This window comes from Peromyscus eremicus, chromosome 15 (genome assembly GCF_949786415.1).
Source record: "Peromyscus eremicus chromosome 15, PerEre_H2_v1, whole genome shotgun sequence".
In the NCBI taxonomy this organism is placed as follows: Eukaryota; Metazoa; Chordata; class Mammalia; order Rodentia; family Cricetidae; genus Peromyscus; species Peromyscus eremicus.
In genome coordinates this window covers 13,134,070-13,277,772 of record NC_081431.1, presented here as the reverse complement: position 1 = coordinate 13,277,772, position 143,703 = coordinate 13,134,070, and the positions used below count along the sequence as shown (strand labels likewise).

Below are 143,703 nucleotides of genomic sequence, written 5' to 3'. Positions count from 1 at the left end.
TCTCAGAAAACACACGGTTCTGTTCTTGTGCTGTTGTGCAGAGGTGAGTATAGGCTAGACCATGCATGTCTCTACAAGAAAAGAAGCTTGGCTTTCTAGTAGACTCTGAGCACTCGGGCTCTGAGCACATTAGTTGTGTGGAATCTCACCAGGCATGTGATGTGGGTGCCTCTGGGAAGAGGACTGAGTGGTGATGTGACTACCAAACACACGTCTCCATTAGGTCTATGTGAGTATGAGATGTTTTAAGAGCTGTGGGTCAAACATGTCTATCAACTGCTGATAGATAATGACAATGTGGTACCTTCTTTGCAATGGAAATTTTTTTTTTTTTTTTTTTTTGGTTTTTCGAGACAGGGTTTCTCTGTGTAGCTTTGCGCCTTTCCTGGGACTCACTAGGTAGTCCAGGCTGGCCTCGAACTCACAGAGATCCGCCTGGCTCTGCCTCCCGAGTGCTGGGATTAAAGGCGTGTGCCACCACTGCCCGGCTGCAATGGAATTTTATTGAGCTGTAAAGAAAAATGAAATTTGCAGGTAAGTTGATAAGTCTGGAAAACATCATGCTGAGTGAGGTAACCTAGACCCAGGAAGACAAAAGCTTCGTGTTCTCACTTACATGGGGATCCTCGATCTGTGTGTTTAACTCAGAATGACTGTACAATCCTGGAAACTAGAAAGAGGTACTGGTGGGGAGGGGAAAAAAGAGCTTGGCGGGGGGAGAGTAGGCACAGGTAATATGGGGGGAGGGAATAATGGGGAGGGAGGGAGGTGTAAGTTGGGGAGGGATGGGAGAGTAGGGTGGAGGAAGGGGTAGGAAGAGGGATAAATAACACTAAGGATGTTTGGGAAAACCATATGGGGGCTGGAGTGGTTTAAAGCATTTGTTGCTCTTGTAAAGGAACTGGGTTCAATTCCCAGCACCCAGTTGATGGCTTATAACTATCTGTAACTCCAGATTCAAGGGATCTGATACCCTCTTATGACATCCATGAGTACCCAACATACCCATGGTGAACCTACATAGATGTAGGCAAAACATCCATCCACATAAAAGAAATAAAATGTTTAAAAATGTAGAGTTCAATTGATGGTGCCCTACACAGAGGATAGTGCTCCTCCCAGATAAAAAGCCCAATCTCAAGTATGGGATATTCCCCTGTAGTTGTGGGTCAGGAATATCCTGGATACATCCCTAAACAATACAGCTACTGCCATTGCTATTGGTTGTACACTAGAACATGATGGTTAGGCCCTATTGCTAAAGACATTGCACACTTTGGCCATAGGACATGGAGAAATCAAGTTGTTACTCACCAGGAAGCCTCCTTGCTGCTACCCAGCTCTCAGAGTACCAGAAGGCACTCTGCAGGCAGCTGGAACAAAAAAAAAAAAAATCCACCAACAGTCTCATCCAACTATGAACCCCGTGACTCACCAAATGAGCAGTTTGACAAGATATGCCCAGGGGTGCAATAATGGTATGAATGTTAGAGGGATAATCAATGGCTCTCTGATTGGATTTAAGTCCCGCTTCATGGGAGGAAATACATGCCTGGTACTGAAAATCTGGCCAAGAACCCATGGTTGGGAAGCTTACAGGCTCCAGGGATGAACCTATAATGATTATTCTGCTGAATGGATATAGTATCAAACTGCCTTCTAAATTATGATCTCAATATCCAAAGATTAATGCAGCTCTTGGACCTTATCAGAGAAGGTTTTTTTTTTTTTTTTTTTTAAAGATTTATTTATTTATTATGTATACAGTATTCTGCCTGGATGTGTCCTTGCAGGACAGAAGAGGGCACCAGATCTTATTATAGATGGTTGTGAGCCATCACGTGGTTGCTGGGAATTGAAATCAGGACCTCTGGAAGAGTAGTCAGTGCTCTTAACCTCTGAGCCATCTCTCCAGGCCCTGTTTGTTTTTGAGACAGGGTTTCTCTGTGTAGCTCTGTCTGTCCTGGAACTCACTCTGTAGACTATGTTGGCCTCATTATCAGAGATCCGCTTGCCTCTGTCTCTCTAATGCTGGGATTAAAAGTGTGAGCCACTACCGCCGGCCCAGAGGGGTTTCTTTTGTGCAATGAGCAATGGTTAATACAGAAACTTCTAACTTGTCAAAGAGGAGAGCATAGTGTCTGCAGAGCACTCAGCTCAGCACAAATGGGACATCTGTGTCTGTTCCCTACCTCCGAAGGGGGCCATCTCAGAAGATGGGACAGAAAGATTGTAAGAGCCAGAGGCTGGGGATGACTAGAGTGAGTGTCTGCTGGACAGGACGGTCCTGATGCACTCACAAACTCAGAGCAGCTGTGGTTGCCTGCACTCGATCTGCTCATCAAGCCAGTTCACATTGTGGCACGGGGGAAGGGCTCACAAACCCCTCCCTCTAGCCGAGGAACCAGTTGATGACTTCTAGGGGATCGAGAATAAGTTGACCACCTTCCAGTGACTGGCCCTACACTTATGAAAAAGTGGGCATCATAAATTGTAATCAGTGGGCTATAATAAAAAAAAGGTACAAATTGGGATGGTTTGAGATATAGAGCTGGGAAGAATTAGAGGGAGGGATGGGAGATATTGTCAAAATACATTTTATGCATGTATGAAATTCTAAAAAAATATTTAAACAAAATAGCTATTTTTTGTGCTCCTTGTTCTGTACAAATAGTCATGACAACTATAACTTAATAGTTTATGACACAGCCGGGCGGTGGTGGTGCACGCCTTTAATCCCAGCACTTGGGAGGCAGAGCCAGGCAGATCTCTGTGAGTTCGAGGAAAGGCACAAAGCTACACAGAGAAATCCTGTCTCGAAAAACCAAAAAAAAAAAAAAAAATAGTTTATGACAAAGGACAGGGGACAGTGGGCATCAAATGGGAATCAACGATTATTCTATTAGTTACTTATCTTCCTGACATAAGCAACCGAAGGAAGAAAGATTGATTTCGACTCCCGGTTTCCAGGTGTGGTCCACCATGTTGAGAAGGCAGTAGGAGGGAGAGGTGGCTGGTCACATCGCATCCCAAGCAGAAAGCAGAGAGATGGATGCTGGTGCTCGGCTCCCGATACCCTCCATACTCGGTCTCAGATCCAAGGCCATGGCATGGTGCTACCCATATTCACAGTGTATTTTTCCCTTCTCCGTTAAACCTTTCTGTAAACACTCTCATAGACACACCCAGAGAGAGGTCTGTTTACATGGTGATTCTAAACTCAGCCAAGTTACAATGAAGATTACCCATCACAAGTATGGCACGTGCTTCTGTGATTAGCATCGTAAATGTCGTGGGTATCACTGCACAGGCTGTGTTTGAAACCTTGGTGTCCTGTTAGGCTCTTCCTTCTGTATTATCTCCTGTGCGGTCTGTCTGTGCTGTGCTTCTGTCCACTCACTCATTCACACTAGCCTGGGGTGGATCCTCTTGCCTGCAATGATTAATACAGATTTCCCCCAAAGCAGAGGCAGATTCCAGGGTTTGAATAACAGGGAATAAATGTGAGGAAGAGGAGAAAGTGAGACAGAAGGCAGAAAAGCCATCATCAGGATGCATTACGGTGGCGACAAATTATTTGGGCTGTGGAGATGTGATCTCATGGGGATCATGAAGGAAGGATAGAGAATATCTTCCAGAACAGTCCTTCTGAGGGAGAGAGGACAGACATTCATTCAATACATATTCCTACTGGTTGAGGAGAACTCTGTCTACACTTGCTTTGTACCCTATGGGACAATGGGAGTCCTAGAGAAAACCTAGGCCATCAGCTAAAAGACTATAAGACCTCAAGTCACAGGTGGTCTGATGGGACACAACAGACCCTTCTTTCCAGCGTCTGATGACTGGGCAGCTGAGAAAATATTCTAATTAATCTTCCTGTCTCTGTGTGTCTGACTCCAAATCCTGAATCTAATGACAGCTGGCTCTTCTCACAAACAGCTCTTACCATGTATTCCTCTGCTTGAAAATCTCCTTTTTTTTTTTTTTTTTTTGAGACATGGTTTCTCTGTGTAACAGTCCTGGCTGTCCTGGAACTCACTTTGTAGAGCAGGCTGGCCTCGAACTCACAGAGATCCAACTGCCTTGGCCTCCTGAGTGCTGAGATTAAAGGCATGTATCAACATTGCCCAGCCTGCTTGAAAATCTTTAATATCAACTTTTCCTCATGATAGTCTGGGGAAAAGCCAGACTCCTTTTGGTGATATTCCAGGTCCTTGTGAACTTACTTCAAACCTGTAACTCTTAGAGAAACCTGGAAACGGTCGGCCAGCACTGTTTGAATATGCCTATGGACTCCAACTCATCATCTGGGCATCCTCTATCCTCTGCCTAGAGAGTGCCCTTTCTCCTTAGATGCTGAAATCCTATCCAACCCTCAAAGGACAGTTCAAATGTCACCTGTATCGCTTTCAATTGTTGCATAACAAATTACTGGGGACACAGTGGCTTCCGTGGTTTGAATGTACAGTCTCTCCCAAACTCATGCTGAGATTTAGTTACCAATGAAACAGGGGAGAGGCCTTAAGAGGTTCAGTCCCATCAGGAAGATCCCTGTGAGTTCAAAGCCAGTCTCATCTACACAGTGAGTTCCAGGACAGCCAAGGGCTACACAGAGAGACCCTGTTTCACTTCCCCAAAGTAATTAGGTCATAAGGGTTCTGTCTTCCCTGGGGAGTTTAATGCCTAAGCTAAAGGGCTTTGGGGAGCAGCTCTCTTGACTCTTCTGTCTTCTGCCTCCCGAGTTCCAGTCTTTCTTCCCTCAGAGGGTACAGTATGCTACGTCACCTTGGATGAAGAAAAGCTGCCATGTTTCTTTTTTCTTCTTCTTTTTTTTTCTTTTTATTTTCCCATTTCCAAAACTGAGTGAATACATTTGTTTGTTATACTTTGTTCAGTCTCAAGCGTTAGGTTAAAGCACGTGAACAGCCACTTACTGCCTCGACCTAAGGAGATCGGAGGCTCAGCTGGGCTCTCTGCTTAGCGTTTCACGGGTAGAAGTCGAGGTGTTAGCCGGAACGGGTGGTAACCTGGCATTCTTGAGAAGAATTGGATTCCAGTCTCCTCCAGGCTCTCGGCCAGATTGAGTTCCAAGTGGCTACAGAAACCGGGGCTATGTATCCTTATTGGCTATTGGCTGGGGAATGTTCTCAGGTGTAGCTGGAGTTTTCCTGCCCGGCCCACAGTCAGGGCAAATCTCTCTCACCTGCCAGTCCCACAGCCCCTCAGACCCAACCAAGTAAACACAGAGACTTATATTGCTTACAAACTGTATGGCTGTGGCAGGCTTCTTGCTAACTGTTCTTATAGCTTAAATTAATCCATTTCTATAAATCTATACCTTGCCACATGGCTCGTGGCTTACCGGCATCTTCACAAGCTGTTTCTCATCGTGGCGGCTGGCAGTGTCTCTCTGACTCAGCCTTCCACTTCCCAGCTTTATTCTCCTCCTTGCCCTGCCTATACTTCCTGCCTAGCCAACGGCCAATGAGTGTTTTATTGATTAATTAGCAACACATTTGCCATACATCCCACAGCACTCAGGGGCCCTCTCTGTCTCAGCAATGCAGAATTTGTGGCACTTTACAGTCCTCTTCACATGGAGTTTCTGTGACTTCCTCTACCACCAGCAGGAGTAAACTGCACTTTTAAAGAACTTCCGTGAAGAGACTGGTCCCACCAGGACATAAGGCGACATGACTGTGGGGGTGACGTCTCTCATATGCACCCAGTTCATTGCCACAGGGAAAGAAAGCATACAAGGGTGAGTGGGTGTCGGGGTTAAGATTAGAATTCTATCTCACCACCACTTCCAGAAGGCCTGTCCCGACTCCTGGTGATGAAAACAGTCTCCTCTGCACTTGGCAACACTTCATGCTAATGAACTCATTATGCATGCACCCGACTCACTATGATCTCATTTTCCTCTCCACGAGTGAAGGCCCTTGATTTTGCTTACTTTCCATTTGTCTTAGTGTGGGTTAATTAAAATGTGATTACTATTATGCTAGAAGATATTTCGGTATTGCCTGTACTTAAATGAAAAACCGTATAGAAGGCAAAATGTGAAAACCATTAAAAGAAATGTAAAGTGAAGTAAGTGAAGTCTCTAAGAAAGTATGTATTATATATTCAATATAAGAAAGAGAGACTCTTGCTATTGTGCCCAGGGTACTCCTGGGCTCAAGTAATCCTCCTGCCTCAGCCTCTCAACTGTTTGGCACAGTAAGTGAGCATCACCAAGCCCAGCTTGAACATAGTTTTTTCAGGCATTTTTCTCATGACCTTTTTTGTTCTGTGTTCTTGGTGTGTTGAAAATTTCCTTCTGGTTATTGGCCTGTACATTCTCTTCCCTTGAAGATGTACTCTCAGACTTACTTAAAGTTCTTAGTTAGGTATCTGGCATTATCTGAAGGAGCCACTTAACTTACCACTGTCCACCAAGACTGGCAAACACCTCTCGTCATCTTTAGGCTAAACCAGTTTTGGGTAACAGCCTAACTTCCCACCAGCCCATCTTCATCTCCCATTCTCACAGGCTGCTTGCAAATACTGTCTCATTCTAAACCAAACACATTCATCCCCAGAGGTGATTGTGTTAACCTGGCCGATGCTGCTACAAGGCCTCTGCTCATGTCAGCCTTGTGTCTGGGAGGACCCAGGCTGTCATTTGGGTCAACAGGTTCTGCTAGTTAACCTGAGTCCAGGAAGATGCACATGATATGTGTCCTTGTTGGGACATTTAGATCCACATAATGTACTTGGGCCCGTCTTAGGACATAGTAATTTATAACCCTTTTTATGATCACCTAAGACTTTTGACAGCCTTGAATATAGGAGAAGAAATCTGCCAGTTCATGAACTTTAGTGGACAATTGTGGCCATATAAAGAACCAGATAAACTGACCATAAGAAACCTCTCCCAGTCCTCATAATGTTCAAAAAACGATAAGACCCTTTTGAGGGATGGGCGTTGAATGCATCTTCATGACACACTTGGAAACTTGCAGTCTTGAGCAGGCTAACAAAGTCACATTCCTGGTTAGTCCTTGCGTCTGCTGCTACTGCTGCTGCCACTGCAGCTGGTGGGGGCTTCTTGGGGTTCCTCCCAGCATTAGAGGGCACTAGAGCTGAGGTTTGGGAGCAGAAGCCTGCACTTACCACAGGCCAAGATGGGGTAATTGGAACTGGAGTTGCCGTCTTGCTGTAAACAAGCAGAAAACTGGACAAACTGGATGAGGAACTTCTTCCTGGAATTTGGCAAAACACTGTATGGGATTGGAATGCTTCAGGAAGGAAGCTGATGGAGTGAGTATGTTCTTACCTGGGTGCAATTTCTAGACTATGGCATCACTAGGGACAGCCATGACAGAGCACAGGAGGGGGTCCCTTCTGAGCTAAGAAAGAGGAGTTTGGGGCTGGAGAGTAGAGATGAGGAGTGTTTTGCAAGGAATGGAAAGTGATTATTACAAGATATGAAAACCAATGGGACAGGATAGAAGGAGGCCACGTTAACTAAGTAAATAAAATTAAGAGTTTTGGAAAGACACAACAAGTTAGTATCCTTATCTGAAACCCCTAAGTGTTTTGAGTTGCAGATTTTTTGTTGTTTTTGTTTTTGTTTTTTGTTTTTCGAGACAGGGTTTCTCCGTGTAGTTTTGTGCCTTTCCTGGAACTCACTCTGTAGCCCAGGCTGGCCTCAAACTCACAGAGATCCTCCTGCCTCTGCCTCCCAAGTGCTGGGATTAAAGGTGTGTGCCACCACCGCCCGGTGAGTTGCAGATTTTTAAAAAAATCTGAGAATGTTTAAATGTGCACAATGAGATATCTTGGATATGGGATCCAAGTCTACATATGAAATTCATTATGTCTCATGTACATTTCATACTCAGAGCCTGAAGGTTATTTTTATATTTTTAGTTCACTTATGGTTTGACTGTGACTTGTTACAAGAGGTCAGGTGTGGAATTTTCTACTTCTGGTAAATCAGTACCAAAAAGTTTTGAATTCTGAAGTACTTCAGATTTCAGATTTTTAACTTGTATGAAGAAAATGAAAAGACAAAACACCTTAACAACAACAAAAAACATTCTCAGCCGGGTGGCGGCGGTGGTGGCTGCGGCGGCGGCGGCGGCGGCGGTGGCCGCCTTTAATCCCAGCACTGGGGAGGCAGAGGCAGCGGCAGCCGCATCTCCGTGAGTTCGAGGTCAGCCTGGTCTACAAAGCAAGTTCCAGGAAAGGCGCAAAGCTACACAAAGAAACCCTGTCTCGAAAAAATCAAAAAAAAAAAAAAAAATTCTCAATACGTATGTGCACCAAAGGACATTTTCAAACTATGTTTAGAAAATTTTACAACTCACAGGTGGGCTGAAGACTTCAAGAAAGGAAACATAAATGACCAGTAAGTACAGAGTACAAGGATGTTTATCACAAATCAATAGAAAATACCACCTGGACTCTGTGAGTTCAAAGCAAGCCTTCTGTACATGACAAGTTCTACACCAACTAGGACTATATAATGAGACCCTGAATCAATCAAACAAACAAACAAGTCCCCAAAAACAAATTATATGATGTTTGCTCAAAGAGTAGATCTGCTGTGCAATATTTAACTATGTAAAGATGTGTTACATTTGTTTATGCAGTGGAATATTGCTTTAACTGTGTAAAGATGAGTTACATTTGTTTATGCTGTGGAATATTACTTTAACCCTGTAAAGGTGTGTTACATTTGTTTATGCAGAGGAATATTGCTTTAACTGTGTAAAGATGAGTTACATTTGTTTATGCTGTGGAATATTACTTTAACCCTGTAAAGGTGTGTTACATTTGTTTATGCAGAGGAATATTGCTTTAACTGTGTAAAGATGTGTTACATTTGTTTATGCTGTGGAATATTACTTTAATTGTGTAAAGATGTGTTACATTTGTTTATGCTGTATTCAATTAATGATGTAAGGATGTTTTACATTTGTTTCACCTTGCCTGCCTAAGGCACCTGATTGGTCTAATAAAAAGCTGAACAGCCAATAGCTAGGCAGGAGAGGGATAGGAGGAGCTGTCAGGCAGAAAGAATAAGTTGGAGGAGGAGGGAAGAATGAGGGAGAAGAGAGGGACACAACTGGGGCCAGAAGCCAGGCAGCCACCAGCCAGACATGGAGACATCAGGAAACTAAGATATACAAAAAGGAAGAAAGAAAGATAAAAAGCCCCAAGTCAAAACATAGCTAAAGAGAAACAGATTAAAATAAGAGCTGAGCTAAGAACGAGCATTCAAAACCAATAATAAGTCTCCGTGTCATGATTTGGGAACTGGGTGGCAGCCCCCCAAAGAAAAAGCCTGGTACGTAGATCTTCAATGTCATTGCCAAACACACACAAACAATAGCTATGTTGTTGCTGCATTAAATAAGTGGTAGTAGTTTTATTATCTATATGTAGGCCAACACATCATGTTGTCCATCTTATATATAGCTTTGTTGGTTATACCACAATAAATGGAGAGGAAAATAAATAATATGGAGATGGAACTCATAAATTTTAAAACAGACAATGGAAGATGTAAACAGAACTTTGCTCTGCATAAGTAAGATTTCATTTTATTATCACTTTAAAAATTATGTCTAAAGCAGGGCGGTGGTGGCACACACCTTTAATCCCAGCACTTGGGAGGCAGAGGCAGGCAGATCTCTGTGAGTTCCAGGCCAGCCTGGGCTACCAACTGAGTTCCAGTTGAGTTCCAGGAAAGGCACAAAACTACACAGAGAAACCCTGCCTGGAAAAACCAAAAACCAAAAACAAAAAAAAAAAAAAAATTATGTCTAAAAATGATCCGGAATCTCTCTTCGAGGAGGGGATGCTCAATTTTGTACTCACTTAGGTTATGTAAAGGGTTTGTCAAATTATAATAATACCAAGAAGACAACAACTACATATGTTGAGCAGAAGCCACATGTAAAGGAGTGAACGTTGAATGGTACTACTTACATGATATTCTAGGACAGGCGAACACTGTCTAGTACCAGAGAGCAGATCCCTCATGTCCAGGGTAGGGATGACAGATGTGAAGGTACACAAGTATAACAGAAATGTCAAGTAGCTTTATTTTGTGGTATTTTCAAGGGTTTATATATTTGCTCAAACTAAAAAGTATACCCTAAAATATATGCATTATATGGTGTGTAAGTTAGACCTCAATAAAGATAATTAAAACAAAGAGCACATGTTTATGTGTCAGGATAATCAACCTGCCACAAGTTCTCAATTAATATATGATCTTGGACAAGGTCCTTATTTAAGTTCAAATTCATTACCTGTAAATTAGAAATACTATGAGGATTTAACAAGATTCTGAGCCATTTCAGGGTCTGGCATGAACCTAAAAATCAACATTCAGGAGTTTCCCCTGACCACGTTAAGAAATAATATGGTTTATAATTCCCTTGTTCTTTTGAGAAGCTGCCTCTGAAGTTATCAGGGGACATGTGTGCTCCGGCCACCCACATATTATGCAGGAGGAACACACCAACCCGAGCTAATCAACCTGAAGAGAGAAGGCTCATTTCATCTCAGCTTTGGAGATTTCTGTCCATGCAGGTTGGCCCCAGGCTGCTTTGGGCCTGTGGTGGACATTTTGATGAGAATGTGTGATAGAGAGAGTTGCTCACTTCACGGTATCCAGGAAGTAAAAAGAGAGACAAAAACAGGCATCCACAATGTTTTTGCAGGGCACGCTGCCAGTGGCCTATGTTAATTGGTTCCACTCTGAAACATTCCATCACCTCCAAATAGTATCACTCCAGAGTCCAAGCCCTTGATACGTAGGCATTTGGGAGACATTTCAAGTTCAGACTGTAGCATTATTCTCTAGAAAAGCATTTTCCAGTACGTAAACAAGCAGCAGGGGGAAACTGGATTAATTTCCTTTCCTAGCTGAGTATAATATCTTACTCCTAGATACAGGGAAAGTTCTGGTTCTTTAAGACAGAAATCACATCTCCTGGGAACAAGGTATCCAGTTATATTCAGGCTGATCTGCGTTAAAATGGACTCATTTGATCCAGTTAGGTGTCAGAACATCTTGTCTCTCTTGGACTCATCTGCGGTGTCACGTTTCCCTAAGGTTTCTGCCTTTCTTGTTTATGACATCTTGTCTGGCAACTTGAGCCTGCCCTGCCCATGGTTTGGTCATCTGCCACTTACCTTATGATTACTATCTCACCAGCAACTGCTGTCTGAATTTGCCACCTTCTCACACATATACCATTTAATCACAATCTGATTAGCAGATTCCCGGTGTCTCTGGTAAAACTTCTGGCCCAGGTGGCTCCTACCTGCTGACCATGCTTCCCTTGGAGCAATCAGAAGCATGGACTCTTCAGGCTGAATGGCTCTCTCCTCATACCCGGGAGAAGTACAAGCATTTTTGGCAGGAAGCTTATCTAAACTTCTAAGCTGAAGCATCGCTCCTACATTCCTGCATCCTTGCAAGAGATTCCAGTCTAAGATAAGAAATGCGAATGGAATGAGATTAACATCAAAGTTAGATGAAGATGCATTTTATGCTGTTGGTACAACACCATTCTTTACTCGGCTGCTTATGTTCTTAGAGGAAGCCTTTCTGCTCACCAGAGTTTCTTCCACTTTAATTTTTAATTCCAGTGATCTTTGCATGTTCTCATGTTAACTTAAACACACATTCCATGATAACAGCATGCAGAGCTTTCTTCCTGTTCCTTTGGGCAGTGGTGCATGATGTGGAGTCTGGGTTTTCATCTTGGGCAGATGTGGATTTGAGTATCAGCTCTGCTGTTTATTAGTGCTGTGGATCAGAGGAGAGCTCTCTGCCCCAGAAAATCTGGGTTTTCATTTGCTCATCAAATATGCCAATATCACCTCTCCTAGCATCTCTGCACTTGCTGTCCCCCTTGATGTTCTCCTTGTCTAGGTCTTCTGAAGGTAGTCTTTGTCATTCAGATATCAGTTTAAATGTCATCTCTTAGATGGGACTTTCCTGACCACTATTTCCAACCTACCCAGCCCCAGTCTCTATGATGTCATCTTATTTTGCATTTCTTTGAGTATTGCTCTTATTTACTTATTATCTGATCATCCCAATTAGAGTACATAGTTTTCATAAGCAGGGCAAATCCTTATCGTTTTTTTCCTCCACCATTTCTCTAGAGCTTTGAATTGTACCTAGTCCAAACAAGGTAAATTCTTTAGAAGTGTTTGTGGAATGAATCAATAAGTCAGCATCTCTAAGCTTTAGTAAAATACAGACCACAGTCTTTCCCTTTAGGGTTAATGAAGGTTAACATTTATGAATCAATGTTCATGGAGGGACTGAATGTATGTGTGACATGCACTAAGTATGCTATAAAGGATAGACCTAGTTATAGCTATTTCTGCTCACTAGTCTCTCCTTTCTGTTGTAGAACATTATTTTAAGGTGTGTTACTTTTGTTTATGTTGCATTTGTTTAACTCTGTGAAGCTGTGATACTTTGCCTGTCTAAAACACTGGGTGGCCTAATAAAGAACTCAATGGTCAATAGCAACGCAGGAGAAAGGATGGGGGGGGGCTGGCAGGCAGAGAGACTACATAGAAGGAGAAATCTGGGAGAGGAGAGATCTAGGAACAAGAGAAGGAGGAGGACTCCAGGGGCCAGCCACCCAGCTACACAGCAAGACATGGAGTAAGAGTAAGAGAAACAGAAGTAAGAGAATGGAAAAAGCCAGGAGGCCAAAGGTAAAGTAAAGCTGGCTAGAAATAAGCCAAGCTAAGGCCAAGCATTTATAATTAAGAATAAGCCTCCATGTGTGATTTATTTGGGAGCTGGGTGGTGGGTTAAAGAGAACAAACAAACAACAACATCTCTCTAGTACATAAATTCTCCTAGGAACTTTGTACATATCATATTTCTATGCAAATGGGGTAAACTCAGTGAAACCTGGTTTATCTGTTTAGAATTCACTTGAGATAGGGGTCTCACTTGTGGTCAGGCTGGTCTCAAAATTCCCAGACTTAAATGATACTACCAACTCAGCCTCCCAAGAGGCTGGGGCTACAGGTGCACACCACTGTGCCTGTTTATAAATTTAGTCAAAATAAAATTTCTTCTTTTTTTAGTGTAAACTTTATGGTAGTTGTTTTTTTTTTGTTTTTGTTTGTTTGTTTGTTTGTTTTAAGTCTCTACTTGTCAATTCTCTGCCCTGTGAGGGTTTTCCTGGGTGTTTCACAATGGCATGTTCAGGAAATTAGGTGACTATTTTCTGTGTGACTTTGACCAGAGAACTTACATATTTGATTTCATTCATACACTTGCAGGTAGAGCTTCCTCTCCTAGACTACACATGCTCTGAATCATCCTCATTGTGTTCCTACTGACAGGCCCTTGGCCTGGTGGCGCTCAGGAGAGAGGCACGGAAGGACTGGACTGTGTTGGGAGAAGAACAAAGGCATAGTGATGAAGGATGAAGATTCTGGATCCAAGGCATCCACGCTCAACCTCCAGCTTCTGAACGTGCCTACTCTAAAACAGCAGACAAAGTACTTTGTGTTTCTTTGGCTCCAGTCCCTTATTCATAAAATGAGAATATAAACATGAATTTCACTGTTATAATAGCATTATGGTAGTCTCTTCACATGGGTTTCTTTAAGGAGTATCTTCAACTCTATAAGCATACCTAATTTCATATAGATGTGACAGCACATAGATCGTAGTAGACATTCAATAGCAGTCACTGAAAGATGTGCAAATTAAAGCATTTTGGCAAACATAATTAAACGGGGAGGTAGAACTTGTCCTTTGTAACACATATAAATATATTTTAGTTAAAATATTTAATTTAATGAAGTATGTCTAATTTTAATTTTTCAATTTCATAATCATTCTAGTAGATGAAGTAAATGTGAAAATGTCTGAGAATGGATTTATATTCTACTACAAATCAATATATTAAACACTCTTAGAATATAAACTAAGAAAAAGATGCTTTGGTGGTTATAATTTGGGAACTCACTAGTTTGAACTGAAAATTCTTTTGAAACAAATACTTTGCCCCATATTTTGGTTCTTTTGTCTTCTGTTTCCTTTTTTGTGCACCTTCCTAATGTTCCCACGAGCTTTAACTACAGCAGCAATAAAGTCTGAGTTTATTCAAGATGTTTAGAAATGTTACATTTCCTTAACTAACAAGATGGGATGTTCTCACCTATCAATGAATAGCTAACTTGAATGTTACACCTAAGGGTTATTACAGGTCAGTTGTGGAGTCTCCATAAATGAAGTTTTGGTAACATACAGAAATCTGTCTGGGCTTGGTATAAAGCTCAGTGGTAGAATACTCACCTAGCATGTGCGATGCTCTATGTTCAATTCCCAAGAAGCCCTGTGTTTGCTTTCCAAAAACCACCTGATTAGTTTAGCCCTTTCTAAATGTTTTTCTTTATCTATTTGGAGAAAACTCACATAGTGCACACAACAAGTGATAAACTATTGTGTGTTGCACCCACAGGAATAGAAAGAACTTTGCCTACCTACCATAAAACCAGTGTATTTTTCATAGGCGTGATCTTCAGCCATGTGATACTATACCTGAGATAATCTATTGAAAAGGAGTAAAGTCAGGGCTGGAGGGATGGCTTGGTGGTTAAGAGCTCTTGGTACTCTTACAGTGGACTTGGGTTCCGTTCCCAGTACCCATATCAGGTGACTTGCAACTGCCTGTAACTCCAGTTCCACCGACTTTAAGGCCCTCTGGTCTCCTTTGGCTTCCTGGGGCACCTGCATGCACATGGTACACATAAACTCATACAGACACACAACAATCAACGAATACATCTTTAAAAGGGAGGGAAAGTTTAGGCTTGCAATTTTGCAGGTCTTACTCCACGGCTGATAGGCCCCCTTGCTTTGGGCCTATGTTAAGGTAGCACAGCATGGCTGAAGCCTGTTGCCAAAGAAGCTGTTCACCTCCTGCTAACCAGGGAGCAAAGCAGAGGAGAGGCTGGTCCTAATATCCTGTTCATGGCATGCCTCAATATCAGCACTTCTGCTATGACCCGTCTCCTAAAGATTCCACCACCTTCCAGCAGTGCTACGGGCTGGGAAGCCTTCAAACACACAACACAAGCCAAGCATTCTTGGCAGCATTCTTGAAAAAAAGAAAGCATGAATAACTCTTGCCATGACACACAAACTTTAAAGAAGGCTTCACAATGACTACCACAGAGTTCATTCTGATTTGACGGGTATTTCGACAGAGACGGGGAGAAAAAACCCTCACGTGCATTTCTCACAGTGGAATGAAATGTCGTCGCACCAGGAGAATAGAAACTGCAGTTGGAGGCCAGGGGGCCTTTGGGAGGCCGTGGCACCAGCAGTGTTTTAGACCAGACTGCTTTCACTTGTCAACAGTGAAGCCTTTACCTCTTTCTCAGACCTCATCATGTAGACTTCCTTCCTTTTCAAATGCTGCATAATAATTATAAATAAAGTTCTCTATGGATGATGACACCACTGACCATCATCAGAACAGGAAGCATTTTAGGATTGTGTTCCAGGAATGAGTTTAGGCCCCACAGATTTTATTCAATGAGACCTTCTTACAGGCTTAATGAATTAACTATTTGGGGTCATAATATATCTATGGCCATAGAACTGGGAAATGTACAAAACATTGATCTGAACCTCACAAGCTGAAGACAAATAACTGATTTGACATTGTTTTGCTCATTCATCCTTCATACTATTATATCATGAGCTCTGTTTTAGGTGCTGAAGAATTTATGCTACATAGGGATAAGCAAAAAAAAATTTTTTTTGAGCCTATGGCTTACAGTCTTAGGTGAGAGACAGCAGCTGACTGGAGACCACTTATGACACAAGACTGCGTTTCTGAATACTCCATGGCAATACAGAGTGCCAAGATGAGTCTTTAGACTTGGGTATAGCATGTGCTGGAGGAAGTATGGCAGGCAAAGAAGACTGAGAAAAGATGGTGTGGCTGAGTCTCAGAGAGGGAGAGGACTGTGGTATGCAATTAGGCTAGAGGGCAGGCACAGACGGACACACAAGGATTTGGAGGAAAAACTGAGGACGGACTTTCTTCAAGTCTATCTGCTGATCAGATCTATGGAAGGTGATAACAGTTTCAACAGTGTGGTGTGGTAGTGGATGAAGCGGATTTGAGCTGCTTAGGAGACAGACACGTTACTCAAGCATGATTCCTAGGGTTTGGTTTGAGGAAATGAATATGGTGCCATTTACTGAGACAGGAAATAGGAGAGGATAAGGCTGGGAGAGAAAGAGTGTGGGTTTGATGTTAGACACGCCAAGTTTGCAAGAGAAAGTGATCAAGCAGGCATCTGAATATGATAAAACACAGACAGCTAGCACTGTGATGACAGAAACATTCTCCACCAACTGTCTAGCTGTGTGTGTTTTAGCTATCACACACACATGGCCATTTAACTTTAATTTAATTAAAATAGAAGCATTTGAGGACTGGAGAGATGTTTTTCCAGAATGTGTGGGATCAATTCCCAACACCCATGTTAGATGGCTCATGACTGCCTGTAACTCCCACTCCAGAGGGATCTGACACCTCTGGCCTTTGTAGGCATCTGTACTCATTTACACACACACACACACACACACACACACACACACACACACACACAGAAAATCTTTTAAAAATTTAGTCTCTCTGTTCTACTAGTCACATTTCAAGTAGTCAATAGCTCTATGTAGGGGGTTAGATGTAGCTCAAAGGTAAGAATGGCCTTGACATGAAGGAGGATTTGGGCTCTATCCTCAGCACAGGAAAAAAGAAGTTCTTTATAGTGTAGCTAGCAACTTTCATATTTAAAAAATAGCCCGGTTCTAGAGCTCAGAGCAGTCCAGAGTTGGGAATACAAAAATCTGATGCTTGTGTAGATAAGGTTTAACAGTCTAGATAACAGTGTACGAAGAGAATGGTCAGTGAAATGAGGATTGAGAGTCAATTACCTTCAACATGCAAAGACCAATGAAGAACAGAAGGGCTTCAAAGGGCCCAGAGAAGAAGCAGTCAGAGATAGAAGGGAAAGAATAGCCTTAAAGTCAGAGGAAAAGTGTGTACAGAGGAGACGGAGGAGCAACAGCCACACGCTGCCTCCAGGAGGGTCAAGGGCAACGGGGCAGGACATGCTTGTTCCCTCCATGAATTAGAGATTTCTAGTCACTCCAGCAAGAGCTGGTTCAGTGGAGGGTTGGGATGAGAAGCAGATTGGATGAGGAGCATGAGGGCATGCAGAGAGAACTGGTGACAGAGGATAAACTTAAGAGCTCCATATTCCACAAATTGCCAATGCCATTACATTCACAGTTCAGTCCGGTAAAAAAGAATCAATATTACAGACAGGCCTTTAGAGCATCAGACCTGCCCCTCTAGGTTACCAATTTTGAGTACTTTGTCATGATAGTGAGGAGGCTCGTATACTGTACTTGTCTCTTATCCTGACAGCCTTGGAGTGGGGGAAGAGGGGGATCACACAAGGGCTCAGAGGCCATGTTAAGGAGTATCGTTTAGCCTTACAACCACAGAATGTGGCAGAAGGCATTTCTTTCCTTTCTGTTATCTAGAATTTAGAGAACACACAAGAAGACAGAAAAGTATAGGCCTCCACATCTACTAACTTGGTACCTTCATCCTTCAGCCCTGCCCCACCCTTACCCTAGCCACAGGATGGAAAGGTTTTAAGTCTGCGAGCAACATGATTACATGAGAGTTGAAAAGATCATTCCTGCTGCTGGGTACACACACACACACACACACACACACACACACATACACACACACACACATAAACACACACACACACATACACACACACATACACACACACATACACACACATACACACATACACACACACATACACACACACAAACACACACACACATAAACACACACACAAACACACACACACATACACACACACAAACACACACACACATAAACACACACATACATACACACACATAAACACACACACACATAAACACACACACACATAACACACACACACACACATAAACACACACACATACACACACACACATACACACACACATACACACACACATAAACACACACACACATACACACACACATACACACACATACACACACACATACACACACACATACACACACACACACACACACACACACACACACACAATTGTATATTTTTGTGGCCCAAAGCTTTGGGTTGAAGCCATCCTTTTGCCCCAGTCACCAGAAGGGCTGGGACTATAGGCCACTTCTCAATACTAGACAATAAATATTTGAAGCCTTGCAGGCCATACAGGTTTTGTCACAGGTGCTGGACTCTGTTGTTCTGCCCTGAAAGCAGTCCCGGACTGTATATTAATAAATGTGTGGCTGTGTTCTGATAAAATATTACTTACAGACTGAAATCTTCATACCCTTTTAATATGGTATAGATCTTTGGATTCCCTCCCTCATGATTTAAAAACATGAGGGGGTGTGGACTGGGTTGGTGGCACAAGTTTAAAATCCCAACAACTTGGGAAGTAGACACAGGAGGATGGTAAGTTCAAGACCACTCTGGGCAATTTAACAATATCTGTGTCAAAATAAAATGTAAAAAGGAAGAAGAACCCTGGAGATATAGTTCAGGGGTAGTTTCCTAGGTTCAGTCTCCAGTACTGCAAACAAACAAATCAGAAAACAAAAAAAATCATTTTTTGCTCCATAAGCAATATAAAAACAGGTGGAGAGCAGATATGGCCTGAAGTTTGCTACTCATAACACATTAGAGCAGTGTTTCTCAACACGTGGGTCATGACCCCTTTGGCAAACCTCTGTCTCCATTACAATTCATAACAGCAGCAAACTTACAGTTATGAAGTAGCAATGAAAATAATTCTATGGTTGAGGGTCAGCACATCATGAGGAACTGTATTAAAGGGGCGCAAGCATTAGGAAGGTTGAGAACCACTGGATTAGAGAATGATTGGAGGAGAAGATGCAAGAAGACCTGCCCAAGGCAAAAGCCAAAAGAGTCAATATACCTAGGAGGCAGACAGCGAGGGACAGGAAGGGAGGGAGAGAGATTTGTTAAGCACTACCACTTTTGCGTTTATGAGTACCCACTGTGCTGAAGGCGCAATGTTAGGGCTGAAGCTGCAGAAGTGTGTAAGTATTACTTGCCATTGAATCCAGTTAGACGTGAGCTTCTGTCTGTCATGTGTCATGTGTCATGTGCTATGACATGGCAGCATGGAATGTAGAGGTTAGTTCCTCTTGAGAAACATCAAATAGCACTTTCAAGAGTCACATTTAGGAACTTCAGAGATGCATAGAAGCCTTGTCATAAAGGCTAAGTGGCACACTTCAAACAGGGAATACAAACTTCAGCCCCATCTCCTGGTCTTTGAATACTGCTGATTGAGGAGAATGCAGGAAAAATACAAGGTGAATTTATAGGCCAAGGAACCTGTAAAGTAGCTATGGTTGACAACAATTAATCGTGTGTTTTCTTATAGGGAGATTTTGAATGTTTCTAGCACAAAGAAATGGTAAATGTCTGAGGGGAAGATGTGCCAGTTACTCTCATTTGATCATTAGACACTGTATAAGTATGATGAAATACATATTGTACCCATAAGTATGTACAATTGTTATGCACAAGGTAAAATGTATTAAAAAAGTAGTGTTGTAAAGATGGATTGTCTGGGAAGGACAATTGGATCATTAAATTGTCCTAGATGCTCCAGGCCCTTGCTTCATTACATCTTCTGGCTCTTACCTGTCTCCTTCATCTTCACACAGTTCCAAGCCTTTTCCACTTTTTTAAGATGCCAAACACAAGACAGGCCCTTTACCAAGAGTCTGACCTCTTCATCTCTTTATTCCTCAGAGGCCTCCTCTGGTCTCCCTGTCTAAAACAGAAACTCTGCAGTTAGGTTTACTTAATTGCTGTCCTCTCACTTCAGCATTTATGATTACATCACTCATTTGCTCATTATCTAGTTTCTCTACTCGGAATATACGCTTCAAGAAGGCAGGCTCTCTACTGCCTCTAAAATCTAGAACAGTGCCTGGCAAACAGAGGCACACAAGAGTGCAGTTCATTCTCCATATCTACAGGCCCTGCATGTGCAAAGTCAACCAACCTCAGGTTGAGTATTTTCAGGAAAAAATTGTGTTGGACCCGAACTTGTGTAGACTTTTTTCTTGTCCTTAGCTTGTTATAGGACAGTATCTGTAAGGAATTTACATCGTATCAAACAGTATGAATAATACATAGGTGATTCAAAGTATTCTGGAAGATATGTACAGGTTATACGCAATTTGATTGATTGATGGACTGATTGACTGGGTCTTGCCCAGGCTGGCCTTAAACTCTTGATCCTTCTGCCTCAGATTCCCAGTGCTGGGATTACAGGCGTATGCCTCCATACTCATTATGCACGGGATTGAGCATTTGAAGATTTTGGTATCTAGTGGAAATACTGAAACCAGTCATCCATGGACATGGAGGGATGATTGTAATAGTCAAATCAATAAGAGAAGTAGGAAGAGAGTAAGGAAGGCAGCTGAAGGAAAGAGGGGAGAATGAAACTGCAAAGGTGCAGGATCTGTAGTCTTTATCTTATTGCCTAAGTAACATGGGAATGCATCTCCCGAGAGAGAGGGAGTCAAGGTTTGGAACATCTGTGGGAAATGGGCAAGAGTAGCATGGGGAAGACACATGCCAAACAGATAGGGAATTGCACTGTGCCTGGGGGTGGGGTGAGGTAAAGAGAGAAGGCAGCTCCTCCCTAACCAGCTTGTGGTAATTTCATTTATCTCTTGGAGTCAAATACAGAATTATGGGGTGGGGAGGACCAAGTGGAGGCTCTTGGAGGAGTAAATTGGTGAAGGTGGGAATATAGAAAAAGTGAAACTTGGAAGGCAGCTGCCAACTCATCAGCTATGTGCGACTTACACAGAACTGAAGGGAGTGGAAGGAAGCACAGACAAGGTTTCTTCAGTTTCGTGCTACTATGATTTAAAAAAAAAAACAAACCCTCAACTGTAAACATACCTGATATTTGGCAGCTGGAAATTCTCAGTTGGCTGGAAGTGAGTTTCAGGACAAACTGCCAACAACTGTCCCTTTTCCTCTCCCTTCCCTTGGGCAGGACATTTGTGTCAACAACAGTGAAGACAAACAAGTGGAGTATATTATTCACATTCTTCTGTCCTTGCTTCCATTTTTACTGCAATTTTTTTTTAAAACTAATCCAGTGTTGCCAGTGTTCATAATAAACACAATGTACCATGTGTAGTCAGTTTTCTGGTAATAATGAGATAAGTTCCCCATTCCTTGACCTGTTGAGAACTGGAGCATTAGTGATCAATAAAAATTCTTTTTCTGGATGACTGTATGTAGATCATCTCTCAGGCTGCTGTTTGTTATAGGAAAGAAATGAAAACAAGTAGAATATGAGATTTTTAGTGTAAAATAGTCCCTGTATGGTAGTAGGACAGGCCCATAGGGTTGAGGAAATTGGCTCAAACCAATTGCCAAGGCATGCACATAATGTACTTCCTTATGAGCCAACCTGGAGTCTGCTCGAGGGCCTAGCAACAGGTGCTGTCAGAGTTCCTGATCATGCGGAGTCTGACTGAGGGCCTAGCATCAGGCACAGTCAGAGTTCCTGGTTGCTGTTAGAGTTCCTGATCGTGCCCAGACAATGAGGGACAACCACATAATGCCACCAGATTGGGACACAGCTTGGGTGCCAGGAGGAGGGTATATAAGGCTTTTCCTGTTATTGAATAAATGAGTTTGCTATTTGCCGTCAACTGACTCCCGATGTCTGTGTTGTTGACACTGTGCCTTCTCACCCTCTCCCCTGAGGGAGCCATTAGGATCCAGCAACACTGTATGAACTGCTAGTAGCTGAAAATGACTTACTCTCCACAATTGTGCAAAAACTCAGTGTTAGATTTCCTTTATTTTGTTAAGATTCTGGAAGTTAACATGCTCCTGATTGATTTCCTTTTTCATGAAACCTATTCTGTTCAGAACGTTATCCATCTCAGTTTGTGGCAACTTTCATCCTTCAGGACAAAGATCTTAAAGTTATTCTTGACTTCTCTCACATTCCATATTTAATCTGTGTGGAAATCCTGTGGGTTCACCTGTTAAAGAATAACCTGTTAAAGAATCTGACCACTTGTCACCACATCCACTGTGATCATCCATACCCAAGTTACTTTCAGCTCCTGTCTATGGTATTACGAGTGCCTCCTACAGATTCTCTCACTTTCGGTCTTTTTTTCTAGTAGCAGGAGTGATCCTATTAAAATATGATGACGTACATCTCTTTTTCTCATTGTTTCCCTACTGTCCTAGTTAGGGTTTCTATTGCTGTGAAGAGACACCATGACCACAGCAACTCTTACAAAAGAAAACACTTAATTGAGACCGGCTTACGGTTTCAGAGGTTTAGTCCATTATCATCATTGTGAGAAGCATGGTGTCATGCAGGCAGACATGGTATTGGAGATGGAGGTGAGAGTTCTACATCCAGATCGGCAGGCAGCAGGAAGAGAATCAGACACACTAGGCCTGGCTTGAGCATTCTGAGACCTCAAAGCCCACCTCCAGTGACACAATGCCACACCTACTCCAAAAAGACCACAAAACCACACTTCCTAATAGTGCCAGACCCTATGAGCCTATGGGGCTCTTTTCACTCAAACTACCACACCTATTTTACTTAGTAAACACTAATATCCTTATAATACTAGTCCACAGGCCTTGGTTTACTTGACTATTTTTATTTTATGTGTATGGATGTTGCCTGCATGGATGTCTGTGTACCATGTGCATGCAATGCCCGTGGTGGCCAGAAGAGAGCAACAGATCCCCACCCCAGAACTAGAGTTAAAGACAGTTTTTAGCTGCTTTGTACGTGGGTGCTGGGAATCAAACTCAGGTCCTCTGGAAAAGTAGCAAGTGCTCTTAGCCACTGAATTACCTCTCCAGCCCCTACAAAATCCTTCACATCACCCTGTCTTATATCCTACTACTCTCCTCAGTCTCAAAAGATATCTTGGCCTCTTTCGGTGGACCTGAATACACTAAGCAGGCTCCTTTCTCTGGGGCTAAGTATTGGCTGATCTGCTTGGAAATTTTCTTTACATATTCATGTGGTTTACTCCTCCATCTCCTTTAAGTTTGTGCTTTTCAGTGAGGCCTGTTTTTAATATTCTATTAAAAAAATACACCTCTAAGCCTCATCCTTTTACAGTCTATTTCCCCACCCTGATAATATATAAATATAATTGGTTTTTAAATATTTATTATCAAAATACTTAAATGCTGGTTTTATTGCATATTCAACTTTTATTTTGTTCATGAATTGATCCACACAGTACTTAGAATACCTAGTACATAGTTAGCATTTTGATTAATATTACTGAATAAATGGAGGTCTGGATTTCCTTTACTTAACTCAGGATAATCTTAAAATAAATACTCTAACTAAACTAGGTTTTGCTAGAACATTAAATTCTGGTTGCATCAGTTAAAATTTCATATTTAGATATAGTAGCTGGGATGGTGCCAATAGGGAGTTTGATGGCGATTTTGGTTAAGGATATGTTAAATTAAGAAATAATTACTCTTATATTTGTTGTTTATTTATGTATTTGGAGACAGGGCATGTAGCCCAGGCTGGCCTCAGACTTCTGATTCTTCCTGCTTCAGCCTTCCCAGTGCTGGGATGACAATCATGTAGCACTACTCCAAACAAGGATTGTTCATTCTTTCTGTTGTCCTTCTTATTAAAATGCTTATTCATGTTAAACAAGCACTCTATCACTGAGCTGTTCCCAGACTTTTTTTTTTCAGCTTATGTTTTGAGACCTATTCTGTGAAGCTGCCCAGGCAGGCCTTTTATTTGGGATCTTTCTGCCTCAGCCTTCTGAGCAGCTGGGAATATAAGTCTGTGCCACAGGTCAATTTTTAATTTAGTCTAAAAAAGGTGTTTTAGTTGGGTGGTGGTGGTGCACTCTTTTAATCCCTGCACTCAGGAAGCAGAGGCAGGCGGATCTCTGCGAGTTCGAGGCCAACCTGGTCTACAAAGTGAGTTCCAGGATAGCCAGGGCTGTTACAGAGAGAAACCCTGTCTCGAAAAACAAACAACAACAACAAAAATCCCAAACAACAACAACAAAATGGGTATGTGTGTTTGTTTGTTTTGTGTTTTTGGTAAGGGCTTACTCTTTCAGTGGCCTCCAACTCACTGCAATCCTCCTGCCTCAGCCTCACAAGCGCTGAGATTACAAGTGTGTGCCACTTGTATTCAGCTGGCTCCATTCTTGAAGCTACATAAATTCAGGTGCTTCATTCCATTTCGTTTTCGGGAATCTTGTGTAATGACACAGAATTCCGAGTGAGCTAGCATGGGCTACTTAACCAAGAGCTTCTGGGAGTTAGGGGTCCTGCAGCCTGTGTCTCTCTGGATGGTGGAAGAAGGCTCCCCAGCTAGCTCTGTTGCCCTCTCTCAAAGCGAAACACGGCAACTTTCCCAGCGTGAGCTTCCACAGCACGAAAAGACGATCCTTGTGTCAAGTTTGTGGCGTGTGACAAGCTGAAGAGCGCCTCAGAAAGCTGTTTGACACGTTTCCAAACCCTTGACTCTTCAAAGCATACACACCACCTCCCACGTCAGTAACATCCAAGTATGTTTTTCTCCTTACATCATAGCAAGTAACATTTTAGAGGAGGCCTTGGACATGGCCTGAGGACGGGAAGGACACATGCGAGAGCTCCTGCCGTGAAGAACGTGCTTGGGGCCAGGCGGGACCAGGCGGGACTCGCGAGGCTCCATTTTGTGGGGCGGTCGGATCCCCCAGGGCTCCCCGAGTCAGGTGTGTCCCGTGGCGCCGCCGGGCTGCTCTGCGGCCAGCGCCTGGAGGCAGGATCACTAAGGCAAAGGGCTGTCTTGAGCAACTCGGAACTGCCGTAGAGGCGAGGGACACAGCCCTGGGCTCCATCCCCGGGTTTTACGATTATTGTTCTCCTGAGGCGCCGCCTCCCCGCTCCCCGGCTCCGCCTGGAGGCGCGCACCGGAGCAGCTCCGCCGCGGCCCCGCGCCTACACTTTCCTCCCCAGGCGAAAAGGTTCCGCCCCCTCCGTGCCCCGCCCCCAGAGTCTGCACATGCGCTCTCGTCGCCCCGGCCTGGCGCTCCCCCTCCCCTCCCTCGAGCCTCCGGGCGCGCCGCGGGCGGGGCCTGGCGGGAGGGGGCGGGGCCAGAGCGCCTCCGAGGGGGCCCGGCCGGGATTAGTTGGTTTCGGAGAGGAGGAGGGAGTCGCGAACGCCGAGACAAAGCCGCGTCGCGTCCCGGGGACCGGCGCGGGGAGTGGGCCCGGGGCTCGGTGGCGTCCGGGCCGGCTGAAGGGATTCGCGCGCCGCTGCCTTGCAACAGGTCGGCCGCCGGGTGCGCGGCCTCGTCCTCGCTCGGCTTCCCCGGGCCCGCGACCCCCGGGCCACTTCTGCTCGGCCAGGCCGCGGCCAGACCCCCGCTTCCATGCGGTTCGGGTCCAAAATGATGCCGGTAAGCGTGTGGGCGTGCTGGGGCCGGGGCGTGGGGCCCGGAAGTGTGCGGGGCGCGGGGGCCGGGTCAGCCGAGCCAGTCGAGCTCGGGGGTTCGGGACTCCGAGGCTCCGTTCCGCCCGGTCCCCGCGAGGGTCGCGGTGCTGCCTCGCCGGTCAGGGCGACAGCTCTGGGCCGCCGCTCCAAACTTTGCCTCTCGGATTGAGACCTTTTAGGGGTTGTTTTGAAGGTCAAGAGCCAGAGAACCGGGAAGCTTGTTCTTTCTTGTAATTGTTTAAGCGTTTTACTTGGAGTGAAGCATAACGCTTGAAAAGGCTTGCCTTTCTTTTTCTTTATTTCTGCTGGTTCTCCCCCCCGCCCCCCTTTGAATTTCGATCTGATGTTGGCGAGAGCAGCCAAGTCACACTATCTCTTTGTGGAAACAGGTTTTAGTAAACGTAACCTTAAAAGTTTTAGTTCGCAGGAAAACTTCTGTGCCTCGCTCCCACAGCTTGCTCTGCAAGACCTCGGAGGAAGTGGAGTGAGTTCTTTAGGCATCTGACTTGGTCACCAGACAGACCACAGGTGATCTGCAGGTTAGATGGAGATGTTTCGGAAAAGCCACTTTTCTTTAGCGAGAGCAAGATTTGGCTGGTTCTGGTGGCTCCTGTAGTGGATTTCCTCGTGGGTGCTGTATTTGGTCCTTTCTCAGGCAGAATCATTCTTGCAACCAATTTGAGTTCTTTTTTTAAATAATAATAATTTTTATATATTCTTTGCAAAGTTTATGTATTTTAATACCCATTCCTAACCACCCCCCAACCCATGTTCGTATAGCTTTACTTGTTTAAGAAAACAAACAAAACAAAAAAACCTAAAACAACCCCTTTTTTTGCTTTTGTAAAATCCGTGGAATAGAGTGATGAAATCTGTGTGTGAGTGTGTGTGTGTGTGTGTGTGTGTGTGGTGTTTCTATTTTGCTTTGTTTTTGTAATTACACATGCAGAACATACAATATTGTCTTCTTGTCCCCTTGTGTTGTGGAAGATGTACATATTTCTGTCTTGTACATATCCATAATTTATTTTAGGGGTTTAGATGGCTTGGCATGGTTTTTTATTGGTAAGAGTCAAGGAATTTGGAATTGTTAGCGTTTTGTATCTTCTGGTTTAGTACTCATTTATGGAGTTAGGTTTGTGATGTGAATATCTCATAGTAAAATACATATCTTGATAATGATAGGTTTTGTTAACTCCGCCCCCCCTCCAGCAATCCCCCCCCCCCCCCAGGGTTTCTCTATGTAACAGCTCTGGCTGTCATGGAACTCACTTTGTATACCAGGTTGGCCTCAAACTCATAGATGCCTCTGCCTCGAGACTGCTGGGATCAAAGGCCTGAGTCAACATGCTGGCTCTTTGTTAACTTTTTTATTCCTTGTGTTTTTTTTTTGTTTTTTGTTTTGGGGGGAATTCCTTGTGTTTATTTCTTTGTTGTGAAAAAACTTTCGTAGGTTGTTTACCAGTTTTCTTTTTCTGAACAGTAAAAGGAAAAGAATAGGTGTTTTTATTGCAGTGTGACTTCTTCCTGAAAGATCAGTTTAATATCAAGGTATCCTTTGTTTTGTTTTGTTTTTCTTTTTGCTTTATGTAGGGATGTTTTTCTCCCAACTACATAGCAGATCATCAGAATTCTTATAAGAAGTTACGAATCTTGGGACTAAAGTCACTTAAGTAGTGTGGTTCTGACTGCTTTTCTGATGTCAGAATATAATCTTAATAGAACAGGTGTAGTGTGCATGATGCCCTCTGGAATTTTGCATAGCATTAGTAATCCCAGATGTTAAAAACAAAAACAAAGCTGTTTCTCTGCTTCAGCATCTGTAACTTAGGGATGATAGAATACCAGTTCTTGGGGTAGTTTGGAAGATTAGAGTTACTGTTTATGAAGGGAGGGATTAATACAGTGCCTGGCTTGGGATAGGTGCTGGCAAACTCCTGAATTGGCAACCGTGATTACACATAAGATTTTTATTCTGTGATACATAAAAATATGATAGATTTTCATTTAGCAGCCTTGTGTTCTTTTTACAAAAGATTTATTGTATGTATATGAGTGTTTTCCTTGCATGTATGTCTGTGTATCATGCGTGTGCCTGGTGCCTACAGAGGTCAGAAGAGGTCATCAGGTCCCCTGGAACTGGAGCTACAAATGGTTGTGAGCTGCTATGTAGATGGTGGGTATGGAACCCAGGACTTCTGTAAGAATAACAAGTTCTCTTAATTGCTAAGTATCTCTCCAGCATGCAAGCCTTAGGTTGTTTGTGCCTTTATACTTGTATTATCAGGGTATCTGAAAAGAAAACTTTTGTGTGTGTGGTAGGAAGGATGAAGCCCAGGGCCTTGTATACATGCTAGACAAGCACTCTGTCACTGAGCTATAAAGCCCCTGAAAGTATATTTTGGTTCTTTGAGATAGACCTTGCTGTGCAGTACCTGGCTGGTGCAGTGCCTACACCCAGGCTGCCCTTTAGCTCACGGCATTTCTCCTGCACCAGCATCTGGAATGCTGGGATAACAGGCATGGGCCACCATTCTCGTCCTAAAACTATTTTCTTAAATGTGGTTTTCATCTTTACCTTTTAATAGGCTTGGAGTTTTATTCTAATACAAGTCAGGTTTTGTTGTATTTTGTTACTACTTTGGAAAACTAAAAGTTTATCAGGAAAAGCATCATGCTAATGGAAAGATGGGCACTCAGAGCTAGACCAGTTGCCTTGATGTGCTTTTTTTTTTTTAATGTGGTAAAATATACATAATTTAAACTTTTACCTTTCTAACCATTTTCAAGTGCAGTTTTGTGCACTGAGTGTACTCCTTGGTTGGCTTTGGAAGGCATTCTGGAGTTCTGTTGCATTATATTAGATACACACAAAATGGTATTCATGAATTTTCTCACCCAATAGTACAGACTCAAGTAGTTTTCCTCTATGTGGGACATGAAGTGATAATTGGTTCCAAAGCCAGAAGTGAAGCTGCGTTTTAGCAGGCTAACTAAAAATAAGTCAGAATCACAGCGCTAATGAGAGGGTAGCTGTGCAAGTGGGAATGCTGATCACCCTCGCTTTCAGATACCTGCCGTGGTTAGCGTCTTTTGTTCTGAGCTGTCTGCACCACTCAGTGAGGAGAGACTGACTTCACAGTGGACACCTCACCGTCATCTGAGAAGGGCCATTTGTGCCCGGAAAGGGTGGCTCTTCAGTTTTCCATTCATTGTGACTGATTTTCAAACAGAGGCAATTATCCAAAACAAATTCTCACCCACTTGAAAATTATACTAAATTTCTTTCATTTATTACTTCCATTTTGTGAAGTGTTATATTCCAACAAAAACACGTTTTTATGAAAGAGCTTATTGAGCTCTGAAAGCGTTTACTGCTCTTTTCAGAAAACAGTTTCATAAACATTTCATATCTGCTATTGAAGTGGTAAATTAAAAAGCAAAATCTTCCCGTGAAAAACACCCTGTGATCGCCAGTGTCCCATAGAAGGCCGGAGGACTGGGGTTTGCCTGTGTGGAGCATTTGGACATACTTGTGTAGACAGTGGGGGTGCTGTCCTGTGTTATCTGGCGGTACCTCGTACACAGTGTGGCTATTGTGAGTGAAGAAGTGAACTTGAAAAATGATTTCATTTTAATTATGTTTAAATAGCTGTCTGTGCCTGGTGGTGACTGTTTTGCATTTGCAATCAAACCAAATGTCATCATACTACAGATAATCTTTCCAGACGCACTAGCTTATTTTAAAAAGCTCAGTTGATCTGACCACGGCTTAGTTTTAAATTTGTGGCAATTTTTCCTGTCAGTGCTGCAGGGGCGTAATTACTTGGAGTTAGTTGTTTTGTAGCGCTGGAGAACAAAACCTGATTCTTTGAGCTCTGGCATTAAGAGTGCTAATTGGTTATCACGGCGACTCCTTTAGCGGTTTGACACCTGGTCAGCACTTTCTCTAGTCTGTAGTTCTGCTCTGTGCGATTTGTGGAGTCCACAGCCCAAAAGCCGAACTTCTGCTGAAGTACTATATTTCTTTCTTTCTTTCTTTTTTCTGGAGCTGAGGACCGAACCCAGGGCCTTGCGCTTGCTAGGCAGCACTCTACCACTGAGCTAAATCCCCAACCCAAGTACTGTATTTTCAAAAGTCCAATTTTTTTTGCAATATTTTCCAAACTGAAAAAAATTTTTAAACTTAAAAAAAAATCTTTTAAGCTACAGATATGGGGCTGGAGAGATAGCTCAGTGGTTAAGAGCATTGGCTGCTCTTCCAGAGGACCTGAGTTTAATTCCCAGCACCCACGTGGCAGCTCACGATTGTCTGTAACTTCAGTTCTTGGGATCCGATGCCCTCACACGGACACACATGCAGACAAAACACCAGTGCACATAACATAAAAACAAACATTAAAAATGTTACAGATGTGGGCATTGAGCCCGGGTCAGTTCTGTGCTCTGAAAGACTCCCTCCAGCTGACCAGGACTGTAAGAAGGTAGTGCATGTTGGGTTTTATTCCAGAATGAAGTTTAGGCTCAGTTCTTAAAGATGACTTCCTGTGTCTAGAGTTGTAAATCTCAAAGGCTGTTGAATCATCTGTTTTTAAAAATGTACAAAAGATCCCGCATTTCACGTGTTTGAGTTTTGTGGCCTTATGACTTCAATTATAGTATGTGTGATTTCACATTTGAAATTTTTTTTTTCTTTTTTGCCTTTCCAGAGAAGTCAGATTTAAGACAGTATAAAGAAATGTCAGCAAGTATGCACTGCCCCATATTTTCAGAATTAAAGAGAATTAGCTTATCTGGAAGAGACCTTGGAGGATCATTCTTAGTCTTCTAGGAAGAGCTGGCGGTCCCCGCTTCCCAGCGGACCCTAGAACAGTGAGGACTTTGGTGTTAGAGCTCTTAAGGAATACTTTGCCCTTTATCTCTTGGTGATCTACCACAGGTGGCCCTCTTTTAAAAGGCACATGGAGCCCTTGTGAAGTCTGCAGCTTGACTAGGTTTTCTTCAGCTCAAACAGGAGAACTCTGTAGCAGTGCATGCTGGTCCATTATGTCGTCATGTGTTAGGAACCTCTCCCTAGGTTTCTCCACTAACAAACGTCTCAAAGAGCTAGAAGTATGGACTGTAAGAGATTAGGAATCCAGAGTGTTCTTTTCAGTTCATGCCACCTCATCAGGCCGAACACTAGTTAAATACTGGGCTTTGATAGTGTGCTAGGTACTAAACAGAACATTTTTCTCTTATCAGTTAGAATTGAGAAAATGTAGATAAAATGACTACATTTGAAATGTCTTCTTAGTTGGAGTGGTAAGTAAGACTTTTCGGATCCTCCATCTGTACTGGATGTAGAGGTGTTGGTCACAGGCACTCCGTAGAGAAGGAGGCAGGAAGCAGGAAGCAATATCACTAAACACCAAGGACTGTTCTGCCAGAGAGGTGCTGAGTTCAAGTTTTAGATTGTGAGTAAGAAACTTAGCAAGTATGCTTTTGCGTGGTTTTGGTTTTTTTCTATGTAAAATAATGTAAAAGCTAATTTACTTACAATATACTAGCACCAAATTGCCAATGAAAATGCCCAGTTGACTGGTCATACCTACCGAACTTCTGAAACGCATATTAATTGTTTTCTTAGAAAAATTTTAAAAAGATTTAATTTAAAAACATGTGTTTGTATGTTTCTGTGTGAGGGTATGTACATATGAGTGCAGGTGCCTGTAGATCCCCTGGAGCTGGAGGCACAGGTGGTTCATAACCTGGGCGCTGGGATTTGAGCAGTATATGTTCTTAACTCCTGAGCCATCTCTCCAGCCCCTTAGAAATTTAGGTCAGTTTCAAACACATCAACTAAAAGCCCCATAGAAAAGTACTATTATAGAAAACCACAATGAACAATTATAAAGTACCGATTTAAGCTACTAGTGATAATAAAAAAGATGGTTAGGGCACTTTACTGATCCTCCACTGTGGGACAATCTGCTTGAGAACCTGGAGTTGGAGGTGGGGTGAGGTGGGAGGTAGGGTGACAAGCTCCTATCTAGAGCCCAGTGTCTAACACAGCCCAGTGGCTAGAGAGGTCTTTCTAGCTAGTCTCCTTGTTACACAGTGATGTTGATCTTTCCATGTTCCTTCAACAGAATTTGAAGCTCAAAGTGGTTTCAGTAATTTGCTTCTGGCCGTTCCATTGAAGTGAGGTTTGAACTAGCTGTTTGCAAATACATGCTCTGTTCAAGCTTGCAAGCGCTTGGGCTAGTACTTACAGAGCAAACAGTTGCCATGTTATTTTGGCTAATGGCTAATGATAACTTCAAAAATGGCTCTTCAGAGGCTAGAGAGAGGGCCCAGTGGTTAAGGGCACTTGCTGCTCTTCCAGAGGACTGGATGGCTTCCCAACACCCAAGTCAGGTGGCTCATGACAGCTCCTGCCCCTGGGGATCCGATGCCCATTTCTGGTCTCCATATGTATGTACTCTTTCTCACATACACATATACACATAAATAAAAATACATTTTAAAAATTTTCTCTAGAATGTAACTAATTTTTGAAGTAGAAAAAGAAAACGGAGATTTTTCTATTTAAATGCACACTAAATGAGAAAATTGGTAGATCTCTTACCAAGTTCCCATTGAAAGGGAGGTGGTTACCAGCCCCTAAGTAGAGGAAGGATCTCAGTGGCCTTAAAAAAAAAATTCCCCTCTACTACTCTAGAAAGCTTAGACCTTCCTCATTCATAGGAAGAGAGAAGGGGTTACTAATTCTCTTCTTATGAGGGATGTTTAATCAGTCTCCTGCAGTGGTGGTTTTCAACAGAGTGTGAAGGAAAACAAAACAAAAGGGTCAGAGGCTGGGATGGAGGCCCTGGGAGATGTTGAAGGCAGGAGACTGAGATGGCTGGGCTCCTCCTCCAGCCATCTCCAGCTGGTGGGTTAGGGTTAGGGTTAGGGTTAGGGTTAGGGTTAGGGTTAGGGTTAGGGTTAGGGTTAGGGTTAGGTCAAAAGGACCTGAAGAAGTGTGGAGATGGAGGTAGGTCGGAGCACCCATTGTGTTCTCAGGCCTGTCTGTGTGGTGAGTTCCCTGAGGACCGATTTGGATGGAATCATGATTCGATCATGTCTCTTCATTTTTTTCTCATGATGGCTGTTTGGGGACAGCACATGTTCAATATATGTTGAGTGAATGTCCTCAGTATTTCAGGCTTCTTTCTGAGTGTCATGGACATAACAGGATAGGACATCTTTCAGGGAGACTACCTTTCATGGAGCTTGGGGAGGTTGAGACACATGTAAAAGGAAGCAGTGGCATTAGATGGGATTTAAGTTAGGTTAATGTGACCGGGTGGCTGCTTTATATGGGGTAGCCAGGGAAGTGACATTTCTACTGGACCTACATGGCAGGAAGGGATGAGCCAACAATGAAGATTTCCACATGGAGCATTTCAAGTGTGTGGGGGCAGATGTCCATCATCAAGTGTTGGAAACCAGCTAGGCCAGAGCTTTGAGCACAGAGGGAGAGTGGCAGGAAGTGAGGTAGAGAACTGGCGGGTGTGGATTTTCTGTGGAACGGTTGTGGTAGCCACTTGAGGAGTGCAGGATAGTGAGAGCTGGCATGATCTAACGACTAGGAAAGCTTGTTCCTTGGCTGTGTGGAGAAGGGCTTCTAGGGATGCCATGGGAAAGATGGGATGTCAAGGCTGCAAGAACACTGGGAAACATGAACAAAAGGCTCAGCTTGCCACGTGAAGGGCCCAGCCGATGGTAGGAACTCGTTGTAGATTGAGTGTATACAGTTTACCACGTGAAGGGCCCAGCCGATGGTAGGAACTCGTTGTAGATTGAGTGTATACAGTTTACCACGTGAAGGGCCCAGCCGATGGTAGGAACTCGTTGTAGATTGAGTGTATACAGTTTGCCACGTGAAGGGCCCAGCCGATGGTAGGAACTCGTTGTAGATTGAGTGTATACAGTTTGCCACGTGAAGGGCCCAGCCGATGGTAGGAACTCGTTGTAGATTGAGTGTATACAGTTTACCACGTGAAGGGCCCAGCCGATGGTAGGAACTCGTTGTAGATTGAGTGTATACAGTTTGCCACGTGAAGGGCCCAGCCGATGGTAGGAACTCGTTGTAGATTGAGTGTATACAGTTTGCCACGTGAAGGGCCCAGCCGATGGTAGGAACTCGTTGTAGATTGAGTGTATACAGTTTACCACGTGAAGGGCCCAGCCGATGGTAGGAACTCGTTGTAGATTGAGTGTATACAGTTTACCACGTGAAGGGCCCAGCCGATGGTAGGAACTCGTTGTAGATTGAGTGTATACAGTTTACCACGTGAAGGGCCCAGCCGATGGTAGGAACTCGTTGTAGATTGAGTGTATACAGTTTACCACGTGAAGGGCCCAGCCGATGGTAGGAACTCGTTGTAGATTGAGTGTATACAGTTTACCACGTGAAGGGCCCAGCCGATGGTAGGAACTCGTTGTAGATTGAGTGTATACAGTTTGCCACTTGCTCTTCTGGCTTGCCTCAGGTGACATCGAGGGTGTGTGGGGTGAGAGGAGAAATAGTAGACTTCCTAGGGTTGAGAATCAGAACAAGGTGGGAATGGAGCTATTTACCTGTCATTCACTTCTTCACTTTAAAACATAGAAACCCCATGGTTATTTATTTTAAAAATGTATTTTGTCTGAATGTATGTCTGTTTATCATATGCATGCCTAGTGCCTGTGGAGGCCAGAAGAGAGTGTCAGATCCCCTGGAACTGGAGTTACAGACAGTTGTGAGCCACCATGTGAGTGCTGGGAATTGAACCCAGGCCCTCTGAATAGCAGTCAGTGCTCTTAACCACTGAGCCATCTCGCCAGCCCCACAGCTTGCTTCTTACTTTTGAGGTAGGATCTCCATAAGTTGCCCAGTCTAATTTGAACTCTTTTTGTGGCCTTGGTAGGCCTTAAATTGACAGTCCTCTTTTCTCAGCTTCCTAAATACCCAGCGGGGTTGTTTATAGCATGTGCCACCGGGCCCAGCTAACTTTCTTAATTGACGAAATGTTCACGTTAACATGCGCTTACAGCCTTGTCAGTGCCTTAGGAAGTGTTTGACCACAGCCATGTTGCTCTGGCAGCTCTGGATCCTGCCTACCTGACTCCCTTTGGCTTTGAAATCAGTGCTGTTTCCATGTTCCTAATGGGTACAGAGTAGACAGAGACCTAAGGAAGCCAAGTCAGGTTGACTTTAAAAACTGTCTCCTCATGTTTTCTCATCACACAAGCTGTAGATGATGACAGCTAGTCTGTAAGATGCAGGTAATGTTTGATAAATGCATTCATTTTATGAAGCAGAGACACTAGTTTGAACAACAGGGTTGTTTTCGTTTCCTGTTTGGTGTGTGTGTGGGATCGTGCATGCCATGGTGCACTTGTTGATGTCAGGGGACAACTTTCAAGGGGAAGGTTCTCTCCCCGGGTGGGTTCTGGAGATCCAGCTTGGCTGTCAGGCGTACACAGCATGCACCATAGCTGCTGAGCTGTCTTGCTGGCCCCCAACACTATTATTAAAGGTAGCTCAGTACTTTGGTATTTTGGTTGTTGCTCTCTAGAGCCTGAAATTTATGCTCCTTCCTTCCTTTCATTTTCTTTGAACTATTTCGTCAGTGGCGGTTAGACCCTTTATCTTCCGTCTCCTTTTCCTTGGGCTTATGCAATGCTCACCGTGGCCATTATTTTTGCTCCAGTCTATACAAAACTGTGTGTTCCTTGTGGCCTTTCTGAGAAACACTGTTTTTCCCTTTCCAGGATCCTTCAGGACAGGCCTCTAATACAGCATAATCAATACCTGATTTCAAGTGTCTTTGTTATCTAGCCCAATGAAATTAAGCCCCTTTGTGTCAAGGGTCCATCCCATTTCAGAAGTTTTAGCTGCCTACAGGAACTGACCAAAAGATTCAAAATCCCCAAGTCAGCATTTAGAAGGGAGCATCTGGTCACCCTTACTGCTATTTCATGTTCCTAAGGAATCTCATTAGGGCGCCACAGGGCTGCAGGGGTGTTCAGTTTTTCTCTTGCTCACAGCACGTGAATCCTTTTTTTTGTTTTTGTTTTTGTTTTTGTTTTTTTGAGACAGGGTTTCTCTGTGTAGCTTTGGGCCTTTTCCTGGAACTCACTTGGTAGCCCAGGCTGGCCTCGAACTCACAGAGATCCGCCTGGCTCTGCCTCCCGAGTGCTGGGATTAAAGGCGTGCGCCACCACCACCCGGCCTACACGTGAATCCTTTTGCATCTTCCTGTTCATAGCCAGCTCTGCTCCAATGGACTCGGCCATCTTTGCGTGTGAAGGGTAAAATGAAACATGTAATAGCACCTTCATGTAAAACAAGTCACGCAGTAACACAGTAGCAATGCCCTCTGTAGGAGAGAGCATAGCAACATTGATCTTACAGAATAGTTGTAGGCAGGAAGAATTCATTAGATATATATTTTGCTCCTTTTAATTTATTTGTGATTATGACAGCTACTGGAAAGCAGAGTGACTTCAGGAGACATTGCTTTGGATGATGTATTTAAACTTGGGCTGAATTCAGTTTTCGATAGAGTTGAAAAGAAAGTTTTAAAATTTGTCTCCAAATAGGTGGTATTCTATCCTTCATTTGAAACATTATCTAGCTTTGGAAATGCTCCCTTTGAGGTAATGCTGTGTGTTTATGGATAACTGTTTTTTGAGGCACACACACTGACCATCGTGTTCCCGTCTCCTGTAAGTGCCCCATCCTCCATGGAGTGTTGATTCTCTGACTCTGTGTCGTTAGTTCACTCAGGCAGACACAGATTGCAGTTACTGTGTGTAAGGGCTGAGTGAACTCGGGGAGTGGGATGTAGTCGGGGAAGGCTGAGTGGTTGACTGGCAAAGAGAGCATTTCCCTCTGCTGCGCTGGGGTGTTTGTGTAGGAGCAGCTGGAGGAGGTTTTACGGTCTGAGTTAGTGTAAATTTGTAGGGCTGGCTTCAACATGAGGGGATGGGCAGGGGCTGCAGATGGGCTGTTCTAGGAGAGAAGTGAAGAAAGTGTGGATTTTAGATGTCTTACTTGAAGCTACTACGGTGGAGCTGATCATTTGATGTAAGTTTTAGGTATTTTTGTTCCTTCTTCATGCAGGGTGTTACTGTATAAGCCAGACTTGGCGTGATTCTTCTGCCTCTGGGCCTTGGTTGCTGAGATTATAGGTGTGAGCTACCACACTCAGTTGAGCTTTAAGCACATAGCACCCTGATCCCAAAACCTCCAAAATCTGAAATCTTTGAGTGTGGACAGAATGTCATGAGTAGTAAATTTCACCCCTGACCGCATGTGAAACATTGCAATTAAAAAGGCAACCTTTATGCTGTATGTATAGGTGTATATAAAACACATGAATTTTATGTTTATACCTGAGTCTCTTTAGTAAGACTTTCATGGGTATTTGCAAATACCCCAAAATACAGAAACAAAGCAAATTCTGAAACACTTGTAGTTCTAAGCCTTTTGGGTAAGGAGCAAACCTTTATTTTCTGTAATTGAATTGGAATTATCTGAAATTATCAAAATATGCAAACCTGATTTCCCCAGCAATAAAGCCTACATTCTTTATCCCTTTAAAAATAAACATTTTATTTATTATATTTATGTGTGTGGGTGTTTTGCCTAGATGTATGTCTGTGCACCGTGTACACGCAGTGCCCATAGAAGGCCGAAGAAGTGGGGACTGGAGTTACAGACAGTTCTGAGCTGCCATGTGGGTGATGGGAATGAAATCAGGGTGTTGTGGAAGAGCAGTCAGTGCTCTTAATCGCTGAACCATCTCTCTTGTCTAACACTTTATCCTTCACCTTCCACAGTTCATCGGTGTAGTATTAATCTTTTCATTCTGCCCCGAAGGAGGCAGTTTTTCATTCCTGTATTCCTCTTACTTGAACTGTGTGTGCACGATAAGCTCTCACTCCATGAAGTTAGCAAGGAGTTGGGGTTAAGAGGGAGACAGAACCAGGAGCTTATTTGGAGTGACTGACTTTGATAAGACACCATGCCGAAAGCTGACTGTAGAAGCAGCTGTTAAGTTGCCCATATATAGGAATGGTTGTGTTACCAGAAAGCAAAGACCAGAGGCTCCTTGCTTATAAAACACTATTTTTCATGTATAATGCTTTTTTGCTTTAATTAAAATAATCACAATTTATTGTGTAACTCCCCATGTTGATTATTTTAGAAAATGATCATCTACTCTACATGGTATTGCATGAATGACATGTTTTATGTATGATTAACTTTCTCACAGAGTATTGTTCAAATTGATGCTTCATGTGTTAATAGCCAGATTCTAACTTCTTGTAAGTGGTCCAAGAAATAGTTGATGATGTAAAAAATATCCATTGGCTATGATTTTTTGATTTTGCTTTAAATAACTCAGATTTGCTGATAGACACTGATAGATTTAGGTTAAAAGTATGCCAGCATAAAAAGCAGTATGTTCAGTGAGCACAGAAGAGTTTTAATATGATCGAGTCTTAATAGAAGATTGGTAGGTAGGACTCATGGCAATTGATGAGGACTTTCAACATAGCCTGACAGCCCAGGACAGACTCCAGAGGGGAAGAAAGAGCTCAGCAAGCATGCTAGACTGTTGTGAGCAGCAGGAAGGCTGGGAAGGCACTCAGAGATGAAGTATGCCTGGGGCTCCTGAAAGAGATTCCATATCCACTGAGACCCCATATGCTGCCCGCTCAGAGATTGGAGCAATCCCACAGTGACTTCATGCAGGGGCTGGGACAGAGCATGCCTGCCTGAGAAAGCCAGCTGCGTGCTCTGACACACTCCCTGCCAGCAGAGCAACCACAGGAGCAAGAGACTGACTGGAGTGATCGGATCTGCATTAGAAACTCCTCAGGTGTTGTATAGCTAGCTGTGTTCAGGCTGAAAGTCCCCATCAGAGTTTGAGAGCTGGAAGGAAACTGGTTGATGGTGCTGTGTGTGTGTGTGTGTGTGTGTGTAGCCCAGGCCCTGGCACATGGTAGACCTTTGCTCTGCTCTTGTGCAACACCATAGTCCTTAATGTTATTTTTTAATTAAAAAATCTAATACTGTTGTTTGTGTGTCTCATACACACACACACACACACACACACACACACACACACACACACACCCTTTTTGAGTCAGTGTTTGGAAAGGTATTTTTGCAGGGCTGGCTTAAAGGAGTTTTGCAGCATTCTTCTCCAGAAAGCAGTCTGGGGCTTTCTTTGGGTGAACATAACAAAATAGCAAACTGGAGGGATATTTTACATTTTTCTTCACAGAGGAATAAGAAACCCTTCAGCTTTCCTCTAAATCTCAGCACTAGCTTTAATTACCTACCAGTTTTTGGGAAATTTCTTATGCGTTGGGAAATTGGAAAAGGATTTCTGTTCTTTTTATAGATTGCTCATTTTTCTTTGAAGGGCAGGCCTTTCTCTATAGGTAAGTCTAGGGTAAGTGTGAGTTTTCACAAATGGCAACTCTGAAGGTACACTGGTCAGGCTTTACTTCCTGGTACAACAAACATCTTAGACCAAGGTTCCAGTTTCCTTCCCCTGTGACATCACATGGCTTTAAAACGAAATGAATGGGCTGCTAAGGTGGCCCAGGGAGTAAGGGTCCTTGTTGCCACCCTGACAGCCCACATTTGATCCCAAGGAGCCGAATGGTGGGAAGAGAAAACCAATATCTGCGGGTTGTCTTTTGACCTCTACACATACAGTGACACGTGTGTACCACCTCCAATAAATAAATAACCTCTAAGTCAAGGGAATAAACTTAAACCTCGGACTCAAAGTCAGTTCCTTACAGTGCCCTAGCCAGTGTTCCACTGTGTGTCCTCTTGGAGAGGTTGCTCCTACTTCCGTCTGAAATAACTCTCTTTGAAAACGAAGCGTTCTTATGCCAGTGACATGACATTAATTACAGTGAATGCATGTTCCATCACAGTGAAGCTGTAGACTAAGTCTGTGGCCTGTTCTTTTAAACTGAGTGTTATCCGCACCCTTGTGTTTCTGGAAGTTCTGTGTAGATATGGTTTTGGCACAAACTAGTGTGCAGTGTCCTGGGGTTGCATTTTATCCTTGGCTGCATGTTCCCCTCTATGGTCACTGGAAAAGGCAGAAACAAGCAATAATCGTATTAGGCATGATTTCAAGCTGGAAATTATTTTTAAATTTTCAACAATAATATAATTGGAAGTTAAAATTCTCCTGCCTCAGCTTCCCAAGTGTGAATGCTACCACGTCTAACTTTGAAATTTGTTTCATTTTTTTTTTTTAGTCATGGTGATTTAAAAGTCACTCGATCTGAACTAAACAGTAACTGCTTCATTTGTTTCTGCTTTATTTCTGGGAATTAAATTGTAGTTTGGGAATATGTGGATCATCTAGGAGAGCACGTTTGTAAAGCAGAGCTGACAGGAGGTAGCAGTGTGCAGCATGGACATGCCTTCAGCCTTCCTTACCCCACACAGCTAGTTCAGCCCGCTGTCGCCCCCTCCCTTCTCTTCTTCAAGCAGAGGAGGAGGAGAGGAGGTGATAGTCCTGGAAACAAGTGCATTTCATTCTCTTTAGTGTTTGAAATAGAATCATAGGTTGTCACGTTAAAATCCATCATTGTGGCTAGGTTTTAAGTTGAGAGATTTGAAGTAATATTTAACCTTTATAACTTGGGTGAATACTTAGGCTAAGGAAATGTTTGACATAATTTTAAAAGAGTGTTTCAAAAGTGTAGTAACTTCATTTTGTTCTCATGTCTTCTAAGAGGAGAAAGAGGCAATTCTCTATCTTCTTCCTGAGGCCCTTGGCAACCACGGATTTATTGTTGCTATTATTATTATTATTATTATTATTATTATTATTTTAATTATTTGCCTCCAGGGGTCTCACAATCAATCCAAGTTCCTTGTTTTGGCCTTTCATAATGGTTCTTGGTAGGTTTCAGACCAGTAGTGCACCATCCAGGACTTGTTAGACATGAGGGAGTCTTGATTCCCTTCCCATATCTGCTGAATCAGAACCTGTCGGGGCTGGGCTAGCAATCTGTGTTGACCTACCCTCTGTCCTTGCCAGCATTTTAGAACCTCTGCCCATAAAGACTTGCATGCTGGTTTCCTGTGATCTTTTCTTCTTCTTCTCTCTACAGAGATTTCATTTTCCACAGATGTGACCAGCTGTTTCCTCCTGAGGCCTTTGTTCTCTGTGTGGCATCCTTGCCCGACCTTAGCTGGGCTTGTGCCTCATCTCTTAGATGGTGGCTGCCTGCTTAAGAGCCCTCCCAGCATTGTGGAGAAGAGCTCGGCTCTTCAGCTGGCGTTTTGTTCCCCTACAGTTTCCTCCTCTCTCTCACCTTGTGTCTTAGGAAGGTGACTTGTGCATGTGCACCAGAGCTCCCTAGCCATCTGGCTCTCCTTGGGGTTGCCCAGCGGGAAATAGGAGAGAGGGAGCTCCCCGCTGTGTCTTTTCCACATAGATTTTGTGTTCTTCTGTAATCCCCCTTCTCTCCCTCCCTCTGCATTTTGTTCAGTATTAACTATTTCACCAGATTATTTCTACATTAGAGTCCAGACCATAGATCATCTATAAATGTTGAGTGAATAGAAAGGACATTGAATCAGAAGTAGACTGGTGGTGGCCGGGTGTAACTGAAGGTGTCCACCTCTAGTTTGCTGTATACTATGTGCAAGACCATTTAGAGATACCCGATGGAACTTAACTGAAATAAGCTGAGGGTAAGATGATGTGTTGTGGGCAAAAACAGTTCTCTGAAAGGCAGAACTACTGTCAGTGACAAGTGCGACCCATGTGGCTGTTGAGCAAAGACTCTGGAGGAAATCAGCCTGTGTTTGGGTCTTGGCTTTCCATTTCATAGCGGTACGATGTGCAGACTTTAACTCAGTCTCTGTGCTTCAGGGTGTTACCGTCTGCAGCATTTGATGTGTGTTGTGCGCTGAAGGCACACTGACAGAGACCACCCTTGACTCATGACACTTACATTTGTAATGGATGGAAAGCCGAGGACTGGCAGGTACAGAACCTATGCAGAAGTGGTGGCTAGTGCGTATGTGTGTTTGATGTTGGAATTTTAGGTGGGGTTGCCAGGGAAGATGTTACTGAGAGGGTGACAGCTGTGTAGACAGAAGGGGAGGCAAGTCAGGCTGCTTATGAGCATGCTCAACAGGAACAGTGAGTGCAGACATCTAGTGGGTACAGGCCTGGCCTGTTGTGTAACAGCTTGGAGGATTGTGGAGGAGCGGAGACTCTGGGTAGAAGTGAGGAGTTGTAAAATTAATGGTGGCAGTGTTGTTGGTGTAGGCAGGACACAGGGTCTTGTCTGTAGTCAGTGTTGGCTTTTATTGTGGCACCTGATTAAATGGCAGTTCTTAGGCAACATAAAACTCATTTTTTTTTTTTTTGGTTTTTCGAGACAGGGTTTCTCTGTGTAGCTTTGCGCCTTTCCTGGGACTCACTTGGTAGCCCAGGCTGGCCTCGAACTCACAGAGATCCGCCTGGCTCTGCCTCCCGAGTGCTGGGATTAAAGGCGTGTGCCACCACCGCCCGGCATAAAACTCATTTTAAAGAAAAGATTGTTGGGCTGGAGAGATGGCTCAGCAGTTAAGAGCACTGGCTCCTCTTCCAGAGGTGCTGAGTTCAATTCCCAGCAACCACATCATGGCTCACAACCATCTATAATGAGATCTGGTGCCCTCTTCTGGCATGCAGGCAGAACATTGTATAATATTTATTATATACATAATAAATAAATAAATCTTAAAAAAAAAGTGTTTCAGGGAGGTGCCTTTCCTAAGCACTCTGTAGAACGAATGTGGAGTTCTAATTAGATCTCTCCAGGAAGCCAACAAAATGCCATTGCTGGTTCAGATTGAGGATTTAGCACAGGTACTAGACTAGATCACCACAGCTAGTCTTTATGGGGAAGAAAGGTGTTGGTTCAGGCACTTGCCATTCACACCAGTGTTAACTCCATGGGACAGGTACCCCGGGAGGAGCACTTCTCTCATATTCTTATAGTAGTTATGCTTTTAAATAGCAGAGCCATAGCTGGGCGGTGGTGGCGTACGCCTTTAATTCCAGCACTCGGGAGGCAGAGGTAGGCGGATCTTTGTGAGGCCAGCCTGGTCTACAGAGTGAGTTCCAGGACAGCCAGAGCTACACAGAGAAACCCTGTCTCAAAAACAAAAACAAAAACAAAAAAACCAGAGCCATTGGTTTTCAGAAAGTGAAAGGCTAGATTGCTATTAAGTTGGGGTGGCTGGCTAAGTGGAGGACTTCCTAATATCTTCCTGCCAAAAGCATGGACAGCTTGAAGAGTTGAGGATGGGTCAGAAAGGGTTGTACTCTGACCTTGTTTCAGTAGCCAAGGAGATCACTGCTCTGAGTCTTTTTCTTCATTGAGAAAGAGAAAATAATACCTGTTCTGTTTGTCTGAGAGTTGGTGTAAGGCTGATGGATAATGCCTGTGAAAGTAGCAGGCAGGACAGAGTGCACAGAGGTGCTCTTATGTAACAGTGTTTATTTGCTGGCGGGCTGTGTTTAGCGCATCTTCTTCCATCTGGCGTTGCTATAATTGAATAAACAGCGTCAAGTCTCACACTTACAGTGAAGCTTTAAACTTCAGAGAAAGTTTTCATGTGGGTGGGGAGTATGGAGAAGTTCTACTTAATACTGTGCCGCTGTGGTTAAGTATGCTGGGTTTTCTGGCCCAGCAGCAACAGAGTAGCATTCTCTGAGCTTGGTTAATCTTTTTCCCAGTGTTGTTAAGGAGCTGTGTGTAAGGAGCTTCTGTGCTGCCTTGTTGGTTAAGTTGAGGCTTTCTGACTCCACATCTTCATGTGGTTCAGTTATCAGAACGCACATTGCCTGAGGTGATTAGCTTGAACACATTTGGTTCATACTGGGCGTCTTGACAGCATTCCCCCTTTATAGGGTCTGTTTACTGTTTTAACAGAACCCACTTCTACTGTGTCTGGATTACTGTGTATGCGATAGGTGTTTATGGAAGTTAGGAGATGCATTTGCAAAAAGTGGAGACGAAGTCCCCAAGGAAATGGGCTTTAGCATACTGAGGAGCAGAGCCCAGGTCCCTCCACATCTTCTGGTCCTCTGTGATGTCTGAGTCCGTTTCTGTCACTGTCCCTCCTCAGTGCTGCCCTTTTACGAAGAGCCTAGTGCAGCTTTCTCACTGGGATGATGGCCAGAGAAGTTTCAGCCTGCAAGGGTGGTCAGGTGACTTTTGGCAAACCCTCTAGCTCTGTAAAGGTAAGGTGTCACTGTGACCAGGGTGTGGATTCTACTCACTTTGCTTTTTTTTTCCTATTGTAGTCATAAATCCCATACTTGGTTTATTTGTTTGTTTGTTCAAGACAGGGTTTCTTGGACTAGCCCTGGCTATCCTGTAATTCGATCTGTAGACCAGGCTGGCCTCGAACTCAGAGATTGCCTGCCTCTGCCTCCTGAGTGCTGGGATTAAAGTTGTGCACCACCACTGCCCAGCTAACCCCATACTTCCTCTGTGGTCAGCATAGTCTCATTTGGTTACTCTGAAAGACGGTACCTGATCTATTATTTATTAAGGTCCCATACTCTCTGTATTCCTTCTTCATCCGGAGTGAAGGTGGGATAGCTCCTTACAAGTGTTACTCTTCATACCGATATGGGACAGTTCACAGGGAGCAGGTGTTCATGGGATTGGATGACTTGCATTGCCATCAAACATTGTCTGCAACTTGTTAGTTTCTTCAGCATAGAAATTAACAAAATTTTAAAAATAATTTAATAGGCATACTTTGGTAGCAGTGCTTTTTAAGATGTTTGGTTTTTTTTACTAGGGGAAATATTTACAATGAGTTATAATTATCTGTTGGACTGAATTTATATACAAGATCAGATAGGTTTTGGTATACTAGCTAATTTCTACTTGTTAATAAAATCTCATACTTAAGAGTAGGTATTGGATTTGATTGAAACATTTCAGTTTAAAATTTTTGGGACTAGTTAATGTATGCACATGATCTAAAAATAAGTTTTCCTTCTGTGATCTGGTTTCTGTTTCTTATCCCTCAGCATCAGAATATGTACTTAACTTTATTTTTATAAATTCTTCCAAAAAGAAGTGCACTGGTGTGTATGTGTTTGTAACATTCACGCCTGAGAGATCATCCCATTGAGGCCGAACTTAGTGTGGACGCTGATTAGTGTAGAGCACTGCAGTCCAGAATTCCCAAACTACACAATCCTCCTGCCTCCGCTTCCTGAGGAGCTTGACTACAGGTGTGTTCTACCTCATCTGGCATGGATGGCATTCTTTAATTAACCCTGAAAGGATTCATGAAAAGATCTCTTTGATGTCTTGGTCTAGCTAAGTTTTTGCTTAAACAGTAGAGATGAAACTGGCAGACAAAAGTTTGCTTTGCCCTTCCGTCTGGAGGCTGCCTAATGGCTGTCCTGTGGTGGTTCCCCTCCAGTCGGCAGTATCTGTGGAAGGACAGGGACCCAAGCTTTGGGCCCAACCAGCCCCCTGCACCTTCTTTCAGGGCCGGGATCTGGGGGGATGCTGTGCGAGCAGACACAGCAGGTGATGGTTTCCCTGTCTTTCAGATGTTCCTGACAGTGTACCTCAGTAACAGTGAGCAGCACTTCACAGAAGTTCCTGTTACCCCGGAGACAGTCTGCAGAGATGTGGTGGATCTGTGCAAAGAGCCGGGCGAGAGCGACTGCCATTTGGCTGAAGTGTGGTGTGGCTCTGGTATGGACCTGGCTTTCCGTTTGGGTTCTGCTGTCTTCTGTTGCTTTTGGGTTCTCGGATTGACACTGTGGGAATGCTCGTTTTTCACCTACAGATAGCAGGATAGGCTGCACTGTAGGAGGCCATATTTTTTGCTCCAAATTTGGTGACATAAAGCCTTTTGTTTTTCTTTCTTCCCCCAACAGAAGAAAGTCACCGAACAAGTGTTAAAGGCATAGTTCTTAGGGCAGAGGACAAGCGTGTTAAAATGTGTTGATGGAAGCTTCTGGGGTATTGTTATGGTCAAGTACTTGGTGCTCAGAAGAGGTGGTTTTTGTTTTTCTTTTTTTGTATGTTCAAGCTTTTCTTGCCGGGCATTGGAGCACACACCTTTAATCCCAGCACCTAGGAGGCAGAGGCAGTGGATCTCTGAGTTTGGGGTCAGCCTGGTCTGTAGAATGAGCTCTAGGACAGCCAGAGCTACACAGAGAGACCCTGTCAAGCTTTCGTTTATTGGAAATGGGAGGCGTTCTTCCCTTCTCTTCTTTCTCTTGTCTTTTCCTGCCCTTCCCCTTTGGTGTTGGGGATTGTCTTATTTTCCTGTTGCTATGATAAATATGCTGAAGCAACTTGTGACTGACAGTTGAGGTTGTCGTCCATCATGGTGGGGACATCACAGTGGTAGGAGCTTGAGGGAGCTGTCACAGTGAAGCCGCACTCCAGTGCAAGGCCTTTGGTCCCCAGAACTGGGGGACATCCATTCTTAGCCCAAAGCTTTAAGTGTGTTCTATTGCTGCATTCCAAATATTAAAGCCTTTTTCTTCTCCTCCTTCCCTCCTTACCGTTTCGTGTCCTTCTGTCTACTCGTGCATTTGCTTGGAGATCGTTTCTTAGATGCCGGTGTACTAGATTTTGAGGGGTGCAGAGATGGAAATTTCTGGCTTTCAGCTATCTCACAGTGCAGGAGAAGCAGGCGTCCCCCTTACAGTGCTGTGAGGGTAAGTGGAGTAGGTGGATGTGCTCTGTCCTCCAGAGGAAAGGGTACCAGGGACAAGAGATGAGTGCTGGTACCCGTCTAGTCCTCCTCCGCTCCCCTCCCCTCTCCTTCCAGGATGGGGGAGAAGTGGGGTGTTTACTTAGAATTTCCCCCCTTTTTTTGAGGGACTGTAGAATTGCGTGGATTGTGGAAAGCAGTTGTATGCATCACTGCTGCTGGACGGAGAACCAGGACTGCATGTTGTTTGTTCCAACCAGGCAGATTAAGTTCCGGGCTAAGTCACAACATTGGCTGCTGAATGCTTGGCTGCCCTGTCCCTGTCCATGTCGTCTATCTGAGGCATTGAGAGATGGTGTCTTCGATTACTGATAAGTGTATAGTTTTCATAGGACATTTTAACATTCTTATTACGAATTATACTGATGTCATTGAGAACTGAGTTTATGCACTTGCCTTCTCAGCTAGTACATTGGGTTTTTAAATCCAGCTTCCTTCCAGAGTGGGAAGTTTGTTTGTTTTGTTTTGTTTTTAAATAGCTCAAGATACATTGTTTCTACTGAAGCTCCCAGTTATGGAGTATTTAGCTGCATCTTTTTTTCTTGTTCCTAGAAAAATTATGAGAGCTGGCAGTCTTGCTGCAAAAGAGCTAAATATCTTCTCATTGAAATTTTCTTTTTATACATGAATAAGTTTCACTCTTGACATTATTTATAAACTGATCATTTATCAATATTGGGTCTGGGAAGTTGGCTCAGTGGGTAAAATGCTGCACACAGCATGAGCCTACGTTTGTATCCCCAACACTCATGTAACTGGATATGCTGCAGCCCTGTAACCCCAGGGATGGGGGTGCAGACAGGGACCCCAGGGACTCACTGGCTAGCCAGTTAGCTAAAGTGGCAAAAATTCAAGTTCAGTGAAGAGACCCTGTTTCAAAAAATAAGGAAAGTGGAAAGTGATGGAGGAAGACATCTTGATGTTAGCCTCCACTGTGTACACATGGGCATGCACATCCACACACATGTCACATGTGCATGTATATGTACACACCTATATATCATCCCCTAAACTCATACAGGAAATAAACTATAGTAAAGACTTTAAAACTTGACCTGAGGCCATTTAGAAAATTGCTTTTAATTTTTTCTTCATATATTTAAGAGTACATAGAACATTAGTATTAGTGAGGTAGGTCTCTGGCTATGTGGATCACACAAACTGTTGAAACCCTCAGAAATTAAATGGCATGCTGATAGATATGAAGGAGCCACTGAATTAGACTCTTAAGACCCTGACAACTGATATATACCCATTGTTTCTATTACTTTATCCTGACTTGATAGTGATTGTGTGGAAAAGCTGTGACATACCATTTTTCTGAGTTCTGTTAATGGAAGAAAAGAGTTATGTGAAATACCAAGTATTTCCTGTATTTGTGACATAGTTTATGTTAAAGGTATCTTTGTTTTTCTTTTACCTGTAGATAATGTCATTTTTTTTTCTTTTAGAACGCCCAGTTGCTGATAATGAACGAATGTTTGATGTTCTTCAACGATTTGGAAGTCAAAGGAATGAAGTCCGTTTCTTTCTTCGTCATGAACGCCCCCCTAGCAGGGATATTGGTACATAATATTCTGTGAATCATAACTAGTGTTGAGGCTTTTATTTTGTGCGTTGTAGTAGTTGAGGAAAGGCCTAGGACAAGAAGCTGGGAGTTGGAGGGTGAAGGGAAGCTAGGGAATTAGAGCAGTGGGGCAGGTTTCTTAGTCTGGACTTGACTGATAGTGGGGGGAAAGAGATATGGCTTGCTTGAGGAAGGGAGAAGTTTGCCTGTAGATTTTAATGTGGTAGGAAGGAGTCTGTAAAGCATGAAGTTGGAGCTAGAGGGAGGAGGAATGCTTACTAGATACAGCAGGGTCCCCGAAAATGTGTGTCTCCACCTGAGGTTCTCCTCCGAGATAAAAGGAGGAGTCTGGACCTCCTCACACTAACAGGAAAGAGAGAAAACCACACACACCTAGATCCGGGCGTCTGCAGGTGCAAGCTGAGGTGTTTCTCATCTGAAAACATGTATTTTCTTTGGGGATGGAGATAAAGTCATGTGGAAGTGGTGGTGATGGAGGTGGGTAGACAGCCCAAGCTGTTAGGAAGAGGAGAGCATGCATACTGGAGAAGTAGGGTGCTGGAAGCATCGAGGCTACTGATGAGAGACTAGAAACCTGTGGTCCTCCTAGGGGTGCGCTGCAGCTCAGGAGGTGTGATGGAAGACATGCTGGCCTAGGGTTGGGTTTGCCTGATGGACTTCCTGGGAGTTCAGTGGTTCCTGGTGGTGTAGTGTTTGGCAAGGTGATGTGTAAGTTGGGTGGGTATCTTAGTGATGTTTTCTGTTGCTGTGATAAAATACCTTGACAGAAGCAACTTAGGGAGGGCCGAGGGTTTATTCTGGTTTACAGGTCAAGGGTTACATACTGTGTGTTTGGCAGGAGGTCAAAGTGGTGGGAGCTTGAAGCAACTGGTTACCCCACATCCACAGTCAGGAAGCCCGATCATGAATACTGTGCTTACTTCGCTTTCTCCTTTATGCACCATTCAGATTGTTGACCCAGGAAATGGGGCCACTGGCAGTTAGCAGGTCTTCAAGCCCTAATTGACTTGATCCAGATGCTTCCCCAAGGCATGCCCAGAGGCTTATTTCATGGATGATTTCTAGATACTGTCATGTATCTCACCATGCAGTGGGGTAGGGGTGAAAGGATGGGCCTATGGGGAAAGAGTAGATTGCATGCCGTGACCGAATCTCATGATTAGATTAACAAACAAATGGAGGAATGGGTGGTCAAAAAGTAGAATGATTAAATATGGGATTTCAGATACAGACCACTTTCAGTGGTTTTTTTTTCTTTCAGGTTAGACCCTGAAAAAGAGTCTGATTTAGAAACAACTTGGCAACAAAACTTAGATGATCTCTTGGGTAGCAGGGTCCCAAATGAAGGCAGACTTGGAGGGCCTAAAAGAATGGGATGGCTAAATCTGCATAGCTGATCCAGGACGGGAGAGGACAGACAGTAAGACACCAGGTGGAGACTGTGGGCTGCAAGTTGTTTAGACCCTGAGAATGTGGCCTTGCCTGTAAGATGCAGATGAACCCGCCTTCAGTCAGGGAAGAGCTCTTCTCATCGGGAAGCCACCAGTGGAAACAGAATCACTCCATTTCCAAACATGCCGGGGTTCCTAGAGGAAAGTTACGGACAGTTTTCTTGGAGTAAGAATATAGATAGCGCTGGGCGGTGGTGGCGCACGCCTTTAATCCCAGCACTCGGGAGGCAGAGCCAGGAAGATCTCTGTGAGTTCGAGGCCAGCCTGGTCTACCAAGTGAGCTCCAGGAAAGGCGCAAAGCTACACAGAGAAACCCTGTCTCGAAAAAAACCAAAAAAAAAAAAAAAAAAAAAAAAAAAAAAAAAGAATATAGATAGCATCTTAATGAGTGGGTAGTTAAACATCCCAGTTTTATTATTTGCTCTTATTTTAATCCACGTGTGCACATAATACCTGCTCTGAATTGACTTAGTTTGGCGCCTTCTACTCTACCGATGAGAAGTGCTGATACGTCGGGGTTAAGTGGCTTGTCAGGCCACACACCTAGTGGCAGAGCCAAGAGGGAAAACCCGAATCACCCAGACCAGGCTGACTTACAGCCTTTCGGTTTTACTGGTGTTTGTAATTTTATTTTAAATATGCATAGAGGTATCCTCCCTAAGCCTTCTTTTAAAAATACATTTTAATTGACATTTGCATCGTGTTTTTATTTTCTTCTGTGTTTACATTACTGTATATATTCTGAATTCTAATAAGTTGGAATTTGGCTATCCATCTCCCAGTTCAAATGTCTTGCTGTGTGCAGCACCGGGTGAATTATTAAGTAGTCTCCCAATAGTGCATTATGCAGTTTCGGAGCATCTGTAATGTGAGAAATAAAGTGTTAACTAAGACAAAGGAGCTGTTTGCACATTGTTGCAAACACCAGTGCCACACAGCGTTTAGACTAGTGGAAAGCAAGATGGCTTTCCAGTCTGCTGTAGGCAGGTCTCTGCTTCTCTCTTTAGTTCAGACTGCTGAGGATTAGGAGACTGATAATGTGCACCGCCAACTAAGACTGACCCACATGTTTTTGAAATTATTTTTAAAACTTTCACTTTTTACTGTTAATTGTGTAACTGGCTAAAATAAAAGCTAGTTGAATGTTTTTTCCCTGAGACAGAAAAGAAAGCAATTATTTGTATTGTAGAAAAATATTTTTCTTCAGAGATACTATAATAAATTATTCAGGTTATTGTATTAGAGAGTCAACCACTATTTAAAAGCTAACATTAGAGTTATATACTGAGTGTAATGCTTGGCTCTGAGGCTAGCTAGTCATATTTATTTATTGATGTAAGAATTTGTTCTAAGTTTCCTGATAGGTATAATAGATATTTGATTCAAAGAAATATGTGGTGATATATTGTGTACCCTAATAAATTTTGGCTGAAGATCAGAGAACAGAACAAGCCACTAGATTAAACATAGAGGCCAGACAGTGGTGGCACACACCTTTAATCCTGGCACTCGGGAGGCAGAGATCCATCTAGATTTCTGTGCGTTCAAAGCCACCCTGGACTACATGAGATTGACTCAGTCTAGGAGAGAAAACAGGGCAGGCAGTGGTGGCACACACACTTTTAACCCCAGGAAGTGATGGCTGGGTGAAGTAAATAAATAAATAAATAAATATGTGTGTGTGTGTGTGTATGTGTGTGTATATATATATACATATATATATATATATATATATATGTATATATATATGTATATGTATATGAGGTATATAAGACGTGAGGAGACAGGAACTAAAGCCTTTTCAGGCTAAGGAGTTCTAGATATAAGACATGGCTTGTTCCTTTGTCTCCCTGATCTTTCAGCATTTACCCCAAGGTTTTTATTATAAGACCTTTAGAAATTCAAGCAACAGAAATGGTTGTTTTAAAATCTCTCAGGTAATTGTAATGATTATTTTAATTTCTGGAAAATATGGGTATGAGTTTAACACATTTTAAAAGTTATCTTTGTTGATATTTCATATATGTACTAGTTTAAATTTATTCCTTTCCTTTATTGTGCATTGAGTAGTGCTAAGATACATGTTTTGGCTTGAAACTCTTTTTAGTCAAAAATGCAGAGTAGTCATTAGTTTTTAGTTAGACTTTCTCAAATCAAGAGAAATGGAAATATTTTTTATAAATTAATGAGGATATACTTCATAGTATACTTACAGATTTCCACAGAATGTCCCAATAAATAAAATTATCAAAATACCACTGGATCTGTTATTAAGCACAAATTTTTATTTTTTTATTTTTTATTTTTTCACTGTTAATGAATACAGAGGTGGACTGATTGCATTTTTAAGTTATTTCTTTTATTGAACACCTCCCCATTCCTGTACTAAGGAAGCATTGAAGCATTGAACAAGCATCCTGTGGATGCCAGGAAAGCACTCTACCACTGAGCTATCTCCATATACTCCAGCCTGCTTACATTTTAAAAAATTGCACATATATATTTAATCTATCTATATATATATACACACACATATATATAGTATATGTATATACATTTGTGTGTGTGTGTGTGTGTGTCCGTGCGCGCCCATGCGTGTGTGCGCTCATGTCCTGGTATGCATGTGTGCTCGTGCTGTGGCATGTATGTAGAGGTCAGAGGAAAACTTAGGAAGTCAGTTCTCTTTTTCCACCCTGTGGGTCCGTGGAATCAAACAGCTGGTTGGGCTGGCGGCAAACACCGTACTAGTCTGTTGAGCTTGTCTCTGGTTCCCTCATCCCTCCTTTCATTTTGAGACAGGCAGGGTTTGAACTTGGGCTTCTCATGGTTGAGCCTCCTGAGGAGCTGAGATTGTAGGCCTGTGCCACCAGGTTCCTCTGAAGCTCTTTCAGTTCATTACTGCATGGTCTAGAACTAGGAGGAACAACTATAAGCAAATGGTACAAATTACCTGGAGTCACAGGTACAGTAATTTCTCGCCATTGTTGAGTGAATCAGGCAGCTTCCTAGGGAATAGGTGGAATGTGAGCTTCCTTAGTGCTATTCATTGTTTCAGATAATTGCGTTTTCCAAACAAGCCTAATTATGAGATCTGAACTCTGTTGCTGTTAGAAGATACTTTAAATGTACAGTCAACTCAAGAATCAGCAGTAAAACAAAGCAGAAAGGAACTGCTGTGTGGAACTTCTCTCAACTCTAATGTTAATGCCTAGTTTCTGAATCTGTATTTAGTGAGTGGACCAAGATCCCAAGATCCAAGTGTAAAAAGAAATGGTGTGAAAATTCCCGGTGAGCATCGGAGAAAGGAGAATGGAGTAAGTGGTTCTTTTTTATCTTATTATATGCCACAGTGATATGCCTTTAAACTTTAAATCTCACTCATTGTTATTTTCTTATTCAGTGGATCAATAATGACCACCTTTTCAAGGCTTCTTTTAACATAAAAAAATTGTTACGTATTTGTGGGGACTGGGTCAGAGGGGCAACAGATCACCTGGAGCTGGAGTTACAAGCAGTTGTGAGCCTGTCTCCTGTGGGTGCTGGGAATTGAACTTGGGTCCTCTGCAAGAATGGTATGTGTTCTTAACCACCAAGCCACCTCTTTAGCCCCTTAAATATTTTCATAGATATTTCCATGATTCTTGTATGGCTATTACTCATAAGAAGCTAGCTGCTGAATACACCAGAAATTCACAACAAAATAAATGTTTAGCAAGTTCCAGGAAATATTTGGTGATTTTATTTGTTGCTATAATTACTTTTAGAAAAATGGAAAATTATTAATTAATGATCCTGCTGTTAAATATGAATTGAAATATCTTGGCATACCTTTGAAGGTGTTCTTTTCAGATCCCAGAACTTTGGATATCAGTCTGGATTTCCTGAGTTATCTTACTCTACTTTATAGTTAATTTTTGTCAGAGTTCCAGGTATCTAAAGTACCTGCTGTACATTCCCTCAAGTGCGTCCTGTTCTGTTATTTGATTTACAGTTATCTTACTGTGATGAAGGCCAATAGAGAATGACAGGAGTGTCTTAGTCAGTAGCAGGCTTTTCTAAGTGTGACCTAACAAATAATCCCTCAATTGGTGTTTACTTTCCCAAAGGAAGGTTTATGTAAGTAGAACTGAGATACAACAAATTGCCCCTTTTTTTTCAGTCAAGGTCAGGGCTGTGTAGCCCTGGTCAGCCTGGAGGGCCTCCTTGTATAGATCAGGCTAGCCTTGAACTTGTGATCATCCTCTAGACTCTGGATCCTGAGTGCTGGGATTACAGGTGTAAGCTATCATAACTAACTTTAGACTGTTTTTTGGAGATTGGAAAGCAGTAACTCTTGCCTCGGCCTCCCCAGTGCACTGCCAGGCCTAGCCAGTGGTGCTTTATGTTGAAGTCATGTTTTGATGACTATGTTCTAGGTTTGCTGTGGACACCCTAGTACTGTGTCTATACAGCCACAGTCTACTGTCTAATGTAAATTAACCACAGGACAGAGTAACTCTGAATTCTTCAGTTCGTGTTTCTGAGAAAACTATTTAAAATGTACAGCTTCAAAAATCATTGGCCTGTATGTTAGTATGTTTTCTATCTTAATAAATGAACTCAGTGAATATCAAAGTAAGAATTAATACCCAAATAATTTTGTTATGATTAGTTTAGATGGAGCTTTTAAGCAGGCCTCTGAACATAATATGGAAATAGATGGTGGTGTGTTTCCATTTGTAGGTGAATAGTCCTAGGATGGACCTGACGCTTGCTGAACTTCAGGAAATGGCATCTCGCCAGCAGCAGCAGATTGAGGCCCAGCAACAAATGCTGGCTACTAAGGTAGAGTCTTCACAGACCTCATCACCTACTGCTGTTAATGTCTTTGTTGAACCTGTTCACAGTCTGCCCTGCTTATTGAGGTAGTGGCCCCTCTCTCACATAGGAACTGATGTTATCATCCCAAGTTACCTGCTGTGTGATTTTCTTCAGCATTTTTCAGAAACCCTTGTATCCTTTCAGTTCAGGATTTTCCTGACCTAATTTTTGTTACTATTTTTTTTTTTTCTTTTTGAGTTAGTTGCCTGTCTCTGTTACCTAAGCTGATCTCAAACTTTTGGTCCCAAGTGATTTCCCCCTGCCTCTGACTCCTGAATAGCTGGGATTATAGACTTACACCACTGTGTCTGACTTGATCCTTGATTTTGATAAAGGCTGATTATGCTGGGCTGGGAGTCAGGGAAAGGGAAGTTAGAAAGACACTTTTCTCTGCTCCCTGGAGCTCACCTGTGCTGCAACAGGAACAACTTGAACATTCGCTCAGGCTGTCACTGTCGCCTTCTGCTGCTTGGCCCCAGTGGAAAAGAGGTGTTTTATTCAGAATCCTAGTCCTGGCCTTGAATAAGAAACATGGCCTCAGTTACTATCCAAACTAGTCTCTCTGCCGCTGCATCTGCCAGCCACAGGCTTAGAATCTACAGCAGATGCCGGCAGACTTTGCTCCTTAGAGCTCTGTAGTAACAGTCTCAGCTTTTGTGTGCCACTCTGTCTCCATAGTGGTTAGCCAGCTTTGCCTGTGAGTAGCCACTGATGTGTGTGGTGTGGTCCAATGGAGCTTTACTTATGAAAACAGCAAATTAGTAGTCACCGATGTGTGTGGTGTGTTCCAATGGAGCTTTACCTATGAAAACAGCAAATTAGTAGTCACCGATGTGTGTGGTATGTTCCAATGAAGCTTTACTTATGAAAACAGCAAGTTAGAGGCTTAGGAAATGGCTTAGTAGGTAATGTGCTTGTTGTCCAAGTTCGAGGATCTGAGTTTGGATCTCAGAACCCATGTGAAGCAGGGTTTGGTAACTATATCTGTGACCCCAGCATTCCTATGGTGAGATGTCCCCACCCCCATACACATGCAGGGTTGCTGGGAGAAGAGAAAGATTGATTTTAAAAAAAAAAAAAAAAACTCAAAACAAGCAAACAAACCAAAAACCCAAAAAACTCGGCAAGCTGGTTTCATCTTCAGGCTCTACATTGTCAACCCCTAGTCCACACACTCAGGATCCTTAAATTAGCAGTCCTTTAGTGACTGGAAGCTTCCAGAAGCTGGATTAGCTACATGATGACTCAACAGGTTACCCATTGAGCCTTACAGGTAATGGCTAGGAGATCTTTTAGCTGTTCTCACCATGCACTTTGCTCTTGCATGTAACATTTCCATGCATTCTTATGCACCCATTTCTACTTGTGATAGCCGGCACCATGGTGCATCACTTCTCAAATTGGACCTAATCATCTAGCTAAGAAACAGGTTTCTGATTCAGAGTTTGGAGCCTGAGATCCCACATTTCTAAAAGCTTATTGTAAAAATAAGCTGTTATGCTATCACAGTGTGGAGGGAGGACATACCTTCATCTAAACAGTTGATCATTGCAGAGTAAATCTCTAATCTCAAGACCTTCACTTTGAAAGTCCATGTTATTTACATGTTTTAAGCATATTTGGAGATGGTTACCTTTGATTGTAGATTCTGTAATTGGTGTTTTAAAATTATAAAGTAATACAAATTTTAAATTGCATAACTGCAGGTTTTTTGTTTTGTTTTGTTTTGTTTTGTTTTTCAAGACAGAGTTTCTCTATAGCTTTGGAGCCTGTCCTGGAACTCACTCTGTAGACCAGGCTGGCCTCGAACTCACAGAGATCCGCCTGTCTGCCTCCCAAGTGCTGGGATTAAAGGCGTGCACTACCACTGCCTGGCTTAACTGCAGTTTTCTAAAGATGTTATCTCCTTGGCTCTTTACAGTTCCTACCCATGGAGTATATAATATAGAAGATACTCCTCAAAGAGGAGTATTTATATTTTCTATTTAATCCTTGTCACAGCAACAAGTAGTTGTTAACGCTCATTCCCATGTTACAGATGAAGAAACAAATGTGTGTGTCCAAGATCTCATAGGAATTCATAGTTTGGCTTGGGTTCGAGTCTGAATTTGAATTCATATCCTCTACATTTAACTGCTTTTTTTTTTTTTACATTACCTCTCAACTCAAATGGGCTCCTTAAAATGAGCCTCTTTTTTAAGTTAGTGTGCATGTGCACATTCGCGTGTGTGAACACGCATGTGCTTGTGTTTCCTGTATGCGTATCTCTGCCACAGTGTAAGTGTGGAGCTCTGAGGAAAACTCGGAGAGTTGGTTCTCCTTCTACCATATGGGCTTCAGAGATTTACCTCAGTTTCTTAGGCAAGTACTTGTCCTTACTGGACCAGGTTAGCGTCTTATAGACACATCTGGGGGCAAAAAGACAGCTACCTTTGGGAAGTGGCTGCTATGAAAGTTTGGGGAACTGGATGGATCCTCAGCACTCATGTAACAGCTGGGCACGGGGGCAGCCTGTGTGACCATAGCACTGGGAGGGACGGTGACGGGACAGGCAGATCCCTGCAGCTCATTGGCCACCTCGTCTGGCCAGTCCAGGTCCAACGAGTAACTCATTCTCTCCCTGTGTAATCCCCCTCCTCCAGGGCTCAGGGACTGTTAGAAGAGGGGCCCGAGGCGGTGAGCGACTACAGGGAAACGTTTTCCAGACACAACAGGGCACTCACAATGTGCACTCATTGCAGTTATGACAAAATGTATAAGACCTGTGCAGTCTCAGCCAGACAAAATTCCTCCTGGAGAAGGGAGGTGGGCATGCAGTCCCACCCTGGGGTGGGGTAGAGGTGCTGTCAGCTGATGGCTTCTGGCAGAAGGGAATGAGTTTTCCTTAGGGTTTAGGGTTGGCCACCCTCCTGTGAAAGGCACACATCCAAGAGTACTTGAGCAGCACAAGCTGTACTTGATTTTTTTTTAAAGTGGGGAAAAGGCTCAGCAGTTCAGAGCATGCACTGTTCTTCCAGAGAGCCTGAGTTCTGTTCCCAGCACTCATGTCAGGTGACTTAGAACTGCCTATAACCCCGGCTCTGGGGGCTCGGAATCCCTCAGCCTCTACAGACACCTTCATTCATGTGCACATAGCCCCACACAGACACATACACGTTATTAAAAATTATTCTTCTTTTAATAAAAAGGGACACAAAGTTGGGTGGGTAGGGAAGGGGGCGTAGCTCTGAGAGGATTGGGGAAAGATTGAATATGATCAAAATTCATCACACAAAACTTTTCAAAGAACTAATAAAAATGAGGGAGAAAAGGTGATCAAGGAAGATATCCGATGTTGACCTCTGACCATTCATGCCTGCACACATACACATACGCACATGTATATACTCCCATGGACACTACACATACAATCTATTTTACAAGCAGTACTTTATGAAAACACTTCCAGGATTACTGCTCGCTTACTATGTAGGAACTACTTGGATTAAAAATACTAATTTCTAAGTCTTCTCTCCAAGAGCTTCTAGGGTGGGCCAAGGAGTGTGTGTTTCGAATACTGCCCAGGTGATTGTGACAGCATGCAGGATATATGGGGAGAGCAGAACTGTTACAGGAATACTAGTCTTGGCCTGCGAGGGTCGGGTGAGGTTATGTTGAAGTTGGTAGTGTGCCTGTTTAAAATGACCGGCCCTCGCCGGGCGGTGGTGGCGCACACCTTTAATCCCAGCACTCGGGAGGCAGAGGCAGGCGGATTTCTGTGAGTTCGAGGCCAGCCTGGGCTACCAAGTGAGTCCCAGGAAAGGCGCAAAGCTACACAGAGAAACCCTGTCTCGAAAAACCAAAAAAAAAAAAAAAAAAAAAATGACCGGCCCAGTGATGCTTCTTTTTCTGTCTTTAGGAGCAACGCTTAAAGTTTTTAAAACAGCAAGACCAACGTCAGCAGCAACAAGCTGCTGAGCAGGAGAAACTTAAGAGGCTCAAAGAAATAGCTGAAAGTCAGGAAGCCAAGCTTAAGAAAGTGAGAGCGCTGAAGGGCCATGTGGAGCAGAAGAGGCTGAGCAACGGGAAGCTGGGTATGTGCGTCCGTGCGTGGCTCACGGTAGGAGAGGCTGGATTGGAAGCTGCTCTGCAGAATGAAAGCAGCACAGGAAGTTTATGTGGGTTTGTAGTGAGAATAAGTGTTTGTGTTTAAAGGAATTCTAAAAGAGTTCCCTGTAATTTTGATGTTGCGAGTACCTCTTGGTTGATGTTAGCATTGAGTGTTTTAGGTAGATTGTAAAATTACATTTTTAAGTTATATTTTTTCCTAAATTCTTGATCAAGAATTTGATGAAGATAAGGATTTTTGTTTATGTGGTACCTCCAGTTATTAAATTGCCATATTATTAATAATTAAAGTTTTAGTGATTCAGTTGCTCTACCATTATAAAAGTGAGATCTAAAGTTCTAAAGAAATTTGATTTCCAAAATTGAGAGTTTAATGTTTACTTTATTCACTGTGTAAATTCTTCAGAGCCTTCAGATGTCTGTATCTAGACAATAATGCAGCCGTTCAGTGATTTCTGTTGTTTCTAAAAGTAGGTTAGTCCTAGAACATTCTCAAAGAGTTCTCTGCTTATTAGAAAGTTCATTATAAAGCTTGATTGCCTGGCAAGTAGTTCATTCTTATTTTCAACCGTGGTCATTCTCTCTCTTCTAGTGGAGGAAATTGAGCAGATGAATAGCTTGTTCCAGCAGAAACAGAGGGAGCTAGTTCTGGCTGTGTCAAAAGTGGAGGAACTTACAAGGCAGCTAGAGATGCTTAAGAACGGCAGGATCGATGGCCACCATGACAACCAGTCAGCCGTGGCTGAGCTTGACCGCCTCTACAAGGAACTGCAGGTACGGCACTCTCAATGCAGTGCGAGCTCCGCCCCAGAAATAGAAACTCCCCAGAGATGACCGGAACTTTTGGACTTTAGCTACTTTTCCTTAAGGTGGGTGGAAGTGGGAGGCCTAAACCCCAAGAATCCAGAATAAACTTTAAGATGCCTCAAACAGGAAATTTGAGGCATAACCACAGCCAGTGGTCAGGCACAGATGTCGCTGAAGTTTAAACCAGGAGGTGAGGTGTGCAGAGAGGTGGAAGCAAGCCCCTTACATTTTTAGAAATTCTGTAATAGTTAACCATGTGATTGCCTCCTGGAGGTGCTTTTCTTTCCTTCCCTTGGTTATCTTTGTGTTTCCGTCCTGTTTTGTTCAGTTAAGAAACAAACTGAACCAAGAGCAGAATGCCAAGCTGCAACAACAGAGGGAGTGTTTGAACAAGCGCAATTCAGAAGTGGCAGTCATGGACAAGCGAGTTAATGAGCTCAGGGACCGGCTCTGGAAGAAGAAGGCCGCGCTGCAGCAGAAAGAGAATCTCCCGGTGAGCCAGTGGGCTGTCTGTACTGGGGAGGGGTCGGCCCTGGGCCTGGGGAGGGGGCAGCAGCTGCGTCGGAGTCCTACAGCTGTCCTCAGAGAAGACAGTGCAGGGTGAGTCTGCAGAAGATGGTCTGGGACTGTTCACCTTTTGTTTGCCTGTGGTGCTTAGCTTCCCTTTCTAAGACTTGCAGCAAGGTTGTATGAGACTTCATAGTGGAGTAGTTCTGTTGGGACTTTTTTTATAGTCTGGTTAAATTCCAAAACTGCTCATTCTGAAATTTTCATTCTTTTCTGAATTGGTCCTCTAGTAAAACATGTAATATTAAAAGATCTGTGCTTTTTAACCAAGGTTTCACCTGATGGAAATCTTCCCCAACAAGCAGTGTCAGCCCCGAGTCGTGTGGCTGCTGTAGGCCCATACATCCAGTCATCTACTATGCCACGGATGCCCTCCAGGCCCGAGCTGCTGGTGAAGCCAGCCCTGCCCGATGGGGCTTTGGTCATGCAGTCAGCAGAGGGGCCAATGAAGATACAGACACTGCCCAACATGAGGTCTGGGGCTGCTTTGCAAAGTAAAGGTAAAAGGCCTTTCCAAGGTCTTCCATATTTAGCTCTTCCCTGTGCCACTGTATTTGCCAATTGGAGTGTTTTAAAAAGTTGTTTTCATATTACCTACTTTTAAATTCTCCAATTCTTTATTCTTTGCTAGTGATTGTAACCAAGACAGTTCTACTCAGGATAACATCAGAGTTTTTTCAGAAATGTCCTTACTGGATGTGTGGCGTTCTCCTTTAAGTCCAACACTTTCTGCAGAGGTTGAAGCAGGAGGATTGTGTGTAGTTAGAGGCCTATACAGTGGTGCATTATCTCACAAAAGAAAGTAAGCCTTGTTAGGAAAGAAATGTTGATCTGAGATCTTTCGTCCTGTGCGAAGAGACTGTATAGACATATCAGTAATGCCAGTTTTACAGAGGCAAGTTGTGAATCCTCTTTCTGTGGAACAGTGTTAAGAATTCATGAGCTCTTATGCATGAGCATTGCTTGCTGACAGGTTTTGGAATGAAGGTAAACACCTGGAGGTGTAAAGGTGGGAAGAGCAGAGGCCCTTGCTTTAGTCAACTTTGCCTTCTGTATCAGGAGCATGGAGAGGTGCAAGCCGGAATTTCATAATGGAAGGATAAATAAGGGCAGAGTTTCAGGAAGTGCAGGGTCCAAACATTCTTATCATTCAGATAACCATTATTTTTTCTTCTTCTTCTTCCCATTGTTATATGAAAAAATAACTAAATTATTTGTTTTGCCATAATTATTACTATGAAGCATTAATACTTAATAGTTTAGAATATATATACATATATATGTGTGTATGTATATATATGATGGTGGTTGTTGTTTTTCAGTTAGGCTCTCAATATTTATAGACCAGGCTGGCCTTGAACTCACAGAGATTCAAGGCCAAGTGCTGTCTCCCAAGTGCTGAGATTAAAGACATGTGCTACCACTCCTGGCTGGCATTTGAAATTTAGATATCAGTGTAGAAAAATCATGAATACCCTAAATAGTGAAAGCTGGGTTGGAGTTCATGGGCACACATTTACCAGTCCATCACTCAGGCATTGTTTGTACACATCTGTCTCATGTGCTTCCATCTGCTGTGGTGGAAATTGTCTTCTGGGTGATGGCCATGCTTCCTTACATAGTCAAGAGTAATGACTAGGGCTTCTCTGGCTCAGGCCAACTTTTCCTTTGCTGTGGCTATTTTTTAAACTGTTTGAGTAAGGTGGGAAATCTCAAAGAAGAAACAAAACCTGACATAGGTATTTTCTAAATAAATTTGCTGGGAGGCTGTGTGCCCAAGCTGTAAAGCTGTTTTTTAGAGATTAAAAGTCTTAGCAGCAAAGTGAAATGAAGCAGTGAAATGTCTTTAGAGTGTGAGTGACTTGGGGCTGCTTTCTGCATTCTAGGCTCTAAAATTCACCCAGCTGGCCCTGATTGGAACCCCTCCAATGCAGACCTCTTACCCAGCCAAGGCTCCTCTGTACCCCAGAGCACGGGGACTGCCCTGGACCAAGGTAAGGTTTGTTTGTGCTTTGATTCTAAAAGGTATGTTTGTACTTTTTCTAGGGAGCTCGTTTTTTGGTTAGCTTGTTAAGACCACGGCAGTTCCTTTAGATGATTTTCTAACTTAACTCAGGAACTAAGATATTAGCATGGAGTATTTGGGTTATTATTATTATTTTTTTTTAATAGCTTAGAATAAAAATATGAGAGCACTTAGTGGGTACGGTGTTCAGAGAGATCTAGAAGAAAGAAACAGGTGAAAAATAGTTTTATTCCAAACAGCTTGGATGTCAGGGTGGGGTTTTCTCTTTGTCTTCAGTTGATGATGGGGAGATCTCTGTGAGGGAGAAGGAGAAGAAAGTGCGCCCCTTTTCCATGTTTGACACAGTGGACCAGTGCGCTGCCCCGCCCTCCTTCGGTACGCTGAGGAAAAACCAGAGCAGTGAGGACATCTTGCGGGATGCTCAGGTATTTAGTGCTCTCTCAGCTGCTACTACCTAATGTGTTTCTCTAGGGCATTTTTAAAGAAAAGATTTTAAAATATTGTCTGTGAGGGAGAACAGAAGAAATGCAGTATGTGGAACATTAGGAAATGTAATAGGAATCTGTTGTTTAGATAGGAGTGAGCACTCTCTCCTTGGGGATGGTGCATATTTGCTTCTGGGTCACAGGTTTTTGTGATTCTCTGAAGTGTGTAAGTACACGGAAGAAGAAAGTATTCATGGTGCCCAGGTGTTTTGCTCCCTTGAAGTCTGGTGTGCGAACACGGCGGCTCCTCCTTATTCCCAGCCCTGGAGATGCTGAGGCAGCAGGTTGCATCAAATTTGAAGCCAGTCTGGGCTACAGAGTAAAATTGTGTCTCAAAGAATGAAAACGGAACAAACACCCAGGATGAAATCCAGAGCCAGGGCTGTGTCAAAGACATGATGGGAATCTCTAGTGATATTAGGATCTTAAACTAGGATGAGTGGACCTGTGGATGAACGCTGCAGGTTAGGTGGATTTTCATGTGTTCTGCATTGCAGACAACTCTGGGATTGCTTGTTTTGGAATGGTGTTTCGAGACTTGGTTTTACTCTGACCTCAAACTTGTGATCCTCCTGCCTTAGCCTGCCAAAGGTTGAGTTTACAGTTAAGATTGTATGACATTCAGATGTACAAGAATATTTTTATGTATTGATGCCATCTGTGGAAATGAAAAATGGCAGTAAAGAGTTGTGCCCAGCTAGGAAGCAAGACTAGGAAGGAAGTCATGGGGTTGGGGGAGGAATTGGATTATATTACTCTAAGTCCCTTATTAATCTGATTTAAAGCTTTAATGGTTTTAAAATGTAGAAGCAATATTTTGTCTGCTTTTCATGAGTATGTATCTAGTGTGCAGAAGTATATGTATGTGTATATGCATGTTCAAGTGTGTGGGTGCATATGTGTGCCCCTGGGTGTGGAGATCCAGGGTTGATGTTGGAAATTTTCTTCAGTTGCTTTTCTTCCTTATTCTTTGAACTAGGGTCTCTCAGTCATACCCAGAGCTTGCTGGTATAGCTGGTCTCACTAGACAGCTTGCAGGCTGGAATTATGGTTGAGCTCCCACTCAGCATTTACGCAGGTTCTGGGAGTCCAAACTGCAGTCCTCTTGGTGCGTGGCAACTGCTTTAGCCCTTGAGCTACCTGGAGCCCCGAGAGCTGATGCTTGTGCTTGTATTTGTGAAGTGAGCTGACTAGGGTATTTTGTATAATTTTGTACAGTATTTTAACCACCTTGCTGTGTGTGTGCATATGTGTTACAGGCTGCAAATAAAAATGTGGCTAAAGTTCCACCTCCTGTTCCTACAAAGCCAAAACAGATTAATTTGCCTTACTTTGGACAAACGAGTCAGTCACCTCCTGACATGAAGCCAGATGGAAATCCTCAGCAATTGCCAATAGCTGCTCAATGCATGGGAGCTAAGCTCAAGCCAGCAGGGCCACAGCCAAGGGTCCTGCTGTCTCCGGGTGCACCTTCAGGTGGCCAAGACCAAGTCCTCTCTCCAGGATCTAAGCAAGAAAGCCCACCTGCTGCTGCAGTCCGCCCCTTTACACCCCAGCCTTCCAAGGACACCTTCCCTCCAGCCTTCCGAAAACCCCAGACTGTGGCAGCAAGCTCCATCTACTCCATGTATACCCAGCATCAGGCACCAGGAAAAAACTTCCAACAGGCTGTGCAGAGTGCGCTGACAAAGACACACCCCAGAGGCCCCCACTTTTCGAGTGGTAAAGTTCTGTTGGTTTGCATTTTTAAGTGTGTGTGTGTGTGTGTGTGTGTGTGTGTGTGTGTGTGTGTTGGGGAGGGGGGAGCGTGTGCAAGAGTGTGCTTAAAAGAGCAAATGCATGTGCCACTGTGCATGTAGAGGTCAGAGGACAGCTTTTGGAAGTCACTTCCCTCCTTCCATGGAGAGTTCCAGAGATAGAACTCAGGCTGTCTGTCAGGCTTACGTGGTAAGAGCTTTCATACACAGCCATCTCACCTCGCCCTTTGATTCTTGATTTCGTTTTTACCTGTGTAGAGTTTGGGCTTAAGTCCTATGCCAAGCTGCCAGCAGACAGTAAAGTGCCAGGTCTCTTAGGCTGAAGCAGTTCTAAGGATTTTAACTGTGACTCTGGTTAATCTGGTTAATGGAGTGCCCGCCACATGTCAGCTACTACAGTAGTTACTGCAGACACAGCATAATGTCCTAGGTTCATATCGATGACTGCTAGAAAATCCTACAAAAGACAACAAAGGAGGAAAGCTTTTCCTTAGCTTAGAATTCCAGGTTACTCTTTATCGCTTCGGAGAAGTTGGGTCAGAGACGCAAGCAGCTGTTCACATTGTATTCACAGTCGAGAGTGGAGAGAAATGACTGAACCCACGCTCTCTGCTTGTTCTTTCTTCTGTCCGACACAGTTCAGGACCTCTGCTGGGGAACAGTTAGATACAGTAGGCTGGGCCTCCCACATCAGTTTACAATCGGAATCCCCACAGACACGCCCACAAGCCAACCCGATCTAGACAGGTCCTCAATCATGCCTCTCTTCAGAGGTGATTTTAGGTTGTGGCAAGTTGACAGTTCAAAGCTAACCCTCCCAGATGAGTTGAGTCTCAGTTCTGAAGACGCTTGCTGATAGGGGAAGACAGGGTCACAGGTGTTACATGGTGTGGAAGGTACAGAAGGCCGCAGCTTTACTAGTGATGCGACTGTTCTTGGCACACAGAGGGTGGGACACTTACATTGTCTCTTGATTTTTAAAAGCAACATTCCTTTGTGTTTTAAATTGTTCTAGTAAGGATACCACCACTAAGTAAATATGAAACCATAATAAAATTAGTTTGTGTTAAACATGTGCAGTTTGGATGTTTGAGTTTTTTTTCTGACTCGGTTATATTATGAGGCTAGGATACAATTGACCATGACTTAATTGATTGAATATGCCTTTTTAGTTATGAAGTAAGCATATAATTGTGGTTCAAAGCTACCATAACAGATATTAAAGTACCAGCGTAGTCTTTTCATTAATCCTTGGTAAATATTGCTAATATAATAATTTGGAAATCAGGTCATTTTGGTGTCATTGGACTGTTTCAGGGGAATGTTTTTGGGAAAGATAAGTGGTTCTCAGTTTTGTGAGCCAAGTATGATTTCTCACATTGATCTACATTTGAATAGTGTGGAAGGTGGGTAGTAGTGTTTAGACTTAGTCTGGATATGTGGACAGATTACCAGTTTTCCTTGATGCCATGCCATAGGACTTCACTTACCATTAGCTGTTTTCTTACCAGTTTTGTTGAGTTAGCACTAACTGGGCTTTTCCTTTCTGTCTTCTCTGGTCAGTGTATGGCAAGCCTGTGGTAGCTGCTGCTCAGAATCCACAACAGAACCCAGAGAACATTTATTCCTGTAACCAGGGCAAGCCCGGCAGTCCAGAACCTGAGGCAGAGCCTGTTTCTTCAGCTCACGAGAGCCATGAAAATGAAAGGATTCCTCGACCACTCAGCCCAACGAAATTACTGCCTTTCTTGTCTAATCCTTACCGAAACCAGAGCGATGCTGACTTAGAAGCTCTGCGGAAGAAACTGTCTAATGCACCAAGGCCATTAAAGAAACGTAGCTCCATAACGGAACCAGAAGGCCCTAATGGGCCAAATATCCAGAAACTTTTGTATCAGAGGACCACCATAGCCGCCATGGAGACCATCTCAGTCCCATCGTACCCAGCGAAATCGCCAAGCTCAGTGACTGTCAACACGGACAGCCCAGTAGAAATCCCCAACCCGTATTTACATGTGGAGCCAGAGAAAGAAGTGGGCTCTGTAGTTCCTGAACCCTTGTCCCCAGAGGATACGGGGAGTGCCAGCACAGAGAACAGTGGTGTGCCAGCTCCTTCTCCAGGCCTTGACTGTGTGCCTGAAGGAGTCACAGACAGCAGTCCAGGTCTCCAGAACAACACAGAAGACACAAACCCAGAGGCCCCCCATTTACTGGAAGTATACCTGGAAGAATACCCACCCTACCCTCCCCCTCCATATCCTTCTGGGGAGCCGGAGGGGCCTGAAGAAGACTCTGTACGCATGCGCCCACCTGAAATCACCGGGCAGGTGTCTTTGCCTCCTGTAAGTAATGTAGTGTCCCATGTTCATTTAGGAGACCTTCCCTTGTAATGCTCATCATGGTGGCTTTATTCTTCTCTAGTTTGCCTTTTTATCTTATGGTCCCTTGGCATGAAGTGGATCTAGTCTTGGCTTTTGACAGGATTGAGACTCATTCATGCTGAGCTATATATTCAATTCTCTATATTTTGAGAGTCTCAGTAGCCTAGACAGACCTTTTGCCTCTGGAGTAGCTGAGATACAGACTTTTGTCCATCAAATCATGCTCAGGGTGGGAGTTATAGATGCGGTGACATTAATTATGAGAAACACTGCTATATTTTGATGTGTGTGTGTGTGTGTGTGTGTGTGTGTGTACATACACGCGCATGTGTGCATGCACGCTCAGGTTCTTTATAAAGGAAACAGATTTTTGTTCTTAGGCCTGTAAAGGCCACCTTTGTTGTCTTTCTAGCTGAAGGGACACTAGGGAAACCACAGTGGATTGGAGAAAAGAATACCTGGTTTCATGCTGATCACTTGCTTAGCTCTGAAATCTGCAGATAGTATAACTTCTCATTGGCTCTGTCACTGCTTTCCAGGCTTTGATTTTTCTAGCAGTGAAACTTTAAGATTTTATTTTTATTTTTCATTTAATGTATAGGAGTGTTTTGTCTACCTATATAAATATGCATTGTGTGCCTGCCTAATGCCAAGGAGTCCAGTGCCGGTTCCCCTGGAACTGGAGTTACAGATCCCTGTGGGTGCTGGGAATCGAACTGGGATCTTCTGCAGGAGCAGCCAGTGCTCTTAACCGCTGAGCCACCTCTCCAGCCCCCGACACTTATTCTTAGTGAAATGTTAGGTTGAGTCTCAAACTTAAAACAGTGATGAAGTTAGAAGGATTGGAGAGAGGGAGCAGGAGGGAGAGCCGGGCAGAGAGCGGGAGCAGGAGGGGGAGCTGGGCAGAGAGGGAGAGCCGGGCAGAGAGCGGGAGCAGGAGAGAGAGCCGGGCAGAGAGCGGGAGCAGGAGGGGGAGCTGGGCAGAGAGGGAGAGCCGGGCAGAGAGTGGGAGCAGGAGAGAGAGCCGGGCAGAGAATGGGAGCAGGAGGGAGAGCCGGGCAGAGTGGGAGCAGGAGGGAGAGCCGGGCAGAGTGGGAGCAGGAGCTAGAGCCGGGCAGAGAGCTGGAGCGGGAGGGAGAGCCGGGCAGAGTGGAGTCGGCTCTTTGGCCCGCTTCCTTCCCTTCAGTGTTGTTTGGAAATCACTAGCAAACACCGCAGTCTCTTGGTTTCCTTTTTCTCTAGCATCAAGTTCCTCTAAAGCTATGTTTCTGGCCTGGGAATGCCTTCTACACTTCTTCCATATATTAAGATACTCCATAATTTTGGAAAGTTGGTGGGAGAGAATACCACAGTGCCTGCAGTTTACTTTTCTATTGCTTGGTTGGAAGTCATTTTTGATTCCTTAAGTGGGAACAAAATAGAATGCTGAGCTGTGAATTGAAAACACAGTAAAACCCAAATGGCACTTTCGAATGATTATTTAAATGGGTTTTGTATATCTGATATCATGTTTTTATATCACTTTGTGCTTCCTTTGGAAGATTGTTATTTTCTTCCTAGAAAATGACTGCTCTTTCACAGATATTGTGATTATGTATGTTTCTTTGAAAGTGGGTGGCTAGGTGCTTGCCTTGTGAGGCAGGTGGCTGGTCACTTATAGCTTCCAAAGGCTGATGTTAGCACAGTCGTAGACTAATCACACTTTTCTAACACTTTAGTCTTTCCCATCTGTGAGATATAATATTTGTCACTTAATGTTTTTGCAAAACTCTGGCTCTTCATATCTGAGATAAAAATGAAAATGGGGGCTGGTAGGTTGGCTCAGTGGGCAAAGACACTTGCCACCAAGCCTGACAACTTGAGTTCTATTTCTGGGACACACATTTTGGACAGAGAGCTCTTGAAAGTTAAGTTGTCCTCTGACATCCACACTCACACTGTGACGCATGAGTATATGCACACATACACACACACACACACACACACACACACACACACACACACACACATAAATGTAATTTAGATTATTTATGGGGTTTTGCCTAAATGTATGTCTGTGTGAAGGTGTCGGATCTCTCTGGAACTGGAGTTAGAGTTGTGAGTCACCATGTAGGTGCCAGGAACTGAACCTGAGTCCTCTGGAAAAGCAGCCAGTGCTCTTAACTGCTGAGCCATATCTCCAGCCCCAAATAAATGTAATTTAAGAAGTCTCTCTCTCTCTCTCTCTCTCTCTCTCTCTCTCTCTCTCTCTCTCTCTCTCTCTGTCTCTGTCTCTCTCTCTCTCTCTCTCTCTCTCTCTCTCTCTCTCTCTCTCTCTCTCTCTCTGTGTGTGTGTGTGTGTGTGTGTGTATAAAAATCCTGTTTCATAGGATGTAAGATCTCATTTTTAAAATGCCCCTTTAAAGCCTGACTTACTAACATGACTTAGTAACTTAAGAGGTAAACCTCTCCATCAGTGTGTCTAGTTATAATTAATTGTGTTTATTATGTAGCCTAATAGTTTGCTTGTGCCTTAGGAAGGGCTATGGTATGAAATACTGAAGAGGAAGGGCTTACCTAGGTTCACATTCTGGTCCTGCTGTTTTCTGACTGTGTGTTTCCTTTCTGTTCAATAAGAGTGATTGGGTTTTTAATGAGGATTAAGCAAACAATCACTTGTGTATGGGAGTTGTTATGATTCTGAGTATTGCTCTATTTAAGAGTTAGGCTCTCTGCATTATACTACTAGATAAACGATTAGAGACAGTCTTGTCGGATTGTGGTCCTCTACAGAAAGCCAGTCAGTTGCCACCATGCTTAGTTCACTCTGAGTTCCACATCCAGGCGTTAATGGCACACTCCTGTGATCCCAGGGCTTGGGAGACTGAGGCAGGAAGATTGCAGGTTCAGAGTCAGCCTGGGCCACATGGTAAGTTCCAGGCCAGCCTGAGCTAAATGGTGAGAGCATCTTCAAATACATGGATGGATGGATGGATGGATGATGGATGGATGGATGGATGGATGGATGGATGGATGGATGGTAGACATCAGACAGACAGATGGATCCCCACACAGTAGTTCTTTTCACTAATTCAGCGGAGTGCTGCCTCTGCTCTTGCTGCTCTGATTTCCCACACATTTCCTTTACAGGGCAAAAGGACAAACTTGCGGAAAACGGGGTCCGAGAGGATTGCTCATGGAATGAGGGTGAAGTTCAACCCTCTTGCTCTGCTCCTAGATTCCTCTTTGGAGGGAGAATTTGACCTTGTACAGAGAATTATCTATGAGGTAAGTTTCTTAAATACTACTTTGTATCTTATTTTAAAGCTCAAAATAGAAAGCTACTATAGGGAAATCCTATTTTTAAATTTTCTTTTTTGGGACTATGGAGTTGTGGAGAGGAGTATTGAACATGCTCTAAAACAGGCTGTGTTATTTTAAGAATGTGACTGTAAGGTTTTGATAATGTAGGAGTTCAGTTTGCACTTGAAATATTTTAACGTACTTTTTTATTAGAGAGAACATTTCTCCTGAAAATTGCTCTGTATGAATTTGTACACTATAGTATTGAGTTGTAGTTGTGGTCTCTACTCAGAAATCTATTAATTTTTTTTTTTTTTTTTTTTGAGAGCGAGGGTCTTGGGATGTAAGCCTCAAATGCATGATCCTCCTACCTCAACTTCACGAGTACTGGAATTACAGGCATGTGCCACCATGTCCAACCCCTTTAAAATGTTTTTAGTTGAACTTCTTTAACTAGCAAATAGGATTTCTACTTAAAAACTGTTTTGTGGTGGGAATTAGAAGGAAGAACAAGGGTAACTAAGTCCAAGGATATTGTTTCTGGTGCTATGAATTTAAAGAAAGCGTTCTGATAGTAAGTTCTTTGGCTATGCTGTCTGTCCTGTTTCTAGGATTTTCTGCATAGTTTCCTTGGCTCCTCTGTTTCAATTATGAATTTTAAAATGTCAGCAAAGTTTCTGTGTTCTTGATCCTAAGAAGCCAATTAGTAATGACGTTGATGTGACATTAAATTGGAGTGACTCTCTCACCCTTTTTCTTGGTGTGACAGGTTGATGACCCAAGCCTACCAAATGATGAGGGCATCACAGCTCTTCATAATGCCGTGTGTGCGGGCCACACAGAAATCGTCAAGTTCCTGGTCCAGTTTGGTGTGAATGTAAATGCGGCAGATAGTGATGGATGGTAAGTTTTGCTTTAAACTCCAGTCAAACATCAACTGTGGATGGCTGTTGTAGAAGCATCATTGTAGTGCTGTTGGAAAGCAAAGACATAACACACCAGTATACGTCCTCCATGTGCTGTCCATGTGCTGTTTGGGGAGTTACTGTGTCCTCTGGTAGTAACCATTTGTTCAGTTTCTGGAAGCAAATGGAGTTTAAATTGTAGTGATAGTATACTGCAATAAAATTGCCAGCATCTCTACTCTGCTTTGAGGTCACTGAGTTTAAATATGATTTACTAGGTCACAAGCACTGGAGTATGGGGACTGGCCAGGTGGTTGCCATGTGACCAGTAGGTAGGTTGCATATACAGTGTGGCTACTCTGGACAGAGTAATGAGTCACATTGCAGGGGACAGGGTAGACAGTGCAAGATTCCATCATGCTACTCACCTATCTTGATACTTCAGAGAGTCAAACCATAGGAGAGACAAAGCTCTTTTTGTGGAGGAATATGAAATTTTTTCTATGAAGGACTGAAAATGTTACAATTTAATCTTATATTTAAGTACTTTAATTTTGTTTTTTCTTTTAATGTTACAATATCAGAGGCTCATGTGTATAAGTCATAAATTTGAATTAACCTGTCATTTCAAGTGACTGTGATCATCTATGAAGACTGTTTCCTTTTTGTTAGATATTTGTTGTTACAAATAATACTTGGAGAAATATTATGATTGCATTAAAAAATGTAAGAGTAATGTATATCCACTATGGAAAAATAAACAAAATAGAAAATAAGGAGAGGAAAACAACCTGTACCTTCATTATCTACAAGTAGACAACATTAAGCTTTTAATATAGTTCCTTCCATTTTGTGTGTGGGGGTGGGGTTCCCTGTGTATTAAATTCAGAACCTTGTATGCACTTGTATAAGCAGTGCTCCTTACAGCTCCTCTTGCCCTCAAGCTCTTTTGCACACTTTGATGTGCATATGTATATATATGTGCATAAATACATATTTATGTGTATATATAAGTATATATCCATACTTTTTTGGTTTAGCATAAGCAAATTCTTACTATATCACATTATCCTTGCTTGAAACTTTAGATTGTATGTAATTTTTCACTCTTAGAAACTAGCACGGAAAACAAATTTGTATAACATGGGGCTAGGGAGATGATATGTTAGGTAAAGTGCCTGCCCTGCAAGTGTGAGCCCTGAGTTTGGAATCCTAGGTCTGTAACTCTAGAGCTGGGCAGGCAGAGACAGGCAGAGACAGGCAGACCCATGAGCTCACTGGCCAGCCAGCATAGCCAGTTGGTGAACTCTAGACTCAGAGGAAAACCTTGTCTTAAAATAGAAGGAAGGTTCCATCGATAGAGGAAGATACCTAACTTACTTTTGACATTGGTATGCACTCAGATGTGCACAAAACCATAAATATGCACAGATGTTTGCACTCAAGCATATACTGTACATGTGCGCACACACGTAAATCTGTAGTCATTTTCACCAAAATAGTAATAATAGTATTCTGGAGCATGAAGGGTCTGAATTTCTTTTTTAAAAAACTAGATCCAGCTGTGGGTGGTGACATGGGCCTGTAATCCTAGCACTCAGGAGGCAGAAGCAGGTGGATCTCGAAGTTCAAAGCCAGCCAGGGCTATATAGTGAGATCTTGTCTGTAAATAAATAAATAAGCAAACCTTTTACCCAAACCACTAGATGTAGCTCAGTTGTGGAGCACGTCTCTGCATGAGTGAGGCACCGGGGTCTCCCAGCTCTGTGGTTAGAAGGGGGTAGAATCAGTGAAAGAGAGAGAAGAGACAGAGAGAGAACAGGCAGAAAAGCGTCTATCCAAGAGAATCTGACTGAAGGAGGAAAAGAAAAATTAAATATGCACTTTAGAGCCTGATTCATAACAGTCTTAAGGCAATTTTCTGAGTTTGGAGACACAGATTTTTTTCTATAATGTTAATAAGTTCCTGCTAATTCATTGCCTCAAATAGATTGAATTATGTGTGTGCATGTGTGTGCATGTGTATGTTTGTGTTATAGTCACTGTTTTAAGACTGTTTTCAGGAATCATCTCTACAGTTTGTTACAGTCACTTTTCTACTTAGGATTGAATTGACAGTTGGGGTCAAAATTTACTTTGAGTTTTAAAAATATATGTGTAATTTGATTCCTTGAAAGTTGATGGTAAAAAGAAATAAATATTGGCATTCAGGCATATAGTTTAAAGACTTAGATTTTTACTCTGACAGAAATGAGCAGTTTCAGGGCTAGAGAAATGGCTTAGTGGTTAAGAGCATTGGCTGTTCTTCCACAGAACCTGGGTTCTATTCCTGGCACCTACGTTGTAATTCACAACCGTCTCTATGTAACTCCAGTTTCAGGGCATGTGACATCCTCTTCTGGCCTCTCTGGGTACCAGGCACATACATACATGCAAACAAAGCATCTATATACATAAAGCAAAACCCTAAAATTTAAACAAGAACCAAATCCACTTTCTTCTGATCTTTGTAGATCACTGTGCAGATTCTTCTCACCAGCACTCAGCTCCTAGCCCCAGTGTCCTCCATTGCTGAGATACTGTCCTTTGTAGCTGTCACTCTTTTACAGGTGTGCCATCTGTCTAATTGAACAGGTTTTAAAAAGCTATTTGTGAGGCTAATACATAAAAGACCGAAGAACTTTCTCCATGGATAACTTGCCAAGTGGAGGCCGTTCAGTTGGAGAAACACGTCTAACCAGCGCTGTGTTTTGCTTCACAGGACCCCATTGCACTGTGCTGCCTCCTGTAACAATGTCCAAGTGTGTAAGTTCTTGGTGGAGTCGGGAGCAGCTGTGTTTGCTATGACCTACAGTGACATGCAGACAGCTGCAGACAAGTGTGAGGAGATGGAGGAAGGCTACACGCAGTGCTCCCAGTTCCTCTATGGTACGTATGGAGGAAGGCACACGCAGTGCTCCCAGTTCCTCTATGGTATGTATGGAGGAAGGCACACGCAGTGCTCCCAGTTCCTCTGTGGTGTGTGTGGAGGAAGGCACACGCAGTGCTCCCAGTTCCTCTGTGGTATGTGTGGAGGAAGGCACACGCAGTGCTCCCAGTTCCTCTGTGGTGTATAGCCAGTGCTGTCACATGTTGGCTGCTGTATTCATTACCCTTTGTCTCTGGGGAACAGCTCAAAGCTCAATAAATATCTTATTTGTTCCATAATTCTGGATGCTGAAAATAGGACAGCCGAGGTCACAGATACAATACAGCTTCTGTGCATGTGCCTAGAAAAAGCTGTTGTCAGAGACGTCTTCAACTACAGCTGATTATTGGTGTTAGTTTAAGTTTTCATATGTTCAAAAGGCCTTCTATTAGTGTGTTAGCACTTAGTGGATTATAGCATGCTGTAAAATGAGATTTAAAAAATAAACATGTTGGGCTGGAGAGATGGCTCAGAGGTTAAAAGCACTGGCTGCTCTTCCAGAGGTCCTGAGTTCAATTCTCAGCAACCACATGGTGGCTCACAACCATCTATAATGAGATTTGGTGCCCCCTTCTGGCATGCAGGTATACGTGCAGGCAGAATACTATACATATAATAATTTAAAAAAAACCAAACATGTTTTGGAGTTTGTTTTTATTTCATGTTTTGAGTTTATGATTTTGATTACTGTCAAAAGATGTCCTGTTAGGGCTGTACCTAGACACAGCTCTCTGTTTAGAGAAAAAGGGAAGTGAAGTTGAGATGGGTATATATATGTTGATTGTCTTTTATGTAGGATTTAAATTTTTTTTTAATTTATAGGACTTAGCAGTTACAATAAACTTTTCTGTTCATTTTGGCTTGAGAGACAGGAAATCAGGAGGTGGTCAGGAGGCTATATTGCCCAAGCTCTCAAGAAGCCCAAGCTTCTTACCAATTGTTTGAAAAGTTCCAGAGGTTAAAGGTACAGGCCTTTGCCTCCTCTGCCTGGCCATGGTCCTTAGGTCTTGGGTGTCTTTGCCTATTTCAGGTTGTAGGTGAGAAGAGAGGGAGTTCTTTAAGCTCACAAAATCCCTGCCATCTTCCTAAGTGTTCATCCGTCCTCCCTCCCTCCCTCCCTCCCTTTTTTTCTGTTCATTTTGTGGCACTAGTTTTGAACCTAAGGTCTTAAACATGCTAGTGGGTCTCTACCATTGAGTGACACCCAGCCCTTCAAACTGTTTAGATTCATTATTGAGACTTACGATTGTATTTTGTTTGTTTTCAACTTTGGACCAATAGAGTATTTTGGCATTAACATTATGTAAATTCATATGATAGACAATGACTTTTTAAAAAAAGACGTGAAGGATTTTTGGTTAGACTTTTTTTGATAGATGAATTATATCACAGATTTCAGGGGTGATGATACATTATGAAGGTTCACTACTGATAATGGACTGGGCACAACTCCCGTCTGAGGGAGAAGAATCTGACCTCTGATATGTGGATCTTTTGTAAGATCTATTTTCCTATTTCATTTTCTTTTATTCTATGCATGTGGATGATTTGCCTGCATGTATGTCTGTGTACCACGTTCATGCAATGTCCTTGGAGGCCAGAAGAGGGCATTGGATCCCTTGGAACTGGAGTTAGAGAGGTTTGTGAGCTACCATGTGGGCGCTAGGAATTGAACCCCAGGTCCTCTGGAAGAGCAGCCGGTACTCTTAACTTAGCATGTCTTCAGGGCCACCCCTGCCTCCCCTCCCCCCATTTTTAATGGAAATGTCATTGAAAAACTAAGACTTGAATTGTTAATTTGAGCATATTACAGTCCCTAGGGTTTCTTTCCATTCCCATCCCAAGCAAGAACAAAGTGAAGCTTTAAAACATGGCGGAGTTAGATTTGTGTGAGATTTTGTTGTACAGAATGTCTGTGATGTTGGGGTGGGACCTGGGGCCTTGTACATGCTTCATGAATGATTTCCCACCAAGTGACCCTCCAGCTTTTGTCCTGTCCTAGTCTTCATGTTATTTAAAAAGGTCTTATTGTCTTTTGGAAAAGAACATTTCATTTCTTTGTTTTTGTTTTGTTTTGCCCAGAGCAAGAAATACAATATGTACTGCTTATTAATTGATACATTAATTGCTACAGGCTGATAAATAATTGTTGGGTGTTCAGAGCTGAAAAATATGTTCAAAAGTCAAGCAGATATTTTCCTGTATTATTAAGACATAAAGGCAGATGAAAATTAACTGCGTGCTGTAAACCTTGTTGCCATGCCCCACTTGCTTCCTCTGCTTTCTGTGTCCTGTGCTGCCCTTCACCCTAGGGCACAGAATGAGGAAGTTGACCTAACTCACAGTCATTAAGTAACTGTTGGAAAATGGCCTTTTGGGAATTTTCCCGTTTGTAGATTTCAACATGCAGAGTTCTGATTTCCCATGTATAGAAAGTATACACAGACTTTTCTGTCTTACCTACACTGCTGTATTCTGCATCTAACACATGATATTGCCCTTTTTCTTAGTTGATGGAGCGCTCTTTGAAAGTTTTGCTGTTTGCTCTGTGTGTCTGGCGAGGACTGAAGTTGCAGAGCTCCTTCCTGGTCCCTATACTTAGAAGTAGTCTGAAAGCTGACAAGCCTGTCACTTCCTCTTTTAATGTCCTGGATTCAAGCAGGTTTTCTTTTAGCTCCTGGGCAAGCAGAAGGCTTCCTCTCTGGGGAATGCAAACTTTTCAGGATGCCTAGGAAGTGGCTGCTTTTGGCCTTGTAGTACAGCATCCTTCTGTATTGTATAAACACTGCTGGGTTTCTAGTTTCTCTCCCAGGCTGGGTCATTTATTTATTGAATGCTTGATGTAGTAGTTCTGACATTCTACTGAGTATCCTTTTTCCATTGTTTCATCGAGTTTAAAGTTCTTATGAGTGGTGTAATCTGAGTGGTAATCCCGTTTGTTCTCTTCCTCTGTCTCTGTTGTAGGAGTCCAGGAGAAAATGGGCATAATGAACAAGGGAGTCATTTATGCCCTGTGGGACTATGAGCCCCAGAATGAAGATGAGCTGCTCATGAGAGAAGGAGATTGCATGACTGTCATCCACAGGGAAGATGAGGATGAAATCGAGTGGTGGTGGGCACGCCTTAATGACAAGGAAGGATATGTTCCACGCAACTTGCTAGGAGTAAGTCGCTCCAACATATTCCGTGTATGTGAAACAGGGCTTTGCATGAACTGTTGTGTAGGTCCAGTGCAGCTGACTGCCCTTTGCTAGTAAGACATGATACTGGGCTGGAGAGGCTGGAGAGGTGGCCCAGCAGTTAAGAGCACTTGCTGCTCTTGCAGAGGACCCAGGGTCAGTTCCCAGCATCTTCCTGGCAGCTCTCAACCATCTATATAAACTCTGTTTCTAGGGGATCCAGTGCCTGCTCACTGCACACACATGGTACACGTACATACACTCAGGCAAAACACTTGTACACCTAACATCTTTTAAAAAGACACATGAAGCTTAAATTCTGATGCTTTTAATTTAGATTCACAGCCATATCTACAGTGCACCTGATTATACTTAGGAGATATTAATAGGTTTGAAAGCCAGAATAATGTGTTTTCAAGATTTTTGCATTAGGCTCTTATATAGGTTTAAGCCAGGTGCCATAGGTCATGCCCATATCCCCAGCACTTGGGGAATGGAAGTAGGAAGATCAAAAACAAGCTCTTTGATGGACTTGGGTATTCTTCTGTGTGGCTTACGCACACAGAGATGTGTTGGGTGTATGAAAGAATGAGAGAAATAGTATAGGTGGATGGAAGGGACCTGCTTGCAGGTCTGCTGTTGGTAAGGAGTAGAAAGAGGCTCAAGGGAAGGAAGGGTGGAAGTCATGGATACATGTGTCATGTAGGTCACGGGCACTGGGTTCCACAGCCCTGCTGATCCAATTGGAACATTTCTGTTCTGGATAAGCAGGTGGTAGAAAAGACTAGAAAAGCCTGCCCCCTGAGCTTTGTGTGCAGACAGTGCAGGGAGTCCATGTGAAGCACTGGTAGGTTTTCATCCAGCATCAGACAGACAGGGTCTCTCACATAGATACCAGGTAGAAGCCTGGGGAGACTTCTCCAGCATCACACCTGCCTGCTAAGGTTCCTCTGCTTGAGTGTTTCAAGTGGCTTTGGCCCTGGGACCTGGTATTGTGACAGTGACTCTCCCTTTCCTGTGATTGCCTGTCAAGTGTCCATTTTAAGTCATTTCCTATACCTTAACTGTTGCTTTCCAGAGAGCAACATTTATTGTGAAATCAACTGCTGAGCCATCTCTCCATCATGCCTTAGTCTCTCAAGTGCTGGGATTACAGTTGTTCCGACATGCTTAGTCCCCCCTCCCCCGCCCCCGTTTTTGTGGGGGAGGGGATGAGACGGTTTTGCTATGTAGCTGAGGCTGGCTCCAAACTCTCAATCTTCCTGCCTTCTAAGTGCTAGGTTTATAGATACGTCTCACCGACCTAACTCATCTATTGTAAATTGATAACTAGTTGTGCATATTTGCAGTCCATAACATGACTTTTAAGGAGTTTTAAAAACATTTACTTTATGTGTGTGCGTGTGTGTTTATGCATGTGCCACAGTAAGTGTGTGGAGGTCAGAAGACAATTTGGGAGTTCAGAGATTGAACTTGGGTCATGCAGCTTGGCAGCCAGTGTTGTCCTTACCTGCTGAACCATCTTGCCAGTGCCTATGTCCCCAGCCCCTAACCCAACTTTAAATAACAGGATTATATTTATAAATGGTAAGTCAGGCTCACTAACATCAAACCTTACATAGCTAACTTTTTATTTTGTGATGAAAATAAAATCTGTTAACCAGTTTTCAATTAATATGCATGATTTTAACTATAATTCCCATGTTGTACAACAGAACTCATTGAATGAGTTTAATTCCCTAGTAACGAAATGCCCTGGTTAATGAGATGGGAGGATTATTCTCGAGGGGAAGCAGTTGCTCAGAGACTTGAACTTTCAGAAGGTTCTGAAATTAACAGACTGGGATAAAGGTTGTAATTTTAGTCCTAAACTTAGATACTCTTGGTTCTCTGGCAATTTCTTCTGTAGAATATTTTATTTCTTCATACCATGTTTTAGTATCTTTTAGTGTAAAAAAAAATAAAGGAAATTGCATAATACTGATTTTTTTTTTAAAGACAGGCTCAGCCATGAATCTGGAAAGTGCATTGGTGAATATCTTCTCAACTGAAACTAACTCTTAAATAACCACACCACCATTCTGTTTCCTGTCCCTAGGAGAAAGAAGGGGGAGGGTTTGTGTAGTTGGCTGGTTGAATTCTAGTGTGACCTGCTCTGCCCTTCTAGACGGACCTTGGCAACCCTCACATAGCTTCTCCTCACCCTTGTTATGGAAAGCACAAGTCAGAAGAATTCCAAAGCATTTCACCTGTCTTCCCTAAGTTTAGGCTCAGGTCCCACCCAGACTGTCATGTCCCTGAAAATAAGGTTGAAGAAGTGTAGTTTACATCTGTGATCCTAGCACTTAGGAGGCTGAGGCAAGAGGATTGTGAGGCTAGCCTGGGCTACCTCGGGAGACTCTTCTCTCCTTTTTTAGACTTTTTGTCCCGTCACAGTGGGCATTCCAAACTGTGGAGCACACAGCTGCAGACAAGCGGCCGTCAGCAGTCTGGCTTCCCAGGCTGCTGTGTAGTTGAGTTAATGCCTGGCCTTTACATGTCTTTGCTCTGTGGTATTGTTCCAGCTGATGGACCCTTGTGACCTCCAAAGGGCTTTCAGCGAGTAGCCAGTGTGACCAGTGCTAAGTGTGAGCTCTTGTGTACTCAGGCGGCCAGCATGCTTCCACAGCTCAGTGCTTTTCTGAGTCAGTTTCCTGTATCACATTCCTTCCTGCATTATTGAAATACTACAGAACTTCCATACATATGGCACATGTAAATGTTTTTTTAAAACTCTCTTGCAGCTATACCCAAGAATTAAACCAAGACAAAGGAGCTTGGCCTGAAACGAGTTACTGAAGAATTAATAAGCTAGAAGAAATACTATGATTGCTCTGGAAAAAGTTTCAAAAGACTGACTTTAGTGACAATGTAGCTTGAGAGCAATGAAGAATGTGTCCTGGAAGAAAATGAAGGATTGAAGAAGTCATTAGCAGAGGATGTGAGCAGTGGGACTTGAGATGCTGAGTCAGCACGGCCGTGCTGGGCAGAGTGTTCCTGGCAGCGTATAGATAGGCTGCTGTTGCTTCCAAGAAACGGGACCATTTATCGGGCTGTGGGAAATCAGCTTCTTGTCCCGCTTAGGGTCTCCTGCCAGAAAGGCCCAGTGTCACCTGGCACCCTCTCTGACTGTCCCCAGCCCGGCAGGCCTTGGGAGCCCCAGTGCTGCACACCTGTGTGTTGTCAGTGAAGAACTGTTAGCTGCTTGTCACTGAGCAATAACTATGGTATGACTTCTGGAGCATTTTAAGAATTATGCATATATTTGAAATACTTAAACTACATTACACTACCTAATCTAGGTTAGATTTAGAATCTTGTTTTTAGGTTGAATTTGAATCTGTATTTATTGTCTTTTTGTATCTTGGAAATTAGAGATTTGTTATAGACTTATCCATATTTGTCAAGATCATAGCTGATTTTAAAAATGATTGTAATAAAATTAAACTTTATGTCTCTAAGTCTCTAAGTCACTTACCAGTTTTCTTTTTTATGTCATAAACATCTTTGGTTATAGGTCATAAGCCACAGGACTATCTCATGCACAGCTGAGAAATAATGAACTGTGCTAATACCTCCTTACAGCTGTGTGATTGAGAAGCAGTTCTTAATTCCAAAAACTGAGCCCTGCAGTTCACGAGTCTGGATGGCTAGAATATCTTACTTTTTTTTAAAGAGAGAGGGAAAGGGTAAGGGGTGTGTGTGTGTGTGTGTGTGTGTGTGTGTGTGTGTGTGTGTGTGTGTTTCATCCATGGAGGCTGGGGCAGGGTGTTAGATCCCTTGAAGCTGGAGTTTAAATGGTTTGTGAGCTACCTGATGTTGGGGATGGGATCTGAACTCTGGTCTTCTGATAGAGCAGTAAGTGCTCTTAACCACTGAGCCATCTCTCCAGCCCCTAATTTTATAATTTTAAAAAAGATCTTGGAGGTCATGGTAGCAGACTTTAAACCTCTGCTGGGCTATTTCAATGCTCTCATTTCTTTTTCACATTCTTCATAAAGTTATATACATTGATTTTTAAATTTTAACTTTACTGCCAAACAAGTTAATGAGTTGTTTTAGAACCCATTTTGCTTAGTGGAACTATAATTTAATAGAAGATATAAATGCAAAAGCAGTGGTTACTTTCTCTAGACGTTTGTAAAGCTGAATTCTAACAAGGAAAGTAGATGAAAAACTGAACATAACCTTTCAGATAACAAAGCATGACAACATGGATTAAATATGGAGATTATACATAAAAGGCAAAATTCTAAACCCAGTGGGCCTCCCTTCCCCAGTTAGTGAGTCTGGTGCAGATCTTAGGACTTGCGATTAAATTCCTTAATCAGCTAACACAATAGGGAGATCAACTTGGATTATCCAGGTGGGCCGAGTGTAATCACATGAGCCCTTGAAAAGCAGAAGGGGAGGCAGGAGCCTGAGACAGAAGGGGTGGTCAGCCAGACTTGGGGTATTTTTGAAGATGAAGGATCATGAACTAGAAAGTGTAGAAACTAAGAAAACTCTGGACTGAAAACTTGCGAGGAGACAAGACCTCAGGTTTGAAGCCATATGGACCTGAGAGCACCCCACCAGGCAAGTTGATCTGTCTGGAGATGATTCCACAGCTGGAGGTGGGCTGCACTTAAATATTTGCTGGATCCCAGTCTGTACAAGTGTGGAATAATGGGTATTTTTGTGAAGCCACTGGATTTGTATGAGATGTTACAGTAGGAAACAAATAGGACTTGAATTCTAGAACTAGACTGTTGCACTGCAGGAATTAATTGTGTGACCTTGCCAAGCAGTTGATCTCCATGAGACTTGTTCTCCTAATCCATGTCGTGAAACCTAAGGAGTTGTTGAGAGGAACCGAGGAAAGTGCTGTAGAGTAAGCTAAAGACTTAAGTGAGTCTATGAAAATAGAAGATGTGGAAATTAGGAGAGGGAGCCAAGAAGGTCTGTTGCATATTCCATAATCCTACCATTTGTTCTTATTCTTGTTGTAAATTGGGCACCACCACCAGGTACACCACATTTCCACATCTGCTACCAGTTGTGTAGAGTTGCCTAGCAACAGGCCACCCCAGATGGTCTTCTCTGTCTTGTTCCTTGCCTCTGTCTTCGAGTCTTGTTCTCTCTGTCTCTCTATCTTTCTCTCATGTCCCCGCTCCCAGACTGTCCCTCCATCCCCCAATCAACCCGTTACATTAGATCTGTTGCATGCTGTGATCTCTCAGCAGCACACCTTGCTTGGCCAGGCCCACCACAGGTGCCTTTCCGCTGCTTTATCCTAAGAATTCCCTTTGTAGTTGTTGGTTTACTATTAAAGTATCAAAGCTTCTTGGGGTTAATACTTGAAAGTATAGAAAAAGGTTATTGACTCAAAAAACCACAGCTTTCAAGGGAATAAGAGATAGTTTATTATGGAGCCAATTTCAATGACCAAGGCCTAGGAAACATGGAGCCAGGTTACTCCAGCTTCCATGTGTCTACGTGGAAGTGGTTTCGTGAAGCTTTATAGAAGTAAAGCAAAGAAAGTCATAAATCAAGCCTTAAAAAGGGATTGGTGGGTGCATCAGAGAGGCAGCAAGATGGAGAATCTCCTATAGGTCTCAGATGTATCTGATGACAGTCTTAGAGTTTAGATTCATAGACTCTGGTTTTTATCTATTAGTCACCAGATGTTGGTCTGACATAGAGGCAGGCAAGGGATGGCTATTCAAGGGCCTAAAACTAGCCCAAGATATGGTGATTAAGCCCTGGGCCTGTAACATTACTATCTTTCCATATCTCTGCACTTCTACAGTCTCTGAAGACCCAGCTTCTTTCTAGGAATTCTTGTTTAGAGTTAGGCAGTGGACATTGTAGAGACACTGTTAGGCATATTTTTTTGTAGTCTTGGTGGGGGGCATCCCACCCCACACTTTTCCCCCAGGGTACTCTTGAGTAGGGGCAGCAGGAAATATTAGATAGAAGTATAGAGGGGAGAGAAACAAAAAATACAGGATAGCCTCGGGAGGGCCTGGATCCTAACCCATCAGGCCCTGTCTGTTGCTCCCCTAGGAGATTTAAAGGAAGGCCAAGGGGTGGTGCAAAAGACCTTCCCCCAGCACAGTCCAGTGTAGACCATCTCAGACACCTGGTACTCAGGCCTGTGGTCCAGTCATCCTTTTTATGCAGACCTGCTGGGTAAAGCCACTAGGAAACCTAAATGGCCTCCAACAGTCTTGTCTGGATTTTTACGGCATAATTGGGAGCATGCTGTAAGCAATTCTGTATTCTGTTGCTTGCCATTGTTAAGATTCAACGGCTATATAAAACTCTCATAATTTATCAAACAGCTTAATGTTTAACATGGACTGCTTTTCAGTTCTCTTTGTTGCTGCTGAAGTCATTCTAACAGCAGAATTTATAGGTTTTTGCAAAGGAAAGGTGAAGGAGGCACCGGGCAGTGGGCCATGCTAAAGAAGAAAATGTCAGCTTTGCTCTGATGTAATAGGCGGTGAAGCCTTGGTTGGAGGTGGTGTCATGTGACTGGAGTCCCAGCTGACAAAAGGACTGGACAGAAGGAAGCTAGGAGAATGTGGGCTCAGGTCAGAGGAAGTAGTAATGGAATTAAAGGCAGCAAAGGCTGGTTGGGGGTGGGCTGGAGGGCAGGAAGGTGTTCCTGGGAGTTGGCACGAGGGGGTAACTGGCTGTTAATTAACTAGATGGTACCAGGTGGAGATGTGATTTGGGCAAAAAGAAGTGGATGTAGGAGGGACAGCTTAGAACGCTGGCCCTGGGGGAAGGACAGGTCAGGGGAGGGCAGGTGTGTGAGTAGGATGTGTCACCGAGGAGCTGTGAGAAGAACAACTGAAGAGATGTATGCCTAGTCCACAGAAGGGACAAGATAGGTCTGGGCTTGCAATTCAGGGCAGAGGTTTAGGGGAGTGGTGGTGAGATGTTGGTTAGGACAGTTCCCATGGGATCAAAAAGCTTGGGAGTTTATTTCCTCCCTGTAACACAGGCATCGCCCAGTTTTTTATTTTAGACTTACATTGTATGTGTTTGGTTGTTTTGCCTGCTTGTGTGCTAGTGCACTATATGTGTGCAATGCCCGTGGAGGTCAGAAGAGGGCATCAGATGCCCTGGAGTTACAGGAGGTTGTGAGCTGCCATGGGGTTCTGGGAACTGAACCTGGTCTCTGCCCCCCCCCCCCATTGCAATAAAGAGCACAGTTGTCAGCAGGGTCAGCCCTTGAGATTAAAATGCAGCAGGAGGGCCTGGCTATGTGGTACCAGCCAGTGATGTCTAAAATAGCCTCTGCCATTTGGGAGTGGCCAGCTCTCCTGCCCCATTCTGCACCTCACCTGAGACCCTCCTCCTCTCTCAGCTTATTAAGGCAGGATCCCTGCCCTCACTCCCTCCCCTCCCAGCTGGGTCTCCTAGCCTCATATTTCAAACATTTTATCACCTTCCTCAACCCTACCCCATCTTCAGTCCCTCATCGACACTACCTTGTCACCGATAGTCCTGAGACAATCCACTCCTCTCTATCCTGAAACCCCCAGTCCTGAACAGAGGAAGCTCATACCAGTGACCCAAGTTTGCTCCATATTTATACTCCAACCTCTTAGCCTTCCCAGCCCACTCTAGCTGCATTTGAGAAATCCATCTACTACTTACATGGGGCTGAAATTCCCACTGTGGGTGTGGAGGCAGGAGGATCAGGAGTTCAAGGCCATAGTTGCAGGTCTGTCTGGACTATATGAAGCTCTGTTATATATCCCCTGCCCCTAGGGGAAAACAACAACAACAACAACAAAAGACCTCTTTCCATGAAAGAGTAAGTAGCATTTTCCATCAGGTCATCTGTTGCTTGGATTCTAATGGTTCCCTCCAGGGAGGGGGTGAGAAGGCGCAGCATCAGTGGCACAGACACCAGGAGTCTGTTGAAGGCAAATAAGGTACTCATTTATTCAATAACAGGGAAGGCCTTATGTACCCTCCTTCCAGCACCAGTCTGTGTGGTCGTCCCTCACTGACTGGGCATGATCAGGAACTCTGACATGGATCAGGAACTCTAACAGCGACTAGGAACTCTGACAGCTACTGTTGCTAGGCCCTCAGGCAGACTCCAGGTTGGCTCATAAGGAGTACATTATGTGCATGCCTTGGCAACTGGTCTGAGCCAACTTCCTCAACCCTATGGGCTTGCCGTACTACAGTCATTTTCCCCATTTTATTATTCTTCAAGGATCACCAGTGACAGTCATAACCCTAGATTCGTGAATTAATATGGGGTTTTCTCAGCTCTCTTGCTGGCCTAAGTGGTGGAGCCAGCAATGATAGAGACCAACAAACAGGTGAAATTAGGACTGCCCTTTCTGGTCGAATGCCCAGAACTTCTGAACTAGAGTTTTAAAACATCATATAGCTCCATAGTTTAATTGTAGGTAAGATGTCTTCTCAATGGATGAGTTTTCAGAGCAGCAGACCTGTCTAAGTAGAACCCAGCTGTAATACTGTGTGCTCATAAACCCTCCCATGGGGGCCACACTCTAGGAACAAAAACAAGGTGTGATGTGACTGCACTGGCAACTCTTTATTAACAGTACATTTGTAAGGAGATAAGGCAATATGCTTACAATGTTGCTAGCATTTCCCCAAGATCAAGAAGCCAGCCTGTTTGTTTTAAGAAGACCTTCTGAGCTCTCCACCCCAGCTCTAGGCACAATCCCTGGGGTTAGGTAAAGTACAGAAACATTTGAGGCATCCATCAGGTTGCTTATCCTTTATCATGATCTTCTTGCAAACTGGACACCTGGCTCTGATGGACTGCTACAGTTGCTCAGGGTAGGATGCTGTCACCACTAACTATTTGTAAGTCTTAAATGTGTAAGGCCAACTATGGTCAAGGACTTGAGTTTAAGAAGGACTTTACTGTTCATGACAGTGTATAAAAACCATCTTTTGTTAGAACCAAATAATGCAACCATGATTTTTTTTTTTCTGATTTCATTTTTGAGACAGCGTCTTGCTAGGTAGCCCTGGTTGACCTCTATCGCAGACTCCTATTTGCAGGGGTACCACCACTGCTGGCTCCTGGATTCTTTAGATATCTCCATCAAACTACTTCAGGATGCATTGTTATATTTACCAATTTGCTCAGGGTAAGTGTCAGTCCCTGGGCTGCTGTGGCAGATGCCACCACTGCATTTTAAAACTTAAAAAAATTTCTTTAAATATTCCCATCAAGGCCTTGTGGCCTCTGAGACTGATTTACTGTTTGCCTAGCTGTTTAATGCCTCTCTGCATTCCTTCCTGATTTAATATTGCTGTGAACAGGAAAAGGTGTAGAAGTAAAAAGTATATACTATTTACAGACATGAAGCTTTCTTCAAGCTTATCAAGGGTTATGCAATTCATTTGCATTTGGTTTATCTATTTGCAAAACTTTTACTCTGATAAGTGACAATTCATCTATCTCAGACGGTTATATTCTTCAGGTTAATCATCCATTTAAGTAAATGTTCCCATAAGGTCGAGGTCCAGAGACAAAAGTGTTTGGAAGTTTAGGCATTGGCTGTTTTCTTCCATTAGAAGTCTTCAGGCATGTAACTTCAGAGTACTGAAAAACTCAGCCACTGTGTGAAGAAAAGAACCAGTTATTCAGGGACCATTGTTAAAATGAAAGGCTTTATAGGTGGCTTTGGGTTATGCTGGAAGATGGTTGAACCTGAAAGCTTACCAAGGACTAAGATTGACATCTTAGTGCCCTAGCAGTTCATTCTACCTAACTTCTGGAGACTAGTTTAGCAGTTTGATGATTAAACTGGTGGTTGCATTAGTACTGAATATAAATAATGTATGAACTAGCATTTTCACACTTTTGCCTCAACACATCACATCAGAGGTTTGTTTCAGGGCTGGTATGGTGGTGGTGTATACCTTGAGTTCCAGTACTAGGGAGTCAGAGGCAGGCAGATTGCTGTGAATTTGAGGCTAGCCTGGTCTACATAGAGAATTTCAGGCCAGCCAGGAATTGTTTGAGATCCTGTCTCAAAAAAAAATTTTAAAAAAAGTTTTGAGTTGTGGACATCCAGAAACCACTGGCTTCAGCTTGGGTTCTAAATTGGAGCAACAGGAACTCTCAGACCCTAGATCGGTGTGGAATACACCAAGTCATCAGGACTGTGTGGAAGCCCTCCAGGGTGATGTAACCCACAACTGAAGTTGAAAATCATGAAAACCACAGCATAATTAAGGGGAGACTTTCTAGACAGGGCTAATCCTTGGCAACGCCTCCTAGGGGATCTTTAGGAACCTGTGGAGGGTAAGCTAAATGGAGGGTGAATAAAAGGTATTCCTTAGGAAACAGGAAGGGACTGGTCAGAGTGTGAGCAGGGAGTGGGGTTGGGGAGCCAGAGTTGGCTATCCAGCAGGAATGAGAAATAGGCTAGTTTCTAGAACCTAGCATTGCATGTTTGACGTTCCAGTTGTATTGACTTGCCTTTAAATTGCAGGCTCAGGCTAAGGGTGTTTCCTAGGTAATATAACGTCTAACATCTAACATATATATACATATACATACACATATACGTACACACATATACATATACATATACATACACACATACGTACACACATATACATATACATACACATACGTACATACATCTCTCTCTCTCTATATATATATATATAGAGAGAGAGAGAGAGAACAGGCTATTTTGGAGGTGACCTGAACAGGCTGTTCCTAGGGTGACATTCTTTTGGAAATGTGTATATGTGTATATATATATATATATATATATATATATATATATAGAGAGAGAGAGAGAGAGAGAGAGAGAGAGAGAGAGCTTTAAGCAACTGGTCATTTGTAGCTAGGTAAAAGGTTTCCACTTGGATACAGGTACTTTACAATGCACTGCAGAGCAGTGAACGGCTGTTTGAGTGTTGGTTTAAACCAGAGTTCAAAATTCAATAAAAAAAAGTTGTTGGACCCTAAGCCCTGTCTTCCTGCCATTCTGTTCCTCTGTGTGACCTGAGGAAGTATCGATGATGACCATTCCCACCCAGTAATACATCCTTCTGTGGCCTTCTGGACTCATGTGGTCCTGGATTCTCTGCTGTTTTTATTCTTTTCTGCCATGCTGGGACTCAAACCTAGGGCCTTGTGAACACTCAGCAGGCTCTCTACTCACCCAGTTGCTTCTGTGAGTGTGAGTCTTCTGTTAGCAGGGTGACAAGAGGATGTCCTATGCTTTGTTTTTGGTGAAGTTGCCTGCCACATTGACTTAGATCAGTGGTTATCAACCTTCCTAATGCTGCAACCCTTTAATATAGAACCCCATGTTGTGGTGACCCCCAACTATAAACCTTGCTACTTTATAATACTAATTTTGCTACTGTTATGAATCATAATGTAAATATCTGTGTTTTCTGATGGTTTTAAGAGACCCCTATGAAAGGGTCAATTGATCCCAAGAGGTTGCGGATCCACAGGTTGAAAATAGCAGACTTAGATTGATCTCAGATGAGATCTAGACATATAAGCCTATTATGACATATGATAAATGTATGTATTGTTGTTAGTTTCATGTTAAAGAGGAGAGATAATAGAAGTATTTGTCTCAAAAAATACTTTGAGTAGATATTATGCCCTAAAATGGCAAGTCTTCCCAGAACCCAACCTGAATTTCACCCAAGTGTTTCATTCTACAAGCACATTCTCTCAAGTGCTGATCAGTTCTTTCCTCAGCCATCTGGTATACCCAGTCATCTTAGTTTAACCTGGTGCTCATGTTCTAGTCAGCTCATGGGATGAGAGAGCCAGGTGTTTTCTCCTAGGCAGGAGAGTCAGCAAGTAGTTCAGAAATAGAAAAATCAAAGTGCATCATGGGACTTTACAACCATTTACAGGCTAATCCCCAATAGACCAGAAAAAAAAAAAACTCAAAAGCAAAATTTCCAAAAGAATGTCACCCTAGGAACAGCCTGTTCAGGTCACCCCCAAAATAGCCTGTTCAAGTCACCCTAGGAACAGCTTGTTCAGATCACCCCCAGAATAGCCTGTTCAAGTCACCCTAGGAACAGCTCGTTCAGATCACCCTCAGAATAGCCTGTTCAAGTCACCCTAGGAACAGCTTGTTCAGATCACCCCCAACACAGCCTGTCTGACCCATCTTCCACCAGCTTTCCCAGGAGCCAGGGTTGGTGTGAGCTGCTGACTTACAGAAATAAGGTTGAGTTCTATCGTCCCCGTGTTCTCAGGATCCAGCTGCTTGAATATCTCTGTGGAGGGAGGACAGGGGGTGAACAATGAGGGCGTGGAAAGGCAGATTGCAGCGTTGTCCAGTTTGGCAGCTGATTTTTGTTGGATGACACAGGTTACTACTCCTTCCCACTTCCCCAGTTTAACAAAAGGGAAATTCATTCCCAACTCATAGACACATCCAGTGACTTTACCCCTGGGGAAAGACAAATAGGCCTTAACTCTGAGTGATGGGAACAGAAAGAGCCACGTACTGAATAGTGTTTCCAGCCGAACCAAACACCGAACAAAATTGTTAAAATCGATGGTGAGTTCGTCGTCTGCAAACCGGGCAACGATGACTTGGTGGAGTTGACAGGGCAGCTTGAAACCTGGAGGTGAGTGAACAAACAGCCGTTGCCTGGGTACCGGAACCCCACTGCTTAGCTCTGCCGAGTGCCACACCCACCGTCTAGTTCTGCCACAGGCTGTGGGACCAATGGGACACTCTCTTTCTCTCTCTCCCCTTCCTTTATTTTTATATTTTACTTACTTATTTTTTATGTGCATGTACCTGCTTTTCTACGTGTGCACTACCTGTATGCAGTGTCTGCAGAGGCCAGAAGAGGGTGTTGGATCCCCTAGAACTGGAGTTACAGGTGGTTGTGAGCTGCTCAGAGGGTGTTGGGAACCAAAGTCACAACTCTGTGAGAGCAGCAAATACTTCCAAGCACTGAGCCATCTTCCCAGCTCCCCGAACTGTGTGACCGTTAAATTACACCCACAGTTGCTTTTGTCTACGGACTGTGTGGCTGGTTGAACTTTGCAGTGGAGCCCTTTCTTTCGTTTCTGAACTGTTCCATCACCCTGTCTATTTCCTCACTAACAAATAAAGCTTTGCTCTGTTCTTTTGCAATGGTCATGCTACTCTGAATTGATAACCATGATCATCAACATGTAACAACAGCCATGTAAGTTAGCTGTCAATCATCTGGGAGATTAGTTTCTTCCTAGATTTAGGTGGCAGACTGATGGTGGCAAACTAATTGATACTAACTCTTTCTTGTGAACAGAAAAGGAACTTGAACAGGCCCATCGCTGTCTGGGCATGCCGACTGCACTTCCCAGCTTCCCTTCCATCTATCGGAGATCTTGTAAGTTCTGGCTAATAGTGTGTGTGAGCAGAAGTCATGGGTGTGTCTTCAAAGGCAAGGAGCCCTTTGTGTGTGGACCTGCTGGCAGCATGTGATGGTGGTGACCTGCTGTCCTAGATCCTAAGCAGTAGAGAGGAGGAGCCTGGGTGCTAACGGTAAGAGGCCCCATCCCAGTCTTGGCTGCCTGAGGGAAAGATACAGCATTGTTTGGAGTCTTGTGTAGTCAGATTTGCCCTCAAGCACAGAGCCTTCCTCTCTGTTGGTCTTTGCTAGGTTTACACCCCAGCTACTAATGTCTCTTCTGCTGGAGCTTTCCTGAAAACTGAGCTGAGACAGAGTCTACCAAGTCAGCTCTGCAGGGGAAAGAGCGTGAGGAGCATGGGGAGGGACACACACACACACACACACACACACACACACACACACACTCAGAGCTGTCTTTGCCTTCTTGCTCTGCCAGGCTGTTCCAGAGAAAACCTGGATTCAGGAGGACACTGAGGACAGAGCTTCCAGGATGACATTTAATTTGAGCAGTCTGTCTTTTCCAGGGGAGTGAGAAGGATGGATTGGTATGCTGTTTTTGACCAGCATCCACAGCTTATGCCACCAACCAAATTTTGGTTTGTCTAACCTCTTTGTGATGCTGGGGATAGGACCCAGGGTTTTGTGCATGCTAGGCAAGAGCTCTACCTCCGAGCTGCATCTTCAGACCCAACAACAAAGCTTTATATTGTATGGTATAGAACGAGGCTCCACAGAAAACAGGCGAGGAGGTGTGGGTACAAAGTGTTACCTGCTGCTTCCAGCGCTTTCCGCATCTCGTAGGAATTCATGGTTCCGGACCTGTCAACGTCGATTTCCCGGTAAATTTTCTGGAACACGGAAAATACTTATTAGAACCACGACCCCAAACAAAACAGGTGTCAGGTGCCTGCGAGGCACGTGATGAGTGGCGTGAAGTGTTCCCATCTCTGTGCCTCTAGTTTGGCCTTACTCACACTTTCAGTATTTAGTAGGGCAGTGGGTCTCAACTTTCCTAATGTTGTGACCCTTTAACAGAGTTCCTTATGTTGTGGTGACCCCCAACCATAAAATTATTTTCTTTGCTACTTCATAACTGTAATTTTGCTACCATTACGAAACGGTAAGTATCTGATTTGTGACCCCTGTGAAAGGGTCATTCAAACCCCAAAGGGGTCATGACCCACAGGTCATGTTGAGATGTCTAGTGCTCTTGCCTTTTTCTGCGAGCTGACTTCTTAATGTGCCCATCAAATCACCTAACCCATCAGCACAGGCCTATGCTATGTTTTACATATGAACTGCCACAAACCCAAACTACAAGACACTATGCAGCCTTTCCAGGAGACTCTTGATCGTGGCCTCATTTCTGGTCACTAATCAGGCAAAAGAAAGTTTAAGACTGCTTTACTTGCAAGTCCTTGCTTGATTTGTGTGTTTGGCATATCTGGATCTTTATTCCTTCTGGATCTTTATTCCCTTGGGAATGTTCCCCCACCCTCCAGAGGAGTTGCATCTTAAAGTATATGTCTAGACTATCCCCCAACACAGATTTACCCACCCCAGGGTCCCCAGGCCCCTACTTGGTATTTCTGAATCTTCGTCCAGAGGATGTAGAACTCCTTCAGCCCCAGCTTGCCGCTCCCATCTTCCTGCCCTCGGTCAAGGAAGCTCCTGGAGTATGTCGTCACTGGGTACAGTGGCGTCTGCTTGGCTCGCCCACCCATGCACAGGGAGGTTTGCAGGAGGGTTTGCCTTCTGCTTTTCATACTCAAGAGTTTCCTCAAAAGGGCAGCAGGAAGGGTGTGATGGAGCCCTGCTGTCTGCTGACTGGGGTGCTGTGGGGACCCCAGATCTTGCTGACAGTTTGTTATGAGGTGACAGACAGATGACTGGGCCCTTGAGAATTATTTGGGTATTTTTAAGGCATCTTGGAAAGGGAGCTGTTGTGTCATAGGTATATGCCATGTGGCCGGTAGATAGAGTGTCATAGAAGCTTGTGCTGTTCTGTTACTGAGCATCAGAAGTGGAGAGGAAGCATGATTATTCTGCTTCCGGGACAGGTGGGTGGCCCAGGGGGAGGTAGGCCGAGGACAAAGAATGGCCATGTAGGTGGGCCCTCAGCTTAGGGTCTAGAAAACTTTTTTTTTTTTTTTTTGGTTTCTCTGTATAATTTTGGTGCCTGTCCTAGATCTCGCTCTGTAGACCAGGCTGGCCTCAAACTCACAGAGATCCGCCTGGCTCTGCCTCCCAAGTGCTGGGATTAAAGGCATGCGCCACTGCCACCCAGCTTTTTTTTTTTTTTTTAAAGACAGTCTTGCTGTGTAGTCCAGGCTGGTCGGTCTCAAACTGGAAATCCTTCTGCCTCAGCCCCACCATGTGCTAGCATTAACAGAAGTGTACCACCACACATGGTTTGAGAAGGGAATCTTGCCACAGACCCAGATTCACAGCAGACACACTACTGGGTAAGCTCTGCTTTGGAAAAGTAGGAGAACGCTGTCATCAAGAGGCTACGGGACTGCTCTGGGGGGAGATGGTGGGTGTGTGGTCAGGGTTTCTAGCCCTGGACCTGACCAGCTGGCTGTCCGCACTCCAAGCCTATGAAGGCAGGTGAGGAGTGGATTCACTTCCTTTATCTGAGGAAGCTAGCCTCTGCTCTGGGCACACTGAAGGATACATCTAGCATGTCCACCATGATTTTACAGGTCTCGATGCTGAAGCCATCTGACTTGATGTCTTGGCCTACAAGACAAAGTAAGAATGTGAGCAAAGCCTTTCAGACCAGCACCATCTGACAGAACTTTCTACAAAGACAGACATGTCCTTCCTCTGGGCCGGCCACTACAACAGCCCTGTGGATTACTTTAGTCACGTGTGGGTAACTGGATGTCAAATTGGGGCAGCACAGAGGATCTTACACCGTCTTGATTTCTCTGTAGACTACCATGGACAGACAGGGCTTTAGTATTAAAACAAACAAGTAAGACAGTAAAAAAATGACTGGGCTATTTTTTTGGATAGAGCCTTGCTTTCAAGCTCAGACAGGCTTCAGATCCACACTTCTGCCTCACAAATGCTGGGATTATGGGCATGTGCTACCACACCTGGTCATGGCTGAACCTTTAAATGCCGACAGGGTGGAAAACTGCCTGTGGTCACATGCAGCCAGAGAGCACATATGTTTACTGTAGGCTCTGAGCGGAGAGAGGAAGGCAGCTTTTCCATCTGTCCATCTGCAGATAGTTGTGTCTGTGTCTCAACTGATGGGGAAATCTGAAGAACCTTCTGTGCTTTACTAGGTGAGTCCTGTGCTGAGACTGAGACTCTTGTCACACACCCCACAGACTTCATGAGGAGTAACTCTCTGTGTGTGTGTGTGTGTGTGTATGTGTGTGTGTGTGTGTGTGTGTTGAGGATGATGGTATGTGTGTGTATGATGGGTGTGTATGCATGTGTGTGAGTATGGATGGGTGTGTACCATGGCACGTGTGTGGAGTCATAGGACAGACAGCCTTGGGTGTCAGTCCTCACCTTTCACCTTGTTTGAGACAGGGTTATTGTTGTTAGCCCCTATGCATGCTAGATTGGCCCACAGGCTTCTGGGAACTCTTGTCTCCATCTCCCAACTCACCACAGGATTGCAGGTGCTTGCTCCTGTGCCTGCCGTTACATGGATTCTGGGGACTCAAACTCAGGTCCTTATGCCAGCGTGGCAAGCACGTCACCCCCATAGCCATCTCACCAGGCCACAAGGAACAACCCTTTTGGTGATGTCTTTGTAGACTATTTGGGCTTAGCCTGTCTTAAACTTGCTCTACTAGACACCAACCCATTCCCCAGGATGGGCACGGGGCTGTGTGGGGACACTCGGACAGAAAGCTGGAGTCACCAGTCAGGCAGGGGAAGGGCCTGAGTTCAGAAGTACATACACCACACGTCTTTTCCCTCAACTAGGAATGGGCTGGACCATGCATGGCTTAGCTCCTCCCGTACTCCAGTTGTGTGGGACAAAGACACTTTGTCCTCTGAAGGCACTACAGCCAACATCCGAAGAGCCCTGTGACCACCCTTTGTGCCTGACAGCCACAAAGGTACACACTGTCCTCTTGTCCTGGAAGAGGGAGAGTGTGGCTGGGCGCAGCCCTGGGGAAGCCCTGCATTGGCCAGCCTGGGTGCTGGCTCCTCGCCCTGATGGCTGAGTACTCTGTGAATCACAGATGCTCTCCTGTGGCTGTTTGTTCAGGAGCCACAGGCAGCAACCCATTGTCTCCCATATCTGTGAGGGACACACACCAGGTGTGGACTATTCTACAGACTTTGGACTCTTCTTTGGCTTTAAAACAAGGATTCACTTTTAGCCTGAGGGGTCAAGTGAGAGGCCATCTGGTCTGGTGTCAGATGGACCATCCATGATGACAGACAGCTGATGTCTGTGATGTCACACGTAACTCCAGGCATTGCACACTAACTACCATCTTATTAGGAGCAGCGCGATTTGTAACGATTGGCAGGGAAAAGCGTATTTTCCTCCTTCTCTGGTGGTGAGGAACAATGGAGAAGCGAGCACTAGTCTTGGACAGTTTTTACTTAAGAAACAGCTGGAAGAGCTGGCATGGTGAATTATACCTGTAATACCAATACTGTAATCCAACACTCAGGAGCCCAAGGCAGAGGGACTGCTGTGAGATCAAGACCAGCCTGGGCTACATATGGAGTCCAAGGAGGTCATGCTAAGCTACAGAATGAGACCCTACCTCAAAGCAAAAAGCAAAAAAAAAAAAAAAAAAAAAAAAAAAAAAAGCCATCGAGATGGCCCAATGGGTAAAGGTGCTGTCACCAAGCCTGATGACCTAGGTTCGATACCTAGGACCTACGCAATGGAAGGAGCGAACAGGCTCCTGTAAGTTGTCCTCTGACCTCTACATGTGCACCATGGCCTACATGCGTATACACGCATGCACACATGCACATACATATACACACACGCGCTATACTTTTTAAAAGAAAAAAAAAAGAGTTAACAGTCACAGACTACAAAATGGTTGATGGTAACTCATTCTCCAGCCTCCACCTAGTCTTGTTTGTTCTTTATGGGAGCCTCCAGCCTGGGCCTGAGCAGACATTTCCAGAGTCCAGAAGTTATTGACTTGGCCCATTGGCTCAAGTGACTTGAAGCTCATTTAAATTCAAGGTTGGGAGTAGAGCCTCTGTGGTCCATCTCCTTCAGTCTGAGTGTAAGAAGGCATCTTATCCTCCATCCTGGCCCATCAGTGACCTCGCCTCTTAAACATGGGCAGGGAACTCAGGAACTCAGGACTCTGGTGCCCGTCATCTGCACTGACTTAGCCTTTTCTTACCAACGAGTCATTACGAGAATTTCCATTCACAGCACACAGGCTCTGGACCAGGCAGATTTTACACAATGTTCAACGACTGGGAAGAGGGAGTCGTAGAGTGTCTATTTTGCAGATAAGGGTAAAAAGTCAGACAGGTGATCTATTTAACTTGGTTTACTTATTGAGCTTGTAAGCAGAAGAATTTGGATTTGATCTGTTATATCTAGACCCAGGAACCTCTGCTCTATAGCATTACGTCATACACCCTCCTCTGCCCTGTTCTTCCCTGGAGCAGAAAGTGATGGTTCAGACACAGCTGCTGACATGTGCTTGAAGGAAGGAGTCCCGTGTCCCCTCATGTCCGCAGGGGTACGAGTATGATGAGGACTTGGAAAGGGGACACTTATGCCTAAAGTCCCGTGCCCCCTCATGTCCGCAGGGGTAAGAGTATGATGAGGGACTTGGAAAGGGGACACTTACGCCTGGCTAGAACTCTTCTTAAGATGGTCTGCAGCTCAAAGGCAGAGATCTCTGCATCCTGTGGACATAGGACCAGACCGTCATTATGGGCTCCCTGTGGGAGCTGGGTGAACCACGGTGAACATCTTAGATGGATCTTGTTTATATTACTAGTGCCCCAAGTGATGTTGGTTCCGCTGTCCCCAGCCTACCGGAAGTAGTGCCTTGGCTTGTGTTTAACAGACTGTTATGATGCAGGGCACACACTAGGTCAAGTTAGTCACCCTTTCTGTATGGCGGGAAACACATTCCTGGTGTTCCTCACCCTAATTCTCCCACACCATCCCTCCTACCTAGCAGCCCTTCTCCACCCTCTACAACTCAGACCCTGGGCTTCCTGAAACTGCTTAAGTTCGGCCATCTTTGAGATGGCTCAGCCTTTCTCCGGGGTCATTTGTCAGAAGTCTCAGAAGTGGTCCAGCTACCTCTGCTCACTTAGGTGTATTTGTATAATCTGTGTAACCTGGACAAGGCCCAGGGTGTGCATGGAGGGGTGTGTGTGTGTGATTCAATTAGCGGAGAGAGAACTTTTCTCTGAGGCCCCTCCCCTTGGGAAATTGGGGGAGGAACACAGCTTGCTGTGGGATGTATGGCAAATGTGTTGCTAATTAATCAATAAAACACTGATTGGCCGTTGGCTAAGCAGGAAGTATAGGCGGGGCAAGGAGGAGAATAAAGCTGGGAAGTGGAAGGCTGAGTCAGAGAGACACTGCCAGCCGCCATGATGAGAAACAGCTTGTGAAGATGCCGGTAAACCACGAGCCATGTGGCAAGGTATAGATTAAAGGAAATGGATTAATTTAAGCTATAAGAACAGTTAGCAAGAAGCCTGCCACGGCCATACAGTTTGAAAGCAACATAAGTCTCTGTGTTTACTTGGTCGGGTCTGAGAGGCTGTGGGACTGGCAGGTGAAAGAGATATATCCTGACTGTGGGCCAGGCAGGAAATCTCTAGCTACAAATGGCGCCCAACGTGTTGGCAAGAGTTTCCACCTAAAACCTGAGTAAAAAGATTCTAAAACGGAGCTGAAAACAGTTCCTAGTTGTCTCTTTCAAGTTAGCGGCAGCTGCCGGTTTGAGCTACTGCTGGCGGGTTCCTAGCGTGCGTGCTTGACCTGCCGCCGTATGGCAGGAATGAGGCCTCTGCAAGTGGCACATTAAGCTGCATGGTGGATTTAGACATTGCTAGTATAAAACAAAAAAAGAAGTTTCTGGACTACATGCTGCTTGGATAAAAGCATAGACCCACAATAGCTCCCAGAGCTGGTGGTAAACGTAGCCATGTTGAAAAGCTGTGGGCGGAGCCAGCAGCCACAGCTGCTGCAGGTTAAAGCAATAGGTTCACAATAAGACAGATTCAGATGTAATAGTTTACAATGTGTGTAAAAGATACATAGGCTTGAAAAAGACAAAAAAGGTGATATATACAGTTATAGAAAAAAAATACATAGTTTTAAAAAATAAAGTCTTTAAAGAGACAGTAAAATTAATATAAAAAATAAGCCATGTGAAGATGACTATTACACAGAGAATCTGGATTGTGTTGTCTTTGGGATTTTTAACTGCAGAAAAACATTTGATTGTAAAAGCTGTTGAGTTATGCCAAAATGTATATTTTAAAGGTACTTTGACTTCAAAATTTGGATATAAGGATATGTTGCTTTGGAAAGGAGTCTCTGCTTTTGTTCCCACAGAAAGCCAAAGGCTATGGAATTGTTCCAGATTAAGATACATCAGGTTTGACCAGCCAAGACCCCCTGAAGGTCTCCAATGACACCATGGCCCAGATGATCCAACATCCAGAATGGTTTGAAGGCATCTGGCTCAGACGATACAGCCTCATGGACTATTCCATAATTCTAAAATTTTCTTTGTTTCCCCATAAGATACAGCGCCCCCTTCCAGCAGGAAGTAGTAAGAGAAGCTACGCCCAAATTCCCAAATTATATGTAATTTTACTTTGTTAAGGTTAAAACCTTCCTTTTTGGAAAAAAAAAAAAGGGGGGGGGAAGTGCTGTGGGATGTATGGCAAATGTGTTGCTAATTAATCAATAAAACACTGATTGGCCGTTGGCTAGGCAGGAAGTATAGGCGGGGCAAGGAGGAGAATAAAGCTGGGAAGTGGAAGGCTGAGTCAGAGAGACACTGCCAGCCGCCATGATGAGAAACAGCTTGTGAAGATGCCGGTAAACCACGAGCCATGTGGCAAGGTATAGATTAAAGGAAATGGATTAATTTAAGCTATAAGAACAGTTAGCAAGAAGCCTGCCACGGCCATACAGTTTGAAAGCAACATAAGTCTCTGTGTTTACTTGGTCGGGTCTGAGAGGCTGTGGGACTGGCAGGTGAAAGAGATATATCCTGACTGTGGGCCAGGCAGGAAAACTTAAGCTACAACAGCTGGTACCGCAAAGCATCTGCCTAAGTCCTTTGATGAGTCTGTGGCTAAGCAGGAGATGGGTGTCATGGTAACACTAGAGAGCTACACAATGGAGAAGGACACTTTGCTTCTGGGGTGGCTGGGCAGAAAGGGCAGACTGGCTCTGTAGTGGGACTGCAGGGCTGGGGGAGAAAAAGAAAAGTAATGCTTTTGTATAATCTGCTTACGTTTTGGAGGAACGGGACCCTTCCATCTCAGGTATGTTTACGGGGGTCAAGACCGGGAGTCATGTTTCATGTCTCAGTTGGCATGGGACAGAGGAAATAAAACAACCTCAGAGTGAGCCAAGAATCTGAAGGAAGAGCAGAGCCAGGGCTGACCTGAACAGAAGAGGCCCTGGGAGCCAGCAGAGGGCTTGAGAGGATGTGAGCAATCGGTGTGGAGCTAAGGGTCTGAGCGATGACCAAAATTCCTCTGCTTTTGCCTGGTTTGTTTTCTCCCCCCCTAAACTGAAGTCTCCTCCAGGAACACCACTTTTCCTTTACGTCAGCAGAATTTGGGTGACACCTACCTCCCCCGCCAGCTGAGCGAACAGCCTTCTGAACCCATCGTCAATGTCCTCCTCGTTGGCTTCGATCTAGAAGGTGGAGCACAGAAACAGAAGTGGGCTAAACTGCAGATGGACAGCAAGGTGCCCTTGCCCTCCCATGGCAGCCCCTCCTCCAACCCCCCAACTTCCAGAGTCTTCCTGTCCCTCAGGCCAGAATTCTAGGGATACCGGGCTTACGATGCATGGCAGTGTGAAGAATTATATATTTTGTTTTGTTTGGAGACAAGGTCTCATATAACACAGGCTAGCCCTAAACTCCTTATGTAGTTGGGGATGGCCTTGAACTCCTGATCCCTGTCTCAGCTCCCAAGTGTTGGGATGACACGTATGTGTCACCACACTTATCTTTTAAGAATTTTTTTCCTTCACGAGACAGAGTCTCATGCAGTCCAGGGTGGCTTTGAACTCACTACATAGCCAAGGATTCTTATCCTCTGGCTTCTACTTCTTCAGGGCCGAGATTACAGATGTGCATCACCATGCCCAGCTCAAGTTTTGTTTTGTTTTGTTTCTTTTGGCTAAAGCCCATGAGAGGGAGTGGAAACCACATGGCAGGGGAGGTTATGCTTTTTCCTGTAATTCCAAGTATCTTTAATATTTAACTAAAATGACCTTGTATGGTCTACTCCAACAGGAACCAAGGGGAATGCTGTGGAATAGTTTGGTCAATGACAAATCGTTTGGTGTCCCACTGGGTACATATGGCAAGCACCAGGCTTCAGCAACAATGATCCAATGAAAGAATCATCCTTAGATCTCTCAGAAACTTGGTAGTTCTGTTATCCTGTGAGTCCATTTTATAGATGATAACAGTGAGGTTGAGCAAGAGGAGTCACCAGAACCCAGCCTGCTCAATGCAGCATTGGTGTTTTGTCCTTCCGCACTACCCTCACGCCTGCTGCACGTGGATAAACTGGGCTTTAATGGACAAGAGACTATCTATAGCCTCGCTTTCAAACCCTGCTCCCACAGTCCAAGCGGTGCCCAGGCCCCCGCCATGTTTTTGCTCTCCTGCATTCTGTGTCCATCAGAATGGCTAGAACTAGAGAGATAAGGAAGAAATACCTCTTCAATGTTGGCCTCTATTTCATCATCCACAGCTCTGCAAACAGAAGGAAATTTTGTTATTAGAAGGCTGGGGAGGGTGAACCGGAAACACTGCAAAAGTCACCCTATAAACTAGAACATCAGTATTTAAACCCAGCATGCTGTAGGAGAGAGGACCCCTGCACCTTGAGTTTCCGTGATAGCACAGCCCCTTGGCAGTAGAAGCTGAGACAGAGATACTCTGTTGGTGTGGGGGTCTTTATCGAACAGCACAGTCTTCTTGTGTGGAGAACAAGGGCTCTGTGGGCTCACTTCCAGCTGGACTTTGTTTTGTTCAAGCGACCTGCCACTGAGCTACATCCCCAGTCTCAGAGGACAACGTTGAAGTTCCATCTAAAACTCTCTTTGCCAAGGGAAGACTTTCATGGTGAGACTTGCCCACATGAACCTCTAACTCTTTGTCCCATGTTGAGTTGGAGTAAGCCATAGAGAGTCTGCTGGCAAAGTAAGCTTGCTCTCACACAGCCCCTTACGTAAGCTAGTCCCTCAGTGAGGGTACTTATGCCTAGGAGGGCCTTCATTGGGTGCCTGAAATCTTAAACTAGGTTTCAGCTTCAAAAGAGGGTAAAGGGACTTCTAAGTGCTGCTCACTGGGATAGAAGGTTGGCTATTCTGGGTCAGGGTGACAGCTCTGAAGGGCAGACAGCTCACCCTGGGTCGAGCAGAGGGGGCTGACACTTCCCTTGGACAGGCTTGTGGTTAGCAGGGGAGGATAGAGTTTGACCAAGAGCAATGCCATCACAATGATATTCGGGCTTGTCCCCATCTCATCAGTGGTGACTAAGTTGGGCACACTGACCCTGACACACACACACACACACACACACACACACACACACACACACACACACCGCACCTCCCCACCTCCCCCGCCATGAGATGACCCAGTGAACCCCTTCCCTGCAGCACACTTCAACAAACAAGGGAGCCTGTCATGGCAGGGAGCCACAGTCACACTGCAGTGACATTTACTAGTTCACAGCTGTTGGGCACTGAGAAACTCTTTCTCTGGCATGTGTTGTTTGAAGCAAAGGTTTCCCGGTCTCTCTCACTACCTCTTCCCTGTCAGGGGGTAATGACTGGGGACTGGGCTGTGCCTACTCCGTAGACCATATCTACGGGGCTTTTGGGTCTTTAGCACAGGTTGTCCCAACCACGGTCCTCCAGAACACCCTTGTTCCTGTCCTTCCCATCTTGTCCCTAGTCCCCGCCATCAGTGCTGAGGTCCTCACAGCCTTTCAGCTTGTACTGTCCAGGGTTGGTTCTGTCTGCTGGCGAAAGGATTGACCCAGTGACAGATGTGTCAGAAGCTCCTGTGAGTCGAGGCCACAGGGATAACGGCAGGAACTTGTGATATCTGCCTAAAAGCTTCCGCCAGAGACTTCCTGGATGCACAGACTATCAACACTGTCAGTGCCCCATGGCCTGGGAAAGCAGGGGTTAAGCAGAGTTCAGGCTCCTAGAGGGTGCACACAGGTCATTAGAATGGTATTAACCCTGGGTAATTCAGAGGTGCGCTGTGAAACTGGGCTGCAAGGCACACACTCCCCCAGCTACCCTGTTCCAACTGAACACATCCTGCACGGTTTTCCACCTTTACCTCCTGGAGTAGATCCCTTAGAGTGCTCCACTTCACCTATCCTTACTCCGACCGGTCAAGCCGGCCAGTATTACAGGAAGAGAAAAGAAGGGCAGGCCGGGGCTGGGAACAAGGAGAGGTGGCAGAACCTACTGGTATTCAGCCTTCTTCTCTGAGAAGACCCGGATGCAGAAATCGCCATCCTTGTGGGGCTCGAAGGTGGAGGGAACCACGACATACTCCCCCGGGGGCAGCTTGAAGCGGTTGAGTACCTCCCGGAGGTTGATGAAGGTGTCTGACCGCTCCCGGGCTCTGGTTGTGAGGAAGAAGTTCTTGCCGAGGTGGATGTTGGTCTGCCCTGTTAGCTGATGAGTCAACAAAGAAACCAGACAAAGGGATGATGGGGACAGTGCCTGGTTCGTTTTAGATGAGAAGCAAAATCTACACCCCAAACAACACATGACTCGTAAGGAGCTCAGATGTGACCAGGTGTGACGGGAGGTCCCCTCTCCCATCCACCTTGCTTTAGCTGAGGCCCCTCCCTCACAAAGGACCCAGGTCACTTCGGGGTTGTATTTCACACACTGATAAAAGGAAAGACGAGATTGGGGGAGGAGAAAGGGGCCCAGCTGTCACTCAAGGCTGGGCCCACAACTCCTAAGGTAGTATTCAATAAAACTCAACTGTCCATTGGTGAAAGCAGGTGCCCATGGGTGAGTCATTTAATACCTGGCATTTTGAGTCACCCGGCTGTTATGCATCTTATTATTGTTAACTGTGACCTGTAACTCAGTTCATGCCTACAGTGCCCAGGGAGGTGATGGCTCACCATTTATACTGGAAAAGAAACGAAATCTCAGAGAGAATATGTCATGTGTACAGGGTCACCTAGCCTGGGAGTTGGGTCCAGGACAGTGTGGCGTTCATCCTCCCCTGGCCCTCCCTGCTTGTTCTCAGAGCCACACAGTCCAAGGGCAGCAGGGCTGCCGCCACAGCCAAACTCTGTGCAGCTTCTCAAGGGCCGCGGGGAAGTAGAAAGTACCGATGAACTCTCTAGATAGATGTCCTGAGCTTAGTCCATCGGGATCCAGGACTGGAGCCACCCCCACAGGGCTCAGAGGGGACAAGGGCTCACCCCTCGGCCACCAGCTCCTCCCAAGCCCCCGCTACTCCCTGAGTTCAGGTAGGCTAAGCCTCAATCGTGTTGGCAGCTGGAGCCCTGGGGTTGGGGGCTGACATGTGCCGGACGTACCTCCTCTGGAACCTGAAAAATAAAGGAGACCTGATTCAGATTGGGGGGTTATGAACACACCAGCACGGTGACTGACTCTTTGCTGTGCGCTTTTCTCTGCAGCCCCAGTACGATGAACTAGATCAACATGGAAATTATTTTTCAAGCAACTTTAAGTACTTTGGCCACATTGGAAGAAAAAAAAATCTTCTTAGGACTTGGTGATGTGGTGGATGGGCCTGGAGACATGTGACGACTTGTTTTAGGTCACCAGGTAGCTGTGTTCAAGCCCACACCCATCTCTCACTCAGGGAAAGTAGGCCGGGTGCAGGTGGAGGAAGCAATAGGCCAGGGCAGCCCCATCAAGAATGAATGTATTTCCTCCACTAAGCCACGTTCCCTCACTGACCTTAGTTTTCTTACATTTCAAATGGGACTGACAACTGCCAACATCCTGTCCAACTCTGAAAGCCCATGACTGGACTCCCAAGTGCGTGTGTGAGTGGGCACAATTCACTTTGCCTTTCTGAGCGATTCAGCCTAGATCTGAAGTCCTCAGCTTCCATTTCAGAGAGTCCAGGGACTATGTACACTGCACAACCGATGGGTTTCATCCCATTCCGTTTCTCAGGCTGGTGGATGGGGCTCAGACAAGTAGCCAATCAGAAGCAGCCGCATTGCCAGTGATGAGCACAGCAGTTGAGCCTTCTGCCTGACACCTAGTCTGGGTTCCCAGTGTGCCAGGAGTGTGCTTGGAGTTGGTGGGCAGAAGTCCAGCTTGGTAATGTCTGCCATTTCCCAAAGCCGTGTTCAGGCTACCCAGGTGACCTCGCTAAACCCGGGGCTGAGGGAATGATGGGACAGCTTGCAGAACCAGGAAGAGTCCGGCAAATTGCCAGATTGCACTCGCTAAAACAAAACTCGGTCTTTTCTGCAGCTACCCTGAGGTCTTGCATGCTGCACTCATCTCCTGCCACCCAAGGCCATGTTCTGTGCAGCAGAGCCCCGACATGGAATCAGGTCTCCTGGCCCTAGCCCTCAGCTTGAAGAAGGGAGACAGCCATGGCAAGGCTGCCCTCTGGCACAGCTGAGCAGGCGTGGCTTTCCTTTGGCTTAGAATGAGAGAAGGCCCTGTGGACAGCGAGGGGTTTGTGAGAACCGGGCTGCAGCCAGCAGACCCCAGGGGAGCATAATGACTCTTCTTTAGCCTGTCCTGGGCTCTCTCCCATCCAGGCCAAAGTTCTTGGCTGGGCTTTGACCATTAGGGCCTGTTGGCTCAACCCAGTCCTCACAATGCTTCTGGTGTGCTCTAGAATATTCTGTTCTAGCTTAAGTCTTTTCTGTTCTTTGGAGTTTGCTGGGCTAACCAGAATTCCAGGACTAAGGGATGTGAAAAGGGACATAGCGGTCTTTTCCAAGCACAGAACTCCTAGGAGGGTAGCTATGGGGGCCCAGGGAAGGGCCAGGAGGTCCTCGGAGACACACACAGCTGTGCAGACCTTGTGTCAGCTGAGTCTGGCCCTGCTGGCGTCTTTACTTTGGCCTGTCCTCTGTCTTATTCCAAGTCCTGCCTCTGGGGTCTGTGCGGGAGAGACCGGGAGAAAGGAAGGGAAGGCAGGGTGCCGCCCCATCCTCGGCCCGTACCTCATAGATGCCAAAGCCAATGGTGTGCATGTCCTCGCCCATCTTCCTCTGCCGCCGCCGGTGCTTCTGGATGAGGCCCACCAGGAAGGTACAGCCTCTCTCCCCATCCTCATCATCTTCATCTTCTTCCTCCAGCTTGATTAGGTACTGAGGGTTCATCCAGAAGGTATCTGTGCAACAGGGACAGACGAGCCCAGCCCTAGAGAAATGCCCAGAAGCTGGGAACTGGGGTGGGCCCTGGCCTTAGGGCTAAGGTGTTGGGACAAGGATGAGAAAAGTGGAGATGGAGAAGCGGAGTAGAGGCCAGCTGAAGCCCCTGGCCGGCGGAGGGGCTACTGAGAGAGGTGGGCTACAGAGGCCGATCTGCACCTTTCATGAGGAAATGGCTTCCTCCTCTTGTTCTCTCCTTCTGGAACAAGGGTTCATACAGCTCAACTTGCTGTGTCTCTGAGGGTGACCTCGAACTTCTGATCCTCCTGACTCCACCTCCTCAGTGCAGGGATTGCTAGTACTAGAGAATGAACCCAGGGCTTCGTGCATACTGGGTAATGACTCTGAGTTATATCCTTACCCCAACTGTGAAGTCTTCCCAAAGGCTTATCCCCTGCTAGTCAGAGAAATGGAAGGCTGCTGGGCTCCTGACACACTCTGAATCTCAGAAGGACCGGAATCAGGAATTTCCCCCCCTGGAGTTCTATTTTGCCCTTCGGTTGGCTTGTCTTGGTGCTCCCTAAGGACACCCACACTGTGCCTGTCCTTTGCCCCTACCCCGTGGTGAATGCAGAGGCCAGGGATAGCCTGTGCACTACTTTAGCATCTCTGTCTCTTGCTCACTCTCATGGTGCCTCTAACACCCCCACTTCCAAGACCCATCTCAGGAAGGCACTGAGTCACTCCTGTTTGAGGTAATTACACCAAGTGCCTGCTGTCCCTCATGCCATCAGAAGCGTGGTCTTGCAGAGCTGACAGCCATGGCTGGCACCACTGCTTCCCTAAATCCAGTTGTGTCCACACACACTCATTTACGTACAAAGCTTCTAGGCTACCTCAGTGGCCCTGAATAAGTACTGTTGAGGGAGAGCATCTCACAAGGCCAAGAGCCTTCACTCGAAGGTCCTTGAGAGAGTGTCTCCTGACCCCCTCATCTAATAAGTACAGGCTGTTTTTGTGGTGGCAGAGGGGCTTCCCGTGGTGTCCTCCAGAACTTGGTAACAGCATGCTGGGACTGGAGGGACTGGACAGCTAGTCACAGTCTATTTGCTCAGTGAGTAGAGCCTCAGTTTCCCCATCCGTAACAGAGTATGACCACGGCTTGCTGCCGGACTAAGAGTGACTCCATAACCATACTGCCTGGGTTCAGGTCCCAGAAAGCTCTGTGGCCTTGGACCATCTACTTGTCCTTTGTTTCAGTCCCATCATCTTCAAGATGGAATGGGAGTAAGTTTATCAAGAAGATCCATACACGGAGCTCTTTGGGAGAGTTCCCGGGACCCCATGTATGCCCCACCCTATGACTGGAGATGTCATCCAAACCAGACAGTTCCCAGGGGAGGAAGAGTGGAGCATGCCTGAGCCATGGAGACAATGACGGAACCAAGGGGGTCAACAGAGCGGGGCAGAGGAGAGAGTCTCTCCCCATGTGAGCTGGGCTCAGGCGACATTCCCTCGCTCCCTCCTTTCCTTCCTTCCTTCCTTCCTTCCTTCCTTCCTTCCTTCCTTCCTTCCTTCCTTCCTTCCTTCCATCCTTTCTGTCTGTATCTTTGAGACAGGGTTTCTCTGTGTAGCCCTGGCTGTCCTGAACTCACTCTATAGACCAGGCTGGCCTCAAACTCAGAGATCTGCCTGCTTCTGCCTCTCAGGTGCTAGGATTCCTGGCCGAGCATTTATAAGTAATATTAAGCCTCCAAATCAATTATTTGGGAAGTGGCTGCTGGGTATTTGGGAGTTGCTGGCGGGACAGTAACTTCCGCTTACACGGACCACCACCTCCTGGCCGTCCACGTTTTCTAAGTGAACTTGACACACAAGGGGAAGACGGCAATGAGGAGCTGGTGTGCCCACCCCATGGATGCAGCGCGTGAGGGCCTAGGGTAGCTAGCTATGAACTGGGACTTAGCGCTGCCCCCATAAGCCAGATGAAGATCCAGGCACCAGAGGATCTAGAGCCGAAAGGGTTTATCACAGCAAATGAACGCAGGAAGTAGCATGACTGAGAAAACAGAAAAAGATGTGAGACCAAGCCTGGTGCTGAAGAAAGAGCGTGAAGGCCTGCGTGAGCGGCAGCCAACTCCCCTGGTGTGGCCTGTCTGTCAGGGTAGGATGCCATGGCTGCAGCCTCACATGGCCGCGACCCTTACTTGGGTAGTTCCTGCAGCCCCCTGCCGTGGAACCTCGCCTCCAGTTCCCGTCCATCTTGGTGAGTTTCCACTTCTTGTAGGAGTCACAGGTGAGGGTGTCAGGGGTCAGGTTGCAGATCTCCAGGCGAGAATAGTGCCTCAGGAAGTCACTGAAGGACATCCTGGCAAAGCACAGACAGTGTGTCCCCAGTTACAGAAGACACGGAGCCAGCCTTGGCCCTCTACCTGCTCAGACTAGGAGCTGCGGGAGACCCAGTGGTGGGCACTAGAGCCACAGACTCAGAAGGCCCCACATCTAGTCCCGTAACTGCCACTTCCTAAGCAGGTGACTTTGAGCAAACAGATGAGCTCCCTTTACATCCCAGAGCTCTCAGATGTGAAATGAAAGCCACTAACAAATATCAACTGAGACAACATATGTGCTCTCAGGGTAAACAGAAACCACTGAAAGGTGCTGTGTGGGGCGACGCACACAAGGGTCCTTCTCTGTTTACTAAGGAACCGGTTTCTCTCTTTGAAAGACGTCTTTTATTTATAGTATGTGCGCATGCTTGCATGAGTTTATGTGCACCATACATGCAGGAGACTGAGGAGGCCAGATCCCCTGAAACTAGAGCTACAGGCAGCTGTGAGCTACCACGTGGGGCTGGGAACTGCACTCAGGTCTGCATGAGCGGAGAGTGCTCCTAACCACCGAGTCATCCCTTCACCTCGGAGTTGGTTTCTTGATGAGCCGGGATATCTCTTTAGACTAGTGGGAAGAAAGGTCTCATCTCTCTCGTTTTCTCTTGGGGTCTGAACATTACTGAAGGAATTCCTCTCAACCCTTGTGACGTCGCTCAGAGTGTCAACCCCACTGTTGAGACGGACAAATTGAAGAGATTTAAAAGTTGTTCGGGATCGCATGGAGGATTTTTTTATCTTCTGTTTTTGGAAACAAGTTCTTGCTAGATAGCCTAGGCTAAGCAGCTTGGTCTCCAATTTGAGAGCCCCTGCCTCAATTTCTAGATTACAGAAGTACAACACCCTGCCTGGCACCTAGGAATGGCAAAGCCAGGGCACCATGCCACATGCCCTCAACACGCTGAACGTTTCTGGTGGATGCCCTGGTTGGCAACTTTCCTATGGAAGGGTGCTGGGGTGGGGCTCTTCCCCCGGAGCCTCCACTGTCTTACCAGAATTCTCCATCCTCCTGCCGTTCCGTTAGCCTTGCCCTCACTTCTGGGTCAACCGTGTTCCAGCTGGGGCAGCTGGAAAGCAAAGCAATAGGAGAGGCCTTAGGAATGGGTGTGTGATGATGGCCGTTTCTCTCCACAGTCCCCAAATGCTGAGGAGCGGAGCACACCCCCTCTCCTTACTGAGGGCCCAGGCCTCCGGAAGGAGGGGCTCATCCCACCTGGACCAGACCCTACTGAGAAATACCAAGCACAGACCCCTGTACGGCGAGCAAGAGGAGAGGTCACGCTCTCCTGGAAGATGGTGGACAGAAGAATAGAAAATGAGCAAGGCCCATCATGAAGGGACGAAGGAACATCGCCTGCTCCATGTGAGATGCTCCTAGCAGCTCTTTTAGGGGCAACTGGAAATCCACCAAGGACCCCCCCCCCCCCCCCCCCCGAGCCAACCTGGAAGGAAGCCTGCCCATGGGTGTTCCTCTGCTGCCTAGAACACGCCAGAAAAGGGGTGGAGGTGTGCAGCTGGGAAAGGGTGTGTGGGGGACCCAGAGGAGAGGCTCAATGGAGCATTTACCCCTGAGGGTTGAACCCTAACAGCTACCTGTAAGCTCCAGAGATCAACAGGCACCTCTCTGCCCTTGGCACCAAGTTCATGTCCTTGAAATGGAAGTGCTATTAGGACGAGGGTGCCTTTTCTTAACTGTTTTTTCTGTTTTACATTTATTTATTTACTTTGTGTGTGTGAGCGTATCTGTGTGTGTCTTTGTGTCTCTGTGTGTGTGTGTGCTCACATATACCAGTGTGTGTGTGTCTGTGTCTGTGTGTGTGTCTGTGTGTGTGTCTGTGTGTCTGTGTGTGTGTGTTCACATATGCCAGTGTGTGTGTGTGTGTGTCTCTGTGTGTGTGTGTTCACATATGCCAGTGTGTGTGTGTGTCTGTGTGTGTGTGCTCACATATGCCAGTGTGTGTGTGTGTGTGTGTGTCTGTGTCTGCGTGTGTGTGTTCACATAATGCCAGTGTGTGTGTGTGTGTGCTCACATATGCCAGTGTGTGTGTATGTGCTCACACATGCCAGTGTGTGTGTATATGTGTGTGTGTGTGCTCACATACGCCAGTAGGTGATGGCATGCTCATGCCATGGTGCCTTTGTGGAGGTCAGAGGATAACTTGTGGTAGTTGGTTCTCTCATTCCTCCGCTTGGGTCCCTGGGATCAAACTTACATCATCAGGCTTGGTGCCACGCACCTGTACCTGCTAAGCCAACCCACCAGCCTACGGGGGGCATTTCCCCCAGAGGGCACAGCCACAGAGTGAGTTTGACCTAGAAAAGGGCAGACCCGTGTAGGAAAGAATGTGCTCCACTGGAGGCCTGGGCCTGGTCAGAGCACCCCAGTGCTGGGAGCAGTGTCCTGTTTACAAAACCCTTTAAAGGGCCACAGCCCTGGGACCCACTTGGTGTGACTAGCGAGTGACCTTGGAACCTCACTTGGTAGTGCACACAGTGCCTCCTCTCTGGGTTTCAACAGGTCCTAGTAGAATGCTCACAATCTGGCCCACCCCGCACCCCGGCCCACCCCGCGCCCCGGCCCACCTCTGCACCCCCGCCCACCCGGTGCCCCGGCCCACCCCGCGCCCCAGCCCACCCGGTACCCCAGCCCACCTCTGCATCCCGGCCCACCCCTGCACCCAGGCCCACCCTGCGCCCCGGCCCACGCCTCACCCCAGCCTACCAGGCACCCCGGCCCACCCGGCACCCTGGCCCACGCCGCGGCCCACCCCTCGCCCCGACCCACCTGGTACCCCGGCCCACCTCTGCATCCCAGCCTACCCTGCACCCCGGCCCACCCCGCGCCCCGGCCCACCCCGTGCTTCTCACTTGTCATTCCACTTTCCGGTCCACTCCACTTGTCCCCAGGGATTCCGGATTCGGATCAATTTCTGCAGGCTTCCTGAGCTTTCAACCTGCAGGATCCAAGGAGAGACAGGCTGAGGGTCTTGCACCCACACCCCGCTTCAGCATGAGTCAAGTGAGTGGAGGGGGCTAACAGAAGCTGGATGGGGCTTGACCCCCAGATCCTCACTGCTGCCCGGGTTTGGAAAATGAGAACTAAACCCCAGGCACCCAGGAAGCCTCGCCCCAAGTCCCAGGGAAGCCAGAGCTACATAGTGATACTCTAGCTCAATAAAACAAAACAAAGCAAACAAGAGCACCTCTCCAAAGCAAAAACTAAATGAATAAACCAATGAAAATGAGAATTAAAGCTCCCAGGAGTGGCTTTTGGAGGGCTGGACCCTTTCCTTTAATCCTTGCCGCAGCTTGAGGCATAAACAGCCTGGCCTGCCCTGGTGTCTGGGGCGTTAGGGCTAAACCTCAATTAACTAACTGAAATAGGAGGTATTTTGGGGGCTTCCAGAGAAGCTTTCTCACCTGCTTAAAGGTGTCAGATGAAAAGGAAGATCCAGTTTGGGAATTTTTTTTTTTTAAAGACAAAGTATGTTAATCAGGCTGGCCCTGAACACATGGACTCAAGTGACCCTCCTTCTCCTCTTCTGAAGTAACTGGGACTACAGGCCCGTGCCACCATACCTGCAGCCTACTTGTAAATGGCTCGGAAAAAAAAACAGCCATGCATATAGAGAGAGAGAGCATGTGTGGCAAAACTTAGCAATGCTGAAATACACATAAAAATAAACCTTAAAAAAATCCCAGCACACCACGCCCACTAACAGTATTTTGAAGAGTATAAAAGACCATACAGATGCAAAGTGCTGTGTTTGGGTTTTGTTTTAAAAGCTGATTCAGAGATTTAAGTCTGTAACTCTCTCAGAATATAAGAACGCCTGCAGCCGCCGCTGTGGCCAGCAGGGGGCAGCGCGCGCCCGGCTGATGCGGGCCTGGAGGCTCCACCCTGGACAGCCACGTGTTGGGGGGCGGGGTGGGGGAGGGACTCAGTCCTCCCCAAGGGCCAGTACCTCCTCGGCTCCGGTGACGGAGTACGCATGTCCTTTCACCAACTTCTGGTACGTAACGGCCTCCGAATCCGCAGCACTGGTGATCTGCAAACACAGTCAGCAGCTGCTCCAGCTCTAATACAAACCGCCCGAGGGAATGCATAAGGCACGGGGGGGGGCCAACCTGGAGAACTCCGCGCATTCACCCCGCCACCTGGAGGAGCCCCGTGCCACTTTCAGTGCTGATTGGCGCACCCCACCTCCACCCCCTTCATCTTCTGGATGGGGATGGCGTGAAGGGGCTCACCTCCGAGACAAGGGCTCGTGGGGGCCCTAATGAAGACACCCCGCGGGCATCTGTGACCTAGATGCTCTGGTCTCCCACCCCTACCCTGCCCAGCTCAGTTGCACAGGATGGCAGTTTTTATCTCCAACCTCACTTCACAATCAGCATATTGATTGCTAATTCCTCAAAACCCCTTCTTTCCCACGTTTTGGGCACAGCCTTGGGAAACTCCAAGGGCCTGGACCACGCCCGTTTCCCATCTCCCTGTTGAGGTTTGCCTGCAAAGCTATTTTGGGGGAACAATTCCTTCTGGTACTCTCTGAAGTCTTCTCCAGGACCCATGGGCACCGGAGCAGAGTGAGAAGCTCCAGGGCTGCTCAAACAGCCCTGGAGGAGGGGGTTGGGGTGCTTTTCTGGAAGCTGGGTTCCGGGAGTGGGGTGATTCAGAGCAGAGTTAGCATGGAAAATGGGCTGGGGACCGAAGGGCTGGAGGCACCACCATCTCTATACCAAATGCACCTCCAGACAGCCTGGCTGTTGCCTAGCAACCCCTGGCTTCAAGTGATGAGCAGCACGGCGAACCAAGGATGCACTAATGTTCTTAATGAGCTCCTGGGTGCTGTCGGGGCTTCCCTTGGGCTACCGCAGAGGGCGGTGGGGACTTACATCGATGGAGCAGCCAAGCAGAGAGCCCTTCTGCAGAGCCTTCTGGATGATCTTGAACAAGTCGGGGGGAGGTCTCTTCAACTCATACCACTCAGCAATGCCTCCTGTGAAGTCTTCAAAGCCCTCCGTGGTGGCGCCACCTGAGAGCGCCTCATAGCACCCATTGATCCTGGCGGAGGGGAACACTTGCTGCCACTCACTGCCCTCATCCCAGAAAGTGCCATCCCACTCCAACCCAGGTTCCCCCTCACGGGAGCTCATGGGATCCTCAGCTTTCATTCTCCTTGTCTTTGCATCCAACTTGGGGTTCCCAGGAAGACAAGGCACTAGCTCTCTCCCTAATTACTTTTCCTCCGTGGCTATGACATGTTTCCAAAATTGTACAGAACCCTGGAGTTGGAAGGACTTAGTGATGCTCTGACCCAGCCTCTGGCACTGACTCTCCCACTGACACAAAGGGGAGGCTGCCTAATTGGCCGTTTGACAGTTAAGTGCTTAAAAAGACACTTCAGTAACGAACCCAGCTTCCCTGGGAAGCACACTGTGGGTTCTTGTGGTCACTCCTATGGGCTTCTCCATCGGTTCTTGAGCTCTAGGCCCCAAGTCCTCTTGACTGAGGACATGAAGCCTCCCCGTCCCTTTTTAGCCTAGGGCTGTGAGGAGTCTAAACCCACCAGCTGTGAAAACTAGCTCGTCCTAAAGCAGGGGTCCCGCTAGTACCAGCAGCCCAGGCCCCTCTGCAGAGGGCTGACACCCTGGGTGGGTCCAGCTCAACTCTGGCCAAGCTGGGGGAGACGGAGCTAGGGTTGGAACTGGGAAACCATATTTACCAGCCAGGTGATTGGTTCTGGGTAAGTTTCCACAAGGTCCCTACCTCTGCAATGGGTAGTTTTTTGCCCATTGGCAAGACTTTTGTTCTTTTTAGTTGATAAAATGCAGTGGGGTCCACCAGAGAAGCAGAGTTCCCTCCCAAGGCCAGAGCAGTCAGCCCCAGAACGTTCTGGTTCACGGGGTTAAAAACAGCAATGACTGCCATTTGTCAGTAGGTCATGTGACCAGGCACCATGCCCACATTACCTCCTTGAATTAAGAGCCCGATTTGGGCCCGAGTCATCCTTTTATAGAACAGAACTTCTACTCAAAACAGTCCCCGAATAGCTGCTGCTGTTTCGGAGTCCGGGGCAGCAGGGGCAGGGTGGGGTGTTGGGAAGGGCGCGGCTGCTTACTTGGCATAGGCCTTCTCCAGCAAGGCACTCCAGAACTCGCTGCCCTCGGCCGAGTGCACGAACAGCAGCTCCCCGTCCTTGGTGGGCAGTCTGTCGTCCACCACCACCTCCACCCATTCACCGTATTGCCAGAACTGCAGGGCGAGGGGGACAAGAGAGGGCGGCGCTGGGACCCCGAGCCCAGCCCCTTCTGCGTTCCCACAATGCTCTTCGGTCTCCGATGGGAGGCATGCCCCTCAGCAAGCAAGAGAGGACGGCCGGCGAAGCTCGTCTTTGTCTCCCAAACCACACGTTCTTCTTTTTAAAATGTCATTTCTTATTTGCAATCATAAAAGGGGGAAGTTTTTTTTAACCTTTATCTTAAACCTCAAATAATACACTTTTAGAAAAAACTTGTGGATTACTTCCTGAAAACATTACTTCCCGCACACCAAGATCTACCTCCCAACTCTCAGCCGTTCTGATGGGACCCCACATCGTGGGCAGGTTGGGAAAGTCTTGTCTCCTCCCCCAGCATCCTCTGCAGAACAACACTGATCTCAGGAGCTCACAAACCACCAGGGACTGAGGAGCTGAGGACCCAGCCACACCAGGGGACTTTTGAGCCCCCGAGCCTGAGTGAGGGGGTGCTTAAGCCAACCCTTAAATGACCTGGAAGTGGAAGATGCCAGCGTAGTTTTCCTGGAAGCTCTGGTCTAGGGGCACAACCCGAGCCAGGATTTCTTCATTCAAGGTGAGGGAGGCGATGGCAGCCAGCAGCCAGCAGTCCCCTGAGAACACAAAGCCAAGAGTTCTGGTCAGAGCTTAGTTCCTGAAGGATGCTAAGCCTTGTTCCCGCCGCTGGCGGTTTGAAACCCAGCATTGCCCTAGAACAGATGGAGTGCTGTTTCACACAGTCGTCATCTGAGGGATAGGTCGGCTGGCTTGGTGGATACTTTAATGGCACTGCTGAGGGAGAAATGCCATGTTGGGTGGAAGGCAGGGTACAAGAAGAGAGGTTCATTCTCTGAGAAACTCAGAACTCTGAACTGTGTCCTTGGAGCCCAGCTCTGTGGCTGACACACAGGAGCTGTGACCATCCATGGATGAACGAACTTGACTGGGCCACAGGGGCTTCTGTGCGAATAGGTTTTCAAGGGGAGTTTGAATGAGAGGAAGAAAACGCAGCAACGGACGGGAAGGGGCTGACGCGGCACATCTCTAAGGAGAAGGATTCGGAGACAAGGAAGAGATGGTGGCAGGCGGCGTGATCACGTGATCACGGGAGTGTGCAGCGGTGCAGACCGGACAGCCGTGAGCCAGTGTGTGTGAGCTCACACTGGCCCTGAGGGCTCCTGAGCAGGGGCAGAGCTCACTTCTGGGATGTGGACACAGAAGGGAGGGAACGGGGGGGGGGGGGGGGGGGGGGGTCGATGAGATGAGGCTCTCTGGGCCTCAGGCCCATCCTCTGTGAAGGATGTTTAAAGCGCGCAGTCCTCACTGGTGCCCACTGCAGCAGCTTTGTGCAGCAAGCACATGGTCACTCCCCGCGGTTACAAATCCCCTGGTCCAGCACCAGCACAGGACAGTTTGTGGACAGGGACACTGTTCAGCACAAAATACCAACAAAGAGGGAACTGGGAAGAGGACGAAGATGTTTACTGCAGTCTTAAGGAAGGAACAGTTGCATAAATTTTTCCGCCATAGGGAATAGCTTGGCTATTAGAAATACTTGCAACATTTATGAAGTTCTGAATTCCGGTTGGCTATTGAACAAATCCTGGTGGAACCTGAGCTAGATGGTCCTGTTGACACAACTGCATTCAGCCCTTTGAGGCCTGGCTATGCTATGACAAATAGTGGCAGTGAGTGGTGAGTGAACACACAGCCTCCCTAATTAGTCAGTACGTAATCAAAAGCAATCACACTCCGTTGCTCCTGAAATAGGGTGGGTGGTGCGGTACTGCGGATATTGTAGTTTTCCACTCACAGCCATTTACTGTCCTCCTAGTGACACCAAGACCTTCCCCGACTCTGTCTCCAAGGTTCAGTAGCTGTGGCTGTGTCCCCAATGCCATAGGCGCGCCGGAACAGTGCCTGACTTCACTGGCAGGCTCAGGAACAAAGCGTGATGGCCCTCAATTGAGCTTGGGGGAGAAGGGGCGGGTGGCCTCCTCTGCATTGTGTCTATAAAGATGTATATGGACAGACGCCACCCTGCCTCCATGGGAGAGGGGCAGGCAGTCTGCCAGAAACTCTGCCAATGCTGATGAAGGCATGAGAGATGCAGGACAAGCCAGGTCCCTGAATCAAGCTGTACCTAAAACCAGACCCGGCTTGGAGTTTTTCAGACACATGAACGGATGATTCCCCTGTCTCCTTACCCAGCACACTGGGCTGCAGGTTCCTGCTGCTTCACTTCTGGGGTAAAATGAGTCATTACTGACTCGGGCCTTCCTGCGTGTTGCCCACCGCTCTAGGAGATTCAAATTCTTTTCATTACCCTTCACTGCAGCTCTAGGGGGACAGTGCAGTGGCTGTCTCCAAGTTAAAGCTGGGAGTAGCAAGGCTTAGAGGATTTTTGTGCCCTGTCCACAGTCAAACAGCGGCAGGCCCAAGTTTTAAAGACAGCCTTTATTGGCTGTTGGACTTCCGAAGGAACCCTTCGGGTCAGTGACGCCATTACACAGCCCAAACTGGAGGCTCTCTGACATGCTGAGGCTAGGAGTCACCGGGACATTTGGTAGTGACTAATTAGCTCTGGCTGTTGGGTGAAGCTGAGGATTGGTAGAGATGGACATCTATCTGGGGGTGATTTTTCCATGGAATTCCTGGTGGCACCTTGGATGGACCTGTGGATTCAGTGATCAAAAAGACCTTCATGTTTTCTGAGATCCTGCCACTCTCCCATTCAAGCCCCTTCAGACTCTCCATACTGAAGGACCAGTTCACCAGCACCAGCTGTTCCTGGGGTGGTAGGAGGCCTCTTCCATCTCATCCCTCCTCTTCTTTAGGTCTCTTTAGGAGCCAGGCAATGCCTGTGACTCTAGCTTTCTTTGAGCTTATTGGATTTTCTGAGAATCTTGCAAGCTGCTTAGATTTGAGTGCATCCATGACACTTGAAGGAAGAAACTGGGGATGGGGTGTGTGTGTGAAAAAGGACTCAACTGTAAGGAGTCAGAGCTGAGCCAGGAACTCCACAGATCCTATGTAATGTCGCATCAAATCCTGAGCATCTGCCTAGGGTATTCCTGGTACTGTCTGAGCCAATCAGTGACCGTCTTGATGTCCTCTTTGGATTCCCTCAGCCCTAGTAATCAATGCTTTTACATCAGCAATGCACATGGAAAGACAAGCATGTGTGCAGGGCCACTCCATTGTTTTCATAATCTCAGAGGTCACTGCAGATCAATGTGCTGCTATTCAGGGAACAGTGACTCTGACTGGATGCATGAAAGACTGGCTTTGGAAAGTGACACCGTATTTGTTTATTTGTAGTTTGTATATCTACATCAGTGTTTGGATTAGGTTTGCAGACCTGTCTGACATTACTGCTAACCAGCAGTCCTGTGTGCTCTTGACACATCCTGGAAATCAGTGGCCACACTTTATCGCTTCTCGTTTCATTCCTTTGTGTCTTAGAAACACATCTCCAGCTCAGCCAGGCGGGAATTAGCCTCTTCTCGACCTGCCTTTGGAGAGGACTGTTTACCTCATCACTTGCTCTCCAGTTTTCTCTGAAAGGGTCATGACCTGGAGGGTTCCCTGGGTAATGAAACAGTGGCTCTGGACTAAGCGACCTGCTTAGCTCATGTGTCCTCGAAAAGGCATGGCCCAGACACCTCCACCTCTAGTCTATGTTCTCATTAGCAGGAGTTTAAAAACTAACAAGCAATGCCAGGAGGTGGTGGTGCTCACCTTTAATCCCAGCACTCAGGAGGCAGAGGCAGGCAGATCTCTGAGAGTTCGAGGCCAGCCTGGGCTACAAAGTGAGTTCCAGGACAGCAAGACTGTTACATAGTGAAATTCTGTCTCAACAAACAAACAAACAACAACAAAAACCACAACAAACAATCCCCCCCCCAAAAAAAAACAAATAAAAACTACCAGGCATCTAACACTTGTGCAGTACTTTAAAGCTGTCAAAGAATATTCTAAATTTTTTAGGACCTTCTCATAGCCCTTATGTGATGTTTATCATTATTCTTATCATAAAGGTAAGGAAGTCTATGAAGTAGACATTTGGCAGGTCTCACACAAAACCTGGGCTGTTTTTTGTTTTGTTTCCTTGAGACAAGGTCTCACTAAGGAACTCTGGCTGGCTTGGAACTTGATCTGTAGACCAGGCTGGTCTCAAACTCCCAGATCTCTGCCTGCCTCTGCCCCTCTAGTGCTGTAATTAAAGCTATGCGCTATCAGGCCCAGCCACACCTTGAGTTTTGTTTCAGAATAATAGCATGGTAGTAATTTCTTTTGATCAACAGTACCCAATTCCCACTAGGAACACTCAGCTGCAATTCTAATTTAGCACTAAGGAAGAACACACTAACGGTGCCCTTAAGCCCTGTATTTTAATAACCTAACACATTAGGTCAGTCACTGTTCTATTGCTGTGAAGAGACATCACAACCAAGGTAACTCTTAGGAAAGAAAGCATTTAATTGGGTCTTGTTTACAGTTTCAGAGGCTCAGTCCATTATCACCATGGCAGGGAGCACGGTGGCCTGCATGACACTGAAGCAGAGCCTGAGAATTACATCATGGTCTGCAGGCAGGCAGAGAGAGAGAGAGACAGACAGAGAGAGGGAGAGAAAGAGAAAGAGAAAGAGAAAGAGAGAGAGAGAGAGAGAGAGAGAGAGAGAGAGAGAGACAGAGAGACAGAGAGAGGGAGAGAAAGAGAAAGAGAGAGAGAGAGAGAGAGAGAGAGACAGACAGACAGACAGACAGAGGGAGAGAAAGACTGGGCCTGGATTGGGCTTTTGAAACCTCGAAGCCCACCCCCAGTGACATACTTCCTCCAACAAGGCCACACCTCCTAATCCTTCTAATCCTTTCAAACAGTATCATCCACTAGTGACTAAGTATTCAAATACATGAGTCCATGGGGTCATTATTATGCAAACCACCACATTTATGGAATATTGAAACTTATCTCTTCAATGCAAGGTAATTCACCAAGACCACATGAAAGGTCATCACTACAGAGCCAGGAAAATGACACTAAGATCATAACCGAGGCAAGAAGAAACAGACAATGTGCATTTTAGGTTTGTTGGTGGTGGTGTGTTGAAACAAGGTCTCACTGTGCAGCATAGGCTAGCCAAGACCTGAAAAATTCTCCTGCTCCAGACTCCTATGTGGCAGGATTACAGATGTGCCTCACCACACCCTGCTCAAGTCATATAAATCTTATAGTCATGCATTCAAGTTTTCGAATTCTGGAGTCCAGTGAGGGAGCCTTAGAGGCCAGGAGAAGTATATGTTGCTTTTTAATACAATGGAAACACTTGAAATCCCATCTCATATTTGATTTCTTCTTTCTCCCTCGTCCCCCTCAGCAGAATATTTTTAAATAAGTTGAGAAGCTCCAATACCCAATTAAAAAAATTGATTCATATAAGCTTTCTTGGCATTAATCTCTACGCGATGATTGTGCAGTTGGCATGCTCAAAGGCTTGCCAAGCGCCAGGCTTGTGTAAGTGTTTGCATATATTTTTACAGTATCATGTCCTTTCATGGTCACTAAACAGTGCAGGGTAAATATCCATATCCTAGCTCACCCACAGGCCCCAGCCAATGAATACCTGCCACTGCTGACTTCATTTAAACTCTCTCGTGCACACCGTTCATGCCCTGCTTTGCAGATAGGCTGGTGCCACTTCCAGATTCACCCAATTCAAAGAGCAGTGCCTGAGGACTTTAGTCCTCAAGAGGTAACCCGAGGATGTCTCTGTAGAGTGCCCACCCCACCTGTAAGCCGCATAGTCGTGGGAAAGTTTCTCCTGGGGACACCTGTCATACTTCATCCACAGTGGCTCCTCCTTCAGTCCACCCATTCTCGATTTCCCCCACCAAGGTCAGAATCCACCTTCTCTAAAACATTTTATAGAAACACTTCCCTTCTGGATAAGCCTGATGACTTGTCTCTGGACAGGTGCCCTAGCTGGAGATGTCCCTGGGGTTCCTTCTCAGCAGAACTTGCTTGGGGCAGTTACAACCTGGATGGGTAATAAGCCAGCTGGCTAATTTGGGAGGGGTCTGATAACCAGATTAACTCAAATGCTACAAAGGGGCATGACTAATCTGTTTTAGCTCCAGGAACACCCTAGAGGGTGCCTTTAGGGACCAGGGATGGAGGTCCCTGGAATGTGGCCACATGACTGGAGCTTGAGAAAAAAAAAAAAAAAAAAGACAGGTTTTAACCTGCACCTGTAAGAGACTCAAGACTTGAACACGGTGTTCCTCATGGGCATTATTTTGGCTCTTCTTTCCAGTCATACAGGAAGAAGCTGGTGGAAGGGAGGGGGAGACGGCCACTCAGAGCTTGGCCCACTCTTGGGGGAAAGACGGTCTCTTCGAGTTATACCTTGAATGACCCGAACTCCTGTCTTCCTCTCCGGAAAGTCATTGTTGTTGTTACACAGGTACAAGGCTTGTTTATGCTTCATTTCCTGTGGACTATTTTTGGGTCCCAAATTACTCTATTTATGTCACTCAACACAGAAACTCTGGAGCCTCAGTGCTGGACTGCGGTGGGCGGAGGTTGAGTGCCTGGTCAATAAGCCCCTGCTTGCCTCTGTGTTTGGTTTATACCCTCCAACCTGCTCTCTGCTTAGGACCCCCTGACAAGTAGACCCAGGGGCTGTGGCTGCTGGTGTGGTTTGGCCAGTGGGGACTGGAGACCAGAGGCCAGGGCATGTTTTCCCGGGTTCCTCTGATGGCAGCTTCTTCATGGTTACACTGTACAGGACCTGTTCCATGTTTTAGAACTCTGGCAATGGCCCTGAACCTACAGGTCGGGATCCAGAGAAGAGCCATGGGCAGCTGTTGGTTATTACTAACAACTCTAAAGACGTACAGGAGCCTGCCTGTGGGGGTGGAGACAATCATCTACCCTACTTCTTTTTTTTTTTAAAGTAGCCCATATTCTCAGTTACGAAGGTTCATTATCATAAAGATGTCTTTTCCTCTTAAATTGATCTATAAACGATACGATCCCAATAAAAATATCAAAAGAGTCTTAAGAAATTGGAACCTAGTTAACGCCTAAGTTTATAAGGAACATTAAGTGTGAGGCATAGCCAGAAAACAGTGTCTAAAAGACGCCTGGAGCGATGGTGCTCCCTGTAATTCTAGCACTTGGGAACCTAGGCAGGAAGAGCTCCCCAGGCCCTTGGACTTGTGCCTACCACATGCTCCCTGCCATGCTGCCTTTCCACCTCAAATCCCCATAAGCAACAGAGCCAAGTGACCAAGACCGTGGAGTAAAACCTCTGAATGCATGAACCGTAGAACGGGGCTGCGAGACGGTTCTGCAGGCAAAGGCTTTTGCCCAAGACCTGGGTGTGATCCCCAGAACCCACATGGTGGAAGCAGAGACCTGACTCCTACAAGTTGTCCTCTGACCTCCACACAAATAAATACTTTAAAAAAAAGACAAATGTTTTAATATTCATATATAAACAATCATATTATGCAAGTTAAATTTATATTTATACTATTAATTTATATGTTTATAACTATGATAAACTATCCGTTTACATAATTTGTTCTCTTATTTTTGTATTTGTATATTTTAATGTTTATATTATGGTACTATTTAACATAGTATGTATGTGAATCCATGAATAATTCTAGAAGAGAAAGTGGGAGAATTTTATTATAATTTTAGAGAGGAGGCTAGCTATCTAATTGTAATACAGAAGCCATGAAATTTTAAAATCATAAGTTAAAAATATTTAAATCTAAAATAATAAATTTAGTTACATTAAAGGAATTACATGGTAAAAGTCACAAAAAAGTAAAATAATAAAAATATAAAAAACATGAAAAGTAAATGTTATACAGACCTAGACCAAAGGTCACATTTTTTAAAGCATATAAAGAGGAAAAGGCCAAGCCTTCAATTCAAAATACTCTATATTCGGGGCCCTATGAGCAGCTTATTTGAAAAATAAAGATACAGTTAATGGGAAAAGGAAAAACTGGTGTGTATGCATGTGTTCAGCTGTGTGCATACATATGAACAGGCGGCTTGGTGCCTGTGTGTTCGTGTGTACGCATATACATGAAAGCAGGAGGCTCTGCCTGTGTATATGTTTGTGTGTATTGTGTGCACAAGAGCAGTAGGCTGTGAATGTGTGTTTGTTTATGTATGTTTGTGTGTGCATGTATGTGTGTGTGTATAATATGCATACACAAGAGCAGGAGGCTGTGTGTGTGTGTGTGTGTGCCCACAAAGATTCCAATTTGTGGTTTGACTCAAGGTCAGCGAGTCAGAGTTTATGTTGCCCTCCATGGCTGCATAGTAGGGTGCAAAGGCATGGTTACCAGGTGACTTATACTTCAAGGCCTAATCACAAGATTCTTTGCCGTGGGGCGTGGTTACCAGGTGTTTTGAAGGGTCTACACTTGGCTGTACATTGTGCTTTGATCTCGAAATGGGGAGGTCTTTTGCCTCTCTCCTTGCTGTGTATAAAAAGCCCGTTAGAAATAAACTCGAGGCTGCTGGGTGTTGACCCAGGGCCCTCCCTAAAGCTATCCTGTGTCTCTGTCTTTTTTCTTCATCCACCTCTATATTTCCTATCCAGCATTTCTCAATTCCTCACTCCCCGCTTCAAGGGACCCTTCAATAGGTCGGGGCTGAACCCCAACACTGGGCCTCGATATGTGTGTTTGTGTGTGTGTGGTGTTTTATGTGCATACACAAGAGCAGGAAGCTGTGTGTGTGTGTGGTGTGTGTGTGTTTGTGTATGTGTGTGTGTGTATTATGAACATACATAAGGACAGGAAACTGTGCTTACGTGTGTGTGTGTTTGTGTATGTGTGTGTGTGTGTGTGTGTTTGCATATACAAGAGCAGGAAGCTATGAATGTATATGTGTTTGCGGTGTGTGTGTGTGTGTGTGTGTGTATTATGTGCACAACAGGAGCAGGAAGCTGTGCATGTGTGTGCAGTTCATCCTCAGGAGGTGTTCCTCAGGTCTGTCCACTCTGCTTTTTGAGACAAGGTTTCTCACAGGACTGCTTAGTCTGTCTGTCTAGCCAGGGAGCCCAGAGACCCTCAGAGCAGGTCTATGCTTTTCCCTCTGGGTTGGGGCGCCCTCTTCCCTCTGGACATCTTTTTTTCTATTAAGACAGGGTCTCAATTTCTAAGTCTGTAGCTCAGGCTAGCCTGGATTCACTGATAGCCTACGCTGGCCTCAAATTCACAGCAATCCTCCTGCCTCAGTCCCCCAAAGTGCAGAGATTACAGGTGTCTGTAATCTGCCTGGCTCTGAACTGTATTTTCTTTATAGTGGCTTGTTTTTCTTCAAAGTCTATGCTGTTTTGTATTGTTTATATTTACACTGTTGTCTGTGCTTCCTGGGAATGAGGAGAGGCACATGTAAATAAATTCTGCCTTGGCCACTGTACAACTGTGACATACCATCTCTGGTTTGCCTGATGCTGGCCTCTGTCCAGCACCCTGGACACGAGGGACAAGGGTCAGAGAGGAGTCACTGCAGCACTTATCACTCATGAGAGTCCCCAAGACTGTGCCTCCCACGGGTGGGAGCTGGCAGCTGCTGAACATGTCGTGGTTAGCCCAGAGGTTACTGAGCTGCCTGAGACCACTGTCCACAGAATGCCAATCTGTCACCGAGGCTGCCCCACATCAATCAAACATCATCTGGGAAGACACTAAAACTTCACAGCCCCAGCCTCAGGGGCCTGCTGCGCCTTCTTGCTGTGACTCTCACTGGGTTTTGTTTCTGTGATAAAAGATGGATCCTCTCACTCCAAATAGAAAGACCAGACTTGGGCTACATATATCAATGCAGAGGGAAGCTTTGGATTACAAAACTCTGAGGTAAAGTGGCTGAGTCTGAGGAAGACGAGGGAGGCAGGGTTCTGGAGTCCAGAGCCAGCACTGAAAGGAAATTGCTGGGGTCAGGGGAGTGGGTGAGGGTCTCACAGCCAGCCTGGCCTCTTTATCTTTTGCTTGGGGAGACCCTGAGAAGTACTGCCTTCCTCTGCCGGCTTCCTCCAGGGTTCCTGTCCAGGGTGTGTTTTGCTAAAGGCAGAGGACATGCCCTGTCCCTCGGAGACCTGGCCTACCCTGTTCTTTTTCTAGTTTTTCACTCTCCGGCATGTTCCACACACCTGTTTGTCAGCACCAGAAGGCACCGTAAGCCTCAACACCACCTCTCAAGGCCCCACACTCACGGCTCTTTACTCTCTCTCCCCTGAAGCCGTGGTTCACTCTGTTCCCTGGCCCAGGCTCTCACGCTTCCTGTGGATTTTCCTTCCCTGGGTGGGATTTTCCTCTGACATTGTCCTAGCACGACCGTGTCCCACCTGCTAATAGGCAAACAAACGGGACAGGACAGTGAGCTCATGACCCGAGAGTCATGGACAGTAACCGCAGAGAGGCGGCAGTCGCTTTGAGCAGAGATGCCGGCCCAGCTTGAATGGTGAGGAAGCTAAGCAAGTGGGGTAGGGACCTCAGATGTGGCCAGAAAACTAGATCTGGGTCCTGATACTGCCACTTAATATTGGGCGACTTTGGCTGTCTTTATTTTCCTCATGTGCATGCCATAGCCACATCTGCCGGTTTTGTTCTGGAAGGTGTGAGGCTGGCAGAAGGGAGTGGGGTGGTCAGGGGTGGTCAGGGAGGGATGTGACTGAGGTGGGAGTGAGAAGGGAGGGGACAGTGGTGTGCTGAGCTCTGTCTTATCGCTCTGGCTGAGCCTTTGAAAGTGCTTCTGAAGTTGCAGAAAGTGCTGGTGTCCAAACGAAGGGAAAGTATCACTGAGGTCAAGGTCAGCATGGAGGTCAAGGTCAGCACTGAGGTCAAGGTCAGCACAGAGGTCAATGTCAGCACTGAGGTCAAGATCAGCTCTGAGGTCAAGGTCAGCACAGAGGTCAATGTCAGCACTGAGGTCAAGATCAGCAATGAGGTAAAGGTCAGCACTGAGGTCAAGATCAGCACTGAGGTCAAGGTCAGCACTGAGGTCAAGATCAGCACTGAGGTCAAGGTCAGCACTGAGGTCTGCACAATTGCTTAAGAGCCAAGAGTAGCCTCTGCAGAGAAAAGCCCACACCCCACTCCACCGGACCAACTTTTCAGGGGAAACTGAGTTCCTCTTCACTCCTTCTAGAGCTGGACTCTGGACCTGAGAATCCTGGGCCTCTTTAGGGTCCCTTCTCTGCTTGGTCCCCTGACAGAACACAAGGCTGCAAGGCTCATGGTTGTAAGATCCGTTTCCTCCCCAACGTCCTCACTGTGGGTTCTCCCAGAGCCTCCTGCTAGGCAGACCAGTATCCATTTCTTGATTTATCTATTCTTCAACTACCCAGTGATAGTCTCTCTCGCCTTGAGTACCTGAGAAGAGGAGACCTTGAATTCACTTTTATACACGGGCACTCGGGGTCTCTCCAAATTCAGACTTTCTCTGTCCGTTTTTAATTTGCTTGGTCAAAGCCAGTTAAAGCTGGAGTCTGGGCTATTCCGTCCCTTGGCCTCAGCCTTGGGGACTCAGTCTACCTGGATGAAAAGGCTAATTGTTTCAGTTGCTCTGGCTTCTTTGAGCACCCCTAGAACCCTTGGCCTTCCCTGCACACCCAAGCCTGCAGACAGGTCCCTGGTAGCACAAGCTGTGCCCAGACCCTCCCTTAGAACCGACCTTATGAATGGTCCCTTTAAGCTCCAGGGCCCTCTTCTGAAAAGATAAATTCATTCAGGGCCATGTCAGTAAATTTCCAGAGCTGTGCTCTTGGTCTCCGCACCCTGTGTGGCAGCCTCGTGTCCAGGCCAGGGTCACCTGCACCACGGTGGGGAATGTCTGTGGCTGGCTTACTCATATTTGCAGCTGCTTGTAGGAGTTACCAAAGGGGAGATGAAACATTTGTTGGGTGTTTTCTCTCTCATTCCCTTCGGCCATCAACATCTTTCCTTCCCAAACAGGAAAGTGAAGCAGAGTGGGAAAGCAGCCCAGGGGACCCAGGACATGCTGGGCTCTGCACAGCTCTGCCACACCAGAGGGCAATAGCCTGTGGATAGAGCCTAGGCCACCCACTGCTTCAGCTGAGCCCTGCCATGGGTATACCAGGGAAGGAAGATAACCGTCGTTCATAACCTTCAAACACAGGCCAAGGTGGTGCTTGAGCTCGGGGAAGGGAGACAGGACACAGCCCAGGCAGCTACATCACTCCTGGAAGCCCTCCCTATGCCTCAGTTCCTCTCACAGTCCTTTTGCCAAGGACCACGGGTGCATACAGCAGGTGACAACTAGTGTTTGACAAGTCGACGCACAAGACGTATAACTCCCTGATGGGGAGCCCCACCTGGCAAAGCCCTGGGGTCACTGGCTGTGGAAACTGGTTGTTTTCTGTCTGTAGCTTTCTCGGGTGCCACTGTTATGCCTCCCTAATAAGAACAGGTGTGGGGTGCTTTCCACAGCCCTGTGGTAGTGTGTTTTACATCTCTGGGCACACATTTAATTGTGGATTTCTGTTTAAGCTGTATAATTCTGATGAACAGAAATATTATCAGAATATTCTTCTTTACTGACACAGGAAAGTAACAGCATTCTCAGTCGCAAAGACAGCCTTTTACATACTTTACAAAGACCTTAGAACTAGTCCAAAACAGACTAAACTGCCCCTACAGATTATACACAAAGACTAATTCCCAGGTGTTGTTTATTGCTAAATCAAGGCCAGGCTGTCTACACTGAGACTGGCTCCTTGCAATAGCTCTCTTTCTGCGTGTACCCTGACCGCTCAAGGTTCAGCCAATTGTTTAATGTCTGGGACCTCTCACCAACTTAGAGCTACGTGCATAGGTCAATGTGACATTACTAGCCTGAGAGAAACCACATGACTTATCTTGTGTTTTGAGAATGGGTAGGGCCCTGCAAAGGTAACTTACAATTGTCCAGAGTTTGTCTGTGAAGAAGCAGCAGCAGCAGCAGTGTGGAGAGAGATGGCTGTGTAGAGCTCTGTGAGAGCTGCTGCAGAATGTGAGGGAAGTGTGTGTGTGTGTGTGTGTGTGTGTGTGTGTGTGTGTGTGTGTGTGACTATGAGAGAGAGAGACTGTGTGAAGGAGCTGCTGCCACATAGAGGAGTGCCTAGGAACTGTGTAAAGTGCTGTGTGGTGAGAGAGCTATGTAATGAGATGTTCAGCTGTGGCTGTGTGGAGATTTGTAACTGTGTGGAGACAAGGAAGATGGAGCTGTATAGAAAAGAGATGCAGAAGAGAAATGTATGTCAAAGAAAGACGTGTAGCCATGTGAAAAGATGCATGTATGTAAAGATATGTAGCAGTGTGGAGATATGTAGCTGTGTGGAGACAGAAAGAGTCAGAGACCATTCTTGAAGTAAAAGAGAAAGTTACCATCAGAAAGCATGTGTGTTTCCTTACTTCACCAGTCATAGATTAAAACTTATTCCTAATTACCCTCAGACAAACAAGTTTCCTATCCCTCGCTACTCTGCGGCATTCCTTTTATTACCCTGAGCTGATCATAGGAGCTGGTCTCCCACGGTCTGCAATAGGCTTTCATGGTTACTTTCCTCATTTGTGCTTACCTTTCTCATGGTTCACCTGTGCTCCCTCCCATGCATTCAGGCAGAGGGACAGTATCACCCTCTTCCACCTCCAGTCTAGCCTGAGGCTACGCCAAGGCACTTGGGCAGCTAGCTCCCAGCCCGTAAGGTCAGCCATGGAAACTGGGTCCCACTGGAGGTGGTGAGCACTGGCCTGGGCAGGGAAGAGGGGGCTGTGGAGTGGGCTCAGCAGAGCAGGAGCTGGGACTGAGTGTGAGTGGGGTGGGAGCACCTTCAGGGAGAGGGAAGGGCCAGAGGCATGGGGAATAGGCACAGCCCAGGATAGAAAGGTTGATGAGTTTCTGAGAGGCCAAGTCTGGAGGGACTGGGTCAGACACCCAGAGTAGGTTTGGAATCTGAACTGGCCCCCGGGGCCCGAGACTAAGGCTCCCTACCCCCTTCACATTCTGACACCAGCCTGTCCCAGCTTGTCAGTGCCTTCGGGCACAGTAAAGCACGTGCATTTTGGCCGCATCAGCTGACTGAGTCTCTAGGGGTTTGAGAAAACCTATAAACCCAAAAGATGCCACTGCCAGGATGCGCAGGACATGGAGCCACTCTGCAGGCCTCAGGGCACACTGGACCTGAGATGTGTTTCCACACACTTCCGACGAGCGGTTTAGAACGGACCCAGAGGTGGGAAACTGAGAAAGCCCATAGATAAGCCTGACGGAAACTCAGAGTCCTCCCCACCTCCTCCTTTGTGAAGCCCCTCCCTGTGCTGGTGGAAGCCTGGAGCTCCTCTCCCACATGCTCAAATATCCCAACAATGCTGAGCTTCCCTGCAGGCTGGCCCTGGCTGCAATGTTGCCGGAGCCTCAATCTTGCCTCTGTTAACCTGCTGAAATGCTGCGGGTGTGTGGAGCTGTCTTTACGATGTACCATCCACCACTGCCACCCATCTGGGGATCCTTCTTGCTGGCCACCTCAGCATGCCAGGCTGTGGCATTCCAGTGTGGCGTTCTGTGGCCTGGTGCCCGTGACCCTGTGGTGTTTTAGGGTTCCACAGCTCTCCCTTTGTTCCTCTGCTGGGGACTCCAACTGAGGCATTTTCATCCTCCCCACACTGGGAACATTCTCAGTGCTTTTAGCAATGTTTCCTATCAACCCAAGCGAGGGAGTGCTCATGTCACATGATGGGTAGAGGCCCAGGATGCTGCTGAATGTCCAAGAACCCCCAGCCATGAAGATTCTCTGCCCCAAATGTCAAGAATGGCACCCAGAAGAAAGCCTGCTTCCAGTCCTGCTGGTGGTGTGGCTCATTCCTGGGGTGGCTCCCTTCCTCGCCTCGCTGGCCCACAGCTGGATGAACGACAGAGTATGGAAGCAGCTCCTAGCTCATCTGACACCTTGTGAGGAAGGGACAGGCTACTCTCCTGTCCTAGGCAGCCCAGACAGAGAGGGGACTTCAGTTCTCAGACAGCTGACGATGTCAACTTTAAAAGCCATAAGAAAGAATGACCAATGAGTCAACTTAAGGCCCCTCTGGAGCTGGCTTGTGGGTTTCTCTAGAGCAGCGGTTCTCAACTTCCTAATGCTGAGACCCTTTAATTCAGTTCCTCATGTTGTGGTGACCCCCCCAACTATTAATATTATTTCGTTTCTGTTTCATAAATGTAATATTGCCACTGTTATGAATCGTAAATATCTGATATTCAGGATCTCTGATATGAGAACCGCTACAGGAAACACTCAGTCCAGGGCCAGGCCCATGACAAGGTGACGATGATAAGTCACTCTGGGCCTTCCCTCCTGTTACTCATTCCGCCGTCTGGCAGCCGGCCAGAAAAGGCTTCCCCAAATGGGAGTTCCCAACACATGTGCAATCGGCCATTTCCATTAGACTTGGGGAGGGTGGAAGCCTGCACTTTACCCAACCCCTCCTCAGCAACGTAAGGTCCCCAGTCTCTTGTGCGAAAGACCCCCAGTTCATTCCCCTGTCTCTCTCTCCTGCTGTGGGGAGGGCCTGCAGGGAGAGGGAGGGAAATGAGGCTGCGGGGCTTCTGTCAGACTTTCTAGCTCTGGAGTCTGTCTGGTCACCAGGCTCCCTGCAGCCCGACCCTCTTGGGCCACCCCCAGGGTCACTATCTGATGTAGTGGCTCCTCTTCCTCATGGCTGCCTTCCCATCCTCCTCTACCCCATGCCTCTTCCCATCAGGTAGCCCAACCCATCCCTTCCCCAGCTCACTGCCTCCTTCCTACACCCTCAGGAGAGAGAAGTGCAGAGAGGAGGGCCCTTGTTGCTCACCGAGGCTCCTGCTCTCCAGCAGCCCCCCTTCCTCCCCTCCTGCAGGACCCAGAGGGATGAAAGGGACCTGAGCTGAGGCGACAATGTAGGAGAAACACCAGAGTGAAGGTTGGCCTGATAAAGACTATTGCCGGTTTTCCACTGATCTTCAGAGGGATGGAGGAACCCCCAGAGGCCCTGGTCTCAAGAACACCTTAGAGTCAGGCATCTCAAGATGCCCTATTGTGTGGGGAAAGGAAAAAGGATTCAAATGTCCTCGTGGTTCCCATTTCACAGATGGGCAATTGGAAACTGATGACTGACATTCCCAGAGTGTTTGGAGGTAAACACAGGAGCCCTGGCTGTGTGGCACAGGAAGCCAGGCTGTGTGGTACAGGAAGCCAGGCTGTGTGGTACAGGAGCCCTGGCTGTGTGGTACAGGAGCCCTGGCTGTGTGGTACAGGAGCCCTGGCTGTGTGGCACAGGAAGCCAGGCTGTGTGGCACAGGAAGCCAGGCTGTGTGGTACAGGAGCCCTGGCTGTGTGGTACAGGAGCCCTGGCTGTGTGGTACAGGAAGCCAGGCTGTGTGGCACTAATGGGCCTCTGGTTCTGGGAAGGAAACAGCAGGAAGTTGTGACCATCACAACTCCAATGTGCTGGAGCAGAGGAATCTCGAACTTTCCCAGTACTACCTTCTTGGTCCCAACTCTGACACCATGGTCACCACACGAAGTGCTAAGGCTGGACCCAACCAGGCACGAAAGATGGGCAGTGCAACACAACCTGTTCTGAGCTTGCTCTCCTCCGGCACACTGTCCTCAGATTTTATTAACCCTTTACCATGCCTCGGCCTCTTGTCCTCAGATTTTATTAACCCTTTACCATGCCTCGGCCTCTTGTCCTCAGATTTTATTAACCCTTTACCATGCCTCGGCCTCTTGTCCTCAGATTTTATTAACCCTTTACCATGCCGAGCCTCTTGCATGCCGAGCCTCTATAAGTTACTCCACTTCGTCTTCCCAATTGTTATGAAATTTTATGGAAGAGTGCTCTAGCTGTTCGAAGTGACAGAGCCAAGAGGCTAGCCTCTAGCCATCGGACTCCCAAGTCCTCCCTCTCACCCTGATGTTTTCAGATGCTGACTGACACGTGTGGCTTGTTTGGCTCTGATGTGAGAACCATGCCATGACAGACAGCGAAGGCCGGACGGGAGGCTGGACCCCATCACCCTCTGCTGCACTATCCCCTGCCGTAGCCACATTTAGTTGCATTTAGACAAAGCCTACACTTTCATTTCTCCCACCAGTCACGAGGGTGCACACCTACAATTCCAGTACATGGGAAACTGAGGCGGGAAGAGCTTGGATTCAAGGCCAGCCCAATATGGAGTGAGTCCTCATTTCACAAAACAAAGCACCAAATTCAGCTCCTCGGTTGCATTCCCCACATTTCGTGGCTGGCGGCTACCATATTAGGCAGAGCAGCTGGACATTTGCATCATCGATAAGTGCTCCGTTGGGACAGAGCTGGTCTAGCCTGCCTCTTTACACACCTGCCTTCTAGGCCACCTGCTCTCAGGCAAGTCAGAGGCAGCATGGGCCATCTCTTCCTGGGGCCCATCATCCATGCAGTGTTCTGGCCAGGACCCCACTGCACCTCACGAGACATGAAGTCCTTACTGCTGCAGCCCCATACAGGAGCTTCCCTGGAGCTAATACTGTTGAGAGCTGAGGCTGAGCAAGGCTCTGTTAACTTTGGACTCTGCTCCCAAGCATAATTGAGGTGATAAATTTCAAAATCACTCAAAGTTGCAAGTGTGAGCCTTAGGAAAATCTGATCCAGCCTTTTATCCTCAGACATGAGATGACTGAAGCCATACAAGGGTGTGGTGTGGCTCCCAGCCACAGACAGCTGGTGGGAAAGTCGAGGGAGTACCCAGACAAACCAAAGATCACATCTTGATCTACAGACCTAGAACCCAGTCACATCCTGCTACCCGCTGGGCATGCCGGGGCTTCAGAGGACAGTCACAGGGAGCTGGAAGCTCTGATGGATTCCCACCACTCTTCACTCCCACAGCCAAGCACAGAGCTAGCTGTCACGTGAGGCTATAGCCTTGCTGTCTGATGGCCAAGCCTGGGGCCAGCCAGGACAAGACAGGGCCTTGGGGCAAAACAGCAGGCCAGCACGTCACTGGAGCCCTGTTTCTGCTGCCTTAGCATCAGCAGGGAAGACAGCTGGGACACAGACAGTGGCCTCAGAGAGAGCTGTGCAAAAGCGTTTGCCGCAGAAAGGAAGCTGCGGAAGCCATGACTCATGGGTACTCAAGTGTTCCGGGAGGGGCCTCTCTGGGGGTGGGGTGGGGTGATGGAGCAGAAGGGTGGGGTGGGGCTGGAGCTGGAGCTGGGAGTGACGGACCATGAAAAGAGAAGGATGGATTCACTTTCTTCATTAAACCAGTCTACACCTGCTTTCTGGGCATTGTCTTATTTTTTTTTAAACTACAGGCATCATCTTCTTCTTCTTCTTCTTATTATTATTATTGTGAATTTGGTGTGTTTCTGAGATAAAGTCTTGCTGCACAGATCAGGCTAGTCCTTATCTCAGAAACACACCAAATTCACAACAATAATAATAATAATAAAAATAATAATAATAAAAATAATAATAATAACAATCCTCCTGTCTCAGCCTACTGAGTGCTGGGAATACAGGCACCCATCAACATGCTCGGACATCTACATATATTATTTTAAAAGAGGCACCTGCAAATTCCAAGAGAAGGCCGACATACAGAATTCTTGGCTGGTACTCTTTGAAACTGCCAAGTTCAACAAAACAAGAAAGGACTGAGAAGCTGTCACAGTCGAGAGGCGCCCTGGGAGATACAACAGTGATGCAATGTGGCATTCTGGAAGAGACTCTGGACTGCAAAAGGCCACTGGGTAAAACCTAAGGACTCTACGTGTAGTATGACCTTAGGAGGATGCACTGATACTGTTCATCAGTGGTAGAAAATGTACCACACCCATGTGAGATGGTTATAAGACTGGAAACTAGTTCTGGGGTATAGAAATTTCTACATTGCCTCCTCAGTTTTTCTGTAAATCTAAAATTATTCTAAAACCACAAAGTTTATTAAAATGCAAAAAAACTCCTGCCTATATGAAAGGTGAATTTAAAATTCACATGTTGGGGGCTGGAGAGATGGTTTGTTCAGTGATTAACGGCACTGGCTGCTTTTTAAGAGGATATAGGTTTGATTCCAGCATCTACATGGTGGTTCACAGCCATGTAGCTCCAATACCTTCCCTAGGCTCCTTGGGCACTGCATGAACAAGGTGTACACACACACACACACACACACACACACACACACACACACACACACACACACAGAGGCAGAAACACATACATATAAAAGTGAAAAAAATGAAAAATTTAACATTTTCAGCCAGTCATGGCGGCTCTCCTATAATCTCAACACTCAGAAGGCTGAGGCAAGAGGGTTGTGAGTTTGAGGATTGGATAAATATGAATTCTATGTCTGGGATACATAGGAAAACCATTTAAAACAAATAAGTAAGAAATCTAGGCATGGTGGCACAACCTATAATCGTAGCATCTGGAGTATAAAACTGGGCATGGTGGGGCACATCTGTAATCTCAGCACTCAGGAGGCTGAGGCAGGAGGATCACTGCAAGTTTAAGGCCAGTCTGGGTTACACAGCAAGACACTATCTCAAACACACCACAACAACAATAACAACAACAACAACAACAACAATGACGTGCAATTTTTTAAAAAGACAATAACTAGGAAATGGGTGTTGGCTACTTTGGTGGGGTAGGCTCATCTGTCCTCCTCTCTTTATACGGTGTACTGAGTGGAGACCGGAACCCAGCACGTAGGTCTCCAGTCAGTGGCCTGCCTGAGCTACACTGTGAGTTCCAGGCAATTCTGGGCTGAAGTAGAGATATTTTCTTTAATGATTTACTTTCTGACTTAAAATCTTTCATTTTTAATTCTCTAAACTATTGGAAAAGTTCCACTCACAAAGCTGAAGAGTGAGCACCTGCTCCCCCATTTTCATCTTCCGAGTGCTCCAGACTTGGACATGCCCTTCCCACCTTGGCACATGCACCCTTGGATTCCGAGCTCTTCAAAGGGCAAAGACTCAGCTTCTAAGCTAACGTACTTCTCTCCTTCTCCCTTCACAGTTTGGCGAAAGCCTTTCACATCGTTGAGCTCCGTTATCATCTACACCCCTTCAGCTTCTTTAGGATTCTCCAGTGTGCTCACTCTGGCTCCTACATTACGCTCACTTCTCCAGCTCTGGGAAGGGGATATTTTCATGATAGATGTTCTTTGGTCTACTGGAATGGTTAGAGTCAACTGTCAATTTGACAGACTTTAGGATCACTTGGAAGATGGGCCTCTGGGCATACCTGTGGAGGATCATCTTGATTACATTAATTGAGGTGGGAAGACCCATCCACTCTGGGTGGCACCATTCCCTGAGCTCTGTAAGTGGGTAAATGGAGCTGGACAGCAGTTGCATTCACCGCTCTCTGTTCCTGATTGTGGATATGGTGTGACCATGGCCCACTCTGGCTCCCCACCATGGACTATATTCCTGAACTGTGAGCTAAAATAAATGCTTTCACCCTTAAGTTGCTTTTATAAGGGTGTTTTACCATAGCAATAGGAAAGTAAGACATCTACCATGACTCACATTCCAACAAATCCATTGCAGGTGTGTGTGTGTGTGTGTGTGTGTGTGTGTGTGTGTGTGTGTGTCTGTCTGTCTGTTTGTCTGCCTGCCTGTGTGTAATTAATACAAAGCCTAGTTTCCCTTCAATGTCTCCAGACCACTTACATTACCTACAGGTGGGCAAAGTCCCCTAACACAAGATCACTTTATTACAAAATGTTGAGAATCTCATGTAATTTAATGAATGCAACTGAATGCCCCCAGAACACTGTATACCTCCCTTCATGATTAAACCAACCTGTAGCTCACTATCGCCCCCCAGTATTTGTGGCTGAGTTCTGGGATGCATGTTACTAGCCAGGAAAAGAACAAAACCCAAAGCGTGATTTCTGCTGACTGTGTGTGCTCTTCACACTGTTGAAGAAGGCTAAACTGAACCGTTGTTAAGTTGGGGGCTCTTTGCATTCCCATTATTATAGAATGGGAAACTGAAGCTCACAGAAGTTGGGTAGCCTGCCCAAGATCATAAAGGCTACTACATGATGGAGGGCGTAAGACCAGAAACTCCACCTTCAGGGGCATGTTTCCCACCGAGCTGGCTCCTTCTCCTCTCTGATGAGGGAAACACTAGGAGGCTGTAGAGAAGGGCACCCTGTGGCCAGACACCTCCTGGTGGGTCTTCTGGGAGCCCAATGAAGGTGGAGGTAAAGTGACTCACTTCAAGGGCCCAGAGAGCACAGGTCTGCGGTTTGAACAGCTGTGACAGCAGGGAGAACCTGACACTCCCCGCTGGATGCCAGAGGCCTGATGGGCACGGGCTCAGTCACCACCACCAGCTACACAGTGTCTGGCCTCTCTCTGGGCCAGCCTGGCTGAGGCTCAGTCTTTCATTTCCAACCTTCCTTGAGGAAGGGTAGATTTTTCTTTGCTGAGTCCATGCCTGGCTCAGCCACGTTCTGAAGTGCAGGTGGTCAGGGCAACACAGTAAAGGGTGTGGACCGACACTGGGACATGTACAAGTCTAAGGATGCCGTTTATGCAGGCTCACTGGGCCAGTGAATGCATTTAGGGTAGGAGGCCCAAGTGGAGAAAATGAAGCATCCTTGCTCAGCTTAGCACCGTGGATTCAGACCCTGTGTGGGGTTATAAAATGAGTGCAGGACCTGGCGTCAGACCAGGGCTCAGGCAATGATTAGGACACAGCCTTATAAGGCACCTCCTCTCTCTGTGCTTCAGTTTTCATATCTGCATAGTGGGCATCAAAACATCTACTTGGGCTCAGTGGTTAAGAGTTCTTGTTGTTCTTCCAGAGGTCCTGAGTTTGATTCCCAGCAACCACATGGTGGCTCACAACCATCTGTAGTGGGATCTGATGCCCTCTTCCGGCATAAAGTCATACATGCAGATAGAGCACTTACATACATAAAATAAATAAATAAACCTTTAAAAAGCATAGCTAGTTGAGAATTGGGATGGTTGCATATAAGTAAGAAAAAACAACAACAACAAAAACTAAACAAAAACCAATGCTGAGTCACACACTGTTTCTCAGGTGATGATACTTACTGCTCACATACCAGACCAAGGAATGGGGAACAGCTAGCCATGAACAGGGAATGGCTTGATTTTATTGATTGGTTGCTGCCACTGGAACTGAACCTAGGATCTCATTCATGCATACTGGTCACGTGTTCTACCATTGTTCCAGCCCACAGCAAGAACAGCTTTAGAGGTTGGACTCACTTATCAGTGGGTTCTGGTGTCATCTTATTTACCTCCCTTCCCTCTGCAGTTTGGGAAAACTGAGGTCCCCAGTGATGCCTGGGCCAAGTTCCCCCGACTACTGACATTACTGAAGCCCGTGTCTCTGCCACAGCCCTGTTCTGTCATTTCTGAGCCTTTTGGGACTTAGGGATGTTACCACCCCTTCAGGACCTCATGCCCAGAAGCCAAAGGAAGGGCGAGAGTTCAGTAGCCCACATTTCACCACCCACAACCTCATTAGAATCTTCCAGAATAAAAAAAAAGAGAAAATAAAATGGCTAATCTGGGACCTTCAGATACCTTAAACTTTAGATCAACTACCAAGAAAGTTTAGGAAGGTTTATATTTCTCTTTTTCATCCAGTTCTGGACATACAGCAAGCAATTTCTTCCAGGAGTTTAACCTTATGGCCCCTCCCAATTGAAATGTGACTTAACTTGGGTACTTATTATGAGTAGCTTGGCCCTTAGGATGTGTTAAAACTTTTGAAGTAGCTGTTTAGGCTGTGAGTAGTATTCAGAAGCTGCTATATTTTTCTAGATCCTTCAAAAACTCCCAGGTTGGTCATAATCTTAATCCATGTCCAACCCTTAGGATCTCCACTTTCTCTAACCAGTGGCTTGTACTCACAAAACACTCACCTCAGATACCCTAGGATATTGGTCATCTCTTTCATGGGGAGAGAGGGCAGGCCTGTTTTCTGCAGGTGAGAAAACTCCTTGGCATTTTAGGAATCCACACTCAGCATAGTTGTGTTCCAACAGGTCTGGACCCTGTTCTCCCTAGAGATTGCCTGGTCCTGAGGATTTGCACAGGCTATGACATCCCCCACAGGGTGACATTTTTGTACGTCTCTTTCTAGGGAGGCCACCTTGGTACTTAACATCCTAGTGCTGGGGTCAGACCAAATGTGTCTGTACACGAGGCCTCTTCTCTGGAATGTTCATCTGTGAAATGAGAGTGATCAGGGATATCATGGAGTGTGGGCAAGCGTGGTTTAGTGACGGACTTAGTAAACAGTGGCTGCCATTATTAAGAGATCCAGAACCCCTATGAAGCGGGCACCGGAAGGTGGTGAATTCTAGCTGGTTAGTTTTGTTATAGTGGGCTTGTTTGGGAAGCCAGTTGAGGTGGATAGCCTGTTTCCGGTTTATCAGAGCAAATAATCTCCTCCAGTGATTATAGGCCCATGTTTATTACGTATAGGAAAGAATGATTGTGCATTCTCACTGCTGAGACTTCACAGAAGCCTGGGAAGTTTCAGGATGAGGCTGGGGGCCCTGGAGCCCAAATCCTCAGACATGGCCCTCCCAATCTTGATTGATGCCTGGGTTAGTTTGAATTACATGAGCATTACAATTACAGGAGTGTTCACAATCCTCGCTGCTTTCTCTGGTGAGCCCACAGGGAGCTGCCTTCAAGGCTGAGCTGGCCCTGGCTGGTGCTTTCCACTTCCTCAGGGGAAACCTCAGAGAGAGGTTTCCCCTTCCTTCACACTGAGTCACTGCCTTCTTCGGGGACCTGTCCTGGACCTCACAGAACTCCCATCTTAGCATTGTGACTGGCTGGGGGACATCCCCAGGAGACAAGAAGTCCAAGGAGCTTCTGGAAATGGAAGTCACCTCATAGTTCCAGAAGAGAAGCCACAGAACCTGCAGGTGCACACAGCACAGCTTGCCCCAGACCCCCACTACTTACCCAAGGCTCCTTGGCAGATGTCTGTGCGTGTGGCTCCTCCAACAATGAACTGGGGGTCAGAGCAGATCTCCTGGAAACAAACCCACAGAGCAAGGTCAGCAGGCAGGAGCCTCCGTTCCCTGTGGGTGACTCCAGCCCCCCCTCCTCAAGCTGCTCAGCTCTGAGGAAAGTCTCCTAGTCAGACCTCTGTGCCAGCTGTCTGACCCTGCTCCGTTGGCCCTAATTGGGGGGTAGGGACGGATCCCTTCCAGGAAGTCATCCGACCCCACACACTCCAAATTACCTGCAGTCTGCTCCATCATGCTCTTCACCAAGGGCAGGGAGTGCACTCAGCTCCCTCTGCCAGGCTTGGGGACCCTCCGTGCTAAGTGCCCCCTGCCCACCATTCTGGCTCCTTCTCCTCTGGGCCTGCATGAAAGTGGTTGACCTTGCATGGCATTCGTCCTCTGCCTACATTTTCCAAATCGTTCATATTTCAAGCCCCCCTCTCCCTCTCTTCCAGGATGAAGCCTTTCCTCCTCTTTATCTCCACTCTTCCCTTAGAGTCCCGTCCCAGAGTCTTTGGGAACCTAAACCTGTGCGGTGTGGTGGTGTTCATGGCTACTCCTCCATCTTTCTAATACACATGCTTCTTGGGGACAGGGGACTGGATCCAGCCCTTCTGAGTTCTCCCAGCACTTGGAGAATTCACGTACTCTGCACCTGCTGTTCAGACACTGCATGGAGCCTTATCATCTCTTGTTGTCTTTTGAGGAACTCAGGGTGGTGTCAGCAGCCTCTTACATGTGGGGAGCAGCTCAGGAAGTAAAGTGATTGTTATAGCTTCATGGCTCCCCAGGGGTAGAGGCCCCTGGGATTTGAACTCATGGTCTCAAGTGCACACTGTGTGCTCCTGCTGTTTCCTGCTAAGGCCCTCCTACTTCTGCGGTTGTTCCCAACAGCCTGAGGGAAGCCAATGTGGAAGGGTTCAGCCCTCCAGCAGCCCCCTGGATGTGTTTCCGGATTCTGAAGAGCTCCACCCAAAAGCCACAAAGGAAGTCAGGGCCCAAATCTGAGCTGCTTTTGACTCAGAGTCGCTGGTTTGTAGGAGTGCCACATCTGCTCAGAGTGGCCTTGTCCCTTGGCACACTTCTATCTATAGGAGTCTTCCCTGGGTGAGAGCTGGGTCTAGTCTCAGGCCATCCTGGCAGCCTCCAGCAGCACACCAGCTCACAGAGCATGCTCCCTTCCTGCTTCCCCATCAGTCGGCCTGGAGGATGAAGGGACAGTGAGAAAGCACTTCTGCCCAGGCAGGGAAGCCAACTTTTCCTAAGGTCTGCCAGGCAAGCACTTATCCCGGGGGTGGCACAGACTGGGCTCCGTTCCAGGAGCCCCTTAATCGCACTGACCATCCAGGGGCCAAGCTCTCACCTCAGGAGGGGGCTACCATTACACTTCAGAAACTGCCTCAGGGTCTCCAGAGAAGCGGAAGCTCAGACCTCACAGCCCAGAGACACTTGAGAAAACTGAGCCCTGCCCACAGCCTGTGGAGCCTGGAATGAAACCTTGATGTAGCCATGCAGCGCCAGAAGAAGGGAGGGCCTTGGATTCTGATAAGCCAGTGAGAAGCCTGGCACTGCCATTTATTGCATAAGTCCTAGGATGCCAGTGGGTTACTGGACACCCGGAAGCTTGTTCTGCATCTGTAAAATGGGTTTGAAGAAGACAAAGGTACCGCCCACAGGGACTGTCCTCAGGCTTAGGTGAGATGAACATGAATGACCTTGCCAAGCACTCTGTAACTGACAGCTGAGAGGACCTGGTGTGCCAGCCGTGAGTGATGCCATGCCACTCATGGCTGTGGCCCGGCACTGGCTCCTGCCCTCAGTGTGGTTGTGGTCATGTTCTATCTCATCCCTCTTGCCAGCGTTATGACGTCCTCTGGGGAAGAGTTATCAGCCGCCCCTGCCCCCCAGGATGTCTAACCAGCTCCCTTGCCCTGCCCTGCTTTCTCTTCCTCATGGGTTGTTTCATTCCTTCTCTGGAAGTCATCTCTAATCCCTTCATCACTCGTGACTCAACCTCTAACAAACGCAAGTTGCCCACAGCTGAAGAGTCTCTTAAACTAGGCCATAGGTGTTTGTGCTCTCTCTCTCTCTCTTCCCTTCCTCTCTTCTTCCCTCGCCTCCTCCTGTCATTCAGGCATCCTTCTGAAATGAGTGAGGCAGAAACACACACCTCCCTTTCATCCCTCTTACTCCAGGGTCTGCAGCCTGCCTGGTTCCTACCCCACACCATCCATTGACATTGCTCTGTTCCAATCTCCAATCATGGACTAGTGAATCCAGTGGGTACATTTTTTTAGTCCCGTGGCCGGTCCCCACCAGGGTCTGACCAGACAGGTCAGGACAGAAGGCAGCTAGCCCAGGCCTGGTTCCACTCCTGCTTTGTTCTGAGCAAGTCTGACATTGCCAAGCTGCAGTTTCCCCAACGGTAGAATTGTTGTGTGGGGCATGGCCTGCCTGCCCTAGGCAGTGTCCTTGAAGTGGCTCCAGGTCTCTATTTTTCTGCCTGAAAGGCCCACAGGCACAGACACCTGTTGAGGGGGCCTTTCTGTCCTCTGTGGACTTCAGAGAAGAAACTGAGTACAATGTACCTGGAGTATAACAGGTGTTCACTAAGTGCTCATTGACTGAATAGAAGGTTGAAAGGAGTGTGTGTGTGTGTGTGGGGGGGTGGCAGGGGAGTGGTGTGGAGGTGGGTACATGTCAACTTGCCTCAGCCTAGAGTGATAGAGAAAGAAGTCGTTTCAAAGAATTATCCAGATCTGGTTGGCCTGTAGTTCTGTCTAGGAGGAATTATCTTGATTGCTAGTTGATGTGGGAAAACTTAGCCCATTGTGGGTGGCGCCATTCTCCAGGCAGGGCATCCTATACAGGCAGACAAAAGCTAGATTCAAGCGAGCAATGTGTGGCATTCGATCATCTCTGCTCTTGACTGTGGATGCCATGTGACTAGCTGCTTGAGTTCCTTCTCTGACTTCCCCTCACTGATGCGCTGGAACCTGGAATTGTAAGCCGAATAAATCCTTTCATCCCTTCATTTGCTTTTGGCCAGAGTCCTTTATCATAGCCACAGAAATGAGACTGGGATAGAAAGTAAGCTGTAAAACAGTATACAAATGTAAGACACACGTTCTCCTGCTTGTGAATCATCTCCCCAGCCAGGATGTCATTCATGGCTCACAACGATTGCACATTCATTCATTCATTCATTCATTCATTTATCCATCCATCCATTCATTCATTTATTTTCCAAATAGTGACTTTATTTTTGTTTGTTTGTTTTGTTGTGATTGCTCATGTGATTGTTCATGGGTGTCTCAATGCCTGGCCTAGAATAAGCATTCATAAATGCTGATGAATGAATGAATGCATGCATGCATGAGTGAAGCCTGAGAAGGGACAGTACTCTGGCGAGACACTGAGAGCACGAGGCAAAGAACACACCCCAGCTCAGCAGAACAAGAAAACGTATGTGAGCGCATTGGTTCACGGTGAAAATGCCAGTGCAGACGTTATGGCAGGGCAGAGAACAAGAGGGCGGGGAAGGCCTGCTAGAATGACCGGAACGACTCTTTGGGGATGAGACTTGTGACAAAGTCCTAAAGAATGTAAATGAGCTAGACTCGGGGTGGTGGTGGCAGAGCATGCCCGGCAAGTGAGCAGGGTAAGAGGAAAGACCTGGGTGTCTCTGGGACACTGGAGCCACCGGGGCAGCTACAGCCGGTGTGCTGGACAAGGCAGGAAACAGGGAGGCCTCGCTTGCTCCATTCCTATCGTATTCGTTCAGTTTGAGAAGACAGCCTTACTTTGTCGTTCAGACTGGCCTCGAACTTACTAAGCAGCCAAAGCTACAGCGTGTCCTGAGGGCTCAGATCAAGGTGTGCACTACCACGCCCAGCTGAGGTGAGGAACAGAGGTCCAGTGACTCACCCAGTGCACCCAGGTGCTCAGGATCCTGCTCTACAGAGACCTTTTTGGTTTTCCTTTTCCTTTATTTTTTTTTTAATTTCAGCCAGGTTCTCATGTGGTCCAGGCTGGGCCTCAAACGGACTACATAGCCAAGGCTGGCTTTGACTTTCTTTTGTTATTGTTGTTATCATTATTATTCATCTATTTATTTTGTGTGTATGCACGCCTGCACAAGTCCACTTGTGTGCCACAGTGTGCATGTGGGGTCAGAGGACAGACAGTTTGGGGGAGTTGGTTCCCTCTATATACGTGGGTTCTGGGATAGAGCAAAGGTTGTTAAGCTTAGCAGCCAATGCCCTTACTCACTGAGCCATCTCAGTGGCCCCCAGCTTTGAACTTCTGATTCTCCTGTCTCCATGTCCTAAGTGCTGGGATTATAGGCATGCATTACCATGCACCTGATTTTATGTTATGTTTGGGGTAGAACCCAGACCTGGTAGAGTACTAGATGGTCTAGGGTACTTTCTAGATCTCAAACTGGATTCAGGATAACAAAAGTAGCCTGGGAGGATGGAAGTAAGGCATGAATGCCCAGTGTCCTAACAGGAATCTAGATTTTCTCTAGGTTCCCTGGGAAAATCAAGTGAGGGTCCCATGGGATGAGGGCCAGCACCACAAGGGAACTGGGAGGGCGTAAGGGCAGAGACCCTGAGAGTTGGCACAAGAGCACTTGGGAGCGGGACAGGGTTTCCCAGGTGAGGACTCTGGCCCCCCAAAATAATGAGTAAGAGGATCTTAGAGCCTTTCAACTCTACTAAATTACCCAGGTAAATATTGGGGGTGGTGGGTGGGGGGCGTCCGCTAGCTACACTTTGAGAAATAAACAAGATCCTAGCTGGATAAACCTAACCATTACAGGTACCTGTGGTCACTTACGTAAGCCAGCGCCAGGCTGTGCCCACCCTTGCCTCCCCGAAGCAGTCCATGTCCCCTCCCTCCATCTTACCACTAGAGTCCAATAAAAGTTTCACCCCAGAGGCCCTGTGTCCCTGAGGCTTTGTGAGGCCAAAGGCGGCCTCCCGGGGCGTGCCCACTAGTGGGATCTGGGGTCCTGACCTGCGAAGCGCTCCGGGCCAGCTAGAGGCAGGTCCACTGGGTGGGCCGCAGCCTGTATCTGGAGTCCCCTTAGCAGTAATCGCGGAGCACAACCAAGCCAGCACTACCGAGCCCCGGAGCCTGTTGGCTCGCAACCTTCCACTGCAGTCCTTGCCGACCCCGCCCGGTCCCTGAGCGCTTCCTACCGTGGGCCGCTTCCATTCGATGCCCCGAGTTTTGCTGGAGTAGGGCCCCAGCTCCTTGAAGCCCAGAGAGGATGGCAGGGCGGGGAAAGAAGGATCCTGGAAGAGCGCCCCGGCCTCCAGGCACTCGTTCCGCAGCGTCTCATAGTCCTGGTTGAGGTACTTGATGGCTCTCTCGTGCGACCCCAGCCCCTCGGCCGCCTCGCGGTCCTTGGCCAGTTTGATTGCGATGCCCGCCATGGTGCCAATCGGACTGGCTCACTGCACAGGGAGAGGGGGCGCGGAGACGCGGGGCGCTGCACTCGGATGGGGTGCGGCCGGGCCCGGGGCGCTGCAGCGGACTGCGGGAGCCGCTGCTGCAGGCGATGATTCACCGGCGGGAAGCGCCTGGGCCGCGGGGTGTGGCCTCCGTCTCTCCCGGCCTGCTCGGCGCCTGGCCCCGGACGCGACCAGCCGGGGACCTGCACAGCGCCAGCCCGACCGTGGAGGACTGCGGGGCCGCTGCTGCCACCTTCGGACGGTTCCCGGGATGGCGCGACCCAGTGGCAGGGGACACTTGCTAACTGGGGTGGGAAGGCTGGGCGAAACTCAGCAATGACTGTCCAGGAAACATTGGATGAGTCAGTAGCAGTGTGAGCGCAGAGACTAACCCGGTTGCCACTCACCGGCCCACGATCCTAACAGTTCTGCAGGCTCTGGACACATACGCCAACAACTGCAGTTCTGTGAGAAGTGCCTGCCGGTGTGCCCATCTCACAGATGAGAAACTGAGTCCCACAGAAGCTCAATGATGTAACCCCATGAGTTAAAAGCGAGTCACAGGCCCAGCAGGGATTCTAAGGCCCCAGGGCCTCTGCGGTTACCGGACAGTTATTTGTGCACAAGTAG

The 143,703-nt window shown here is 46.0% G+C and overlaps 2 protein-coding genes across 2 annotated transcripts; one reads left to right on the top strand and one right to left on the bottom strand.

Moving 5' to 3' along the window:
- The first annotated feature begins 25,383 nt into the window (after window positions 1–25,383).
- On the top strand, window positions 25,384–80,359 carry Tp53bp2 (tumor protein p53 binding protein 2). Its single transcript, XM_059280537.1, has 18 exons — window positions 25,384–25,634; window positions 45,316–45,463; window positions 47,948–48,061; window positions 52,767–52,849; window positions 54,258–54,359; window positions 58,294–58,468; window positions 59,095–59,276; window positions 59,638–59,802; window positions 60,148–60,376; window positions 61,763–61,870; window positions 62,179–62,327; window positions 63,647–64,109; window positions 65,708–66,486; window positions 69,655–69,792; window positions 70,577–70,710; window positions 73,474–73,640; window positions 76,645–76,844; window positions 79,643–80,359. The coding sequence occupies exons 1-18, from the start codon at window positions 25,608–25,610 to the stop codon at window positions 79,682–79,684; spliced, it is 3,405 nt and encodes a 1,134-aa protein (XP_059136520.1). The 5' UTR covers window positions 25,384–25,607; the 3' UTR covers window positions 79,685–80,359.
- Window positions 80,360–85,446: 5,087 nt separating this feature from the next.
- On the bottom strand, window positions 85,447–143,196 carry Capn2 (calpain 2). Its single transcript, XM_059280382.1, has 21 exons — window positions 142,819–143,196; window positions 137,565–137,634; window positions 114,022–114,140; window positions 113,371–113,504; window positions 112,145–112,313; window positions 111,214–111,297; window positions 110,117–110,202; window positions 108,241–108,315; window positions 107,066–107,226; window positions 104,709–104,878; window positions 103,086–103,097; window positions 101,987–102,198; window positions 100,213–100,249; window positions 99,109–99,174; window positions 96,119–96,176; window positions 92,980–93,044; window positions 91,883–91,951; window positions 91,072–91,150; window positions 89,400–89,516; window positions 89,107–89,165; window positions 85,447–86,512 (listed from the first exon to the last, which is right to left on the bottom strand). The coding sequence occupies exons 1-21, from the start codon at window positions 143,053–143,055 to the stop codon at window positions 86,489–86,491; spliced, it is 2,103 nt and encodes a 700-aa protein (XP_059136365.1). The 5' UTR covers window positions 143,056–143,196; the 3' UTR covers window positions 85,447–86,488.
- Between the last annotated feature and the right edge of the window lie 507 nt (window positions 143,197–143,703).

Excerpts from the sequence above, each read along its gene's own strand:
- Tp53bp2 (XM_059280537.1), top strand. The coding sequence starts at position 25,608 with ATGCGGTTCGGGTCCAAAATGATGCCG. Across the intron at positions 54,360-58,293 it reads AACAAATGCTGGCTACTAAG|GAGCAACGCTTAAAGTTTTT; the intron begins GTAGAGTCTTCA and ends TTCTGTCTTTAG. Across the intron at positions 62,328-63,646 it reads ACATCTTGCGGGATGCTCAG|GCTGCAAATAAAAATGTGGC; the intron begins GTATTTAGTGCT and ends TATGTGTTACAG.
- Capn2 (XM_059280382.1), bottom strand. The coding sequence starts at position 143,055 with ATGGCGGGCATCGCAATCAAACTGGCCAAGGACCGCGAGGCGGCCGAG. Across the intron at positions 91,952-92,979 it reads TCATGGTGGACATGCTAGAT|GAAGATGGGAGCGGCAAGCT; the intron begins GTATCCTTCAGT and ends GACCGAGGGCAG. Across the intron at positions 89,517-91,071 it reads GAAAGCGCTGGAAGCAGCAG|GTTTCAAGCTGCCCTGTCAA; the intron begins GTAACACTTTGT and ends ACTCACCTCCAG.